At 42.3% G+C, this 144,179-nt stretch overlaps 1 protein-coding gene across 2 annotated transcripts; it reads left to right on the top strand.

Moving 5' to 3' along the window:
* Positions 1–36,149: 36,149 nt before the first annotated feature.
* WLS (Wnt ligand secretion mediator) lies at positions 36,150–137,347 on the top strand. Of its 2 annotated transcripts, none has more exons than XM_054720944.1 (12): positions 36,150–36,530; positions 77,527–77,799; positions 103,208–103,332; positions 108,668–108,829; positions 110,083–110,219; positions 113,071–113,239; positions 114,552–114,649; positions 115,448–115,511; positions 118,196–118,339; positions 119,594–119,677; positions 126,785–126,938; positions 136,470–137,347. In XM_054720944.1, the coding sequence occupies exons 1-12, from the start codon at positions 36,425–36,427 to the stop codon at positions 136,577–136,579; spliced, it is 1,626 nt and encodes a 541-aa protein (XP_054576919.1). In that variant the 5' UTR covers positions 36,150–36,424; the 3' UTR covers positions 136,580–137,347. The 2 variants fall into 2 exon arrangements, with proteins under 2 accessions (XP_054576919.1, XP_054576920.1); XM_054720945.1 differs by lacking the exon at positions 136,470–137,347 and adding an exon at positions 132,190–132,495.
* The last annotated feature ends 6,832 nt before the right edge of the window (positions 137,348–144,179 follow it).

Below are 144,179 nucleotides of genomic sequence, written 5' to 3'. Positions count from 1 at the left end.
ATACCAAAACATTTAAAATATTTTTTTTTCTTTAAAGTAAAGAGAGAGAGAGAGAAGGAAAAAAATGTTCCAGCCATAATTAAAACCGCGTGGGCCTCTCCACAGTTCTGTTTGCCAGACCTCCAGGAGAACACCACATATTGTTTCCTCTCTCAGCCACATTCCAAGATCTGAGAGTTACCCTCAGGAGAGAACGTGCCATTCCCAGGGCTGTGGCCATTAGGGCTGTGGCCATTATATCTAAACAAACTGTCTCCTTGGCTCCACTGGATGAGTAGCTAAGCACACCTGAGGGCAGCCTGCCATCTACATAAGATTGCAGTGCCTGAGGCCACAGCCTCGTGCCTGAGAACCCAAGGCCTGCCTTACTCCGGACTCACGACTTTCATTCCTTTGCCTCCTAGGCATTTGTCAACCACAGGTTTCTCCACTGCTAGGGTGCCTGGCCAGTGTGCAAGCCGGTGTGGTTCCCAGATCTGATCACAACTTTCTCTGCTGAGATCTACATTCGAAAGGCAGAAAGACTGAGTCATCTACAAATGCCACCTTTGGAGTTGTTATGGATAGGAGAAGTGGGTTATTCATTAGCCTTTGTGAGAAATGTCTGCAAAGATGGCAACAGATAACTTACTCTAGCTACCTGGATTTTCATTTTGAAGGGCTGACTTCTGCATCTGGTGCTACAATTCTGCTCTCAATACAAAGATATAAAGTGCACAAGAAATATTGTTTCAATTAATAGAGAAAATGCCATTTGGCTCTTAACCTGAATGAGGACATTTACCTTGCCTAGATGGAGAATTTTGCTTTGCAGGATGGTTAATCTCTCAGGCTCCTTTCAGAGAGAATACCTCTAAGGAAATTCCACCTGGCATTAGGCACTTTTTAAATGTTTGCTTCATAATGGTTGGGCTGGAGGTACAAAACAGGTTATGTGTATCTATCTATCTATCTATCTATCTATCTATCTATCTATCTATCTATCTGGGTCTGTGTGTATTACTGTATAATTAAAAATTTAATGTAGATCTGGGAGGAGGGGGGATTGGGGAAGAAAATGGAAGATATCTGTAATACTATCAACAATAAAAAATATATTTTAAAAATTTAATGCATGAAAAAAAGACTAAAGCAAATATGACAAAATGCTAACATAAATTAATGTTACCTGTTGTGGGAATATATATTATCTCTATTCTTTGCTCTATTCTATTTCTATATAATTGTGGATGAAAAGGGGGCCACATACTAAACCTGACAAGCTTGGAGAAGCCTTTATGGTGGCCTTACGAACTCAGAGACCAAAAGTAAGCACATACGATGGTCTGAAATTAAAAAACTTCCTAACTGAAAGCTAGTCATGGCAGGTAGTCATGTCCTAGGCTGGTATCTTCCTCGGCAAAGGTCAGTCTTTACCTTAATGCCTGTCTATTGTGTTGCTGGTTTGTTTGTTTTGTTTTGTGGGTTTTTTGTGTTTTTTTTCATCTAAGATAGCATACCTTTGGAATGTCTGAATAATCCCTTTTCCAGACACCTCAGGTCACAATCTCCCACCAGAGCCCAAGACACGGAAACCATCATTGTTATCTTGTTCCTCATACCATCTCTATGTGCTATAAATGTTAATTTTTAACTGTCCTATACCCACTAATGTAAAAGAAGTATTTGTCTCTTCACTTTACTCTTTATCCAATCCTGGAGATTTCTCCTTTTTGCTTTCTCCCACCTCCCTAAACTATCATCAATGGAGTTCATGCAATCCCTCCCCGTATGCCTCCTCCTTCCTTTGATGGTAATGCAAAAAATAAGGTGCAAAACTGCCATTGTCTGGAGCATTTTCTCAATCCATTGAGATTTTGCTTCCTGGAAACTGTCTCAAATAAACTCTTATCATTTGTTACAGGCTTGGACATTTCTTACATTGACATAATCTATATTTTTCAAATTTTTTTAAAATTTAAAAGAAAAGTATGTTTACCTGGATTTGGACACCTATAGGGTGTGAATTAAAGGGCATTAGACCTTTCACAAAGGTGCAAGATGCTCGTGCTGACTCTTCTTTTTTTTTTTTTAATGTAGGCCAGGCCCTCATCCCTCACAATAACCCTAAGTGTCAGGTATTACAATATTCATTTTATAAATGAAAAAAAAAAAATAGGCACAGAGAGGTTAGTTAACTAACTCAAGATCACGCCGCTGTATATGATTGAATTGGGCTTCAAACCAAGCAACCTGTATCAGAGCTCTTCTCTTTAACTACTACTATGATGAACTGGACCCTCCGAAATTGCCAGCACAGCATGGGGCACCAGGAATAGTCCTGCCTTCTGTCACCTGTCATCTTCCTGGAGTCAAAAACTGAGCTGGAGAACTTCATGCTTTCCAAGACATTATTTTTTTTCATCACTCCCTTAAGAAACTTTTTTAAGACTTCTTTTTCCTAATTGCTCTCTCTTCATGAACTTAGAATATCACAGATATACTGTATATCTAGTTATGTCATGTGAAGGATCATAAACTAGTGTGGTACCTGGTTTTTCTCACCCTCTGAGAACCAACTTTTATCTCCTTGGAAATATTGTCCTCCATTAAGAATGCATGTTCTAAGCCAATGCCAAGGATTTCTGTAAGACCTTTCGATACTGCCATTGTTTATGCACATGTTGTAAAGAAACACGTATGGCCTGAAACAAAAGCTCCCATGTAGGCTGAGGCCACAGGGAACACAGTCATGGAAGAATTCAGTTCTTACCCCCCGGTTTCTGAGATGGTGTGTTTGAGAGGTGGCTGTTGGTGGTTGTTTTCTTTTTTTCCTTTAAAATCATTTTTATTTGGATGGGTGAGGGTGAGTGGGCTTGAAGTTATGGGAATAGAGTTAGGAGGCACCACCACTGCTTACTCTCTATCTGAATGTGCACATTGGAGAGAAAGAAAAAGGGTGTTTTACCTGGTGAAGGAGGTCGGAAGGGGGAGGCTAGAAAGAAGAGGATTTAAGTCTGCTTCCCACCAGAGCCTTCATTTCTTCCGTTATCAGAAATGATGCTATTAAGCAATTCTGTCATGAAATCATTGCGTGTCAGGTCTGATGTGGCACAACCATGTCTAAGAAGTCTGGCTTTATGACCTTGGCAACTCTTAAATTCTTGACAATGACACAGCTTTATGTGAAAGATGCTTGGATCAATAGGATCCTTTTCAGACCATTTTAATGTTGGCTGGAGCTGAAACAAAGCACGGAGGCTGACATTTTATCTGTTCTTCACCCTGGTTTAGAAGTTTGGAAGACTTCCCCATGCCCCCAGCAGACATTAAAACACGGCAATGGATTTCTTAACAGGGATGATGACATCATAGGCCAGGCAACAAGGTTTTTTGAAATCGTCACATTTGGCAGAAATATTTGGAATAGAGTGTTTCTCTGGCTCAGGAACTGTTTTCATCAGCTTTAAGTAACTATTTTGCCCACAATTGTTGTGGGATAATAGAGCACTCAGTTAAACTTATTTCACTAACTTTTCATTGTTAAGCATTGGAAAAAGAAATACCTTTGTAAATTCTCCTAAAATACATAAAGAAAAGTTAAAATAAAAAATCTGAAATTATGAAAAGCACAACATTAGTGGTGACTTGGACGATAGTGCATATTCAAGTATGCAAGTAAATTCAGAATTTCCACATAAAAAGTGAATTAATCAAAGTTTTCTTTTCCAATTATGCTTTTTTGAACCTTGGAATCTTCACTTACTATAGAAAATGTGTGACTCTACTAATATGTGGAAGAAGTAACTACTTAGTAAAATGATGATTTAATGATGATTTTAGTACTCTATCAGTCTGACCCAATCAGAAAGAGAAATCACATTGTAATTGGAACAGGAAAAGTCTTAATACAGTCAATTCTTATTACTGTAATTAGTGATGTTCTATAGAGTCACTATGAACCCTGAGTTAGCAAATATTGAACCATTACTCTAGGGGAAATTCAGGGTTAGGTTCCTATGAGCCTTCGGTCGCACTATTTTCATCAACTGATCAATATATAAGTGTGCTTTGTGTTTCTGTTGAAGGGTAACTGTTGATTCATTAACTTTGCACTCTCAGCCAACATTATAACTCATGCCTGAGCCAAGCTTATCCAACACAAATATTTTCTCCATAAGGCACCCCACAACCTTCTTGCACTAGGAACACTAGACAGGACTTCAGAATGATGCGTGGGCGCCATTTTAAACAGGGAAATTATTAATAAAAAGCACAAAAATGTGGGAAATGGGGCACTAAATAGACTATGAAAAGAACACTTGTTTACAAGATGAGAGCTGCAACAAGAAGGCAGAGTGTTGCCTTGTTCAACTGCAGTCGGGAACATGCAAGTTCAGTGTGTTAAAAAAAAAAAAAAAAAAAAAGACATAATTCTGCCCGGCCTGTGTGGCTCAGCAGTTAAGGGTCGACCCAGGAACCAAGAGGTCACCAGTTCAATTCCTGGTCAGGGCACATACTGTTCCTCTCTCATCGATGTTTCTATCTCTCTATCCCTCTCCATTTCTCTCTCTCTAAAAATCAATTTTAAAAATATTTTTTACAAAGGGATAAAATAAATAAATAAATAAATAAATAAATAAATAAAAATAGTTTAAAACAAATAAACACAATCCAGACAAGTAAATTTGAAGAGGTAATTGGCTTTATTAAGTGATTCTTGAATCAGTCAGCATCCCGTCTCTAAGAGATTGTACCACATAAAAGGTTTTTGCCATGGCCCGCATGGCTCAGTGGTAAGAGCATCGGCCCCCCAGACCTAAACAGTTGTGAGTTCAATTCCCCACATGTACCTGGGCTGTGAGTTTGCTCCTGGCTCTGGTTCAAGGTGCATGCCGGATCTCTCTCTCTCTCTCTCTCTCTCTCTCTCTCTATCTCTTTCTTTCTCTCCCAACTCTCTCCCCCGCCCCCAACACACACACTCCTGCTAGTGGGTTTGGGGAGAATGGGGAATGAGTAACACCAAAGTAACTGCCTCCCAGCTGGAGGTTCCAGTTGTCCTTATTATACAGAGTCGGTTTTCAATTACTTGGGCTAATGAGGTCCAGCAATGGGATGGGTAACTGAAATCCACAAAGAATTCCCAAACCTCATTTAGAAAACTATTTCTAGCTCCTTCTGTGAGCCTGTGAACATGGAAGAACCAGGCTGGGATAACTGTTCATTTTCCTCTATTGTTCCAGCCTCAGATGGAGTGAGAATAACAACCATGCCATGTTCCATTTGTATTCACTTACTCAGGCCCTTCTCCCTGCTGGGTGCTTTGTGAGTCCCCTGCACTGAGGGGTCCAGTTTAAGCCCAGAGGCTCTGTATGGGGTAGGTATCATCCTTTCTATTTTAAAGATGTGAAAAAGGACTTGCTCCAAGTGCTGCCAGTAGGAAAGGGCAGAGTCAGGGTTCAAACTCAGGTATTTCTAATTCCAAGTACGTTCCTTTGTGGTATCTTCAAAGCCTTATGAAAAAGCTAGGAAGACCAGGAAAATGTTCAATTCAATTGAATTCAGTGTACTTTGAATTGGTAATCAGTTCAAATGTTAATTATTTGGATTTTAAAGTTAGACAAACTGGATTTATTTCTCTCTAATCATATGTCCATAAGCAAGTTTCTTTCCTTTTGTTTTAAAATGTATTTTTATTGATTTCAGAGAGGAAGGGAGAGGGAGAGAGAGAGACATCAATGATGAGAGAGAACCATTGATTGGTTGCCTCCTGCAGGCCCCCTACTGGGGATCGAGCCCACAACCCAGGCATGTGCCATGACCTGGAATTGAACTGTGACCTCCTGGTTCATAGGTGGATGCTCAATCACTGAGCCATGCTGGCCGGCCCATAAGCAAGTTTCTTAATGGTTCTTGTGTTTCACTCATATTCATCCCAATCAGTAAAACTGTTTTGTAGGTTGGATTAAATGAAACAATATTTTCAAGTACCTAGTACAGCATCTGCATCACAATATCCTGTTTCTTTCCTCATCCATCAACTTAGTCTTCAAATCACTTATTTGGCTCTTGTCCTATGGTGCCTGGCATGTTACCTGTCATTTTACAGTATCCTCGGGCCTTCTTAGCTGAATTATAAGAACTTTGGGATCATGAGCTGTTCTCATAAAGGTGGTTCTTAAATTTTCATATCTGTATCTTTTCAAGATATGAAATTGTATACATTGCAATTTTAGACTTTTTTAGACTTCTATACTAGTATATCACCCAGTGAGCAAGAATTTGAATTCTCAAATGGTGATGCCTCTTGCCAGAATGGCAGCAATTTTTATTTGCTCTATTATATAAATAGTTTATTGCATTTGCCCTTCTAATGTTCTGAGTAAAAAATATTAACAAAAAAGTGCTAAATAAAATTGTGCAATGATAGAAGATATCCTTTAAATGGCTGATCGATAGCCTCAAATGGACGTTTAATGGGCTTTATTTAGTCTATATCCGTGTTCAACTTTGAAGGGTAAGAATAAAGTGAAAAGTCATCCATGAAACACTGGGAGTCTATTTTATGAATCTGCCTCTTAGGAGAGGACTGGCTGTGGGAGACATGAGAAATCTCTAGATTATGACTTGTGAATCTGTATAAAAATTATTACTATGATTCAAATGCCAAGAGGAGTTCAAGGCTGAGAGAGAGATAGTGCCAGCGATAAAGCTCAGATTCTTCTCTCAAGGAGACAATGCCAGAGTTCAATTCCCTTTGACAAAAAAAATGTAAAGGATGATTATAAAAATTATCATTATAAACTCCTGCTCAATCTCCTCCACAACTGCACTTGCAAATCCTTTCTCCCCACAATGTAATAATTTGTATGTTTTTTTTTTCTCTGTACAAGATACCATTTTTAGAAAGTTAAGTTCCTCATGAGTAGGAATACCTGTTTTGTTCACTTAGGTGCTCCAAGCACACACATCAGTACCTGGTACAGAGTAAACACTTAGTAAATACTGACTGAATTTAATTCAAGTAAACTAGTTGACATACTAGTAAGATAGTACTTTAGAAAATTATTTACTATATTCAATTTTCTCTGTGTTTACTAGTAATAATCATGTGAGCTGGTATAGCCTAAATGTTTTTTAAAAAAACCTAAAATGGAGCATACAATTAGTATTTCATTACTTTAGCTATCCTGAGTCCAAAAAAAGTGAAGTACCAGGTCAGTTTCTGACTTGCATTAAGCATGTAATATTGATCAAGTTACTAAACCTCCCTGTACCTGATTTATGATAAATAAAATACATTTCCACATCGCAGCATTAGGAAAACTTATAAGAATACATACAACAAACCAAAACGAGTTAAATAAACCAATTAAAGAAATACATAAATACATGTACGTTCCAAAGAAAAAAGTTCAAATGCGAAGATATGATCAAGAAAAAAAGCCGCAGTTTTTTCAGTTGTACGTTAACAATGGCACTACTTCATGGGTTTCTGTATCAAATAATTTAATGTGCTATTAACTTGTTAAAGTTAACACATTCTAGACCTTTTAGTTTTAGCAGCTGTAATCACAATCTTAAAGGTGAGTAGGGCCACTTCATGTTTTCTGCCTACACAGCGTGTGTGGCATCACCCACCCCTCGCCACTGCGATCTTCATGGTGGTGTGGATACTCAGTGGGCTTCCAGTGAGTATTGCTGAGGGTGACACACAGCGTGTGGTAGGCTATATGCAACGATGCCACCAATAACCCCTCTGCTTCCTACATGTCTGCTGGGCCTCTCATCTAGAAGTGGAGTCTATTTTCTTTTCCCCTAAATCTGGGATGGCTTCGTGACTTGCTTTGACCAAGAGAATGGAACAGAAGTAGCACTGCACCAAGCTTTGAAAAGCTCTGAAACTTGTACTTTTACTCTCTTGGGAGCCTTGGGACACCATGAAAAGGAGTCCATCTATTCTGTTGGACAGAGGCCATATGGAGAGAAACAAGCCTGGCATTGCCTGGCCGTTCCAGCCACCCCGGCTGGAGCTGCCGACAGGTGACTGAAGCCCTCTGAGATCCCCCAGCCCCGGTGAGCTGGCCCAGCCACTACCATCTGGAGCAGAGATGAGCTGACCCACTGAGCCTCACCCAAACTGGAGAATTGTGGGCAAAAATATGGCTGTTGTTTTTTTTAAGTGACTAATTTGGGAATGGTTCCTTATGCAGATCAACAGTGTGGTTTTCTCTGGGCTTCGGAAGTGCCCTATCCAATAGTAGTTTGTTTTGTTTGTCTCATCTTTTATCTCCTGTCTTGAGCAACTTCTTTATTTCATTAATTACAGCTCCACGGCCTGACCTATTCACTATCCCTGGATTTTCAAGTAAGATCAGTGATGTTGTGAAAAAGGCCTTGGCCTTTGATTGATGCCTCAGAGAAGACTACCAGGTGTGAGCACCAGGTGAAAATAATATTTAAAACTCAGAATTGTTTGGTAATACAGAAATGGAATCAGGGCTTTCTATAGACCAAATACCAGAAATTAGATGTTGCAGTGGCAAATCTGCATTAGGCAAGAAGGAAGAAAATGACACTGGTCAGTCCTGGTGGAGCCCAGTGTGATGTTGGTATTACACAGGAAATGCAACCTCTCACTTCCTTTCTATGGTGATAAAGAAGATCAACACACAAACATGCTCTCTTAATGCCCATTTTTAATGTATCGTACAATCAATGTTTTAATGGCAAGGAAAAGAACAAAATAAGCCATAATCTTAGCACGGAATGCAACTGTTTTTATTTTACTAAGTTCCTTTCCAGCCATTTTCCATGTGCATTCACTGTAAACCCTTATTCTTCACTGGGTAATTATCCAACTTCTCTTGCATAGGAACAAAGACCAGTGTAAACACAAAGCAATAAGGGAGGCAGGAAAGGCAAAATAAGGTAATGGTGCTCCTTATCTCCTTGGAGGCTTGGAGAGAAGGTATTAATGGTTAATTTATTTCTTCATTTATTCAGGCAATGAGCACTCTTGAAAGTATCTAAGTTCTTTCCATTCCTTAGCATTATTCAGCTTTATAATTACTTGTTATTTGTGTTCTGCCTAATTAGACTGTAAGCTATGTATATGGTCAGATCTGCTTTATCTTATTCACTATTATTTTCCCAGCATATAATATAATGCCTAGTTATCTGGAAGCACTAAGTAAATACGTGTTGGACTGAAGCAGGGGAATTGCAAATCTAGAGAACGCATTTACCAAACTAGAGATAGAAAGGAAGGAGAAATTATTGTTGTTAAATTAAATAATAGGTGAATCTATACATTAAAAACAGAGCATGCATGCCCTAATGTATTTTTTAAAATTTATCTTTATTGTTGGAAGTATTACAGATGTTCACCTTTTTCCCTCCATTATCCCCTACCTCACCCCAGCTATCACCCCTCCCCTCCAGGCCTTCACCACATTATTATCTGTGTCCATGGGTTATGCATATAAATTCTTTGGCTAATCTCTTCCCACCCCTTTGTCCCCCCTAATGTATCTTAAATAAATGTGGTCTATTTGATTAATGCTGATAGTTAGGATTTGGGTCTTCTGGAAAGAATAATGATGAAACCATCTCCGGAGACATTGTGTATTCATTTCATTTAATATTTATACCAAGTTTCTTAACTCAGCATCCTCAAGGAAACCAAAATGATCATTGGAATGTACAGCACAATACCCAGGAGGATGAGGTAAGAGCACTCCCCACTGTCCCAGTCCCAGGTAAATCAACATAGGTTGAATTAAATTTAGGTCCTCTCCTGAAGTGTGGAGGAAGCACTCTTGAATATTTGGAGAGGTAACATCCTTTCTCATCTATTCCTTCACAAGACTCTGGCAGAGATTTAAAAAGTAGGTTTGCTATTACAAAGACTAAAGGTCATATAGGTTAGGGTAGAAATAAAAAAGTGACCCCAAAATTCAATGGCTTAAATGAGATAAAAATTGTTACTGTGCTCTCTCATAACACCCCACAGTGGCCAGATGAGGCTGGCAGACAGCTCTGCTCAACAAAATAATTGAGACCTAGATTCCTTCCATCCTGTTGATTCATCGTCCTCTCCTAAGGCAGTACTTCTCAGATGTTAATGTGCATTCATTCGAATCATCTGTGGATCATGCTAAAATGCAGGTTCAGGCTCAGTTGGCCTGGGATGAGGCCCAAGATGCTGCATTTCTAAAATGCATCGAGGTGATACAGATGCTGCTAGTCCAGGTCTACACTTTGTTAACAGGGTCCTAGAGCACTGTCGTTATCTGCATGGTCAAAGCTGGGTGGTGACACATCTTGAGTCTAGTTCCCAGGAAGGGGAAGGACAACAGTCAAAAGCAGGAAGTTTCCTTTAAGCAAACAGAGTAGAAATAATATACACCTTCTGGTCACATTCAAAAGTCAAAGACTTAGTTGGATGGCCATGCCTGGCTACCCTGGGCTGTCAAATATGCTTACTCTCTAGTTTGCAGCATGTTACCCGGAAAAGAATGGAATGGAGGGAAAAAGCACTATTACCATAGAAAAAGAGAGAATGGATATTGGGGAACAGTTAGCCATCTGCACCACAAAAACAAATGAGGCAAGAGCTTATTATAATTAAGCCATAGAGATTAAACGGAATGTGAAGAAGTAGGATGTGTGAGCTAGACATTACTCTGAAACCTATGAAACGGGCTTTAGCGAATAGCTATTGGATCACAAGGGCATTGATAGCATTTCATTTTCAGTTTTTAGCTCTTGGCATGCCTGTCCTCTGTGACTTGTTCTTGGGGGGTGCTGACAATATGACAAATAATGGGATGACTCACACTATTTTAGAGACATTGACTGGACTCTGACATCTGCCTATGGTTTGAGAAAATAAATATAAGCAAAAATCACAAATGTAGCTTAGATTCATTAAAGACATTAGGTCAAGTATTAAGGTAATCCAAGCATAAATTAGGAACTTCTAGAGCTGATATCCACATTTCATTTCAGCATTTAATTTTCCTCTGTCTCACAATTAATATCCCTTTTGCATCTAATCACTTCTGAGATTAAAAGGGGTCTTGTTAATTATGCCTGGACAACAGGTGTAAACCAGGACTGCCTGGGTAGCTTAAAGGATATATAACTAATCTAGATAATACCTATCATATATTCTTATATATATGTATGTATATATGTATATATATAATTACTTTATATTACATGTTTTATATATATTGATTAAGTAGAAGTGGGAAACATTAATTGCATTTCGAAGGCTGTTTAATATTGCAATAAATAGTTGCAGGGTAATGAGAATTTGTTCCAAGTATTTTAGATAATAAAAGTAACCTGGAGGTGTGACTGGAGAACATGGAAGATATAAGTGTCTAACATCAAGACATGCACTTATTCACTGTGCATTTGCAATATGCCAGGCTCTATGAAGGATGCTGTAGTGTATTTAAAAATGAATAAGAGGCAGGTCCTTCACTCAAAGAACTTCCAGTCCTGTGTGTTTAATAAAACATGTGCACAAATTAATACCTGGCCGCCAAGCAACCATAGGAGCAAGCTATCAGTCATAACTAAGATGTGCTCAGAGTTTATAATTGTGATTTCCTACGGGACCATATGTTTGTTTAAATCCACAGAGAGTTTGTGCCAAGAGCAGAGTTGAACTAGGGAATTAAAGAAAGGTCAAATAAAACATAGTTGGGAAGTAGAATAAACCTGGTTTTCTCTTGCAATTCCAAATTTCAACTTTGCTAAAACAAAAACCCAATTTATCAAAAGTAGCTTAAACAAGAAAAAAGGTGTATTTCTCTCTCTTAGAACAGTCTAACAATTAGGGAAAAGATAGCTTTATGGTGTTAAAGGCCCAAGTTCCTTCTATGTCTGCCATTCCTGATGGTGTTGCCCTTTCCTTGTGGTTGACGGTGGATGGCCAATACATCTCCTCCATCAGCATCTCAGCAGCAGAAATAGAGAAAGATTCAAGGGAAAGATATGCTTTTTTCTTTTGTCTTTTTAATTAAAAGAGCTGACAATTTTATTTTCACATTTCACAATACAAATTAAAATTACTTTTTTTATTTTTATTTTTGGTCTCACTCTTGCCCTCCAAAACTATTTCTCTTAGATAGGAAGAGGGAGTGAGTCTTCCTGGTCATGCTGTTAGAAAACACCCAGAGTCACAGCACCATGATCTCCTGGTGAAGTAGAAAAAGTAATAGCAACCGACAGAAAGAGGCTCCGTCGCTCCTTATCTGTCTGGTCAAGTCATTCCAGGCCCAGTGGACTAGCAGCATAGGATGGGCAGGAGGTCTCATCACTGGGGCCCCATGCAGCATTGGCATGTGCCCTTTCACAGGCAGCCTCATTCCAGGAGCAGGTCCCACTGGCACCATCCCAGGAAGAGGACCCATCATTGGCATCATGGGAGGTCCCCCATATAGGGTGCTGGCATCAAACCAGGGTGAGGAGGACCTGGAAGACTGGGGGGAGATGGGATCATTGCCGCTGCATGAGGAGGAGCCGAGAATGAAGTGGGAGGCATCTCTCCTTGCTGAAATGCTGCGGTTGTTTTGTTAGTGAGGCTCTGAGCCTGCTCTTCCACCCATTTGTGACAGTAGTCTTTCACATTCTCCTTATATCCTATCACTGCAGTGTGTCTTTCCTACAGGTCTGTAGGTCTGGGAGCCTGCTTCTGGCTTCAGGCCATTGTGGGCTCATCTGGGTTTGTCTGGGTTTGCTCCAGACTGTAGTTTGGGGAGGCTATTCTATAGTTCTCATTTTTTTAGGATCATGGTTCCCTGGGAACACTCCCCCATGGTGAATTATGGGAAGCTCTGAGGCAAGCCCAACCCAACCCCCACAAGCACATTTAAAGCCCCTGCTCTTAACAGCTCCACTCATATTCCATCAGCGAAAGAAAGTCATATGACCAAGTCCAAAATCAGGGAAATATATTTCAGGAGAAAGTAAGTTAATTATTTCTGTAAGATATTCAATTTTATTATACGAATGGACGATTTCTTCAGTAAAACATACGGATATATTCACATTAAGGGGAATAAATACAAATTATGAATTATAGTAATTTGGTTTTTAGAACTTATTGGATTTAATATTTATAGGCAAGACATTGTGGATCAGTAATGTAAGCATTTATTAGCAGTTAAACGTAGAGCAAGGACGATGGGCCAGGTACAAAAACTCTCCGGGGCAGAAAGCCCCAGATGTCTAGCAAGGGGCAAACTGGGAGAACAAGAACCTCGCCCTCAGGGTAACCCTTCATCCCATAGGATATGTCTGGTCATGCACTTTGGACCCTCTGACTTTTCCTCCCTAAAGATAACATCTAGGCCTCAGTTGTACTTCAGCTCCAGGCTCAGAAAAGTAGCAAAACCAGACAAAGTGACACGTGGCTGCCTCAGGACCAGCTGCATTGATTGATGACCCCCTGCTCTGATGATGACCAATCTATGGAGACCACAACCCTGAAAGAGCACTCCTAGAAAGCTGATGAATATTCCATTGAGACCCTCCCCTGAGACCTTCCTAAGATTTCCACCTGCAAGAGAGAAATAAGTACACTCAGGATGAAGGACGCAGTGCATACTCTCCCTCAGGGGAGAACGCCCTTGCCATTCCCTTCTCCCTTTCTTTCCTCTAAGGTTCCCGAGGAGACTTGCAACCAGGGAGCAATGGGCAGTGGCAACCTGTCCCAGGCTAACCCCCTGAACCTGTCTCCAAGGCCCCCTTTTCCTTAACTTCCCAGTGAGCCAAAGCAGCACAGCCTAGGCTCTCCTGTTGCTTCTTTTATGCTTTTCCTTGTTTCTCTGTCCTAAGTATATTTTTTTGCTGTGGCCAATAAATTCTTTGCTACACGTTGTCTCTTGATTGAAATCTTTCCTTCAAGGAGACAAGAACCAAGACCTCATCTTCCCACCAGTAAAATACTCAAAGCACTTAACCCAATGCTGATAATAGCCTTTTTCTGTGCTCAGGGATGTTTTATAATCTTAAGGTTACCTAGAGACTCTTAACTATTAAAAGCTTTCCCCCATGTTGTGGCAAGCCTATTAAAATGTGTCTCTAACCCTAGTAGGTTTTGTTCAGTGGTTAAAGCATCAGCCTGCAGACAGAAGAGTCTCAGGTTCGATTCCTGGTCTGGGTATGTGTGGGAGGCAACCAATCAATGTGTCTCTCTCACATCAATGTTTCTCTCTCTCCCCCTCCCTTCCACTCTCTCTAAAAATCAATGGAAAAATATCCTCAGGTGAGGATTTAAATAAATTAATTAATTAATCAATTTAAAAATGTGTCTCTATCCCCTCTTGAGTAGATGAATAAAATTAAAACTAAATTGATTATATGACACAATTCTAGATTGTAATGACTCAAACATTAATTTTAGTTCATTTATTTTAAATTTTCTTTTTGAATGTTGAAACCAGTATGTTTCTTTAAATCTGAAATACATACATGTAAATAAAACATAGTGCTAACTATGAGTCAGGCACTATTAAACTTCACGTGTCAAGCTAATTTAATCTTCATAACCACTCTGTGAGTTACACACTGTTGTTATCCTTAGTTTAATATCCTCTGATAAAGAAACTTGGAGCAAAGACATTCTAAAACTTTAACCAACTTCACATACCTAGAAAGTTGCAAAATTGGGATTCAAATTCAGGAGACCCCCCCCCCCCCCGCGCAGCCCCCATTCTCTTCTCCTTTCTCTTAACCTTGTGCTAAGCATTTTTATAAACACAAAGAGGCTTAGAGTTCCTCAACATTGAACCAGGAACCCACTGTGGGAAAGAGAAAAGTCACTGTTTGTGCATGAATCTAGGACTTCTCCTAGATTTGAAGATTTGGAAAACCTAGTCACTAGCTTACTTTCTGTCAAAGCCATTAATCTGCAGGCTCCTGGAAGTCAGAAAGGTCATGTGAGATATTATTATATTCCAAGGGTCTGGCATAAGGCCTGACATATAAACAGGCACCAAATATTTGTTGAACAAAGTGAATGATGAAATGATTAAGCTACATATAACCAATGCATCCTAAACATGGGCCTTTAAGGTAATAGTTTATAAAATCTCCATCAAATTATGTGGCATTTCTTCTCTTGTCCTGTTAATTTGCAATTTTTAGTGCCTCGTCTAAGTGTTGCAGTAAGACTCAGCTCAAGGCAGGCAAAGGCTATCATTCGTGCCTGTTTCCTCAAGTTCTCTCTCCACTGGGCCTTGGCTGTTTCAAATTTCACCTACTTCCTTTGTTGCCCTCACAGGACCTTAACAGAAGGCTCAGGCCCATAGGAGGCCTAGAAGAGAAATGCTTATTCAATTGGATTATAATGTCAGTGAAGTGTAGACCCCATGCAAGCCAATTGTGAGAAGGCTTGAGGAGTTAAGCCCCGGGGACATTCCAGTCTTTCAGTTAGTGCATCTCATCCACTCCTACTCTGTAATCTCTGCTTGAAGGACATCTGAGCAATTTGCAGGTGTGTTAATTAAACTTCGCATTCTCCATTTATTAACTATTTCATGCTGACATGTTTTTAACCAGAGTTACTTAGATTCTACTTAAAAAAAAAAAAGGTTGGCATTAGAGTTATACTAACATCTAAGGCTGACTAATAATTAATGACTGTACCATTTTCCTAGTCCTCTAGTTATCTGAGAATCACGTTTCTCAGGAGATTTGAAGTGAGGCCATTGACTTGTGTTTAAAGTGGAGTATTTCCCAATAACATTGCTGTCTACTATATATTTATCACTAGCCCTTCTAGCCTAGCTTATAATTAAAAGAGAGGGTTATTACACTGCACGGTTATTACTTATTTCATGTTACATTAGGTTGCTTGATTTCTTCTTGAAAATAACGAACTTTAAATTGAGGGATTTTTTTTTTTCTAAATACCCCAGTGTAATCCTTGAGTATACAAAATTATGATTTCTCAAGTTTTGGAAGCAGATGAAATAAATCCAAATATTTATGAAAGAAAAAACCATTATAAAACAATACTGCTGAATTTCTAGCAATTGAACCAAACAAAAAAATACCAATGAATTGCATTTATTTTTTGAAGCTAGATCATGAAGAAATGGCAAATTAAAGATAAATAAAACAAGAGAAACATTTCATGGTCTCAGTGAAGGTTTCTGGACATTTTTCTGGGGCTTGAAAAATTGATACACACAAACACACACAAATTAATACAAATTCTTCATCATTTAAAAAATTAACTAGTTTATTTTATCATAGCAGTAATATAGGTTCAATATTTAAAAATTAACAGAAAAGAAAGGTATGAGGTAAAACAGAAAATTTCCTGTCTTCTGTCCTCCCTATTTTGTAATTCAACTTTCTGGAGGTAACCACTGGTAACATTTGCTTCTTTTTAAGCCATTGAAAAGATTCCACTTTCACTATTCATCTTAGTTTGCTAGTATTGCTATAACAAAATAACAGAGACTGGGTGGCTAAACAACAGAAATTCATTTTCAAACAGTTGTGGAAGCTGTAAGTTTGAGCTCAATGTATCAGCAGGGTTGATTTCTTTTGAGGCCTCCCTCCTTGCCTTGTAAAGGGCTGTATCTTCCCAGTCTTCACATGGTCTTCCTTGGGAATCCCTTTGTGTCCTAATCTCTTCTGATTGGGACACCAGGCAAATTGGATTAGCACTCAAACCAACAGCCTCATCTAAATTTAGTCACCTCTTTAAAAACCCCATCTACAAATACAGTCACATTCTGGGTTCCTGGGGGTTATGAATTTGGGGGAGACACAATTCAGCCCCTAACTAAGTTGAAAGTTATGCCACAACAAAACTGTGGAATTCCTCTACATACATCTCTGAAAACTTTTGCAGGTATCTGAGTAGGATAAACTTTAAAACGGAAGTCAAAGGATATGCCCATTAGCAATTTAGAAAGGTCCTGATAAATTTCCTATAAAAGGTTTATAATAATTTATACTATCAACAATACATATAAATATTTATTACCTTTCAGCCTTGGGCTTAACTAACCTTTTAATTTTTTAATTGGATAGAAAAAAAAGTCCACTTATTTTTGTTTTAATTTGTATACTTTAAATTATGAATGAGGATGAGCATCTTTTATACTATTTATTGTCCATTAATATTTTTTCCATGAATTACCTTACCCATTTTCTCTATTGGGTTATTTATTTTTTATTTACCTATTTATGAAAATTTTTCTGTATTAAGGATGCTATGTCATATGTATTACAAATATTTTTCCCAATCTGTTGTCTTTTTTGCCCTTTTTTTTTTTACCGCATAAAGCTTTAAAATTGATAAAAATTTAAACTATTATGATATAAATTTGAATATTAACTTTTCCTATATAGCTCTTGAGGGTTTTGAAAATTATTAGAATGGCTTTTCCCAGGCGAAAAATATTTTTAATTAATATTCTCATGTCCTCTTCTAGGTATTTTATGATTTATTTTTTTAATTAACTTTATTGGGGTAACTGGTTAATAACATACACATTTCAGATGTACAACTATATAATACAGTAGCTGTATGCTCCACTGTATACTTACCATCCAAAGTATAGTCTCCTTCCATCACCATATATTTAATACCCTTTACCCTCTTCATCCACCCTCAATTCTCCTTCCCCCTTTGATAACTACCATTCTGTCAACTGTGTCTATGAGTTTGTTTGTTGGTTTGTTGCTTTTTGTTTCATGAGTGAAATCATACAAGTCTTTTCCATATGACTTTGCACATTTTTCAGTGTGTTCAAAATTTTCAAATAGATGTTCATAGGAAGGACTACTGGCTCATATGGTAGCTCTATTCTTAATTTTTTGAGGAACCTCCATAGTATTTTCTATAGTGGCCATGCCAGTTTACTTTCCTATCAGCAGTGTGTGAGGGTTCCCTTTTCTCACATCCTCTCCAACACTTGTTATTATCTTATTGATAATAACCATTCTCACAGGAGTTAAATGGTATCTCATTGTGGTTTTGATTTTCATTATGACTAGTGATGTTAAACATCTTTCCAGCCCTAACCGGTTTGGCTCAGTGGATAGAGCGTCGGCCTGAGGACTGAAAGGTCCCAGGTTTGATCCGGTCAAGGGCATGTACCTTGATTGCGGGCACATCCCCAGTAGGAGGTGTGCAGGAGGCAGCTGATCGATGTTTCTAACTCTCTATCCCTCTCCCTTCCTCTCTGTAAAAAATCAATAAAATATATTTAAAAAACAAACAAAAACATCTTTCCATATATATCTGTTGACCATCTGTATGTCTTCCTTGGATAAGTGTCTATTTGGGTCCTTTGCCCATTTTAAAATCAGATTGCTTTTATGTTGTTGAGTTCTTTATATAATTTGGATATTAGCCCCTATGGGTTTTATTTTCACATTTACATTCTCCCCACCTCCACATTTTAGTGAAAGAAAGAATAGAGGAAAGTTCAACTTTATGTTTTTAAAAATGTTTGACCATTCTTACCAACATCATTTATTCAAAAATTCATATTTTTCTCATTTTTTGAAGTGACTTTTATTATTTTTTAAATTCATCTGTTTCATTGAACTGTCTGTCTAATCTGAGATCAGGGAAACACAGTTTTAAAGACTCCATTTGTTACTCCCTCATGATTCTTTTAGAATTTTTTTCTTACATGAACATTTTTTTCATATTAATTTTAGCATCATCTAATTCAAGTTTCAAAAAAACCCTAAAAGCCTGGTTCATATTTTTAAAATATATTTTTATTTATTTCAGAGAGAAAGGGAGAGGGAGAGAGATAAAAACATCAATGGTAAGAGAGAATCATTGATCGGCTGCCTCCTGGGTGCCCCACACTGGTTATCAAGTCCATAACCTGGGCATGTGCCCTGACTGGGAATCGAACTGTTACCTCCTGGTTCATAGGTTGACATTCAACCAATGAGCTCACTGGCAAGCATCTTGTTCATATTTTTGATTGATTCAAATATAACTGAGGTCTTTTTAAATATAGACTCCTCTATCCAAATTGAATGAGACATTTCCTTCCATTCTACTTTCTGACATATAATCATTATTTTAAAATAAAGTAATTGGCTTTTATGTTAAATTTGTGATTAGCCATATTAATAAATCCTTTTATTGATTAAAATAATTTTTCTTTTTTTGTCTAAGTTTTACAATTATATCTATACAAATAATTATGTTTGTTTCCTTTTTGCTTTTCTTTTTATTCTTTTGTCCAATTGCACCGATTAGCATTCCAAAACAAATATATCTATATATATAAAAGCCTAAATGACTGGACAAGCAGCAGGTAGCTCTGATGTACACTGACCACCAGGGGGCAAACGCTCAGTGCAGGAGCTGCCCCCTGGTGGTCAGTGTGGTCCCACAGCCAACCTTCCATGGACAGCCAACCTCCTGTGGTCCCTCCCCCTGGCCAGCTGGCCCCAATTGGCCCCTATCAGGACTGGGCAAGACATCCCCAATGACCCTGATCACTGGCCAGGCCAAGGGACCACACCTATGCATGAATTTGTACACCGGGCCTCTAGTCTACACTAATAAAAGAGAAACATGCAAATTGACCATACCTCCCCTACACCCACCAGCCACGCCCACCAGCCAATCAGGAGTGAGTATACAAATTAACCCAACAAAGATGGCGGCAGCCATGGAGCTGGAGTGAGCAGGAGGCTTGGGTTGCCCCCAGTGATGGAGGAAGCCAAGCTTCCCACCCACGCTGGCCGGCTCTGGCCTCTGCTCAAGGCTACAAAGTTTCAATTATAGAAGATAAATAAATCCCAGATACCTGCTTCCAGCTGGCCCTGGCTTCCACTCAAGGAGGTACTGAAAGAAAAAAAGAAAAAAGAAAAAAAGGAAGGGCTGGGAGCCTGGATCACCAGGGGGTGTGGCTAGCCTGAAAACAGCCCTCAGCTCCTCACCCAGGCTGGCCCCAGTCCCATGGGGTGAGGGTCCCCACTGGGGGCTTGGCCAGCCTGCAAATGGCCATCAGCCCCTCACCCAGGCTGGCCAGGCACCCCAGTGGGGACCCCCCAGCCTGAAGGGGGTGTGGCCAGCTTGAAAACAGCCCTCAGCCCCTCACCCAGGCTGGCCACACCCCCTGGAGTGAGGGTCCCCACTGGGGGGCTTGGCCAGCCTAAAAATGGCCCTCAGCCCCTCACCCAGGTGCCCCACGCCCCAAGGGAACCCCCACCCTGATCTGGGACACCCTTCAGGGCAAACCAGCCAGCCCCCACCCATGCACCAGGCCTCTATCTATACTAATAAAAGAGGAATATGCTAATTAGACTGGGAGACCTTCCAGGAGACCTTCCGGACATTCTTCTGGGCAAAGCCATGGTGGCAGGGCCTAGGTAGAGGCGGTTAGAGGCCAAGAGGGGAGGGCAGTTGTGGGTGATCAGGCCAGGATGGGACGGCAGTTGTGAGTGATCAGGCTGGTGGGGGGCAGGGCCATTGGGGTTAAGCAGACCAGCAGGGGGGCCAGTTGGGGGCAAGCAGGATGTCAGTGGGGGTCAGTTGGAGGTGATCAGGATAGTGGGCAGGGCAGTTTGGAGTGAGCAGGCCAGCAGGGGGGCAGTTGGAGGTGAGCAGACCAGTGGGGAGGGAAGGTAGGGGCAAGCAGGCCAGCAGGGGGGCAGTTGGGGGCAAGCACACTGGCACGGGGGGAAGTTGGGGGTGATCAGGTTGGCGGGGGGCGGGCATTTGGGGGCAAGCAGGCCAGCAGACAGAGTGGTTAGGGGCAATCAGGCAGGCAGGCAGGCAGGCAGGCAGGTGAGCGGTTAGGAGCCAGCAGTCCCTGATTGCGAGAGGGATGTCCAACTGCCGTTTGAGGCCCGATCCCTGTAAACTGGCAGTAGGACATCCTTTGAGGGGTCCCAGATTGGAGAGCGTGCAGGCCAGGCTGAGGGACACCCGTCCTCCCCCCGCCCCGTGCACGAATTTCATGCACTGGGCCACTAGTATCAAATAATAGTGGTGCGTTTTTAATTCTCCATTGTATTAGAAGAATTAGCCATTACAATAAGGCAAGAAAACAAATAAAAGCTATAAAGTTTGGAAAGGAAAAAGTGAAATTACCATTATTCACATCCGACATGATTGTGCATGTAAAAGAATCTATAAATATATTATAATAATAAATTAAATTTGCAAGGTCACCTGATAGAAGGTCACTATAGCAAATTCATTGTGTTTACAAGTATCAGTACCAAACTAGAAAATAAAAATGTTTAAATTACCACTTATAATTACAGCCAAAATCCAAATATTTAGAAATAAATCTAACAACAACAAAAAAAAATAAGTTCAAAAACAGGAAAAAACATAAATTGTGGTACAAGTGAAATAGGGTTATCACTGGAGGATTACGTGACTAGAAGAGAACACAGAGGAGCCTTTTGGGATGATGGAAATATCTTAATCTGGGGGGTTTTATATCTTATATATACACATTTGTTATGGCTGAATTGTGAATCCCCCCTACAAATTGATACGTTGAAGTCTAAACCCTCAGTACCTCAAAATGTAACAGTATTTGGAGATAAGGTCCCTAAAGAGGTGATTCAGTTAAAACAGGCCATTAGGGATAGACCCTAATCCAATAAGACTGACATATAAGAAGAGGATAAAGACACTGAGGGTGCAAGCACACACAGGAAAGACCAAATAAAGAGGAAGTAAGAGAGTGGCCATCTGCAAGCCATGAGAGAGACCTCAGAAGAGTCCAACACTTCCAGCACCTTGAGGTTGTACATCCAGCCACCAGAACTGTGAGACAGTAAATTTCTGTTGCTTAAGCTACCCAGTGTGTGGTATTTTGTTATGGCATCTCTAGCAAACAAAGATAGTATTACTTTTTGGAAATTCCTGAACATGTACATCTATGATTTATGTAGTTTACTGTATATAAACTATATATGTAAATAAGTAAGTAAAGTTTTCTTTTGGCCAACAGTCCAACTTATTCCCAGCATGTCTATTCTATTCCTCATCACAAACCTGTTTCATTCAACATTTTCTGCATGGCCCATCACTTATTCTGATTACTTTTTAACTCCACCCTTTTCAAGTACAGCATTTTAATCTATTTTTCCAAGACAAAGACAGAAAGGGGGTGTATGGAATTAGTAGGATCTTAGATCCACTAATAACATTTTGAGGAACCCTGGATTTATGCCTTCCCCTCCTTGTGCTTCTGCTTTCCCATATGAAAAATGGTGATGCTATAATTGGCCAGACCTCCAAGGTTGTGAAGATTACTAAGATATTATCTTAAAATTGTACAGAATTGCTGCTATCCAAACACATGGAAAGGTATTATTATTCCCAGTCCAATAATAAACATGCTTTCAAATAATAGCTTTTAAAGATCTATGATCATGATGAGAACTTCTCCACCCTTGTTGTGTTCCTATCTCCCATGGCTAGAGTTCTCTAATGGAATATGCTGGAGACACAAATACATGTTACACCCACTCTCAGCCAGATATATGAGCTTTAGGAATTAAACTTTGCCCATCTATAGTTTTCCTTTTTGTCTACCAGGAAAAGACTACTCCTCTTTTAAAACTCATCTAGAATTATCTTTTGCTCTAAAGACTTATCTGAACTCCTACCTCTAATATAAAATACACACTCTCTTCATCCCTGCTTTCCTTTTTTAAAAAATATATTTTTATTGATTTCAGAGAGGAAGGGAGAGGGGGGTGAGAGATAGAAACATCAACGATGAGAGAGAATCACTGATTGGCTGCCTCCTGCACATCCCACACTGTGGATTGAGCTTGTAACCCAGGCATGTGCCCTGACCAGGAATTGAACCATGACCTCCTGGTTCATAGGTCGATGTTCAACCACTGAGCAACACTGGCCATGCCATCCCTGATTTCCAATGCCCATGTACCTTTATACGGTAATACCATGACCACTACTAACCATAGCTGCCCTTCACTTAGTGTTACCATGTTCTATGCACTGATCAAAGTCTTTTATATATGTTAAAACTTAAAATCTTGGCAGGAATCATGTGATGTATGTTCTAAGAAAAAAAAGAGAGATAAATAGTTTAACTGAATTTTCTAAGGTCACATTGGAGGTAAGTGGCAAAGCCAAGCTTTGAACAAAGTCTGTCTGGCTCTAAAGTCTGTTCTCTTAACCTCTGTGCAATTCCAGCTGTCATACTTCATTGAACTAGCTGTTTTTAATATTCTTTTTAATATTCTTTTAAAACACATTTATTTATTGATTTAGAGAGAAAGGGGAGGGGGGAGGGGAGAGAGAGAGAGAGAATTGTTATTCCACTTATTTATGCATTCATTGGTTGATTCTTGTATATGCCCTGGCTGGGGATTGAACTGGATGTCGAGTGTGACTCGACATGGTTAGCATCGGTAGCAGCTCTTTTTATACTCTTTGAATGTATCAATAATTTGAAATATAAAAATATCCAAATAAATAAGTTTGTATGAAAAGAAACTCCAGTTTTTTATTCTACTGCCGCGCTTTGTAAAATCTGGGGTATTTAAAAAATTAAATCCCGAGTAGAATAAAGGAATCGAGAAAAAAGCAAGCGAGTGCAAAGGGTTAACCAACTGAGCTACCCAGCCAGGGTCTGTTTTTAATGTTCTTTTCAATTTCTAGATATATTTTTTTGAGACAATAAATGTTCTCTGAAGTATTTAGTGTCTTGTGTATAGTAGATGCTGAATAAATGTTTGCTGAATGGATGGATAGTTGAATGAATAACACTCCTACCCCCATACTGGAAAGTACTTGAAAGCCTGTGATAAATAATGTGAGAAATCTAAAATTCCAAAGAATTCTGAAATAAGACTTTTAGAAGACTAAATGCATAATCTTTTGAAGTGAGTATTCACTTCCAGATTTTTCTGTGTTTTCAGTTTGAATTTTTATTTGGCAGTCTTTAAGTAAAGTTTATTTTCATAGGTAATCAAAGACAAAAGTAGCATCTAACTCATAAAAGGTGTTGTGAGGATTGAGTAAAACAACACATGTAATATATTCAGAACAGAGCCTGAGACAGGAATCCTTAAGGGATGTTACTATTACTGCTATTTGAATCAAAGGCAGAAGAGTGTAACTGTTAAGTGCATGGACTTTGGTGCTACACTGATTGGGTTCAAAGCCCACCTCTAGTGTTTATTAGCTGCGTGATCTTGGGTAAATTACTAAAATAGAATAATAGTATGTGTCTCAAATGGTTGCGATGAGGATTAAACATTCTTAGTCCTATACACAAGAGTACACTTTGAGCATTTAACCCTCACCACAACCATTTGAGGTACATATATTTATTATAGTACTTTAATTCTAAGTGTTATATTTTTCTACTATCTATCTCACTTCAAATAGTGTTTTTCACACAGTAAGTATGATATAAGTGTTTGCTGTTATGATGATGATGTATTATTTATGATGCCTGGCAGATAATATTATCAGCATCTGTTGACTACATTTATAAAGGAGACATCTAGGATGATTTCTAGGTCTTTATTTGGGCCTCTGGCTAGCAAGCACTTTAATATAGGTAATACAAGAGGAGGAATACCATGGATTCACACTTGCTGACACTACTTTAGGGATCAACTGGACTATCCCAATGGTCATGTTACAAGGAGAAAGACATGAGGTAGACCGGATCATATGCAATCAGGTACAAACAAGTACCTTGGTGAATCTGGGGACAAAAGACAGTCCCAGCATCTTGATCTTGGAGAAGCCAGTAAGCTTTTGCTAGATATGGGGTTTAAAAGGTAGGCTTTATTTGTAGGCAGCGGGAAGGTATTGCGGAGTTATATTCAGCAAGTGAAGGAGACAGATCTGTGTTTTGTAAGGATCACACTTTGTCAACTGTGTACAGACTGTATTATTTATAGTTATAACCAGAGATTAGAGATCTAATACAAAAGGTCTTCAACAGTCTTAAGCTGGAGAGATGATGATGGTCTGGACTTGCAAACAGGTGGGGGAGGATGGAGAGGAGAGGCCAATTCATTATGAATAAGGGAGGTAGAATGTGGTCTGGATAATGGATTAGATGTGTGAGTAATGAATCAAGGATGGCCTTGAGATATGTAACTTGGGTAAATGGTTGGAATGTTAGGCCACTAAATGGGAGAGGGAAGACATCTGGTTGATTTGGAGGTGCACGTGGTTTGTCTAAGCAGCGATGTCTAGGAAGAGACTGACTCTAGGAGTCTAAAGTTCAGTCAAGAGATCAGGTCTTGCCCTGGCCAGTTTGGCTTAGTGGATAGAGCATCAGACTGAGGACTAAGGCGTCTCGGGGTCACTTCTGGTCAGGGGCACAGGCAAAGGTTGCGGGCTCCATCCCCAGTAGGGGGCGTGCTGGCGGCAGCCAATCAGTGATTCCCTCTCATCATTGATGTTTTTCTCTCTCTCTTTCCCTTCCTCTCTGAAATCAACAGAGAGAGGGAGAGAGAGAGAGGGAGAGAGAGAGAGAGAGAGAGAGAGACCGAGAGAGAGAGACAGAGATCAGGTCTGAAGATATAGATTTTTCCCACCAAGTCTATAAGAAGAGATGGGCAGAGGAAATGGGGCCAATGAAAGAGAGAGAAGGGGATGTCAGAGAAATAGGAAGAGAGCGGAGAATAAAGTGGGGAGAGGTTTTTCTAAGAGGAGAAGTGTTAAATTTCAGAGACATCAAGTAGGAGGAACACCAAAGAGGTTGCTGGTGACTGCAGAGCAGTCAGTTGACTTTTGGGTCTGGAATCTAAATTGTCTGCTGGGGGTCAGGGAGGGGATGGGAAGAGAGGTTATAAAACCAGCAAATGTGAACTGTTTGTTCCAGAAGTTTGATTTACAACCAAAGGAAAGAATCCAGTGAGTGATGAATTATGTAGAACACAGGGTTCAGAAAGATACATTTTATATGGGGAAGATTTGAAAGTAAGATTGAGGAAAGGTATGAAAGAAGATCATTGAAGGAGCAAGTCATAGAAGATGATAGAAGGTAATTAATAATAGCTCACATTTACTGAGTGTATACCATGTGCTAAGTCCTCTATCTAGTAAGTACCCTTCACATGCTAACTCATTTAATCCTTACTCTCACCCTGGAGGCAAGGGCTAAACAGAGCACATGCTATTAACCTGAGGCTATGCTGGCCAGCTGCCCCAAATAGGTCTAAGAGCACAAGGAAAGGTATATGTGCATAAGTAAAGAGGTATGCTTTGCCCAAAAGGTAGACATTGCTTCCTTGGAGATCAGGCATAGGAAAACGATCAGCTTGGAAGCTGAAAGTGTTTCTACGTGATGGCTCCTTCCCTCAACTTCCTGAAGTAAAATAGAACATCTGTTTTGAGAAGGAGATGAAGAGGCCATGATCTGGAAGGATCACCACAGAGCCTGGGATTCTACTAGAATTAAATAAAAAGACTTCCAAGCAAAACACAGCCCTATTATCTTAAAAAACAAAACAAAATATAACTGTGATCTAACTGGAATAGATATGACAAGTGCCCAGATAACGGCAATGTCAGGTAGCCATAATCGATACAGCTGTATGAGTATACCCAGGGAGATACTGTATCTGCTTAAAAGGGAGGAGGATCAAAACGTATTTCAAAGAATGTGTTACATTTAAAAGATAGTTTCAATAAGTTGTCCTGGAGGCTTAGTATCCCATTCTTTCCAAACCACAGCTGGATAGCTTGCTAAGACGTAGTTGGTTGTTCAATAAAAGAGTTGTCAACAAGGATTTCAGGAAACTGGAGTTGAGGAGAACCAGTGCAGAGTGGGAGGGCAGGGGATGAGGGCATTGAACCTCAGTTTTCTAACCAAATATTGGGTGTTGCCTCTGCAAGAATCCTACTCTTCTTCCTCCCTTTTCTCCTCTAGCTCCTCCCTATTAAGTGCTTATCAAATACCTGGCACTTTGCTAAGCTCTTTATACTGTACACTGAATGAATTCAATACCCCCCACAGCTTTTTAAAAATACATTTTTATTGATTTCAGAGAGTAAGGGAGAGGGAGAGAGAAACACCAATGATGAGAGAGAATCATTGATCAGCTGCCTCCTGCATGCCCTTCTGGGGATCAAGCCTGCAGCCCTGGAAGGCATGTGCCCTGACTGGGAATCGAATCCCGACCCTGCAGTCCTCAGACTGAGGCTCTATCCCCACAGCTTTTGTGAAGACACTCTCATCTTCATTTTATAGGTGACTTTGCTGAAGCTCTGAGAGCTCAAGTTACTTGCCCAAGGTCCCAGAATTTTACCAAGATCTGTTTAATGCTAAATCCTTGCTTCTTATACTGCCTCCCATAATTATTCAAACACACTTGGCATATAGGAGATGCCTAATAAATTAATAATGGATAATAATAATTACTAATGAATATATGTTAACAACATGTGATGCTTAGGGAATTTAGCAAGATTTAAAGTGAATAGAACCCACCCGGCCAGTGTGCTCAGTGGTTGAGTTCAAATCCCAGTCAGGCCACATGCCCGGGATGTTGGCTCGAATTGCAGTAGAGGGCATGTAGGAGGCAGCTGATCAATTATTTTCTCTCATCATTGATGTTTCTCTCTCTCCCTCTCCCTTCCTCTGTCTGAAATCAATAAAAACGTACTTTAAAAAAATAAAGTGAATAGAACCCAAGCTTTCCTTGGTGCAAGAGGAAGCACTATATATATATATTTTTTTGAGCAAACAAATTGAACTTACTATTTCAGGCACTATTTTAAGTACTTGACACAAATGATTCCATTTAATCTTCATGACAATCATATTTGGGGAGGGTATTATTATTCCCATTTTATAGCTGAGGCATTGAGTGACAACATGATTACCCCTATCTAGCCTGTGCACACAGATAATAAGTAGCAAAGCCAGATTCAGACCCCAGTTAGTCTGGGTCCAGAGTCCATGTCCTTCATCGCTCCACAATGCTGACCCTGTGAAGATCCAATGGAGCCAGAGCATGGCGTCCCTGTGCACCCAGCCAAGGAGAGCACCCATGTTCTGTCCCTTTCTCAGAGCTGAGGTCTCTTCCATGCCTCTTACACTAGTGATTCTTTAGGACTTACCATTTTGGTAACAGCCATGGCATCACCCAGACCCTTTTACATACCTGCAATTATAAGCTTTCTGAGAGTAAGAGCGGATTCATCCTTTTTGTATCTGCAGCCCAGCAATTGCCAAATACTTGGCATATGGCATACACATGATAAATATTTATGAAATAAATGGAAGAAAGTACCATAAAATCAGTCAGGCTTCCTTGTCTCAGATTTCTTAAAAAGGTAAGACATATGTCAGAAGCTGGGTAGATACCCAGAATTTGAAAACAGTTATTCACAAAGATGTATGCACTCCTATGTTCATTGCAGCATTATCCACGGTGGCCAAGACATGGAGACAACCAAAGTGTCCTTTGATAGATGATTGAATAAAGAAAATGTGGTGCATGTATACAATGGAATACTACTCACCACAGAAAAGATGAAGTCCTGCCATTTACGACAACACGGATGGACCTTGGGAATATCATGCTAAATGAAATAAATCAGTCAGAAAGCTAAGAACCATACGATTTTATTCAAATGTGGGATATAAAACTGAAACTCATAGATAACAGTAGACAATCAGATACTAGATGGAAGGGGTTGGGAGAGTAGTGAATTATAAAGAGGGCCAAATATATGGTGGCAGAATATGATTTTACATTGGGTGGTGGGCACACACTGCGGATCATGTATCATAGAAATGTACACTTGAAAACTATATAATCTTTTTAAACACTATCACCCCATTTAAAATTTAATTTAAAAAATTATTACTGTGGAAAAAAGAAATTGGGAAACTTTACCCTCATAAATTGTTACATTAAGATGAATAATATTGATAAAGCAACTTGAAATCTTTGGTAAATAGGGTCTTTATTAGGGTTTCACATCATGTCAACAGAACAAAAATATTTTAGAAATCAATTACAGGTTAGCCATGCCAAAATTAATTTTGTGCACTGGATGTCTTTTGTTAACATGTATTCTTCAGGAATGTCCTCAAAACACTTTGAAATTGTGCTTAACAATTGCTTTCATGAGTCATTTGTCTTGAAAATTGATCTTCAACTTGGATCAAGCCTTAATGACAAAAACCTGCAAAGAAAGATTTGCACAGATTTAAGGCCTAATTGGCGGGAGTTTGATCTGAGTGGGAGTAAGGTGGTGAGGAAGAAAACAGAGTTGAATGTATGAACAAAGGAGCAGCCGAGGAACACTAAAACGGTGTCCGTCTCAGAATTGGCCGGAAAAGGAGTTTCTGTGTGAATGTCTCCTGAGAACCCCTGGGGAAAGCAGGAGGGAGGCCCCTGGGCACGCAGAGGAGGCGATTTCTACTCATTTCCACAGCCCTGCAGGTTTCTTTCTTTGTTGAGTTTGAAGGGCACAGCTCACATAAAGGAGATAAGAACCGAGGCTCTGTAGTAGGCCTTCTAGGGTAGGCTCCATGAGGCAAGGCCTTTGTTGGGCCCACTGCTCTTCCCCAGCATCTAGATCAGTTCCTGGCACTCACACACATTCAATTAGTATTTGGTAATTGAATGAATGATGTGTAGCATCTACCACAGAATCTGAACTCCCCAGTCTTCTAGCAGTGTGATCAAAGGAACGTTCCTTAATTTCTCTGAACTGGCTTTTTTTTTTTTTTCTTTTAATGATAAAATTAGTATTTACTTCATAGGACTGTTGTGAGTATTAATGACGATAACATACTTTGTAAAGCATTTCATGCTTGGTACATAGGAAGCAATCAGTGTAAGTTGTTATTGTTATAATTATTGACATTAGTATCAGGCTGCTGTTAGATCTGACATTTGGGGAATGACCTGCTCTCTGCACTCCCCGCCATCCCAGTCTCCTTTATCTAATGCAAAGGGGAAATATTAAAGGTCCTTGACTTTCATGTATTTTACCCTCACACAACCTTTACTTTCCCACATTACATATGACACCTGAAGCTGTTTTTATTGGAGACTAGAGGCCCGGTGCACGAAATTCGTGCGGGGGGGGGGGTGGTGTCCTCAGCCCAGCCTGCACCTTCTCCAATCTGGGAACCCTCAAGGGATGTCCGACTGCCTGTTTAGGGATCGGGCCTAAATGGGCAGTCGGACATCCCTCTCACAATCCAGGACTGCTGGCTCCCAACCGCTTGCCTGCCTGCCTGCCTGATTGCCCCTAACCACTTCTGCGTGCCAGCCTGATCATCCCCTAACCACTCTCCTGCCAGCCTGATCGACGCCTAACTGCTCCCCTGCTGGCCCGATTGCCCCTAACTGTCCTCCCCTGCAGGCCTGGTCACCCCTAACTGTCCTCCCCTGCAGGCCCGGTCACCCCTAACTGCCCTCCTTTGCCAGCCTGGTCACCCCTAACTGCCCTCCCCTGCTGGCCATCTTGTGGTGGCCATCTTGTGTGTTGGAGTGATGGTCAATTTGCATATTACCTCTTTATTATATAGGATTACCCTTCATGGTGAGCTACTTAGTGATGATTCTGAGCTACTTTACAATTAGCATGGGGTAAGGATTGGGCTTTGGCCCAAGTCAAGGCCTATTCTCACCCCAGATGGTCTAGGGCTGAGTTAAGCCTTCTTTCTGACATTGGCCATTTGTGGGGGGCCTTCCTGAACCCCTGGATAGCCAGAGACTGGAATGTGTTTGTTTGTTCGTTCATTCATTCATTCATTCAACACAATTTCTATGTTGACTCTGTGCCTCAGTGTTGGTTGCTCTCTATATATCACAGGATCGCTATCCAGGGCAGGTGTTTCTTGGCCTGTTCAGGCTTTCCTCCCACTGCCATTCTCCATGGGGAGGAGCAGATGGAGAGGAGCTTATGAGCATGTCAAAGTACAAGGTGAGATGGGGAGGGAGAGCAGTCAAGAGGTCATGGGGAGGGGGTTCAGTCAGCTCAGACCCCATTAGGTTTATGTTAGGGAAACTGGCAGATCAAGGACCCTGTCTCCTACCCCTGCTCCAGAAACTGAGCACGTGCCATCTCAGAGGTTCAGACACTGGAGGCATCCCAGCTCTCTGCTGCAGCCTCTTTCAAGTCTGGAAAACAGCAGGAGGCGGGCTGGCTACTTCAAGTTGTCAGCTGCCTCCCACAAGAGGCCCCTGGAAACCCATCAAGATTTTTACCTTCCCCTTCCAAGTTGCCTGGGTTCAAAGAGGCAACTTCTTAAGAAACAATGATTATGGGGTTATAGTTCTTTGCTTTGTTATGTTGTTTTGCTATTTGAGAACAGAGCCCCTCCCCACCCCCCTTATAACACAGAAACATTTGCTGAGAGCCCACTTGTCAGGCTCTATGCTAGGCACTTTGTAGCATTTTTTAAAAATGCTCACCACAATTTAAGGGGTTGGTATTAGCATCCTTAAAAAAAAAAAAAAAAGAAAGAAGAAAGGCAAGTCTCAAAAAGGTAAGTCATATTCTCAGATTTATATATACAACTAATAAGACTTAAAGCAGTGACTGAATAAGCCTAATGTGTGAAATATACGTGGAATGTAAAAGAAAAGGTGAAATGGAGTTTATTCAGGATGGGTGCCGATATGTAAAATGGGAGAAGGTGGTGGGGTATTTATGAAACAGTTTCATCTAAAGATCAGGTTGAAAGTAACAGTCTTCCCAGCTCTGGGTTCTGAATAGTTACTACTCAGGTTAGTATGCAAAGGGAGGTACTAGAAAAGGTACATATAAAACAAGACAAAGGAGCTCATAGAGAGAAAAGGGAAGGGTGGTTCCTTTAAAACACACACACACACACACACACACACACACACACACACACACACACACACACACATTTAGCCCTGGCTGGTTTGGCTCAATGAATAGAGCATCAGCCTTTGGACTGAAGGCCTCAGGTTCCATCCCAGTCAAGGGCACATGCCTGGGTGGTGGGCTTGATCTCCAGTAGGGGGCGTGCAGGAGGCAGCCAATCAGTGATTCTCTATCATAATTGATGGTTCTTTCTCTCCCTCTCCCTTCCTCTCTGAAATAAAAAAAAAATGTATATTAAAAAAAAACAACATTTAAAAAAGTTGTGTGTGTGTGAGAGAGAGAGAGAGAGAGAGAGAAGAGGGAAAAGTGACGCTGAATAATAGATTGTGAACCCAAAGTGCCTGCTCACATTCACAGACACTAACTACGAGAAAATACCAACACTGAAGGACACACAGGGATGCCATTTATGGATAAAAGCTATTTATGAGAATGAGAAGCCTCACAGTGAGATTATTACTCTCGTTAGGTCCCTCTGGGAAGTAAATTAGGTGTTTGAGGAGGTATATGCAATTCTCTTAGATCTCTACATTACATTTACAGCGGTGATGATAATGATATGCTGCCTTTGGCTTCCAACGGGGGCTTTCTCAACTCCAGGAAATGAGCCCTCTCTGTGCAAGGTGCTGTGCTGGGGCCGTGAGAGAGACAAAGGCTCAGGTCATATTCTCCTTGCTCTTAAGGAGTTTGCAAGCCAGGGGTGACACAGGGCACATATGCAGATGTAGGTGCAAACTGCAGCCCAGGATAGACGTGCCAGTAAATGCTATACAGGAATGGGGAGCGGAAGTGGGGGACAGGAGATGCAGTTACTGGTTTGGGAGCAGGTTTTAGAATGTTTCTATGTTTAAAGTTCACTGAGTGCCTTGTCAGAGTCCTTGTCAGTTAATCACTTAGGCTGCTCCTGAAATAAGTTTCAAAAAATAATTATAGCATGATAAAATTTTAGAGCTGAGAAAGAACCAATTAATGATCATTTTTACTAGTTTTTTACACATGATTATTGATTTCCCTTAAGGGTTCCTAATTATAATAATTAATAATATCGTGCAAGAACACCATGAGTTAGGTACTATTATTATCTCCACTTTACAGATCAGAAAACTGAGCCTTGGAGAAAGTAGGTGCCCCGGATCACATATAGCAAAGGTCAGAGCTGGGAGCTAGGCTCCACCCCAGATGCAGCCAACTCAAACACTCATGCTCTTTTCTACTTGGAAATTAAGAATCCAACAGTCAGTTTTAATTTTTAAAAAGACATAATGGAAATTGTAATTTTTAAAAAAAGCTGTTTTTGGTGATAAATGCTATGTGTGTCTGCCCTCATTCAGTTAGCAATATAGGTAATCTCCTACAAGTTAGAAGCACTGGTTAGCAATGAGAAATGTCTCTTTTTAAAATTAAACTGCTAAATAATAAGTGCCCTTTCAAAATAGAGTAGCACCTTGGTGGGGAACCAGTATTTTATTCCAAGCCTTTCATTTCCAGACCTTGGAGAGTTAGGTCAGTTACTGTGAAGACCTACATTCGGGAGCCAAGGGGATGGAGGGGTGTTGTAGCCGTTCATAGAAAAGTGAGTTGAGGAACTCACTAATCTTAAACAAACCAATTCAGCTAGCCAAGAATTTCTTATAGTTCCAATTCATAGTTGAGGTGCATGGGACACCATTTCTTTCTTCCTTAATAGTGAAAAGTAGAATCAAATGAAGAGTAAATCTTAATATTGAATCCTATCAACTTTACTAAAAAATATCCCCTTGTATTAAAAAAAAGGCATCATTATTATTTAACTACTAGAGGCCCAGTGCACAAAATTCATGCATGGGAGGGGTCCCCTCAGCCCAGCCTGTACCCTCTCCAATCTGGGACATCCCTCTCACAATCTGGGACCGCTGGCTCCTAACTGCTCACCTGCCTGCCTGCCTGATTGCCCCTAACCCCCCCCCCCCACTGCCAGCCTGGTTGCCCCCAACTGCCCCCCCTGCTGGCCTGGTCGCCCCCAACTGCCCTCCTCTGCTGCCCTGGTTGCCCCTAACTGTCCCCCCTGCCAGCCTGGTCGCCCCTTGCTGTCCCCCTGCTGGCCTGGTCACCCCCAACTGCCCCCCTACCAGCCTGCTTGCCCCCAACTGCCTCCCTGCTGCCTGGTCACCCCCAACTACCCCCACCCCCTGCCAGCCTAGTCGCTCCCAACTTTTCCCCCTGCCAGCCTGGTTGCCCCATGCAGCCTGATGTTCAGTTGTTTGGTCGTCCCTCACTAACTCCCCTGTGGGCCTTGTTGCCCCACACAGTCTGTGTTCAGTTGTCTGTCCAGTTGTTTCGGTCATGACGGCCCCCGGATTTTTATATATTAGGATGTGGAAGTTGGCAGCTTGCTGAGATGAGAACACATAATGTAGAGTATACTAGCAAGAGGAGGACATTCTTTCTATTTATGATGCTCTGGTATCTACTCTTGTCAGGAAAAAAAAAAAAAAAGATGTACGTGTCTAAAAAGGCAAAGAAGGAAGGCAAATAAGCCGCACTGGTCAATCTATGTTTGGGCATCAGTCACACACTTCTGACCATGACTGTTGACAAGAATTCCTTCTGCTTCTGCCTGTCTGATCTGATGTCCTCCACAGTTAAGGTTGTTAATCACTACTCAGTGAATACCAGCTAGACTGAGGAGTCTAGGCGCCAAGACAAGGACAAGTGTCTTCACATCTTGGTATCTAGCCCCCAGTGCTTAGAAAAGAGAGCATGGAAGGGGTTAAGGGCTCAGTGAGTGACTGCTGGTTAGGGGAAGAAGGAATAAAGAGCAAACATATCCCAGAACTGTTCAGACTGTGAGTGTAGTTTTATATACATAAAGTTTGATACCAGTTCAACAAGAAGTATCTAGTTGAACTTTAGAAATGAGCACCTCTATGATGTGTAAGTTTGATGGCATCTTCTGGAAGGGCAATACAAGTTCAGGAGCAGAGTAGAGGAGGAGACAGGACTTTCCATGTTCCCTTGGCATAAAGAGGGTGTCGATGGAGTGGAGGGGCAAGAAATCAGGTGTGTAAGGGGTGGTGGGTGGTGGAAACCCTGCATGTGTGAGAGTGGAGAGGAGAGGTTACCAGATCCAGGGTCTATTGGGAAATGTGTGTTGTGCTGGCCAAGTGACCAGTTTATGAAACACAGAAAAACCAAGCCCAGGAATTTATTTTCCATAGAGCAGGAAATCTCTCGTGTCTCCCCGCCTCCCGCGCCCCCCCCCCTTCAAAGTTAAGTATAAGCATAAATATATCCTCACGAAGAGAGAACAAACATTGCAATTTAATATGTGTACCATCTAACTCAAATGTCTCTTTTAGGCTTTTGAAATGCAAACGGTGGGCTTGTTTTTCACATTCACTGATTTATTCAGTCCACAAAAGTTTATGGAGGACCTACTAGAGCTAGAATTTTGTTAGGCACCACGGGGGGGTGCAGAGATGAATAAAACTCGGTCCCTATCCCCCAGGAGTCTAGGCTCCGTGGGGGAGACAAACGTCCTTACAAGTCCTTTACAAGAGGAGCTAAGAATGTAAACAGGAACCGTAGGGGCTCAGTTCCCGGGGATGTTACCAAGATGGTTTGGAAAATTAGCAAGGTTCCTCAGGCGAGTTGATTTTTAAAGGATTAAAACTCTGATGGAATTTAAAAAAAAAAAATTTTTTTTTTTTAAACGCAAGAACGAGGGTCAAGGCTCTGGAAACACATGGAGTGGGGTATCCTGGAAGGAACAGAGGTGCAATTTGGCTGGAGCACAGGGTTCCTCAAGGGGAGCCGCGGGGGAATTGAGCTGGGTGTCTGCCTAACAACCGAGGCTGGGCTCAGGCTTTAGGAAGCCGAGCTGAGACATTGTTCCACATCTCTGTTCTTTGGTTTAAACATTTTTGGGGGGCCCCTTTAAAAAAAAAATTCTCCTCCTCTTTCCTAAAGAGAGTTCTAGCAGTTAGGGGGGTGGGGACCATTTCCTCAAGTCAACGCCTTAGCTAAAGGTCTGCAAAGCTCTCCACGAGTGATTTAAATCTCGCACCAGAAGAGAAAACGTGTAAGAGGCGGGGTAGGGGGAACCCACTTAACAGCAACCTCCACCCCCAAACGACACCAGCCCCAGGCGGGACAAGCTGCCGGCCTGACTCGGGAGTCGGGGACGCCGGCTCCCGCCGGAGCTCGGAGCCCCGCACAGGCGGGCAAGGGGGTGAGGAAGAGAGGGAGGGAGGGAGGGAGGGAGGAAGCGCGAGAGGGAGGGAGGAAGAAAGGGAGGGAGGCGGTGTCATGTGATCCGCTTCCCTGCTCCTTTAAGCGTCCACAGGCGGCGGAGCGGCCACAATCACAGCTCCGGGCACTGGGGGAGCCCGAACGGCTGCGCCGGGGGGATCCGTGCGGGGCGCCTACCGCCCAGGTCCCATCCTCGCCGCGATCCCGCACCCCTGAAGTTTTGCAGCGCCCAGAAAGGAGGCGAGGGAGGAGGGGGGAGCGTGAGAGGAGAACGAGCAGAAGCACACCCTAAAACATTTTATTTCCAAAAGAAAAGAAAAAGGGGGGAGGCGCGCAAAAAAAAAAAAAATGGCTGGGGCAATTATAGAAAACATGAGCACCAAGAAGCTCTGCATTGTTGGTGGGATTCTGCTCGTGTTCCAAATCATCGCCTTTCTGGTGGGAGGCTTGATTGGTAAGTGCCAGAGCTGCAAACTTTCCCCCCTTTCTCCCGTTTCGGGCCCCTTCCTTTGCCTCTCGGGCTACTTGTTACAGTATCACTGTCTTGCTTCTATGATCTAATTAGTCCGGCTATTGTGCTTAAGAAAGCAGAGCTCCACGGGGCTCCGTGGGGCACCATCCAGTCTAGTGGCTAAGAGAAAAGGAGGGGAAAAAGTTTTGGCCTAGTTTCAGTATCCACTTGAAAGGAAGGAGGGGGGTGGCGGGGGTGGGAATCTTTAAGCATGGCGACGGATCGCGGGAGGAAGCGCTGGGTTACAAAGTTGATTGCTGCTCCCCCCCCCCCACATCCCCCACCCCCCGCTTTTTCCCGCGCTCCCCCCCCCCCCTTTCCTCTCCTTTCCCTCCCATTCAGCTCCGGAGGGCCGCGGAATGGACTTTATGGGGAACAACAGAGGAGTCGGGGAACTGCGCCCGGCGCACACCCGGAGCCCAGTTACAGGGCTGTGCTGTGTGAATGCATCTGGTCTTCTCGGCCAGGGGGTGAGAGTTTGTATTTTGGGTCCCCACCTCCGCTCCGTCTGCTCCCTCGCCGCCGCACCCTATCGCACCCTCCGCCCGCTGCCGTCGGAAGGTCCGAGCGGTGGGCCGGGAGGCGGGATGGGGTGGGGTGCGGTGGGGTGGGAGAAAGTCCTCGGCTGGCGCCGCGGGAAGTTGGAGAGGTCGGAGGGGAACGGCGTATCCGAAAGGTGTTGCTTTGGGCCCGGTGCCCTCTTTCGAATCTGCCCTCCCCCCACTTCTCAGAGCCCCGAGAGCGGGTGAATCTGGAGCCCGTGGTCCTGCCTCGGCGCGTTGGAAAGCTCCCCGCCGCCGCCACCGCCGCGGCCCCGCGCAGGTGACAGCTCCCCGGGCCGCGGCGACGAAGGCGCCCGCCCTGGGAGACCTGTCCTGGTGCGCACAGCCCGGACCTCTCGGAGCCAAAGAGGCTTCCGGGTGAAGAAGAAGGTCTCAAGGACCTTCCACTCGAAAAACTACCCCCCTCCCCCTTTATTTATTTATTTATTTATTTATTTATTTATTTATTTATTTATTTTTGCTGTCTCTTCATCTCCACCCATCTTCCCGCCTCCCCACCCTCTCGTGTCCCCCTGCCCCACGAGATTTAGGACATCCCGGCACAAACTTCAGCGCCAACTTTGCAGCCTGCGCGGATGGGGGGTTTTGCCCCCCTTCCCGGGTTTGTAAAACTTTGCGGAGTGGCAAGTCCACGGAGGGGCTTTCTCCACGCTTCCCTTTGCCAAGAGTCTGCACAGAACAGAACGGGCGGCGTCGTGGTCTTGGGGATGGGAGCTTGGGCACCTCGAGTCGTACGCGCGTGGCGTTTCGTCTCCGTACCTGGGCTTGATGGGAACAAATCAAAGGGAGTCTGGTTCTGTAAATCACTGTAACATCCCAGGTAATTGTTTAAACAAAGGAGAGCGGGCAGAGCTTCCCTGAGGAGACACATTGCTGGAGGAGCTCATAACGTTTCTTTCTCGCTGTGTGTGAGCAGAAAGGGGTTCAGAGTTTTCCAAGCTCATATTTTCAATTTGGGTCAAACAGCTTAATCTTGGAACACCCCCTCCCCCAAAGACACACACACACACACACACTCACACACACACACACACACACTCACACACTCAGGTTGAGCTTTCCTGTTATGAGCTCCTGTTTACTAGCTATGGGCAATCTCTGTGTTTCCTTGTATTGGATTTTTCGAGGCTCTTCATACATTCTCTGCTGGGAGCTGAAGGCAGCCTTTCCCTGTGCGCTCACAGTGATTATGCAGCGGTTACAATTACACCTCTTGTCTCCCTTGATGAGCAGTTGCAGTTAGATGCCATTGGATCTTGTGTGATTTCAGTGGCAGACCATAATTAAAATTTCTTGCACCTTGTGCTTTCAGAATTAAATTGGCCTATTATCCCTGTCTGACCTTCATCCTCTTTGAGGTTTTTGTTCGGGCAGTGAACCATTACACACAGTTCCCTGGTGTTTGTTGGTGCACGTTGCGTTTTCTAAAGCTGATGCTAACCTTGAAGAGCCCATCACCCACCGTTTTTAGGTTTCCGAGGGCACTGCTGGAATTAGTATAATTTCTGGAGCCTTAGGACCAGGGAGATGGTTCAACGACACTGGGGCGTGACTGCTGGACATGGAAGTTGCAGTAGGATTGGAACAGTTGCACGTTCAGAGAGGGGTTTGTCTGGAGTAAGTGGTGCCCAGGGTTGTTTTCCCCAGAGAACTTGGTTAGTGACCACACTTGGTAACAGTCTCCAAAAGTTAGTGATGGGTTCTAAACTGTCATTAGATTCTCTTCAACAAATAAATGGCTTTATTTCCAACTTTCCTTGAAAAAGAAAATAATTATGTCTAACACTTCGTGGGGGGAAATGGTTGTAAGTTTACTGTTTAGCTTCCTTTCTTCCTCAGTTGTCACAGCTCTGTCCCCAGTTCAGGCTGGAACACTGAAAAGATCAGATCCAGCCCATGTTAAATACTTGGAACAGCTCCTTAGCCTTTATCTCATCCATTTGGAGATTTTATTCATTTAGTTAGTTAGTTACTTATTTATTACTGTTAAAGAAATCTAGGAACTTGGGTATACTACAAGACCCAAACATGGGAAATATCAACAAATGGTAAATATGTTTTTCCACCAAACTTCCCTAAATCGGGAAGCAGAGGAAACCAGTCAAAGAATAGAACTTCAACAAAGTGGGCCAGTGGGATCAATAGATGAAGGAGCAGTTTGTAGGCTGGAAAGCAAAGTTCACAAACTTCCTTCTCCACTCTCCCCACTGAGCCAGGAACTTCACTTCCACTGATATGTTAGAAGTCAGGTGTCCTGGGTGGGATGTGTCTTTCTAATCTGCAGAGGCCAAGGGAAAACGTGAAATTTTAGCGGTGAATTGACCATAATATATGTTCCTTTTTGATCACTGTTGTCCCAGATGAAAGGAAACATGGCGACCTAGAAAGAGGAGGATCTGAATGGCAAAGCTCCTGGTTAGAAGGATATAAGTACTACACACACATATACACAAAACAAAAAACAAACACCCCAAACAATGGTAAACCACACATCCCAAAGCGACCAGGCAAACCAATCAACCAACAGGCTTCAGTCTCCTCGTTGTTAGGTTAATGAGTTTAAAGATTCTTTCAGTTATAAAATTATATTAATTGTTCAGGACTTTGAGAGTTTTAGATGGCATTTAGACTGGTGTCTGATTGCAGCCTTCTAAAATTGATGGGGAAACTTTAAACATTAAATAAAAAAGCAAATAATAGAGATTGGGTTTTGGTTAGCCAGCTTAAACAACCCCCTGCCCCATGTTTGTATATGTGTTTGGGTGTGTGCACTTATTTATTTATTTCTTCTTGTGCCAGTGTCTGGGTACTGCTAAATCTTTAATGGGGTTTTGCAAAAAGGCTCTGGAAAGCAATAGGTATATGACAGAATTTGGGGTATTTAAAAATTCACTGAATTATGCGGTGCTTTTGTAAAAACTGAGCCATTATAAAAAATCTTTCATCTGATTGTCTTCGTATGTATTGAAAAGGTTTCTTAAGTGGCTAGCTTCTTTGGTATTTAGAACTCACTTAAAAATTTAAGAACCCCCTGAAGTAAAATAAAACATTTTAAAGACATAGCTTAATCTTTATCCTCCTTAAAATAAGCCTGCAGAAAAATTTTTTTAAAATAAATTTCCTTTGATTTCATGGAGAGACAGGCAGCTGCAGGGGTGAAGAGGGCGGGGAGGAAACCATGTGCCCTGAAACACGAGTGCAGCCACTAAAAATCATGAACTTGAATCCCTGGCCCATTATGTGCAATTTGCTCAGCTTCTAATTAGTCATGTCTGGGGGATATAATGGTTGAAAAAGCAGGTCACTGTTCCCACCTGTTCTAAAAGTGTTAAGAGTATGAAGATCAGGACTGGATGAATAGAAAATTATTTCATTGCTTTAAGCATACACAGAAATGAGAATATTTCAGACTTAAACTGCAAATAAGTATCAACAAATTACCAAAAATTGTTTCTTTAGGAAGGATTGCTCTTTCAAAAGCTCATTATGTGAGCATATTAATGCTGAGACTATTATGTGTGTGTGTGTGTTTATGTGTATGTGTATATGTATATATATATATGTGTGTATATATGTGTGTGCATATATTTATGTGTGTATATGCATATACTTAATCAGTTTTATTAATTTTTACATGGACTTATGTACTACCTTTCAATGATATAGCCAATACTATTGTGCTATTACTGTTTAAGAGGGAACTATTGGTGGTCTTGATTATGGTTTATTCTTGTGAGTTTTTGTTTTTGTGACTCATTTATTTAGAAGTTACCAGATTTTAAGAAATTAAATACAATTACAGTTATGCAGAGTACATAAAGTTTGTTTCCCAATACATTAGGTTTTAAGCTTGTTGTGGTATTTATTTTATTTTAGCATATGTTAATAATGCACCACTTTTAATCCTACAGTGTTTCTCTATCTGGTGAGAATCTTGAAAAGAACTAGTTATTTGGCCTTTGGTAAATGTTAGCCCACATTTTTCTGTATTTGATTCTCCCTTTTAGTTTATAAAATTTTGTATTTGATTAAGTCATGTCCTTTTTTTCCTCTTTGTTAACTACTAGAGTATCTACTATGGTTTCTAGGAGCACTATGCAACTTCAAAATTTTTTGTAAAAATCTTTATAATTGAAATTACATTATTGACTTAAGAAAGCTAAACTACTTACTTGGTTATTGCAACAAAATCATGCTCGTGCTAACAATCTCTAATCATGCTGTCATCTGACTGTTCAGACGACTGTCTCGCTTTCTATTGGAACTTTCCCATTTTCCTATTAAAGGTGAGAAATATTTCCTTGAGATAATAGTGCAATGTGTGGCTTTGTAAGGTGTTCAAGTCCGCTGCCTGGAACCCATATCTAGACTCAAAGCCTTTCCTACCTATTTGACATTTTGCAATAACTTGACCTTTAATTTTTTTAAAAATCCATATATATTGAGAAAATATTCTTACCTTATCTTCCTCATAAAAGTGTTTCTAATGAGATCTAGAATTTGAGATTTTATGAAGGTCCTTAGCTTAGTTCTCATGTGTGTCACCTGCCTAATGTGCAAAATATTCCTTAGAGCCTACTGTGTGCCCAAAATAGGGCTGCAATGCTGACTGGGGCTTAGGAAAGTGGGGACTTGAAACCCGAGGAACCTAGGGAGCCATAGGTAGAAAAGAGCCCCTCTAAATACAAGTTCACAGCGAAAGATTTCCTATGATAAGGTCTCTAGCATCAAAATAATTCTCACTCATTACTGGGAATTTGAGAACACCTGAAATTAGAAGCCCTATTAATTATACCATCAAATAATTATATTAATATTTCATCTTAAAATTAATGTATTAATAAAATACTATAAGTAATGTTTAATATATGTTAAATGTGTACGATGTGTCAGACATTATCTAATTTAACCCATGCAAAGCCTTGCCAAATTGGTACTGTTGTACCCAGTTAGTGTATAAACTGAGATGTAGAAAGGTCTAGTAAAAGTGCTTAAGATAGCCTAACTAGTCAGGGTCAAAGCTGCAGCTCCAGTCAATCTGACAAGAGAGCCAGAATTCTCAACTATTAGGTAATCCTGCCTCCACTTCCCAAAGTCTTGACTTCAGGGACTGAATACAAACGGTTTGAATATAGAAAGACATATGATGAGTTATCTATTATAGTATCTAATGTGGTTTGTAGGAGCACTATGCAACTTCAAAATTTTTTGTAAAATAGGAAAACAACTAATTTCTCATTTTTAATCATTGGGTAACATATAAAAAGGAAAATATTTCAAAAACTATGATAAATGAAATGGAGTCCAGCTGTGCTGCATAGCAGAACAGTGTCTTTGCCAAGGCTAAGGGAGGACACCTTTTGATATGCCAGTCCAACCCATTTCTTTCAAGTTCTAACCAGTCTCCATAATTGTATGAATCATCCACTGCCTGAGCAGCCAAGTTCATTAACCATAATGTGCTTGAGCTCTGCTACTTTAAGGTAGATTACTCGATTTGGTTTTCTCTAGTTAGTGGTTTTAACATATTAATATAGTTATGTACATCTGGACTTCAAAGGAAGAGGAGAGAAGGAGTCAACTGAGGTTGGAGAGGATTTTAGAAGGTGTGACTTGGCAGTGCTGGTAGAGCAATTGAAAGAAGAGCCTCCTACTGAAAACTGAAAATTCTGTTCCCCAAAGTGTATTTTTTGTTTATATTTACACCCATACATAATAATGAGGGCATTTCAAACCAGACACTTCCATGCTGACACCTTGAATAGATAGGTACATTTTGTTCTTTGGAAAAAATGCTGATAGACTCAATTTTGACACACTTTTGAGAGATGATGGTAGATGGGGAGCATCAAGACATGAAATGATCATGTCTATTGCATTTAGGTTTTGTGTCTCCTCTGGGCTGTTGTAGTGGTGGTCTAATAGACAAATGAGCCAGGTACGGATAGTTCTCAGAGAAAGTGCTTGGATGGGGATGGAGATCAGAATGGAGAAGAGGAGCTTGAGGTATGTAAGTTCTCAAACTTGATGAAATGTTTCGCAGTTTCCCTTTTCATCCTAGGGCTAATCTACAAGGATTGCTAAACAACAGAAAAGAGCAACTCATATGTTTTAAAATACAGAAATATTAAGGTTTTTTTTTTTTAGCTTTTTACTACTCTCTCTTCCACTCCCCACACCTCTAAATCTCATAGAGGAGTAAACACAATAAATAATCAGATTGTCATCCAACCAATAGTGGAAGATATGGCTTATTATGATTTGTTGCTGTGTGAGGATTTACTCACTGACTATGGAAAGCACTTTATGTGTATAGATTTATTTGATGATCATAACATCCTAGAGAAGCAGGTACATTCTCCAGTTTTCAGATGAGTCTGAGGCACATTTAAGGAACTTTTCAGAGGTTACAGAGATCGTAAATACGAGGGCTGGAGCTCAAGCCCACGTTCCTTGACTGAATCCTAAGCCATGGTCTTAAGTCTAATGCTACTTTCCTCCTACTGGCCCTTCAATTTCCATGGGAAACAAAGGGTGGAGTGTGATGATACTGGTTCTACACAGAATTAGTAGAAGATGAAAGCTGTCTCCCCTTTTCCTGCTTCAACCCTTTTCCCAGACCACATACCCTCATCACTGCATGGGTACTAAGCATGGACCTAGTTAATTCCTAAACAAATGATCCCAATTCAAATACATGTGAACCTATTACACTAGCCATTGTAAATGTTGACCAGTGCTTGCAGATCATACTGGGGGTGGGGAGCTGAACCTGAGAAAACTGCACCCCAGCTACCCCTAAAGAGAGATCATGACACACAGCAAAGAGTGACTGAGAGTTGCACTTGAAAACGTGTCAGAATTATTGACTTCCTGAATGCTGCCTGGACTTGGCATACACAGTCAATCCTGAATATAGTTGTTGCATATAAGAAAAATGTGGGTGTGGAGAAGGGAGATAGGAGTAGAATATGGACTCAAGGAAGAAAAACCAAGGCCTTTGTAAACATATGAGACCAAATCACTGGGACACAGCTTGTAACTGGATTTCCAAAACCTACTTCTGATGTCACCCACTTCCCACCCCCAAAAGGAACTAGTGTTTCTATCTGCTATGCCTGTGTAAATCCTGGGCCTTCAAGGACAATGTTCTCCTTTCTTTTAATATTCCCTGGTGAAGGGGTGTTCTTTCTTCACTGGAATTATAGGGCATTCTTAAACGTCTGGTTAATTCCCTGGGTTAACTCAGAGGCTTTATCCACAAAACACATTTCCAAGAAAGCAGAGGTAATTGAAAGAAGAGGCCAAATTATTACATTTGTTTTGGCAAGGCATTTTGATTTTTCTTTAGAGAGAAGGTAACAGGTTTGTAAATGGTTGGCTCAGTTTTTATTCAAGCCACAGATTAATAAGGCTTAGCTCACGAGAGCTGGTTGAGGGCCAGTTAACTGACCTTAACCCTGGCTGAGCCCCTCCCAAAGAGAGAGTCCTGGTCTCAAGGCAGCATCATGTAGTGGGCAGACACTTGGCTCGAACTCTGCAGATGACGTGCCTCGGTGACCTCAAATAAGTCACAAAAGCTCCCACCCCCAAGTATGATGTGGGGGACAGTGCCCTCCTGTGTCATGGATGATTGTTGTGAGGATCTTGAGGACATGCACCCATTGGGGTATCTCACTGAACCAGGCCCACCAGAGATGTGATTCCCAGAGGACTATTGTCTGAAACTATTTGATTAATTCCATATCTACCTCTCCTACTCTTTTCTTTCTCTGTTTTTGTCTGTTCTTAGATATGGAGGAAACATAATCACGATGGTTTTTATTTTCTACTAGTAGCCCTGTGCACGAATCCATGCATCAGTAGCTCTCTGAGGGGCCTGGCTGCTCCGCGCCCGCTGCCCAGAGGCTCTCCATGGCCCAGAGGCCCATCTGCGGCCAGTCGCGGAACACTTGCCTCGTCACTGGGGCAACGAAGCAAGCATTCCACCAGGCTGATCATGCTGCCCGCTCTCAGCGGCCGCCCCCCTCCCCCCCACCCGGGACTGGGGGACTCCGGTGGGGCTGAGAGGACTGGGCGCTGCCATCTTGTGGCTATGGGTGCCGCCATCTTTGTGACGGAGTGATGGTTAATTTCCATATTACCCTGTTATTAGATAGGATTCTTTTTCTTCCTTGAGTCCCCACCACTTTGTCAAACACCTCCAGGTTCATGGATCTATCGAGATTGAAGAAATGGGAATGACCCAACGCTTTACTCAGTTTGGGTTTGAAAGCACAAAACGGGTCATTCCATCCTGCTCCCTATCATTGATTACCATGCTATAACTGAATGTCTCATAAGCCTTCTCTACATAGTAGCTATTATTGCAGAAAACTAGTAAATAAGAACAAAAGTCTAAATCATTCTCCTAAAGCATGCATATTTTGTGCTTAAGAGAAATCCCTCATGCTTTTACTCAAGGTCTATCTGTTATTTTTGCTTTACACACAATTTTAATTAAGCTTGGTTATGCCATTTCTAAGTCTACAACAGTTGACAATTTCCCCAGAAACTCTCTGGCAGCAGAGAGATGTAGGAGTGTGGTAGGTAACATGAGGACAGAGGAAGAGAAGGGGAAGGAAGAATGCCCAGGAATCTGGGGTCTCTGTGATATGAGCCAGTCATTTCACTCCTCAGTAGCCCCATTCACAGCATCATTACATTATTGGCTGGTATGCTAGTTGATTCTATCTAAAGTGACCTTATTGCCATGAGTGTAAGCTTTTATGTGACTGTATCCACACACTTTGGTGTAGTTTGGTCTGAAAGGAAGCCCTAGAGCTTGTGGCTATTAAAGTGTCAAGATTAAAGGGCCTTGAAGACCATCTTGTCCTACCTCCTTTTGGAAGAATCAGTCCCAGGAAAAGGAAGGGACTCAGTGTACAGAATTATAGCTAGAGCCATGGCTTGGACTCAGGTTCTAATGCCAGTCAGTACTGCAAACATATATCACCTTCTGAGTTTCAGCATGAAGATTATTTGATTTCTGTCCTAACTCAAGAAAACTACCCACTTGTAGTTCTTATAGCTCTATTAATTTTTCTGCTGTTTGAAAATAAAATAGCAATAACTTGAATGTCTTCTCCTTCTTGCTTTTGTATACTTAATATTATATTCTTAGCTAATCTCTTATGGAGCAATATAATTATATACTGTTATAAGCTGTTCTATGTGGATTTTAAAGGGTACTACAGAATTAAAAAACAAAACTAAATTCCTGCCTTGCTTGCTGAGGGTGTGGTACATTCCTTTCCTCTTGCTTGAGAAAATGTTGTAAATTTAAAACTTAAAGAAAAAAAAAAATCCCACGACGGTGGTCCTTGCTAATCCAAGGACCCATCCTGATGTTTTGTTTTAAGACTTCAATCTGTGGCTTCTTTGACTAAAATTCTGTGACTAACTTTTGTGCTTTTGGAGGATGTTTGTGGCAAGCATAATTCTGAAGTCATAATGAGTTTAAGGGAAGTGACATGCCCTATATTTTTTGGTCTGATTTACATACAAAAGAAACAACAAAATCCCTCATCCTTCCTCTCTACCATTTCTTCAACTCTGAGGATAATTGCAAACAGAAATTTCAAATTGCCAAAATAGGACTGGATGTTGAGGGCTCCATGCCACTGTGACTGACAAGCATATTTTTGTGATTCCAGAGGTGCAAGCATTATACTGTAAATACTTCCTCCTCCACCTTTGTTTTTGTTGAAATTAAGCAGAGTCTCAAAGCACTGTGCTTCTCTGCATCTTCTGATTGAATCCTAATAAATTTTGAATTTTAACTCTGTTTAACATGCTTGCCTTCTGGCGATCACACCAAAAGTTTGGGCTCCATATACACATGAAACCCAGCCTTCTCTAAAGGCAGAGGAGGTCTTTTGGAGGCCCTCTTCCTTCGACTCTGGGTTCTTATATATTCCATCTGCTCCCAGTTGGGTTGTAACTTGCCTGAGAGCAGAATGCCTCAAATGTAGAAAGAACATGTTCCCACATTCCTTTCTTTTCTCTCTTCTGTTGAGCTAGTTCTGTCTTGTGTGAAACGGGCTCCAACGTTAGCCCCTGCCTGCTGTCACTTAGCGAACACACCTCCTCTTAGATATGATCAGCTTGTTCAGAATTGTGAGGTGGGGTTATGGGCTTGGCTGTGACAGGTGACACAGGCATCCTTTTAGTCACCTTTCCTCCCGATTTTCCAGAATGTGCAGGTCCATGAGAGAGCAGTCGTTAAATCCCCAGCACCATTCTTTGAACATGTCTAAGCAGAACAGAGTTTTGCTTCAAGAGAACATGGTATTTATGGATAATAGTTGATGAAAGAGAAAGAAACAGGATAATTTGTAGATACCCAAGATTTTTAAGCTAAAAGGATACTAAGGTTACCTTTCAATTAACATTTGTTTCCTTTTTAGAATAAACATCAGAAGAATTCCTCCATTCCCCTGCTTCCCTACACCATCCACCTGTGTTTAAAAAAAAAAGAGAGAGAAAGAGAGAAAATATACTTTGGGAGAAGGATGAGCAGTATATTTTGGATTTAAACGAAAGTGACATTAATGTAAATTTGAGGCCATAATATTTTTAGGTCAGGACTTGGGTTAGGTACTGATTTCCATTCACTCTCTGGGAATCTTACTTTAGAATAACTCTTCTGGCAAGCGGAGCTGCTGCAGTAGTTTTGAAAGTTGCCTTTGAGGACTTGTTCTTCTCATAGGATTCCTAGGAAGTAGTCATTCTAGGTGCTGGCTGAAGATTTTCCATCTGTTATTTCTGTTCAATGGTAAACCTACTGACCCTTCCTTCCAAAGCAGACAGATTTCTAACTGATGGTTTTCTAACATGCGGTGACTGGTGGGTGGGATCTGGTTTGTTATCAAGTTTGCTTTGTAAACTGGATCACCACTTACATATTTTGGACCTCAGTTTCCTCAGCAAAAGATTTCTCCCTCACAGGGAAGTTGTTGGGTTAAATGAGAGAACATAAGTTACCTGAGCATATGTGTTAGACCAATCAATATATATTGGCCATTTCCCTGAATTAGAAGTTATCACTAATTAACTTTGTAAAGTTTTGTGTGTTTTCTTAGTCATTCTATACCTGGTTAGGCCTGTGGCAGATTGTTTCTTCCTCTTAGCGGATTACATAAAATTAGAAACGCAGCAACCCTGCTTGATAGCCTTCTACTAGGCGTAATCCATGCTAACCAGCAGTTCAAGAAGCATGTCATTTACACATTTCATTTACACATTTGGTGAACTAGAGTGACTAACTTACTTTTTGATCCAATTAGCAATTGTTTTCACCAGGGTTTACTTTGAATCTTAAATTTTGCCTTTTAAATTGCCAGGCCAGTATTCATGGCTCTTTATAGCATGGATAAACCCAGGTAGCAAAACTTTTCAATGGATATCACTCAATTGGTGGAAGAGCTATATTCCATCCACACAAGCTGCCGAGCGAATCTGTTTTACATTAGAAAATTGAAGTCATCATCCATGGGGAATTTTTTTTTTTTTTTTTTTGCTTCTAGATAATAATTTAAATGACAAAGACCTTTGAAAGATCAGCTTCAAGGGGAAAAACTGATGATCTTTTTTTTCTCATGAAATATTATCCACTTCTGAAATATTAACTAAAATTGTAGTGCTCTAATGGAAGAAATTATAAACAACAATAAAGATGAAAATATAACCCCTCTAAAACTGTAAGCTACTTAAGAGCAAGGATGGTCTAATTTGCTCACCTTTATCTCCAGTGGTTGTGTGGTTACCATAGGGGAGTGCAGGGTAGGTGCCTAGTAACACTGGTTGAAGAATTACCAGGCACTTGCCTTTTGGACCTATTGCAGAGGTTAGAGGTAGCTAAAATGCCTCAACTTTAAGGTCTGACCTAAGATTTGTAATATTATATTTCTGGCTATTCTTTAATAATTTAAATGAGAGGAGGTTTCTTATTATTTTCTTGAATTTAAAAAGATTGTGTCACCTTCATGGTTTGCATGCTTAGATTTATAAAAACATATAATTTTTGGAGTTTTAGAAAGGGACCTTCTCCTATTATATCGTGGAAACTAAGACCCAGAGAAAGAACAGTGAGAGAATAAGATTAGAACCAAGACAACTAATGAAGTGTTTCCTTGCCTATGCCGACTGTTATGCAGATTACTATTATGTCTGATCTCCATCTTTGGTCTTTACTTAGCCATAAAGGCCAAGTGTTGACTGTGACTGGTTGTACATAATGGCTGGGAAGAAGGGAACATAGATTAGTATATGTATGTCCAAATTTGGATATTCAAATGAGAATGTTGACAGATGATGGAAATTTTGTGATTTATTGTCTTTAAGAAATAAATGTGTTTTTTCTCCCTCGTGTATTTTTTAGGGGCTCCTTAAAGACCACATAGTTTGCTTAATTTTCTGTAAACTTTTGAAGATGAAAAATTCACCTTTGAAAGTTTCTCTTGGAAGAATGTTGTAGATGTATTTACAGTTCTTGGAGATCAGTAATGTGTTTATGATGCCAGCTTTTCTAACTGCCCTTGACCAGAAAGCATAATGCGTTCAAATAACCACCCACCTCTGCATTCCATTGTGTTCAGTTTGTGCATCTGGACGGTGGGAATGAACATATCTACATATTTCTCCAGGTTCCTGAGCAGTGCTGAAACATGCTGTGCTGAGGGTGTATCTGGATGTGTACCTGGGCCTGTTGACTTTCTAGTGGAGCCCGGTGGAGATGCAGGACAGAGATTTAAGAAGCAGATGTAAGCTGGAAGGGACAGAAGCAAAAGCCAAGGAGACAGTCACACAAAAGCTGGTCTTGGACTTCTTTTAGTCAGACCTTCCAGCTAGAGGTGGGAATGTTTGGGCCAGGGGAGGAGGGGCAGACTCAGAGATGGCATAGAGTAAGGGGAGGGGGAGGTGGTGGTATTGGAGAGAAAATAGGGGCTTAAAAGAAAGGTGACAGGAGTTCTTCCTCAGCTGGGACAACACTCCCTCCCTCTAAAATCATGACTTTTTTCCTGTATGGATCCATCCACTGCTCCAAAGCCTAGGTAATACTCCACTGAAGCCCTAGCCGGTTTTTCTCAGTGGTTAGAGCGTCAGATTGAAGAGTTGCAGGTTCAATTCCCAGTCAAAGGCATGTACCTTGGTTGCAGACTCCATCCCAGGCCCCATGGGACACATGTGGGAGGAAACCAATAGATGTATCTCTCTCACATCGATGTTTCTCTCTCTCTGTCTCTCCCCCTCTCTTCCACTCTCTCTAAAAATCAGTGGGAAAAAATATCCTCTAGTGAGAATTAACAACAATATAAAAAACTCCCCCTGAAAATGGGAGTTTGCTGTTCTAAATGAAAGGAAGAGCTTGCCTGGATATAAATTAAATCTTGGCACCATTACTTGCTGGCTATGTGGCCTTGAACAAATTACTTAATCTCAGAGCCCCAGTTTCCACAACTCTCAAATGAGTAAAATGATAGTAGTGTTGCTCGTGACATGATATGTGAAAATATTAGATGAGGTAATAAGAATACAGTGCCTGGCAAATATTAAACACCTAAGATAGGCGAGGTACTATTTTATTCTTTGAACCCTGGAATGAGTTCCTGGAGTTAAATTACCTGGAGTCCTTTGGGAGGCTAGCATAAAAGTTTGTGTGCCTGCTCTGAATCTGGCTATACTGGTTCAGAGAGCTGTAGATGGCTCTAGACTCAGGTTTAGATTGCTTGTGTGAATTTAAAATCTAGCAACTAGAAACGTGCATTGTTCTGACCCCTCCTAATTTTTATTTATGTTTTTGAACAAAAATAAAATGATGTTAAAGAATTAAAAACAGAAAACAATTTTTCTGAAATCTATCATTTTAATACAATTCTGTTAGTTTTTTATTCTTCTACTTTCTGCGATTGAATAGTTCCAACTTTATATAAAAGAAATAGGAAAGACTAGTTAGCAGAGGCTCAGAATTTTATTGTTTATACCTCTACCATTGTGTATTTATTTTGGAAATTCAACTGTCAGTTCCTCCTCTCCTCCTTCTAAACTCCTCTCTAATACTTAAATCAAGTTGCTTGTTGAACCATTGAACCATGGGAAATTCATTTTTTAAATCTGCTTAATTGCTGTGAGACTTTTAATTTGTTCTGGATGATGGTGCTAATGTCTGGGAACTGGGACTAAAGCCCTCCAAAGTTGTTAATTCAATCAGCCGCTGTGCCCTAGCCATGCCTAATGAAGTGGGGGGTGGGGGGTGAGGCGGGGGAGACAATCCAAATTCTTCTCACAACGCGGCTGGGGCTCTCCTGAACACCTTGTCAAAGATGAATAAGAGGGGCCCCACAGTTAGGTCAAACACTTGGGGCAAATTACCAGGGTGTCAGTCCATATTATCCAAAGCCCTGGGTTGTGCTTCCCAAAATAATTATTCAGTGGGTTTTATGTAGGACCCCAGAGTTTTAAGGCATGGGTTTTGTGTGCATGTTGTTCACACCTGCTAATCTGCAAAATTCTTTAATTACTGAGGTCCTGTTGTGGCTCTGCCTGTGATATGTAAGATCATAAACATTACCCCCCGACTATTGATATTCCCGTTAACCACTGAAGTTTTCCATGGCGAGACTGGTGAAAGCTTGCTCTGTCCTCATGATAAATTAGCTTGTTTATTCCTCTTCTGCTTATTTCTATCCTGCTGTTGGTTAGTGTAATGAAGCAGAAATCCATTGTGTATGTTCATTGGGTAGCGATCCTCTGGCACCAAAGGGGGTAATTGAGTAGAAAGGCAGAATGCTGTTGGTGCATGGGAGAAGTTAACACCACATGAGGTCACCAGGCTTCAAGCTTTAATCAATGTGGACACAATGCAATTGAGATTTTGAAAAGGGTTTGTTTATAGTGTGAGAATAAGGGTCAGTAGTTAATTTGAAATGCTGTAGGTGTGTTTTCCTTGAACCAAGAGGAATAGAGCATGTGTCATAGAGGATTGTAAATATCCTCAAGGGAAGGATGTAATTGGGATGGGGGTTTACAAAGAAGGGCATTTAGGAATTTAAATGTACTTATTATTGACCCATCATGTTTTATTTAAACTTTACCAGTCTTCAAAATGAGAACGAGACTATAGGAGAAACATTATAGAGAATGTAAATCCATAATATAGAGGCACAACCCTACCAAGAAACAACTTTTTTTTTTAAAGCAGTGATTTCCTTTCAGAAGATAATTGAAGTACTATAAAATATTGCTAATAGCCATACTGTGTGCTACTTCCAAAAGAAACCTCACCCTCAGAAGTTCACATCTCCTAGGATTTTTAATTGCTGTGGCTTGAATGAGATAATATGAAGACCATGAACTCCTCTGGTTGTTCATGCTACTGCCCTTTCCCATTCCAGGCTCCAGTCTATGCCAGGCATGTGTGTCTGCTCTTTGGAATATTTTTGCCGCCCACCTCCAATTATTTAATTACCTATGTTTCAATACCTGGAAACACCATAAGCATTCTTCGGCCAATTTGAAAGTAGAGAGGGCTTTTCTTTTTGTTGCAGGGAAACTACAGAACAACATCCGGTTTTCAGAAATGACTATAGGGAAAGAACGTGAAGGTTATGGTGCCAAAGGCTTGATGTGAGCTCTCAGATGCTTTGTTGAGTGTATGTTGAACCTAGGTGATGAATTTATACTCTGAATCCTTACACTTGTATGGTGCTTTTCTCCTCCAAAGCACTTCCACAGAAATCATCTTATTTGATGTTACCAACAGCTCTCAAAGATAGGCCAGCCCACTAGGGATATTCACATTTTAAAGTTATGGAAACTCAGATGGAGAATAGGTATGTTGTGGTTAGTGGTGTTTTTTTGTTTTGTTTGTTTGTCTGTGTGTGTTTTTTTTTATTGTGTGTGTGTGTGTGTGTGTGTGTTTAAGAAGGTAATTGATTTGTTCGTGGTGGAAATTATTCTGGGGATTTGAAGATTGATTGCTATAGGATGACAGGGTGACGAACAGGAAAAGAAGCTTAGGTGTTTGTTTGTTTTTTGAGAGAGAGAGAGAATTGTTTACTATGGAAGTTATGTATGTTAACCAAACATTACTTTTTGAGCTATCTTCCATGCCATTTATGGTCCATTTTCTTCACATTCCCCATGTAGCACTCAGCAGCTCCCATAAATAGTTGTTAACGATGTAAAGAATATCTCTGGCCAAAACCGGTTTGGCTCAGTGGATAGAGCGTCGGTCTGTGGACTGAAAGGTCCAGGTTCGATTCCGGTCAAGGGCATGTACCTTGGTTGCGGGCACAGCCCCAGTAGGGGGTGTGCAGGAGGCAGCTGGTCGATGTTTCTCTCTCATCAATGTTTCTAGCTCTCTATCCCTCTTCCTTCCTCTCTGTAAAAAAGTCAATAAAATATATTTTTAAAAAAAAGAATATCTCTGGTCCAACCAGTGTAGCTCAGTGGTTGAGTGCCGACCTATGAACCAGGAGGTCAGGATTTGATTCCCGGTCAGGGCACATGCCCAGGTTGCAGGCTCTATCCTCAGTAGGGGGCGTGTAGGAGGCAGCTGATCAATAATTCTCTCTCATTGTTGATGTTTCTATCTCTCCCTCTCCCTTTCTCTCTGAAATCAATAAAAAAAAATATATTTTTAAAAAGACTATCTCTGAAGGAACAACAAATTTTAGCCTGCTGAAGGTGGCCAGATGTTTTGATCTTTCCCTGGGCAGAATCTGGGTCTTTAGAACCCTATGTAAATCTAAAAGAGGGAGCCAGTGAGGGCTTAGAGGATCAGAGTGAAACTAATTTACTAGTGTGTTATGATGCTGTGGTATGATCACCCACAATATTAACTCCTCTGTGGTGTGCCTTTCTCCCTTATCTAAGTCATGTCAGGAAATAGGCATTGGAAGGTCATTCTTGGTGTGGGTATGATAGCACATAGAACGTATGTACCACAATTAAATTACCCAATCACCTATTGTTGGACATTGATGATATTTCTAGTTTAGGGGCTATATAATAGTCATGCTGGGAAAACCTCCTGTTTTTAATATATCTTTATTGATTTCAGAGAGGAAGGGAGAGGGAGAGAGAGAGAGAAACATCAATGATGAGAGAGAATCATTGATCAGCTGCCTCCTGCACACCCCCCATGAGGGATCGAGCCCGTAATCCAGGCATGTGCCCTTGACCAGAATAGAACCCGTGACTCTTCAGTCCGCAGGCTGATACTCTATCCACAGAGCCAAACCGGCTAGGGCTAAAGTTAAATTCTTATTCATGCTTTAGCAATTTCACTTCTGTGAACTTATCTTAGGTCAAAAGGCATGCCCATGTTTAAAGATTTTGATAATAATTGCCAACCCTCCCTTCAGATCAGTGATAACCACCACATACCCTATTAGGCAAGTCTGGAAGACTTATTGGGGAGAATGGTTCAGCCAGATTCTCACTGCATCGTGGCCAGTACCAGGCATTATGTTTAATTTTATTATTTTTGCCAATATACCAAAGTATTTTTTTCCTTTAATTTACATTTCTTTACTAGTGAGGGTGAACCTTTTTCATATGATTACTGGCTATTTATATTCTTTTGTGACTTGCCTGGCTGTTTCCTTCCTTTAGTATACTACTTTCAAAGTTGATCATCCCTATGATACACTCCTTGGAGATCAGGAAAGAGGGAAAAGTTATCGGGGAGGATGGTTCAGCCCAATTCTATTGATAGAAGGATCCTGAGTTTTCTTTGTAGCACTTCTCTTTCCCCACTCTCAGTTCATGTGGTTTGAGAGAATCCTAACCTCTGACCCCAGTGATGGGCATGTGACCAAGCCACAGTGGATATGGATAGTCTAATAAGTAAATCCTGAGGCTTGTGTGGAGGTTGCCAGGAGGAGATGATCTCTCTTTTTTTATTGAACTTGAATCTTGATAATGTGAGCCTGGAACTGCTGGAAGCTTTCCAATGAACCCTGATAATGAAGCTAAGTGATTGTAGATAAGTGAGATCTATTGACATAATTTGATTTCTCAAAATAACTCCTACCTAAAGACTGCTCTGTCTCTGGATATTTTTCAGCTTCCCCTTACAAAATGATTGATTTGTTTCACTCAAGCAACGTTTAGCATGGTTTCCTTTCTCTTGCAGCCCAAAGATCCCTGACTGATGTACTTATTACTATGTCTTTGGTTTAAAGTTAGGTTGATGGAGACCACTAATATATTGCAGGAGGTGTTTTTGGAGAGTTTGCTCATGTTTGATGGAATAGGTCTTCTGTAACAATTAAAATATAAAATCAGCTGTGGAACCAACCTCTGTTAGACATAGTTCTTCCAACTAGTGCAGTGGTTGGAATGGGGGGTGTGTGTGTGTGTGTGTGTGTGTGTGTCACTGTTGGGGTATTGAGTGGCTAGTGAAGATCATTAGTGACAATTCGTGGAGCTAGGCCAGGCTTATTGCCACATGTACTCCTGCTGAGCTAGATCTCTATGTGAAATGGATGGCAACAGGATGTCCCATCATCTAAAGTGAAGTTCTTGAAGGCACAGGAGAAGCTTTAGTGACTGCCTAAGGCTTAGGCCCTAAGCAGAGCAGTATTTCTGGGGATGGCTGGAAAACTTGAGTAAATGTTGTGATGACTTGAGGTTTCTTTAGGACATCAGGGAGTCTGTGAGGCAGAATGAGAATGAGCCAGGACACATTACTACCATTCTTGAACTGGATTAGTCATGGGTCTCAGAAGGAGTGCAACCATGGGTCTTGCCTTTAAACAATTTAAATTTGATTGGAGAGATAAGGTCATTAAAGTAAGATAATTTGTTGTTAAAGTCAAAGTTGGGTGATGTATATTAAGTGTTCTAAGCATTTTTTAGATCATATAAAAAGATTTGTTTTTGAAGAATTAGTGAGTTTGGCCTGGGCCTTTGAAGATTGCTGTAATTATTTGAAGCACTGTTTGATGTGCATAACCCAAGAGAAGATTCACCACATTCAAGACACTGAATTAAAAAATGAACTTAATAGAAAAAACCATGAGTGGAGTAACAGGACATCTGGCTCTAGCCCATTCTGCCTTCTTAGACATACCATTCAATCCCTCTTGCCTCTTCTTATCTTTATTATTTGCTAAGTAGAGATGGCAATGCTTTCCGCTTAGCAAATGAAAATGGAGGCATGTCTTTCTCAAAGCCAAATATGTTGGCATTTTGCACCCAATTTCTTTTCTTTTTGTTACTAAGGTAAACCCTTAGAGTCTTTAGGTTACTTACAGCTTAAAAATTTGTTTAGATGGTGATGAAGATATGTCTTAGCACTTTGCTAAATTCTGGGGAATATAAAGAGACACAACACATAATAATCTACTCAGCTGTGATGTTATCGAAAGAAGGCCCTGGATCTGAAATTAGTGAGTTGAGATCTTAGGGCATCTACCATGTGACAGCTATGAGACTGGATTTGCTATTAGTATCTCTTCAATAACCAACCTTAGATCTGTAGACTTAAATAAGATGTTATACGAAGGCACTTAACTTTTGTAATGCACCAAAGACAAATAAGGTGGCACTATTTTAGCTGAGTAGATAGGCAGGACATATATAAGAATATCTTTAAGTCCTCGCTCAGTTGATTGAGCATCTTCTGGTGCACCTAAAGGTCATAGGTCTGATTCCTGGTCAGAGCACATGTCCAGGTTGCAGGTTTGGTCCCCTATTGATGTTTCTTTCTCACATTGATGTTTCTGTTTCTCTCCCTCTCCTTTCCTCTCTCTCTCTAAAATCAACAACATGGTGTTTTTCTTTTTGTTTTTTTTTTTTTTTAAAGAACATCTTTAATAAAACAGAGCAGCATATGATAAAATATTAGGTAATATTAATTGAGACTTTAATGTGCCAAGCAATGTGCTAAGTGTTTTATATGCCTTATCTTAACCTACATGGAAGTTGGAACTCAAATCTTTATCTCACTTGCTCTTTTCAGATTCAAAGGTCTTTAGAGACTGAAGGTAACTTAAAGCAGTGATTTGGACTTCTTTAACTTGTTAATTGTATTTTCTTTAAAAACCCTCTGTTCTAGCCCTGGCTGGTTTTGCTCAGTGGATAGAGTGTCGGCCTGCAGACTGAAGGGTCCCGGGTTGGATTCCAGTCAAGGGCACATGCCCACATTTCGAGCTTGATCCCCAGTCATGGGTGTGTAGGAGGCAGCCGATCAATTATTCTCTCTCATCATTGATGTTTCTATCTCTCTTCCTCTCCCTTCCTCTCTGAAATGAATAAAAAATATATTTTAAAAACCCTCTGTTCTAGCCCTGGCTAGGGTGGCTCAGTTGGTTGAGCATGGTCCCATGCATCAAAAGGTCTCCAGTTCAATTCTGGTCAGGGCACATGCCCTGGTTTCTGGCTCAATCTCCAGGAGAGAGCATGCAAAAGGCAGCTGATCAATGTTTCTCTCTTTAATCAATGTTTCTCTCTCCCTCTTTATTCCTCCCTCTCTAAAATCAATAATAATGAAAAAACATTTTTAAAAACCCTCTGTTCTAAAAGCAATGGATTTGGGGGGACAAAACCTGGAGGTGCTGTAAATTGACCAGAAGGCTTACAAATAACCCATAAAGACAAGCACTATGGTAGATACTGTGGGCAATCTCCATTCAGGGCCTTCCGTCTGTATTTCCCTTTGTGAATTCTTTTGCTGAATGTCTCATCATCCTTTGTCAAGATGAGGTCCTGTTCATCCTGTCTGCTTTCACGACATAAATGTTTTAGGAACTCTCCACAGACTGGCTGGATTGTCTCTCTGGGCTGTGAACAGATTGTGTGGGTGATGAGACAAGTAGGAAAAGACTCAGCAATAAAAAAAAGAGGGGTGGAAAGCTCTTTCTTTGGCTTTCAGAATGGAGCTTGGACACAAAGGGAACTTCGTTAATCATGCCTCCTTTTGTAATCAGAATGGTGGAGGCATTTTTTTCCAACCACTATTATTTTGTCCTCTGTCTCGTCTGAGTTAAACCAATTGTTAATAGCTAATCAAGGGGTTAAAAATTTCCCAGACATAGCCAGGCGGAATCAACTTCACTTGATACAGAAGTGGGTTGAGAACCAAGTTGGGTGAGGTACCACGCTTCCCGCAGACATGGCACTAGTCTGATGGGATACCCTTGTGCAAGATCTACAAGGTGGTAGATCAGTGCTTAGATGATGAAAATTTCATGTGTGTGAGAAATGGAGATGAGATAAAAACAAACAAGCAAACAAACAAAAAATGGCTTAGGTGTTTACAGAATTCAATCACTTTGTAGTACCAAGTCCCTAAAATAAGCACTGAATGGAAAACTTCAAACATCTCAATTTACTGAACAATCTTGGACAACTTATTGTTTAGTCTTTCTATAGTTGTCTTTATGGAAATCAAAGGAGGATAATAATCTTTGGTATCCACTTAACGGGTGTCCTGTAAAGTAATGAGACTGTAAATGTTTTGAGTGCCCTGGAGATGAAGAGATAGGGAAATTTTCTCTTAAGTATTATTCATATTAATGTGGAAAGATGAATCAGTATAAGTTGTTTTTTTTTTTCTTAAAGAAACCTATTATGCTTTTAGCACCTCCCTTTTACAAGGGAGGTTCTGTGCCTTAGCAGAGGTTGACTTTGTAACCATTTTGTTTTCCAAGGCAGGTCCTGCAAGTTTACCATGTGGTTGATTTTCTAAGAGGAAAGTTTGAGGATAGCCTTGTCCTGTTTCCATTCTGTGAATCTAGTAGTGAGATGATTTATAATGAATTGTTGGTTAAGGGTAAATCAAAGGTAGTGAAACCAAAGGTAATATTAGTGTTTAGGAGATAGCCAATCAACTATTATTCTAGCTATTTTCTACCTGCATGTTTGTGTATTTTCTTTTCTTTTGTTGTTAGTTCTCATTGGAGGATATTTTTTCAATAATTTTTTTTAGAGAAAGTGGAAGGGAGGGAGTTGGGGAGAGAGAAACATCGATGTGAGAGAGACACATCGATTGGTTGCTTCCTACACATGCCCCAACCAGGGCTGGAGATTCAAGCTGCAACTCAAGTATGTATCCTTGACTGGGAATCGAACCAGAGGCCCTTTGATGGGAGGGCTGGCACTCTAACCACTGAGTAACACAGTCCAGGGCTATGTAGTTTCTTTTAAGAATTAAATGGAATTTGGAAGTCAAAATAGTGAGAGCTATAAAGTCCAAGGAAGAGGCAGTACAGTATCCTTAGGGTTGAAAGACAGAAGAAAGAGCTGCTTGATTCTTGAAATTTTTTAACCTCTATTGCCCTATCCCTTGGTCATCAGTACAGAAGGAAAAAATTCTCCACAAGGTTTTTCTCTCTGATGTTTGGTATTACCTATGTGATATTTTCTTCCTATGCAAGATTGGAATTTCCCACTCCTATTATGGTGCTGAGCTCCTACTGGTATTCTCTCTCTGCCCAGTGGAGACCCCTACTTCCCTCACCCTCCATTGTCTGTTTTCAGCAGGAATTCACAGTTTTCTAGTTCTTTAGAGAAATAGATCTTTCTTTATAAGAGGCCTGTGCATTTATCTAGTCCAGTCTCACCCACACTGGGATCTCCCAGCAGAGACACCACTCTTGCCATCCCCTTTCTGTCCTAGTGATGAGTTGCTGTCTAGACAATCCAATTGAAACATTATGGTGGTTAAATGTTCTTTCTTATCATTCAGTGGAAAACTGGCTTCCATTACCACATTGTAATTTCCACTCACGAATTTTCCTTTTGGAATAATTTAGATCATATGCTTCCCTTCTGTTAGAGATGGTGACCTTTCAAATAATTAAAGATGACTATCATTTCTCTCTTTCAACTTTCTCTTTTCCAGTTGAAAAACACCCCTTATCTGGTTTAGACTCCTGACCATACTTGCTGTCCCTATCTAGTTATTGTATTCCCCATCAAGATTAAGTTTACCTCTGCAACCATGGCAACCAGCTACTGATTATTGTTTTTAGTTCGAGGAAAACACCATTTTCCTGTGTTTAGTAGATTGTCCATAATTCAAAAATCAACTTGTTAGCATCCTTAGAACAAAAACATCTATATTTTTGGTGGTCAGCTTATTCAGAGAACACTGAGTTCTAGAACAGTCCATGTACCACCTCACCATTTTAAGTCAGATAATTTATGCTAAATGTATTTCCCATATATCTCTGCATTGATTTTTCTCAGTAGGAGAAATAGGATGGCCCAAGGCAAACAGAGCTTCTGAGCTCAGATAGAGTTAGGGTTCAAACCCCAGTTCAACCACTTGTTGACCTTGAATGAGTTATTTACCTTTTCATCCCAACATAACAAATATCCAAGAAATGGTACCTGTTATGATCATTTATAATTTGTAGATGACAACCTGATGCAGCCAGTCCAGTAGGTAAATAACTGTAATGGTAATGGATTGTTGAGAACTCAACTACCCCTATAGTTGCAAACTCTGAAAAGGCAGTGTCACAGACTGGCTTACAGGGGTATGAATTTTTCTTCTAAGCCTGGGTTGTTAGGAAAAAGTAGGGATTCTCAACTAGGAAGAGTCTTGCCCCCTGAGGGGATATTTAGCAATGTCTGGAGACATTTTTTATTTTCATGTCTTGCTGGGCGAGGAGGGAAGATGATCTGTAGGGAGCAGGGGAAGGAGTATGGAAGACAAATGCTAATTTTTTTGGCCATAATTATTTTACAATAATTTGTAAAAATAATTGTGAAAAAATGTTATAATCCCATTTCACTGAGGAGAAAACAAGGGCTAATTCTATGTTCCCTCAAGCAACAGGCTGACTAGGATATCCCTGGGTTATTTCTCAAGGAAATACATCTTAGACATTCAAGTTAAAATTTTTATAGCATCATTTCTGATTATTGGGACTGTTCACTGAGAGACAAGGAGAATCCTGTTTTTAATAACTTAAGATCTAGACTCTCTAGTACCTTAGGATTAACACATCCTAAGGGGGAAGAAGATAGGATAGAGAGCAGGGATAATGTCTCCACCTCCCACCAGGTTATTCTTCTTCTCCATTTGCTGGCAGCATCTTTGTTATCAATACTTAACATTGATTGAGGCTCACTATGTGCAAGGTGATGTAGTAGGCTCTTTCTAGTAATTATTTTCTCTTCACAACCAACCTGTGAGATGGGTACTCTTTTTAACCCTTTGCATCGCTTGCTTTTTTCTCAATTCCTGCTACCGATGCTAACCGTGTCGAGTCACACTCGACATCTGAGTGCATAAGGTTAATATATATATTTATTTATGTGTGTGTGTGTGTGTGTGTGTGTGTGTGTGTGTGTGTGTGTGTGTATTTTAGAGAGGATGGGAGAGGGAGAGAGAGATAGAAACATAAATGATGAGGAGAATCATTGATCTGCTGCCTCTTGCAAGCCTTACACTGGAGATGGAGCCAGCAACCTGGGCATATGCCCTAACCGGAATCAAACCAGGACCTCCTGGTTCATACATAGGTCGATGCTCAACCACTGAGCCAAGCTGTCTGGGCGAGATGGGTTCTCTTAGTAAAATTTTATAAAGAGGAAACTGACATTTCATAAAGCTATGTATATTGCCCAACTAACCTATTAGTAAGTAATAGAGCTGGGACTTGAACCCAAGTATTTCTGAGTCTATAGCCCTAGCTTTAAATTTTTCTTACTCTGTTTTTATAGATGTCTACAGCCACATAAAGAGCCCTTCCTTATGAAAGCTGCACTGTAATTATTGTTTTCTCTTACGGAATATTTTTTGTAGAAGGTGATCTATGTAAAATTTGGAATATATGAAGAACCTAGCAGTTTAAATGAAAATCTGAGTGAATGTTATGAATTGATGAATATTATGAATTGATTAGCAAATTTTGTCAATGATCTTTTAGGTCAGTGTATGCTGTGACTTTCATTTCTTCTGAATAGTAATAGACAGCTTTGTAGAGCCTATTTCTATCATTCTGAAAAACAGAGGTTGGACATGCTCCACATTATTTCATTGTATTGGAATGTCTTTGTGTTGTGTTATACTGTGAATGCATGGGCCATCCGCTGGAAGTTGGAATGGATTTTTTTTAAAATCCCTAAACATTTTCTTTGTGATTGGATTAGAGTCACTTCCCATAGTGCATATTATGGAGGTATATTTCATCATGCTGAATACATCAGTAAGAAATTTTACGGTTGGCTGGGGTTTGCCCTTGCTTTTTGGAACAGTTCAGTAATCTCACCAGCTAGTGGAAGATAGAAAACACCCGAAGCCTATTCTGACCCCTAACAGTAACACGGTAGAGTAGGATGATTAAAGTCTTTTCCTCTAATAGATACGAAAATACAAGGAAAATGAGAGGAGAAGGAGCCTAGATAGATGAACAAGGCTTGGCAGCCTCTATTCTTGGCATACAAATTGACCCTGATATGAACACATATTTTTGAATCATAAAAGAATGATTTTTACCATAACATAGAGTATATTACTTCCCTCTATAGTCATACAATTTCTAAGTTAGATGTAACAGTTATTGCCTTTACATTTGAAAGCACTGGTCTCCAAGTTTGGTGGGATAATTTGCCTGGTTGATGGCATGTCCTGCAGGCCTGATTCCTGGGATAATTCCACCAAGATTCTTCTCCTCAAGTTCGCAGTAGCTCAGGAACAGCAGACTGATTTGTGGCCCAGAGTGAAGCTCTAACGGTGTGAAGAGGGCTCATAGAATGTTGATGATGAAGAAGGCACTAACGGCTGTTCTTACACTCCATCCAGTACTCAGGTGTCCTCTGTACTTTTTTTTTTCATTAATTTTTATTGTTGAAAGTATTACATATGTCCTCCTTTCCCCCATTAATCCCTTTTAGCCCACCCCCACCCGCTGCCCCAGGCCTTCACCACCCTATTGTCTGTGTCCATAGGTTATGCATACTAGTATACCATACAAGTTCTTAGGTAATCTCTTCCCACCTACCCACCCACCCACCTCCACCTTCCCTCCAAGAGTCCATCCCCTGCACTTTTTGCACCACCCAGTGTTACCAGCAGGAGCACCTTTATTCACACAGGTGTGGGCAGCTCATGGTCTTCAACTGGTCTGGTTAACTCTGGACCATCAGATTGTATCGATCTCAGAATTCCTTCCTTAGAACTTGCAACATTGGGACAACCTAGAATAAATCTAATTTCTCTTTCGATTCTTAGCCACTCACCTATGTGACCTTTTATCTGTAGCCTACTCCCCTCAATGCAAGCCCAGCTCTTTTCTTTAACAAGCCACATACCTCCAGCTACTACGTATTCTACCTGTGACATGTCCTATCACTCATTTTTCTTTAATTCCTCTTCTAGGAAAATGACATTACTATCCATCTGCTGCTGGTACAGGAAACTTGGCGATCTTGATTTTTCACTCACATCCCACATGAATCAACAGGGCCTGCAAATTCTTCTTCCTAAATAAGAAGCTCCCTGTATTGAGACTTTTGATCCCCAGGCTATGCCCCACAGATCCTTTAACACCAGAAGCCTTCCATTGCTTTTCTCTACTAGTTCTTTCAGAACTTTTGTATGTAATTCATTGGGCCAGAGAGAAAAACTTATTTAGAGCTGCTGGGTAAATAGAATATACATGCAACAGAAGGTTCCTCTGCCCAGGTTTCTGTCTGAGCCTGTTTTGTAGATTTGATCTCAAAGGTAGGTTTGATGCCTTTAGAAAGGGTGTTTGCTTTTCTCTCTACTAGGAATTGGTTTAAGATATTAATGAAATTGCCAGTTTTCCCCTCTGGGTGTTCTTAAGAATAAAGGTTTCATCATAAAGTCTTCATTTATGCAGCCACTCACTCACTATATACATTGAAGGCTAAGAAATAAACATTTTTTTTCTTATTTTATTTCTGTCATGCAGGCCTTGATTCCCTCAGGGCAGTGCTGGAATAGGATAAATAATTGTTAAATTCTACCTTTGAGAACCTCAATTTCCAGGAAGTAGGCTAAAGAGTAGTTATCTAAACATGCTCCCACATTTTAATATTAGCTATAAACGCTTTTGGCAAAATTTAAAAAATATTACCATGTTTTTGCCTGCCTGTTGTCTGTCTCCTACACATTCTTTTGATGTGTAAATGTACTTTTTTTTTTAACTGTGGATTGAGATGGTAGTGTTCCAGTTTAGAAGATGTCATTTTGATCCTCAAAACTCAGTATTCATTGTATATATAGGTGGACACAGTTCTGCAAGAACCATCATAAATGGAAATGAGCCTCAACTGGGGCACATGTGTAACATTGAGGGGTTGGTATCAAGAAGGGGCATGGCTTTGTCCCACACTGAATGCCAGTCTTAACTGTACTTTGATGTAGGCAGGCCATGGGTCAAATTCACTATGGCATTTTTTTGTAGTACCTAATATGTTTGATAAAAGTCAGTAAGTATTTGATAAGTAAACAAAAAGTGAATAAGTGTTTGATATAAGTTAATTTCCTAACAAATAATTTAATGTGCTTATTATGACATAATATAAGTAATTCAATTCAGGTTTGGAAGATCTGCATGTTCAAATCTCTATGTTTGGTGCCATAAGGAGGAAGAAGAACTGGCCTTTCAGGAGCTTATAATTTTGTATGCTTCAGAAGCTGTGTTTGTAAATAAAGTAGCATTCTATATAATAAAAGGCTAATATGCAAATCGACTGAACGGCAGAACGACCAGTTGCTATGATGCGCACTGACCACCAGGGGGCAGACGCTCAATGCAGGAGCTGCCCCCTGGTGGTCAGTGTGCTCCCACAGGGGGAGTGCCGCTCAGCCAGAAGCTGGGCTCACGGCTGGCTAGCACAGTGGCAGTGGCGGGAGCTTCTCCCACCTCTGCCGGCAGTGCTAAAGACCCCTCGGGGGATGTCCACCTGCTGGCTTAGACCCACTCCCCTGGGGCCTAAGCCAGCAGGTGGACATCCCCTGAGGGGTCCTGGACTGCGAGAGGGTGCAGGCTGGGCTGAGGACACCCCCCCACCCCACACCCAGTGCACGAATATCGTGCACCAGAACTCTAGTGCTATAATAAAAGCCTAGACTAGGGAATATTGGCATTAGAGGAAATAAGGATAATTTGTTACTGAAGGGAAACTGGTGAAGGCTTGAGATGCTGGCACATTATAGGCATTTAACAAATTGAATGAATGAAGGAAGTGGGACCTAAACTAGAACCCAGAGCTGATTAAAATATTTAACAATTACATAGCGGTCTTAATTTTATTTCAGTGATTTTTAAAAACCTAATGCATTCTAAGAATGTAACCATTGAAACTATAGTTTACCCTCTACCTCCAATTGACCTCTACCTCCAATTCTAGAGAATTTGAAATTATAAGGTCCTACCTTTTCTTTGAAAAATCAAGAAAGGGGATATGATTATCCCTGGCATTTGTGAAATTCCAGGTAAAATCATTAACGAGCCTTGCTTGACCTTAGCTTCAGCTTGCACTTTCTGACACTAAATTGTTGGCCCTTCAGAGTGCCCTGTGCTTTTGTCTGAAATGGGTCAGATATGGAGAAATATTAATCAATATTAATCAATTTGCATGAAGCTCTTTCTTTGGGCCTTACGATCTCCATACCTTAGTATCCTACATGTATGAGTAGGAGACTCTATCATTTTGGTGGCACTGAGGAAATCTGACTTAGTTCAGGCTCTTATCTATTCAGTTACTTCCCGAATGTTTCCATGAATGGAGACCTCGCCCTTTCCTTAGTCTAATTGTGCCATTGTTTGCCTATGCAGTTTATCAGTGAATTCTTTCCTTAGGTTGCTCTGACGTTACTTTACCTCCAACTTGGAATCTTGGCACTTATTCTGCCCACAGATCTGCCATAGACTCTTCCTTGGCAGGTCTGTCATGTGTTCCTGGGTCAGGTATTCTCGTCTAAGTTAACTTCCCAGACTGCCAGCCCAGAATGTGAAGTCATAACCCGAAACCCAATCAATGATGGGAGAGTAGCCATTAGTTTCAAGTGAGTTCAGTGCATTTTGGGGAGCCTGTGTTATTCCACCATCTCTTTCTGGAACTCTGGGAGGAACCCTGGCGCTGACTGAGTCTGGAGAGAAGCTCTCCTGCCGGGGCCCTTTGTGTGGAGCCCAGCCCAGAGCTGGGTAGTGCCCTGTCTGTGGAGGTTCAGTAAGTTCCCCATGGCACCCTGTCTTCCTCATCCATCCTCTGCTCTGTTCATTACCTCTCAGGTAATTGGAGAGAGCTAATAAAGAAACGAGCGATTGAGAGGCAGTGCGGTGTGGTGGAAGGAGCACTGGATAGCCAGTCCGACTGGGGTGCTAGTTCTCGCTCTGCCACTTGCTGGTGGGACAAAAACCACCCATCTTCAGTATGTGCCTTGGAGGGGCGTCCTAATGACTACCTGTTTACTGAGGATTAGATGATGCAAGTGAGTGAGATGCTTTGTAAACTGTAATGTGCAATCGGCATAGTTAAGATCTGTGTTTGTTATTAACATTGGTTATATTGATAAAGGTAGAGGTCTGTAACTTATAAATAATAAATGCCTGATAAGCATAAATTATAAATAATGAACACGTGAAATTTATAGAGTGGAACGAGTACTTCAGAACAAAGCCGCTGTTGCTTCCACAAAGTGTGGGGATTTCTTAAACCTAAAATGTGAAGACAAAAGTGTGCCAAGCTTGCTCACAAAATAAGAGCCAGTTGTCCACCTCTCTGCCACCCCTCTCCCCACAGCTCTGCCAGGGCAGCTTTGGGGCCTCTCCGAGGGCTCAGAGATTTCCCACAGAAGAGCTGGTCTGCCCTCCGTGCTGGCTTTATGAAAGATCATAGCCAAGGCAGTAAATTATAAGGTGCTGTAATTCACTTTCCATAGGTGGTCTTGGCCGCGTTCCACCGCCTTTTGGCTGAAAGGTGGCTGATTTTGAAGCCCTGGCAGAGAGTCAAAAATTCAGCCCAGACGACTGGTTTGCCAAGCAATGAGCAAGAGCATCAACAGATGAGCCATTTGGTTTTTCTAGGGAAGTCTTTTGTGTTCACTTCACGTGTATTTCACATTTGCTGTTTTGGGTATTTCGGGAGTGATGGGGAAACAGTAATCGTAGGTATTTTTTCAGGGATAGCGGTTAGAATTAGTGATTTGATGTGACGCACTTTCCTCAGATCTCTTTCTTAATTTAGTCTCTCTTTGCAGCTGCATACCAAAGGTGAGGGTCCGTTTTGTAATCCGAATTCAGAATTCAGAGTTGCTCCCCCAATTAGCACGTCTGATGGTTGGCAGATTCGATGTGTTATGTCCCTGGCAGGACCCTTTCTGTGCGTTTTATTATTTTTTCCTAAAGAGGAAAAAACTGGCACCAATCTTTTGAGCCTAAAGTAATGCCATGTTTACCACAGCCTTTCAAATACTATGTAAGAGTTTGGCTCAGTGTCCCAAAGCACTCTCATTTTTTTCCCCTCTTGGTTCCAACCCTCCTCAGTTCCACGGGATCTAAGCCAGGCAAGGAATGGAAGCCAAGCGGCGCTGCCTGTCTGCCGTGTCGATTCTGACAAATATAGAGTCATTCTTCTATTCTCCAAAGCTGTTACATCTCTGGCTCCAACACAATTGAGGTTGCAGGCCAAGCAGCTTAAAATCCTCATCAGCCTTCGATGTAAACACATAACCTTTTTTCAATATTTTTAAAGTCAGAATGCATTATACAGAGTGTTTGCTACAATTTCTGAGACTTTGCCGTCGAAAAGTCTATGTCGTTTTTTTTCACAAGTTTATGCTGTAGGGAACTATTTTTAAATGAGTGCTTGACATTTGTATGTATGGCATAAATTATTTTGCATTCAACTCGGCTACGTGGTATGTGTGTGTTTGTGTGTTTTCGTGGTCGTAGTTTAGTGAAGAGGAATGTTCTGCCGTGTTAAAAAATTTAGCTTTCCTAGAACAGATGTTAGCATAATTAACTACTTACCGAAAATTGCTGGCAGGAATGGATTACATTAGACTTAGCGCACCCCATTACACACACTAGGGCACGGCTGGGATCATTCCGAAAACCACTTCTCCAGGTCTTGGCCCTGCAGACCCACTTTCAGTTCTCCAGTAATTGAGATTGAATTGTGAAATAATATTTCACTTAGTAATCTAGTAAGATTTAATTGGTATGGTTGAAATATAAGAGAATTTTATCTTCAGAGTCGGTGGCAGTGCGAGTGTGAGCGTCTGACCATTATATCTTCAGAGCAATTTCAGTAAAGGAATTAACAGACTGAGTCAGTTAATTCCGAAGCACTAAGTCAGTTTAACACAAGTGTTACACTTTCTAGCTGAAAATTTTGAAGCAGTCATTATAGTGAGACATCCTAAAACTTAGTAGACACATGCTGTGGCAGCTACTAAGGAATCATTTTGGGAACTGACCTGGAGGGAATGGCAAACCGAATTGGCTGAAGGGATGCCTAGTTGTCTAAAACCTCACAAGTCAAGGAAATAATATGATCTGGCTACATCAGTTGTACAGTATAGCCCACGTGTTTCCTTTGAACTAGAATTAGAGTAGGAGGTTTTTTGAGCTTGAGAAATACAGGCAGAATCTCTGTGGGAACTCACATTAACACATTCAAAAACTAATTTCTAAATTTAGTTGGAGATTCTTTTATGTTAAATGAGTGCTTTGGGAGGACTTTGAATAAAAATTGTAGTTGTATAAATAACAGGAATCCATCTGGTCTCATCAGTTTCTGCCACCCATGTTCCTCTTTCCTTCTCCTCCTTCCCCTCCTTGAGGCACATCAAAAAGCCTTAGCAAACCCTGGAATTCTCCAAGAGCTTAATGCCCAATACATTTCATATACACTGAGTAGCCAGATTATTATGGTCTCTGAACACATAATAATCTGGCCACTCAGTGTATATCCTATATAATAAAAGGCGAATATGCAAATTGTCCCCTCGACCAGGAATTCAACCAGCAGGCAGGCCGGCCAACCACCCATGTCCCTTCCCCCTGGCCAGGCTGGCCGGACCCCACCCATGCACGAATTCATGCACCGGGCCTCTAATATATATATATATGTATATATATTTATATGTATATATGTATATATACACTGAGTGGCCAGATTATTATGCGTTCAGAGTTCATAATAATCTGGCCACTCAGTGTAAATTCTTATTGAGGCAAGCATAGATGTGCAGGTAGGCAAAGATTAGAAACAAGTTGAGTACAGGAGTCCCCCTTTACCCATGGTTTTAGCTACCCACAGTCAACCATGGTCCAAAAATATTACATGGAAAATTCCAGAAATAAACAATTCATAAGTTTTAAATTGTCCACTGTTCTGAATAGCTTGATGAAATCTTGCATGGTCCTGCTCCATCCTACCTGGGACATGAATCATCTCTTTATTCAGCCTATCCACACTGTACATGCCACCCACTCAGTTGTCAGTAGCCAGGCTCAGTGGTCAGATGGACTGTCTCAGTATCACAGGGCTTGTGTTCACGTAACCTTTATTTTACTTAATAATGGCCCCAAAGAACAAGAGTAGTGCTGCTAGCAATTCAGGTATGCCAAATAGGATGGTTTTGGGCATCCACCACCAGGGGTCTTGTACCGTATCCCCTGTGGATAAGAGAGAATAACTGTATACAATCTTATAAATACCATTCATAGCCAGGCAGTAGAAGTTTTCTCTACGTTACAAAGTGAAATGAATATTGAGTCACTTAGCTTTATAGTTCAGGTGAAAGTTGTGGGGGCTTACATTGTCCAACTATTGCTTTTGTTCTCTAATTTTGTAGATATATACATAGGCCATGTAAGTCTTAAGCCCCAAACATTAATTCTTTCTTTTAAAATTAGCCTCAATTCTTTTAAAAAATAAAGTCTAATAGTCACTTTCTAGTAACCCAAGACCTTTAGGGAACGGAGTAGAGGAAATTATTTTATTTTTTATTTATTTATTTTTTTTTATTTTTTTTTTTCTTCTTTTTTTTTTTTAATTTCTTTATTGATTAAGGTGTCACATATTTGTCCTCATCCCCCCATTCCCATCCCACACCCCTCCCCACGGATGCCCCAACCCCCTGTTGAACTTAACCGTTGGATAGGCTCATATGCATGCACACAAGTCCTTTGGTTGATCTCTCCCCCCTCCTCCCAACTTCCCCTATCCTCCCTCTGAGGCCCGATAGTCCGATCGATGCCTCCTTGTTTCTGGTTCTGTTCTTGTTCCTCAGTCTATGTTGTTCATCATTTCCCCTAGATGAGTGAGATCATATGTCACTAGATATATACTTATAAGAACTGAATGTGAGACGAGCAATAATAGTTATGCTGACAGGCAAATGAATCAATCTGTAGTGAGTTTCTTTCTGGACCAACAGTTCCTTTGAGACCCAATTTCAATGTCCACCAGTTCCTTATGTGTACATGTCAGCACTGACCCCTCAGCTCTGGATGGTGGACAAATGGTGGTAACGGAGATCCGACTCCCTCTGGTTTGGTCTTGGCCGGACCCAGGGGCAAGGCTTCACCCGGACTAAGGGGAACGTGGCCTCACCCAGACCCAAGGGGCGCGTGGCCTCACCCGGGCCCGGGACCCAGCCTCACCCGGATGGATCCAGGGGCACACGGCCTCACCTGGACCCAGGATCCGGCTTCACCCGTACCCAGGGGCGCAAGGCCTCACCCGGACCCAGGGGCATGTGGCCTCACCCGAGCCCAGGGACCCAGCCTCACCCGGGACCAGGGGCGCAAGGCCTCACCTGGACCCAGGGGCGCGTGGCCTCACCTGGGCCCAGGGACCCAGCCACACCCAGGTCCAGGGGCGCGTGGCCTCACCCGGACCCAGGGGCGCGTGGCCTCTCCCAGACCCAGGGGCGCGTGGCCTCACCAGGACCTAGGTGCGCGAGGCCTCACCCGGATCCAGGGACACATGGCCTCACCCGGACCCAGGGGCGCGTGGCCTCTCCCAGACCCAGGGGCGCGTGGCCTCACCCGGACCTGGGACCCAGCCTCACTCGGATCCAGGGACACATGGCCTCACCCGGACCCGGGGGCGCGTGGCCTCTCCCAGACCCAGGGAGGAAATTATTTTAAATATAGATTAATAAATTAGGCATTCATGCTTTTTCAGATCCAGAGATCATGATAGAAGTTTTTAAACTGAGACTAGGGTTTAAGAGTTAAATCAACCTCCCTCTTGAGTCAGTAGCAAAATGAATCTGCTAGCCATTGCAGGATGATTATTAATGCTCATAAACATGCATTATCCTTTTAACTGGTCTGGTCTCTACATTCCTTCCCCTTGTAGTCCAAAGCAGATTAGTCTTTATCATTTTTTGTTGCAAGGCAGACATTCTTTTTGTTATTTAGGTGAAGGATGTTTTCTGACGATCTAGATTTCAAAGGCTCTTTGGAGGCCCAGTTGCTGGAGCCTCTCCATTCCCTCCCCACCACCCGCTCTTGCTTCTCCACTTTCCAGTAGAGCTCACGTCTAGCCTGGTGAAAACTTTCCTCCAGGACAGAGAGATAGGTGTCTTAAAAGGAAAGACCCCACATCTAAAAATTCTTTGCAGGTCTGTTTGTTATTTCTTCTTCATGTTGCTCTACAGACTGTAGTAGAGACTGCTGGGAGCAGAACCCAAGCTCCCTAGGAGAACTATGCCCCTGGTTAGAGAAAGCAAAGAGCTGAAACAAAGTGAGGGGTGGTGCTGCATCTTCACCTGTTAGGTGATCTTTTTAAAACATTCTAATGCTCAGACACAGACATCTGCAGAACCTACTGTGATTTCCTAGGTATCCTATGATGGAGTACATGGTCTCCTTCAGAACCTTCCCCATTTGGCGGTCGTCCTTTCCCCCCTGGCTAACAAACACCTGCTCTCTTTCAAGGATAAGTACAAACCTTAAGTCCCAAGCCTTCTGCAAGCAGCTTCCCCCACCCCCACCCCCTTTCCCACTGATGCATCCTGTACAAACCTCTATCAGAGCAAGTTTCAATCAGGATGTACTTCTCTGCCAACTTCTCAGCCTCCCACACCAGATCGTGAGCAACTCGGGGTCTGGGACTCTCATTGTCTCTATCTTTACTTAGCACAGTGCTCACATAATAATAATGCTCCTAGATAATTGCTAAAGGAGTCTTTTTCACTTGAATAAAGCAAAGAAATAAGTAGTCTGTGTTGGCCTAAATGTAGACCATGTGTCATGTCAACATACTGTTTTAATTTTAACTTTTCTAGGAGGCAACCAAGTCTTGCATCTCTGTCCAACTCTTTAATTACAGGTTCTGGAAGGAGTAGGGGCTAATGATTTGATGTTGACTCAACTTTGAGCATGATAGTGGTAGTGGTTGGCTAGATAGTAATTTGTAAACTGGACTGCCATTTGAGATGCCATAACAGGAAGCTGACTGGAGTCAATGAATATTCTTCCAAAAGAAGTATGAGTTTAGTCATTGTTCACTTACATTTTTACTCAAGGTCACATTGTGATGAGGAATGGAATTTTTGCCTCATTTTCAAGAATTCAATTTCCCTACCTCCCAAATATCTGACTGTTGTCCTTTTTCATGTAATGTCAGGATAAATGTAGTATTCATTACAATTATAATTACTTTTTCCTGTAATTATTTGTTTTTCCGTCTGTTTTCCCCATTATTTGTACATTCGACATGGCTGGTGTCTATTAGGTTCACTTCACCCCCTAACAGTGCCTAGTGCATAGTAGGTACTCAAGACATATTTGGTAAATGTAGTATGAGTCTTAGTAATGTGCAGAGGCCACTGAATTTTCAAAGGCTTCAAATTGTATTTGTGCAGCTTTTCACAACCTTGCATTAGAAGTCTAATTGATTTCATATCATTTTAAAATTAAATGTCATGTAGTATCACATTTCACAGTTTTTGTGCTATAGTAGAGAGGTGGAGGCCAAAAATTCTGTGTACCAATACAGATAAGGAAAGAAAAAAAAAAAAAAAGCCCTATGTTTGACATAGTAAAGAGACCTGAACTCAAATGGGCCAGAGTTTTCAATGAAGTAGCTGGTGGTTTTATGACTTCTGGGCACACGCTAAATGCTGTCTTAACCTACCAGAAGTTAATCCATCCACAGTGCCTGGGCATATTCATTTTTGGCTAGATTGCTCTGTCTATTAAATTGTACTGATGTAGAGGTAAGTTTTGGCCCAATTTTTTCAAGTAAATGCTACGGGTGGATAGAGGGGACATTTATAAAGTATGCTGAGGCAGCTGGGTGGTATTGCATTACTATCCTAGGACTACTGAGGAGTGGTTATTTTTAGCTTTCACCCGAGTAAACATGACTCAGTTTGTTGACCTGAATCCATCCAGCCCCTTCTTAAATCAACACAGTCTATTAATCCCTAGAACCACACTGTTTCTAAGTAAGGCCTTCATTGCATATTACCTGTTAGTTGACTGTAGCTTCTTCAGAGGCTGCAGGTAATTTCAACTTCTTCATTTCACTCTGTTCTCTTACAATAAAATCCATCACACTTAAAAAAAAAATTAATGACAAATCAAACTTCTTTTAATTTTAGACACTGTTTTGTAATCCATGTAGTCACAATTTTGGCTACAATTTAATGAAACTACTGTAGGCAACCAGCCTTTAGGTATAAGCTTTATTTTTTAATTTACTTTGATAGGCTTTCTACATAAAGAAACATCTGGGAGTAGGAAGTTGTCCTGAGGTATAAATACATTACTGGGGAAACATTTATTGTCCACTTATGGGTATCAGAATTTCTATTTACTTTCTCCAACAATACAAGTATTTTGCCTTTTGAACACTACTAGAAACATTGAAAATATTAAATTGTCTTCAGGTTTTAAGTTAGACAAAGGTTTTTGAGTCCAGAGGACTAATTTATTCAAGTAAAGGAAAATGTTTGTGATTCTCATAGTGTAGCTGATGCATTTGAGATTCTCCCAAGTTCATTGTCATGACCTTTATGAAAATATTAGTATTCCTGGGATTTTTTCTCTTTATGCAAGAAACACTAGACTAATGAAAGCATGAAAATGATTCAGGCCGCTATAAAGGCAGGCGTTCACTGTGTCCATTAAAAATGCAGCCTTTGTGCCCGTAAAGTGCTCAGCTTCTCTGTTATTAAGTTTGGAATGTGGTTTTGGAGCTTAGCTGAGGAACTCAGCTAGTTATTTTTCATTTTGGTCCAAGGAGGGAAAGGCTTGTTTTTCAAAAGGAAAAAAAAAAAATGAAAAAAGGTTAGGTTCATTTTGGAAGAATAGAAGTTTTAAAATGTAGTCACTATTTTTTGCCGCAAATAGTCAGTTTGAGCATGTTAGCTAAAAATAGAATTCGTGACTTTTGTCTCCCTGTTTATTTCTCCAACCACATTAAAAAGGGTTCAGTTAAATGTTCCATTTGGTCTTTTTAATGTCAGTGGGCTATTTAGCTGAGTCAGGATAACCAAAATTTGATTGATTCATATTTCTAATAATAAGCCAGATGTCTGATTGAAGATGAATTAGGTGTAAAATGTCTTTGTGATACAGTTTTGAGTTTTAAAGAAAAACTGCCCTGGCATGGATTAGTGGTGACTCCAGGCTGCAGTGTTCAGGATTCTACATTGAAGGACTTTTAGCTAGAGTTTAGCAGTGCTGGGTTTCTGGGTACCTTTCATTAGGCATTGTCACACTTTCTGCAAACAACATGTTACCACTCAAAATTTAGGATAGATATTTAGGTATAGAATAATGCGTATCTGAGCATTAGAGGTAGAGAACATATTAATAACACAAACTTTGCTTCCTCTGTAACTTTCCTCTTGCTTTACATATTTCTCCGTTAAATAAGAGACGATTTCTGCTGGTAACAGGTCTGAAAGAACAGTATACTGAATATATTTACAGAATTAAACATATGTAAACCATGCACGTAAAACATAATTTACATAATGTTTTTCATTCACTACTAACTTTAGGAGAACATTTTTATAAATTGATTTTTAAAAAGATAGTATACTGGCAAAATCCACATGAAGAAAGCTATGAAAGAAATGTCAAAATGAACTCCAGTTAATGGAGAAACAATCATTGTTCTTGCATGGGAACACTAAATGTTGGGAAAGGATGCTTATTCTGTCCACTTTCATTTATAGACTTAAGGTAATTTCAATGAAAATCCCAGTAATAGGACATACATTTGAAATGGACTGGAAAGAGGGGATTTACTCTGTCAGATATTTATACATACCGTAAACATACAGAATTCAAAACAGTGCTGTGTTGGGCTATGACTTGACCATCCAATACAAGAAACAGAGCAGATTGTCCAGAAACATCTATTGTTATACATAAGATAAAGTTATGTCATAAGTCAATGAAAGTCTATTCAGTAAAGAATAATGTCAATATTAAAAATAATAAAAAATCTAGAACCTCACCTCATCTCATATCAAAACAAATTTCAGAAGGATCAACTATTTAAATATTTTAAAAAATAAAATTGTTAAAAATAACTAGAAGTTAATAAAGGAGATTGTTTTTTAGAATTTGGAGGTAAAGTAGTTTCTCTAAGGAAAAAAGCATAGAAAAAAAACAAATGAAAAGAGATTCTATATAAAATTTGGATCGTCTCTATATTAAAATATAGACAGCAGATGCAAATGTTAAGATAAATTAGAAACAAAAACTATCAGGCAAAGAATTATTCTTATTTATAGACAACCTTTACAAACTAAGGGGTGTGTAGGTAAGTTAAATTTGGCATATCATGTGATTATTTTGTAACTGCTAGTTGAAAATGTTTAATTATGGAGAAATTATTTATAATATAATAAGTAATGTTAGTTTCATACTTTTTATATACTCAAACACTGTTCTTAGTACTTTTCATGCTAATTTGTTTCATGTACACAATGACTCAGAGAGATAGGTACTATTATTATTGCCATTGAAGAGATGATAAAACTAATAATACACAAACCTATTTAGTAATATCACCCAAAACTTCCCTAGTGTGGCTTAGGGGTGACGCGATGAGAATGAGAGAGCCAGGATTTCACATCAGGCAAGTTGGCTCCAGAGCTGGTATTATTTACCACTGTGCTGCTCTGCTTCTCGAAGTGAGTGAGAAGGAAAAGCTACAAAACTATGTATGGCATGATCCCAGTTTGTAAAATTTTTGTTGTTAATATTAGTATGTATTTAAAGGGCATACAATTTAATTCATGTATAAATTTTTTATAATTATACACTCATAGAAAAGAAAGATAGTATTTTGATATTTTCTAATAATGGTTACATCCCAGGAGGATTTTGGGTAAATGTTGTTTCAAATTTGAAAACGTCTATATTTTGAAAATCTCTATTGTAATCATTTTATAATAACAAAATAGTGTTTTTTCAATGTTACATTGTTCAAATGTAATGTTCTCTCTTAAAATGCGTGGATTATATTTTGTACACTTTTGAAGTATCGATGTTTGAGTTCTCATCCTTTGAAAGGTACCACTCTAAGTGGGGACCTGAGGTTAACATAGTTCTTTCTCTCAATCAAAAACAGTTTTGGTCCTAGCTGGTTTGGCTCAGTGGATAGAGCCTTGGCCTCCGGACTAAAGGGTCTTGGGTTCGATTCCTGTCAAGGGCACATGCCCAGGTTGTGGGCTCAATCCCCAGTAGGGGACATGCAGGAGGCAGCAGATCAATGATTCTTTCTCATCATTGATGTTTCTGTATCTCTCTCCCTTTCCCTTTCTCTCTGAAATCAATAAAAATATATACATTTTAAAAAGCAGTTTTGTAAAATTTTAGAGTTAAGAATCTTAGAAACCAGCTATCTTGGTTGAATCTTAGAAACCAACCATCTTGTTTCTCAGATGAGGGTCCTGAAGCCACTATAGATTTAACCAGCTTACCCAAGATGAACTGAGAGGAAGTTGTTTAAGCAGGTTTCAGACCCCGGTCTTCTGACTTGAGACACTGGTCTATGAAGCCCCAGAGCTCTGAAGTTCACAGGCAGGTGGGAACTGAAGCACTGGGCATTTTTGTGACATTCATTTTGGAATGAGGAGGTAACTGAACCAAAAAGATTACAAATATATTCTTTCAATAAATACCAGTGATGGAAAACACACTGGGTAGGCCCTTGGGGATACATTAAGACACCTACAGAGGTCAGTGAAGGATTCTCACCAAGATTTGGGAGATCCATATGTATTACTGATCCCAAATTATAGAAGGCAGTACAAAAACAATGGAGGGAAGACGGTAGTGAAAAGAATGTTAGTCAGAAATGAGCACCTCAGTGGATGATTTCTCTAAAATAGTAAAACATTTTCTTTTCAGCTCCAGGACCCACCACGGCTGTGTCCTACTTGTCAGTGAAATGTGTGGATGTTCGTAAAAACCATCACAAGACAAAATGGTTCGTGCCTTGGGGACCCAACCACTGCCACAAAATCCGAGACATCGATGAAGCGATTCCAAAGGAAATAGGAGCCAATGACATTGTGTTTTCTGTCCACATTCCTCTCCCCTTCATGGAGATGAGTCCTTGGTTCCAATTCATGCTGTTTATCCTGCAGCTGGACATTGCATTCAAGCTGAACAACCAAATCAGTAAGTGCACTCTCCTTTTTCCTCTCTGAACTTGGAGAATTTCTCTCTTCAGGTTCTTTCAGAGCTACTCCTAATAACAGTAAAATGATAATATTAATAGCAGCCAATTATCAATCCACCAGTTCCTAGAGGTAGGTCTTTTATTTCACCTTACAGTTAAAAAAACGTGGGCACCAGTGAGGTTGCCTAAGGTTTCAGAAGGCTGGAGAGTGGATTCAAATTCAGGCAGCCTGGCTTCACAGCCCTGCCCTACCCACCAAGCTTCGATAACTCTCCAGGCGGTGGGAAGCGTTCCCTCTTCCCTTGGCTGATCTAATGATTAAATTGACATAAGACATATTAACAGGAGAAAATAATTAATTTCATATGTATGGGAGCCCTAAAGATATGAGGCGCAAGGGCAAGTTGGAAAATCAAAGCTTAACATGCCATCCTGAGCTGAGGAATGAGAGGCATAGAGCTGCAAAGGGCAGGAAGATAGGGTAATTCGCAGGATGATGAGAAAGCAGATGTTTGGTAATTAGAAGTTTGCCCTGCCATGCAGGTAAGTCTTTCAGAGAAAAAGTTATCTCTGATTAAGCTCTCTTTCTGTGCTAGACCCACTCATTATCTGAATTATTTTAGGCAGTTAAGAGAGTGGTAAAATTTTTTCTTGAATCTGCTAGGTCTCGATGGCCTTCAGCTCAAAATAATCCACATGCCAAATGGCCCATTCACACCTTCACCTCTGTGGTGCCACGAGGGAGCTCACCCCACTGCAGTGACTAGAGGATTTCTGAAAGGTCCCATGTTTCAAATGTTTTTTCCCCTCCCACTGGGCTTTGAGTGAAGCCATTGCCTTACAAAAAAATATCTGTCAAAATGAGAACATCAATTCTTGAGCACCCATTTTCCCACAAAACTGGGTTATATTTTTGAGCTTACTCAGTTGTGATTCAAGACTCTGAGGACATGGGGCATATACACATTTTGGGAGGAAAAGATCATTGGGTGATTTCTGGGAAGGAGATGCACGTGTGGCATCTGGGGATAGCATAGGGAATCCTAAGTTGAGAAGGGAAAAAGCATTTTTTACTGACACGGGATCAGGGGTGAGAGGGAGAAAGAATGCTGAAGATAGTTCTGCCTGGGTCCTTCCAATGAATTAAAACACTTTTTCTAATTGTAATTTTCCTGTATAAGCAATAATCTTAATATGCAGTCATATTAATTTTCTCTGTTTAGAAGTTGAAATAATGTATGTATCTGATTGACACCTTATCAAAGGAGTTATGCTGAGATACTTTTCCATAATGTAGACTTTCCCCTTCCCATTCATTTACTCTTTTACCCATTACTTCTAAATGTTTTTGAGTGCTCACTACCGCAAGGCAGTGTACTGATGGCTGGACATGCAGATACAGATGAAGACTATCCTTAAAGTGTAAATGACTAGGAAATAACCAATCATTACAGTATGGTATGATAGATACTCTGGTATCTCTTTAGATTGCATAAATCTTTCACCTTTTACAGTATGGTGTGATAGGTGCTGTGACTAAGTTATGCCCAGGAGGCTGAGGAGCATAAAGAAAAGGTTTTAGAGCAAGGAAAGGAAAGGCTGCCTTGGGGGGGGGGGGGGGGGATGTGCGCTTGCGCACACACACACGCACTTATTTGAGGTGACTATTAAAGAGTGAAAACCCTGACAAGGAGTTGGGGGTGAGGATGGGGACAAATAGGAGAGCATTATAATTAGAAGGAAGAAGGAACAGTTGATATGAAGGTCTAGATTTGAACAACAGCTGGAAGCATTCAAGTGGTATTTCCCTTGTCCCATTCTCTTGTATATAGACTTATTGAATGGTTTTATACCACATTTATTTGTTCACTCATTCAAACTTTAAGTCCCATGCCTGTGTTAAGCAATTGGTACTGAGGATACAAGACTGAACAAAAAAATGTTCTTGTAAGGGATTAGGGAAGATGGTGGTTGGGAAACAGACACTTAAACCTACCAAGAGAAACATATATGCTATAATGAGAGGAATAGGCAATATTGTGATATATAAGGAATAGATATTTGGTCATTCAGATGACCCAAAAATACTTCTCATATACATTTAGTCTTTGTCCACAGTTCCTGGCTCACGGCCCCGTCCCCCAACCCTTGGAATTTTGAGTAATAAAGGCATTGGGAGCATCTATTGTTGTATTTGGGCTCTTGTTCTTGGATTTTAAAAATGCTTCAGAGTCATTAAGGTGAAATGTGTGTCTTGTGATTCATAACAAGCCTCTTTCCACCACCACTACCGGGCTTATGTTAAAGAGGTGACTTTTAGAAAACACCTAAGTACAGGGGCAGGTTGCCAAGGAAACCATCCATAAATAGAGGAGTGAAACTTTCACTCACACACAAACACACACACCATTTCTGGGGAGGAAAGAGAGGTTGAAGGTAGAATCAATCTCCAATGGCCAGTGATTTCATCAGCTGTGGCTATGTAATGGAGCCTCTACAAAAATCCAAAAGGAGGAGCTTTGGAGAGCTTCCAGGTTGGGGAACCAGAATACTTCCACGTGCAGAACCCCAAGTTCCACAAGGATAGAAGCTCCTTTGTTTGGGAACTTGCCCATTGTTTCTCTTAATCGGGCTATTGAGTCATGTCGTTTGAAATAAATCTGTAATCTAATGAGCTCTGTGAGCTGTTCTAGCAAATTAATTGAACACAATGAGGTGGTCGTGGGAACCTCTGATTCACAGCCAGTCCATCAGAAGCCACAGGCGACAATCTGGGCTTATGATTGGCATCTGTAGTGGAGGGTTGTTCTTGTGGGACTAAGCCCTTAATCTGTGGAATCTGATGCTATCTCCAGGTAGTGTCAGAATTGAGTTGAGTGGTAGGATACCTTGCTGGTATTCAAGAATTATTGGAGTGTGGAGAACCCCCCCCACACACACACACACACACTCCACATACCCTCTCCACTCACACACCCTGCATACCCTCTCTACACACATCCTAATTGGTGGTAAGAACCTATTACTTATATGCCTTAATAACTTTACAGATAAATTACTTCCCAGCAAATATTAATCCTAAACATAAAAAATGCTTATGTTGGTGATGCTTTGATAAAATATTTCTATATATAAACGAAGTATGAATGTATGTATTCAGGTTCCAAGATATATTTTATCCTCATGTAGAAAAAGATCTTACTAAAGATTCTTATCTTTAAAAAATCCTTAAATTTCTTGTAATATGAGGTCCTGCACTTAATAAAGGCACACTGAAAAGTTGACAAGATAGATAACTAAAAGTTCTGTCAGTAGATGTATAAAATAGCTGAAATCATAGAACCTCAAGAAAACCAGATTTAAAGAAATACTTTTTTTTTTAGCAGGAGCAGTGAGTAGAGGCTATTAACTTTAATATGAGAGGGTTACATGTTGGGTTTGTGGGAATATTTTTCCCTTAAATTTATTCTCTATATTTTTGTTTATGGACAATGAAGACCCAGATTTAAGAGTGATGGTAAGTCTTTGCTCACTGATATAGATGTATACATACATGTATTTTAATTATAATAATATTTGTAAGACATGATCTATTTTGCTCTGACTCATATTAGGAATGCATGAGATTGCATGTCCACTTTTTATATTTTATCATTGTTTGGATGATGTCTTTCTGACAGCAATAAATGGGGCAGGAGAAAAGAGACTGGGAGCATGGTGAACAAGATCCTATTATATATGGATGACTTGCTATTTATCAAAGATTCAGCTGTAACAATATTATCTCCAATGTAAGGAAAAGTCAGGACCAATCCTATTTTTTCTTTAAGTTTTCCTAGGCAGTCTATGAAATGAATTTCAAATTCCAAATATAAAAGAGATTTCTCATTTGGATTGTGAAATTAAAGCTGGGACTTCATATATATATATATATATATATATATAGTCAGAGTGTTTACCTATATTTAAAGGGTCTTTGAATAGATACAATAATCTGAGGGCTCTATATTTTAAATAACTTTTAGTTATTTGGGTTAAATGTTTATTTCCTTTAAGCTTTTTAATTTAAGGATTTTGGCTACGATTTGAGATCTTGATAAACCCTTAGAAACTAGAAAAGTATTTAATAGACTTACTATTTAAAAGCTAGTTATTGTTTAATCAATTTTAAGATATTATCAGGCTGATCCTTTGGAGGGAAAATGGTGACATTAAAGGGTAATTCATAGTGATAAAAGTGGTAAGAGACTGTGTATATTATATTTAGTAATTGGGAAAGAAGACATCCCACATATATTATGCAAAAAAAGTAACCCACATTTGAAAAAGTAATTTTAAACAGAACCTCTACTTTTCACCTTTTAAGTATAAACATTTTTAACACCTACAATTGTCATTTGATGATAAGTATGAAAAGTATTAGCCAGTTCAACTTTTAAGTGGTGATAATTTTAAAATAATAGTCTACAAGATCCAGGGAAGAAAGGTCAATTGAAGAAAATCCAGACTTAGATACCTAGAAATGGGAGTAATTGACCTTTCAGCAAATACCAGTTACAAATTCTGAGCAGACCTATTTGTGGAAATCTATGATTGGGTCAGTGATGACTTTTTCTGAACATTTTAGAGGCATGGGATTAACCAGTTTGTGGTGTTTCTGTAGAATTGCAAGGGACATAGATTTCAGTTTTACTCCAAAGAGTTAGGACACGGAGGGAGAGTGAGTAGACTGTAAAGGGTGCCAGAAAAATGTCAGCCTAAACATCTGGCATCTGGATGTAGGTTAATCACTGGGAAAAAATATATGCTTATCTATGTGATGGGCTTAGATTTTTCTGTAACATCAAATTCTGTACTTGAAAATAAATATCCTCTAGAGTGGGTGTATCTCATTCATTTTAAAGTGTATTATCAGTCACTCACTCAATTTATGTGTGTGTTCGTGAAATGTAGGCTTAGGTTTGCTAACATGGTGCCCACTTGTAATGGAATGTTGCTTTACTGATTATCACTGCAAGTCACATACTTAGCATAACTTCAGACTCTCCATGGGGCTCCTTTTGAGGAACTTGGGTGCAGAGATCAAAGACGTTTGTGGGGTGTTTTTTTTTTTGACATGTCTTAACACAGCTTTCAAATCTACAGACTGTTGAAATAGAAATACTGAGATTCATTGGCAGAAAGCCTCAAGATGGATTGCTGTGTTGAGTAGTAAATCTCGGATTTTCAGAGGTCTAAAAATCCCTGAGGCTGGAGAAATGCTATAAATGGTATGCAGTAGGGAGAGCCAGGGTGTCTATTCTCTTCTTAGGTAATGAAGTTGTTTTGCCTTGAGCCCTGCGCTAAAACTCTACAGTTGAATATTAAGTCTAACTGGCTCGTTTCATTATTGCAAATGACTACATAAAATGATGGAATTACATATTTCTATAAATGATGAGTGATTTTTCTTTGCTCAATTTGCTGAAAAATTGCTGTAAAAGTTATTTCTAAAAAAAAAAATAATTAGGATGATATCATTCAAGTTAGATGGCTGAGTGTCCTGGGAGGAAACTGCCGAACTTTCTATGAAGGGGTTGTGCTCTTCCATCTGTGTCCCTCTGATGGGATTAAGTAGACACTTCATGAAAACAAGGAAAATAAAGGAACAATCTGTTAACTGAAAAAATAAACTGTCAGATTATCCAAAATTATCAGGGGTGAAATACAGAAGGAAGAAACTCAGGGAATCCTTTTGCGAACTAATGGTTGGCCATCAGCAAGAGTTATGGTTCTCAATCCATTTTCACATCTTTCTTGGGAAGCATCCACAAAGAGAGCTGAATGGGGCAGAGGATTCCATACATCACCAGACTACAATTGCTGTGATGGAACAGACCACTGGTAATATGGTATTCACATGACTGGAATGTCATGCTTCGTCAGATAATCCTCTTTAACAAAATATGTTGAAGCAACTACTGAGAAAAAGACTTCTACCATCCTACTCCCCCCAAGCAGAGAGACCTTCTTTGATTCATGACCATGTTATTATCTCTCTTTATAAGAAGGACATTTCTGATTAAATATTTTTCCTCGCAGGCTAGAGTCACCAAGATTTTCAAAGGTACCTTTTAAGTGTCTTTACCTACCTCAGTCAGAGTTAATGTGAACAGAAATAAAAACTTCACATTTTTCTCTCTACCCTCATACTTCTCCCCCTCAAAAAAAAAAAAAAAAAAAAAAAAGATAAGCCCCCAAACCTCAAAATATACCAGAATGACCAAGGAGACTTAAAAAGAGTGGGGTTTGTGGTTGTGGATAAAGGGAGGTTGTCAGTATTCAGGATGGATTTAAGTGACTAGGCCTCTTTCTTTGGGAGTCATGTGTCCCCTTCAAATGAAGGCTAGAACTTAGAATTGACTAGTATGAATTAGTCTAACCTACTGACTTGGAATAGAAAGAAACCAAAATCATGGGAGAACACTATATTTTCATGATTAACCCAGAGTAGTGAAGATTAGGGACATTGTGTTTGTTCACGCTCATTTATGAATATCTTTCCCTTTAAGTGAATCTTCAGGTATAACTTTGGAACTAATCATTATGAGCATGTTTATATTGGCAGAAATGTGGGAATCTTTGGCTTTGTTTTATTTTGGTGTGATGATTTGTAAGCCCTTCACTTGGACAATATCACTATAAAGCTGTCTGGATCTCTCTATCTAGTTTGATGGTGTTGCATTGTATTTCCAAATTTAAAAATCCAATTGAGGAACAGAGTTGGGCTCCTCCAGAACTTTCCCAAGATTTTATATTATTATTAATGTTTTTAATATCCAGCCCCTCCTACCTCCTTCCAGTTGTCCATTGGCTTACTGGTCAATTTAACATTGGAAAGTAGATCATATTGGCTTGGTCTCTAGTCTTAACAAAACACTCATCTATGGTGCTGAATAATTTGCAGTAATTGTTACTAAGCATTGGCTGTGTAATTGCAGACTCTGAGCACTGGAGGCAACGGTAGAGTACTGCTGGTCTAATAATCTTCAAACAGGAGTCTATTGGTAGATTCCAAGGACCAAGTGAGCCCCCCTGATAACACTATGTAAAATGTTAGTTGTATAAACTTATATGACTTTTGGGAGTTAGAAGGTTTGTGGCTTTTGTCAGGTATCCAAATAGGTGCTTGACCTCCAAATGTTAAAGACTGGTCCTTTAATTTACCAGACGAAGAAACCTTACAACCAGCGATACTTGCCCACTGTAGCACAGCTGGCTGGAGACATAGCAGAATCTTCCTGTTGTATATCAACCATTTAGGTAGGCGGATGGTACATAGCAACAAGTATACTACACTGTACAGGTCAGTGAGCCTTCTATCAAATAGAGGCCTCTAATTTTTTAATAGAAGTTGCTCTGGTCTTTCTAAAATGGTGTATTTTTCTTTTTTTCTTTCTTTTTTTTTTTTTTAAATCTGCCAAACTGTAGTTAGTTCAGGGATTGCAGTGTAATCTCAAACCTAGACTAGGAGGTAGGCAGGTCCTGTTTATAGTACCACAGCTGCAGATCACCCACATGTCTCATTTCCTGCTTTGAGTTTAGAATATAAATGGGGAGATTCTCTTTGCATCCATAATAAGTATATTCTGGTTACTAAAATAAAAGCCTGGTGACATCAATGAGAAATGTGAACAGCAAAACAGCCAGCAGCAGAAGATTCCTAGATGGGGCCTCCAGTATATATAAGGTGTTTTTGTGTTTTTACCTCCTTTTCTAACTTTGTGTTTTCTTTTTACTATTTAAATGCAGCTAGCCATCACATAGCTAATGTGAGGTTATTTTATGAGGAATTATACTTTTATTGTGAGTAACCTTAGGAATATGAAGTAAAATTATTTTCTGGATTATGTTTTCCAAAGCAAAAGAAAGTTAGATGGGGAAGAAAAATCCTTTATTAAACAAAGCAGAATTCTACCCTCAAAAGTGCCAGGGACTCTACGTTGAAAAAACAACAGCCCATTTCTTTCATCATCTACTTACTGTCTACACACTGATGCCAGAAATGGTTCCAGTTCCTCTTTGGCCTTAGTAAGCCGATGTTAATAGTAGAGGGAGTAGAAATTCTTTAAAGGAAGAAGAGGTTCTGGTTTTTTAATTACTCTTGTCTAGATTGTTTCCTAAAATAATTGTCCAATGAGTATATCTTTTCTTCCTTACTGGTTATTCATATTATTACCACAAAGGAAAGCTCAGGCCTAACCTGATGAGCAAAATTATGTTTTCTTTAAAAGTAAGGTTTGAGGAAAATTGAAAATATTTAAATTTAGTATCTTTGAAAAAGTTGCTGTCACATAGAAACGAGTTCTAATAATTGGAGTTGTTCAGCAATGAAAAGTCTCAGTCTTCAAGTAGTGAGCACCTTGTTACTGGTAGTAATCAAGCAGAAGCTGTTTGTGGGGGGTGGTCATGATGATGATGACCACAGTGATAGCTTGCCTGGATGGAGAGAGAGAAGGGTGGGTGGAGAGAGAGAGACAGAGAGAAAGAGACGGACAAATAGAGAGAGAGAGAAACATCAATTGGTCACCTCCCATACACACCTCAACCAGGGATCAAACCCACAATCTGGGTATGTGCCCTGACTGGGAATTGAACCCATGACATTTGGGTGTACGGGACAACACCCCAACCTACTGAGCCACACTAGCCAGGGCTACCAAGTACTTTTGTACAAGAGATGTTGGTGGTTGTCTTTGCTTCCAGCCATTTGCTTTGGCCTCACACCATTTTCTTACAGAACTTGCCTATCTCCCCTCCCTCAAAAGTGGGCTTCTACCACTCCTACCGAATGAGCAGCTGGCCACTGGACCAGCCCTCTAACCTCAGATGATTGGATTAGGATGGGCCCTTGACCCAAGGGGGAATAATCAGATTCCTCTCTCTCTTTTTCTCAGAAATTGGGGTTCACTGTTTCTAGGCCCACCTTCATTAGCACTTGAACTGAGAAGTCTTGAAGGCTCTCTGGGCAGCCATCACTCACCACATACGTGGAGAAGCAGAAGAAGTTGGTTGAAACCAGATGCAAAAAGAAAGTGGAGATGAAGGAAATGGGGTGTAATTATGATCGACTACAAGTGATGACTTTCTTCTTGGCAGATTTATCTTCCTGGTTCTGTTCCCTCAAGCTTGTCAGAACTTTCTGTCCTTGAGTTCCTTGAGATACCTTTATATCCCTCCAGCTAATTTCTGCTTAAGCTTGTGTGGGTAAAGTCCTGTTACTTGCAACCAAATCATCTATGTTTAAGACAACTTTACCTGTACTTCATCTGATCATCTCAACAATTCTTCCTGGCAGAATGAGGAAACTGAGGATGAGAGCAGTTAATTGATTTGTCCCAAGTCTCCAAGCTGGGAAATAGAAGGTTGCAAGTGAAGGGGATCTTGTGGCTCCAGGCATATCAATAGTGCTGTGAAGTGGTTTCCTGTTCTGAGTGGGAAATTATCCTAGATGACCCCCAAAGTCCCAGCTACTCTCTCTTTTGCAGAGAGTCCATGACTCACTGAAAATCCTTTGGCTCTATAAAAATCTCATTCCTTCAGCTTTGTAAATAGGTGAGTTTGGGGACCTCACGTGTGAACCATTTTAGAAGACACCCCTTTGTTATTGGGTGAGCTTAGTGTTGAAATGAGTGAGTTTTCTTGTGTTTTATTTTGTTATGTGCTACCCTGTATTCATTTCTAGTCCTTGGGTTGGCAGACAGGGTTGCTGTACTGGAAGTGTATTTTTAGTCTGACATTAAAAAATGTATCATAGACACCAACACAGGAAGCAGTTTTTAGGTGAGTCAGTGTATAAATAACCAAAGAGTTTTCATAAAGGGACGGTAGATCTTTTAATTTTACAGTCTAACTTCTGAGCCTTTCTTCCCAACTTCATTTATTGGGCTTCTACTATGTGCTGACGTGTTCTTTACTTAGGATTTAAGATACAAAGATAAGTCCTTCATAATACAGTTTCAAAAAACATCATGACCCTTCTATTTTACCTTTCTTTATTCTGCAAGACTAGATTTTGAGAGCAGGGACTGTACTTGTTCATTTTTGTGACTTCATACTTAGCACAGCTCCAGGCACAGTAAATATACTCAAGATGCACTCAAAATAATTAGTAGGTTAAGAGTTCACAGTCTACGTCAGAGATACAGAAACAAAAACTACACCAATTTGTTCAGTGCTAAGTGTCCAAAGTATCCAATGAACACAGACAGGGAAATTATTAACTCACTTCTGAGAAAGTAATTTTTTTAAAGAGTCTTTATGGGAGGAGTCTTAAAAAGTGGAATTTGTGACAATCTACTATCTGATGGCAAAGAAATAATTCAAAGGCAGCCTCATTTTATTATGTGAAGCCAAAATGTTTGGGCTGCATCCCCAACCTGGCACTTACAAATTATGTGACCTCTGGTAAGTTTCTGAACTTCCTTATACTTTATTATCTTCATCTAGGAAATAGAGGTAATAGTAGTCCACCCTTACAGGATTGTTTTAAGGATTAAACTAGAAGAATACATGAGCCTTTTACATAGTAAGTGCTTGGTACATAATAAATGCTCAATAAAGGTGAGTTATTATTATTCTTGGTCTTGAGTAGAGAAGAGGAATGTGAGTTCTGGAGAGAACATAGAAGCCCAGAAAGGTGGGCAGCAGGGCCGAGTGTATAAAACAAGGAGCCAGGTGGATGCTGCCACAGGCCTTTCATTACTTCAGGACAGTAGTTCTTAACTTTGGGTCAAGGATCGCAACCTCGGGAGAAAAATGTACACACGCCCCATTCACACATATTGTATTCACATGTCACCCATGGAATTCATAGGTTTGTGAATCTCAAAGTAAGAGCTCCAACTTCATGGTATAGATCCGTGGTCGGCAAACTGCGGCTCGCGAGCCACATGCGGCTCTTTGGCCCCTTGAGTGTGGCTCTTCCGCAAAATACCACGGCCTGGGCGAGTCTATTTTGAAGAAGTGGCGTTAGAAGAAGTTTAAGTTTAAAAAATGTGGCTCTCAAAAGAAATTTCCATCGTACTGTTGATATTTGGCTCTGTTGACTAATGAGTTTGCCGACCACTGGTATAGGTAGATCCCAAGAGTGCCAAATATCATTAAAAACATGGAGAATACCCTTATAAGATGGAAGATGTTATTAACATGTAAATTAAAATGTTTTGGAATAGAATAATAATCCAGGTTGGGACCAGAAGTATGTGGGAGACAACCTCAGAAGTTAAGTGACTTCTCCAAGGTCACCTGGTTTTCAGGTAAGAAAGTCAGGACTAACACCCATATTTTTCTACTGTGAAAAGCTGTGAAATAACATGTTATATGCAAAGGGCGGTAAGCCCATTTGTTAGGCTGTAGAAGAATTGCATATTGGAGAGAAAAGATAAGCTCCTGAAAGACAGAGGGGTCAGTTGGTGAGTTGCCTTGCTGACCGGGCGAAGACATCCAGAGTTTGATCCGTCAGGAGAGAATCGAAGATCACGTGTCTAGTGCTGAAAGGAAATGTGGAATTCAGGATTTGAGGCTCCTCGCTTGTCCTTTGAATTATACAGCAGCTGGAAATCGCATTTCTTTTCCTTTCCTTTTTTTTCCATCTGGACTCCTTGCATGGTGGTATTCCCGACAGGAGGGCATCTGTGAACTTTTTAATGGGAGAAGTCATAAAGCTGGGTTAGGGCTGTGTTTGCACAAGGCTGGCTTCGGAGGCAGGTAAAATCTGACTCCCCTTCTGCTTTTCAGCTGCAGACACAGCATCGCTGCCACCACCAGCTGAGTGACTCGGAATCGAGGGGTTGCCAGTAATTGTGGGTTTAAGTCACAGAGGGAAAAGATAAGAGGCCAGCAAGGCTGGTTTTTCCACAATTAAATGTTGCCTCTCAGGCTTCTCTGACGGCAGGAATCCAGGAGGTCAGGAACCACCAGCCATATTATTTTTCTCCCGGCTGCCTGCTCTCATTTGTATCCCCTCCTCATTCATGGGAACTAAGAAAAGATGGGTTGGAAATAAAAAGCTTGTTCTAGCCTACTTTTTCCTTTATGAAACTTGTCAGAAACAAAGCTTTCCCACGAAACAGATGTGATCCCTTCTGGTGGCTGGCTCTTTCTGCCGGCAGCACAAAGATATTTGGGAGGGAGGGGGGAAACCCATTGTTGCAATGCACGAATGTCCTTTTATAATAATGACTGTGCTTTCTCTCCCCAGTGCCATGCACTCTGGTATTTTTGTGTTTTTCACTGTTTAACTCTTACATGAGTCAAAGTCAAGTTTTCATCCCTCACCGCTCCAACTCTATTGTAAGTGCCCTGAGGGTAGGAATGGCCTTGCAGTTTTTTGTTTTTGCCACGGTGCCTCAAGTGTAGAAGGAAGTTAAATAGGGGGTGGCAGTTTGGATGTTTACCTACATGAATTGTTAGAACTAGAAGGACCTTAGCCATCTTAGGATTCAACTTCAGTATTTAAAAAAGGAATGCCATGGGTAAAGCAACTTACTCGAACTGTACAGCTAATTAGTGGCTTTCCTAGAGCAAGAAACAGGTCTCCTAACTCGTGACTTAATGGGAAAGAACTTGAGCTGTGGAGTCAGACAAACCTGAGTTCATATTTCACCTCCCTCCCACACGAGCGGTGTGATTGTGGGCCTCACTTTTTTCATTTTGTGCTTGTAGGTGATCGTTTATAGCCATCTGGCATCTCTGTGTGGCTGAAAACGTCTGCACATATTAGGCGCTCAAAAATGTGATGTCTTAAGGATCATTGTTTTATTTATTTTTAAAATACAAGACCCTCTATAAGAAACTCACTTTTCTACCATCTCTTCAATAGTAGAACATGTAGTCCTGTTGCTTTTGGTGAGAACTTAGGAGAGAGAGCAGACTAATAGGGCTCTAAGGTGGATGCAGCTTATAATGAACTAGAAATAGAAATGGATCCTGCCGACAGGTGCAATGCCTTCTCCCTTCTCCTGGCACCCCTCAATGGAAGGGAGTTGGGCTGGTTTGTTCAGCAGTTCGTAATGGAGTACCTACTATGCTGAGAAAGAGACTAGTGATGTGGGGATGTGGGGTGGCGGGGGAGATGAACAAGCCAACAGGCCCAACTGGCTTCAGAAGTGATAGGAACATAAATGATCACAAGTGATGTGATGACAGAGGGGAAGGCCATTGGCTAAGGGAGGAGTAACCGGGAGGACGCTGCCCAGACTCAGTAATCAGGGGCAAGTTTGTGGAGGTTCATGGAGAGACGGAGGCAGAGGGGGTGCCAATATTACCAAAAGGGAAAGAGAAGCTATTCCTCTGGCTCTCAGACACACGTGCCTTCTGCATCTTCTCTGTGTTATTACGAATCTATCCATACTTTGGAAGCCTGGGAGGGAACCCAATATTGTCTCATTGCTCCCCAGAGCTCGGGTCCAGGGAATGCCCTGGCTGATGGATCAAGGGAAGGACCTGACCTGCAAATAGAACCCCCAAAGCTGAGTGCAGTCATTCCCCCCCGTAAGCCTACGAAACAAATACTCTGTGTGAGTAACACTGGCCTGACTCCAGCAATAACACAGCTGTTGAAACAGCTTAGTCACCAGGGCGATGGAGGGGGTGTGCGCGGGAATGCTGGGGGGCAGTGATCTGACATTTAGCGGGCTGGCAGCAGCCCGGAGAGCCTCCACAGGTCTGTGGGAGAGTTTGGAGAGGATCTGCTTCCTGTCCACAAGCATCCCCTTGTTTCTTTTGAAGCCCAACCATAATCCTGGGCAGAGCAGACTGAGGAGAGGAAGAAATGGGTCACTCCTTCTAGACACCTGGTCTCTCTCCCTTCACGATCCATGTTTATTTCCTGAATAACTTTTGTTTTCTGCCCCAGGCTAAGCTGGGTGTAATTTAGATATGGTGAAAAGGGAAAAGGTGCTCATTTATCTTATCTAGAAATCTCAACTTCTGGATATCCAGGTGGTGTCTGAAGAAGTTACAAGGGCAAGTCCTGGCATTTCTGCCTGACCTTGCTTGGATTCCTTTAGCAGCTGCAGCTGCCAAAACTCTTGCCTAAAGGACTTTGGGCAGATCTGGGCAAAATACTGAGCCAGTTTCACCAGGATTTGGGAGGACTGATAAACTGCCACAGAATGACCCTGTTCCTTGTCCAGCCCTTTGAAGAAGTGACCTTTGCATTTTCTCCTCATCCTCGGCTTCTTCTGCACTGTTTGTTTTGGAAGCTGTTAAGTTAAATTAGCCATCCCCCTCCCTTCCTGGTGACTGTCTGAGAATACAGCTATCAGTCTGTGAACTCTGCCATCATCAATTCTATTTTTAGCTTCAGTGTGAATGAAGCTCTCTTCTCTAATTGCATTCAGAGAGAGAGAGAGGGAGGGAGGGATGTAGGGTGGGAGAGGAAGAGAGAGGGGGAGAGAGGGAGAGAGGGAGAGAGGGGAGAGAGAGAGAGAGAGAGAGAGAGAGAGAGAGAGAGAGAGAGAGAGAGAGAGAGAGAGAGAGAGAGAGAGAGAGAGAGGATTTTCATAACCATCAAGTCAGCCATTCTCAATGCGCTGGGCACTGACAGTGTCCTGGGAGAAAGCACAGGAGCCGCTGTGTGTTTTCCTCCCTGGGCTGTCAGAATTGTTTTCTCTCCCATTTATGTTGATTACGGCCTTATAGGAAAGAGCTGTTGCCACACCGGTTTCCCAGTGTGTTAACACTGGCCGCTTGGATGATTCTGATTTCTCTAGCTTTGTCAGGAAAAGACCGGTTCATTGTGGAGTTCACATTCCATGGAAAGCAGGCAAGGTGATATTTTCTATGAAATTAAATCATCTTAAACATGCTGAGAACTGAAAGGACAATGGGCTCAGTTCCATCTAGATCTCTCTACCCCACACCAAGTCCCAGTCTGCCTTTCACACAGCTTCCAGATCTCCTTGCTTACACATCCTCCTAATAAAATGCTGCAACTCCGAGCAAACTCCTTCCCTTTGTCATCAGGTTCTTCCTGCTCTCCAGCCTTGCCTAGTCTCGCCGCTCCTCCCTGAGGACACCAGGCCACTTTGAGCTTCCATGACTTTTTATCCATGCGGCTTCCCCTGCCTATAATCCCTTCTCCTACTTTGTTACCTAGTGAACTCTTACTCTTACTCAAGATGATTCACAGTGGACCATCATCTTGTCCAGATGAGGTGATGTGGAAGATCTGTATTCCATGCTACGATCCTTGTCCCCCTACCAAGCACTGTGGGCACCTTTGTGCTGACAATGTACTTTACATGTACTTGTGATGTAGTACTGCCCACAGGGAATTATACTTATTTATGTATATACCTGCCTTCCCCACTTTACTGTGAAAAATTGATGGTGATGACTTTGCCATATATGCCTTTTCATCCCCACTATTGTGCATGGAGGGGGGAAAAATGAACTGGATTGGATGGTCCGTCTAGAGTTAGGGTTTTCAGAGGTAGATTGATTCCATCTTGGTGGCAGCACCAGCTGTTGGGGCTTCTGAGGTCCTGATGGGTTTCTTTCTAGTCCTGGAAACGTAGGCCTGAGTAGATTATCAGAGACGTGGCCTGTTATACCCAGATGAATGCTGCACAATTTTCCTTCTCTGGAATCTCTTGCCTGTAGTTCCACTTATTCTCTTATTCCCATAGCCTTAGACAGACATGATACACACTTCAAAGTCTCGCCCTTTTATTGCTTTACTTCACCCTTTCACTCCAGACCAGGTCGGAGAACTCTGGTTTCTAGTGTCTGCAGTTACAGCCCGTCTCCTCCTTTACACCCAGTAGCCCTCTTAAGTAGAACACTAGTGCAGCCCCGTATTATTATTCAGATGTGAGGGATACAGGAGACAGTGCTCCCTCAGGACCATGTCCCTTAAAAGCTCCCTTCCCACCCCGTCCTGGGGAACAGGCACGTTGTTTCTTGATGGGACCTTGGGCCAAATTTGAGGAACATCCTTTTTTCCTGAAGGACATGGGGGTGGGTAGGGAAAGGGAAGCAGGGAGTGGGCAAAGAAAGTGAATGCCACCGAAATACAGCAAACCACTGACCACACGTGTGAGGTGTAGAGGTGATGAAGTGACGGAGGAGATCTGGGGTTGTAGGAGTATTTGGAGAAAGAAGGATGATATTTGTTAATTTGGCAAGTGTTTGATGGGTAGCTGTTGTATAAAGGCATGGGTGATGGAGCTGTGAACAAGACTGAGGCAGTTCCTGGCTTTCAGCAACGTCTCCACCCAAGTGGGAAGAGGGTAGGGAGAGAGAGACAGGTGAGTAGCAGGTGGTTGCCCTGCAGTCGGAAACATGTTACAGAGCTGGGCGCACAGGTGCTGTGGGAGCAATAGCAGGGGCACTTCATCGAGTTTTGGGGGGTGAGGGAAAGTGGGAGTGAATCAGCAGGCGTCTTGAGGATGAGAGGATGAGGAGTTAGTTTGGTACAGGTGGGCATGCCAAGCACCGCATGCAGAGGACTGTCTGCACCCCAGAAGAAAAGAAGCCCTTTTGTAAGTCACCCTCACAACATGAGCACTGCTAGTAGAGACTCTGAGTGCACCAAGAGTAGGTAACCCTTGAGCAGCAGCCCTAGACTAGCAGTCAGCATTTGCCGAGCGCTTACTGCAGGCCAGGGCTGTGCTGAGTGACCCCACGTGTTATTTCATTTAATGCTCTCAGCCAGAGGAGACGGGCATTGCTGTTACCCCCAGTCTATGGGCGGAGAAGTTCAGTGCCTTGCCCACCGTTGCGCAAGCACCACTGCCAAGGTGGGCCACCATCCCAGGCTGTCTCTCTCCAGAGCCTGAACTCTTCTCCATTTTCCACGGCAGGAGGCGGTGGCGGGCTGTGTTCAAGGTGACCAGCCTTAGTGGTGGCAGGAGCTGGGAAGGGATCGTGAGATATGAACCTGGGAGCCAGGTCAGCACCAGGAGCCAGGTCTGAGTCTTTTAATGTCATTGAAAGAGTTTCAGCATTAGACTGAGGACAATACAAAGGCATTCAGAGTATTTTGGACATTGTCTCTCTGGCTACAGAGTGAAAAACAGAGAGGAATGGGGCATGGGTTTGAGTCGTCTAGGTCTGAGGCGATGGTGGCCTTGAACAAGGGGAGAGGCAGTGAGGGATGAGGGAAGTATAGTAGAGACACACACAGTGGGAAGTGAGCGTGCAGATTTGAAACTCAGGAGGGAAATTTGAACTTGAGAAGGTGACTGGCATCCCAGGAGCAGACAAGACACCCTCAAAGCAAGTGTGCTGAGTTAGAAGGGGAGAGAGCTCTTCTCCAACCTGGTGAACACCACCGATGTCATTTTTCTGTGTTCTGTGGTGCTTCGGATGCATTTGCTTCTGAAACAATTGATGTCCCAGCTCCTTGTCCAAATGAATGTACCAGTGCAGTAGGGTGCAATAGGGATACATGGATGTTTTCTAACTGAGATGTCACTTTGCAAAGGGCCGGATGTGAGCAGTGCTCCCCCTGTCCTAATCATGTTTCATAGATTGGCGTTTTATTACACCCAAAGGACTTTGCCTAGGAGGTATTGCTTCAGAGCTTAGCAAGGGACCATTTTGATGATGCTTAGAAAAATGTCTTCTTACCTGTGGAAAATATTTCCCCACAAGGCAAATGCTTGACGTGATGGGGACAAACGAGAGAGGTAATGTGAACTAAACTGTTAGGCTGCTTTGCGAAATCATTGTACTCATTCATTTTCATAACTGCTCACACCCAGGCCTGTAGGTCATCTTAAGAAAACAGCCAGGGCCAAATTTATAATTAGCCGAGTCCATTTTTGCCAGACCTAACCATGGGTAGAGGACAGGGTTTGTTTTGTTATTTCCTTAATTAAAAGCGTCAAGAAAATACAAGCCAGGTCAGAGAGCTTTTGATTGGGGAAGGAACGCTGGCATAAATAACCCCAGATTATATGTCTGCTGGAGGCTGTGAGGAGGCTGGTCCGGGCGTCCTCCTTCAGAGGTTACCCAAACAAACCCTGCTGACGGACAGGCTCCCCTATGGAATGTAGGAATGCATATGAGGGTTTCGAAACCTCTTTAATTTTTTTTTCCCCCAGGGCAAGGGCCCAGGATAATCAAGGTTTCTCAGGGAACCTCTGACAACCATAAAATAATTCTTTATTTCCTCTAACCCTTTCCCCTTTATTTCCAGTTAATTGGTCGACGATGTAATCTAACCATCCGGGGACTGGAAGGAAAGGGAACTTTTCAAGTGTCTGTGTGCCCTGTAGTCCTGTCAGCAGCCTTGGGAAGTAGGTCCCACTATTTCTATCTTGCAGAGGTGGAAACTGAGACTTGTTCAAGGTGTCTCAGCTAGAAAGACATACAGATAGGATTCAAAAGCAGATCTCTTTGGCCCCAAACTCTTTGTACTATGCTAGCTGGCAAATGCCCATTTCAAAAATGTAATGCCTTCTAGGTCCACCCATGCTATTGCAAAGGGTAAGATTTCATTCTTTCTTTTTAAAAATATATACTTTTTTATATAGTACAGAAAGGGAGAGGGGGAGAGATAGAAACATCGATGAGAGAGAGACATCAATCAGCTGCCTTCTGCTCGCCCCTTACTGGGGATCGAGCCTGCAACCTGGGCATGTGCTCTGACGGGGAATCGAACCCGGGACCTCTGGATCCATGGGATGACGCTCAATCCACTGATTTCATTCTTTTTTATGGCTGAGTAACACCTGAAACTAATTCAAAATAATACTGAATACAAACTGCAATTGAAAAATATTTTTTTAAAAGTGTAAGTGAAAAGCATTTTGATTACTTCCTCATTAGCCTCAACTTTCATCACTTCATTCTCCCTCTCCCCGCCCCCAAGGGTTGTTCTTACATTAAACAGCTGCCCTGACTTCTTTCCCAGCTCTTTGTCCCCCTAGCATCTTTGGCTCATTCCAAAGGACTTGCTCTCCTCTCTGACTTTGCACGTGTCTTCAGAAAACGGGTGCACAAATGCTTTTCTCCTGTGGATAGGATTGATTGATGCTTCCTAATCCGGAAAGGCACAGGTCTTTCCACCTGGAATGGTCCTCTGCCATCTGGGTCTGTTTCCCCAGAACTCTGGAGCGCAGGTTTCCTCATGTTGGAGCACCGCCCCATAACAGGCTGGAAATAGTAAGTGTGAAGAGCCACAGTGCCTTTCCACTCCTCCCTTCCCATTCGGGATGAATTTTCCACCCGACAGAAATGTGTCTCCAAAGCCATTTGAGAAAAGGGAAGCTTGGACAGCCCACAATATAGCAAGGCCACTGCTCTGGGATATTGTGGAAAAACCATGCGTTTCCAATCTATAAATGCCCTATGCTGACACCTTACCGCTTTCCCCACCATGGAACTGGAATAACCAGCGCTCTTGTTTTATAGGGAAGGTTCTCCGGGTGCCAGAGGTAGCCTTGGCCTTCCTGCCATTCTCCCAGGGAGTGCAAATTGGATCCTTCACTTTCATTATCTCCGGGCGTGGGGATGGGGGAGAGGGGAGGATTGCCCACGCAGTATCCCAGGAGTCATGAAACTGGTGTTTTATTACATGCAACGTAGTCATTAAAGCTGAACTTTATTTCCGAGTCCATTGGAGGCAGGAGGGAAAATGGTTCAGGTGGCTGACATCACAGGTTTGCTGAGCTCCTTAGTCCAGAGCTTTCCTGTTTCTAAGTTTTGTGTCCCAGGTTTGGATAGGAGTTCATAGTGGACATTTCCATGTTCCTGAAACCTGGTGATTATTTTGAATCAAAGGTAGGTATGAGAGTTTCACATCCCTAAAAAAAGGATAACAACAATAGCGAATCCTTTCTGCTTTTGGCACTGCACTAAGCATTTTTTTTTCTTTTTCAAAAAATATGTTTTTATTGATTTTAGTGAGAGAAGAAGGGAGAGGGAGAGAGAGAGATAGCAACATCAATGATTAGAGAGAAGCATTGATCAGTCGGCTGCCTCCTACACGCCCTCTACTGGGGATTGAGCCCTCAACTCAGGCATGTGCCCTGACTAGGAATCGAACTGGGGACCTGTTGGTTTATAGGTCGATGCTCAACCACTGAGCAACACTGGCCGGGCTATATGTATTTTGATGCATAACAAATTTAGTGATCACAGACTCCTAGGACAGTGGTCGGCAAACTCATTAGTCAACAGCCAAATATCAACAGTACAACGATTGAAATTTCTTTTGAGAGCCAAATTTTTTAAACTTAAACTTCTAACGCCACTTCTTCAAAATAGACTCGCCCAGGCCGTGGTATTTTGTGGAAGAGCCACACTCAAGGGACCAAAGAGCCGCATGTGGCTCACGAGCCGCAGTTTGCCGACCACGGGCCTAGGAGACAAGTCTTATTCCAACAGAAAAGGAGCCTGAGCATTTGTCCCGGAGTGATATCACAAATTCCACAGAAGAAGAGCTGAAGGGTCGCTCGAACTGGCTATTCTCCCTGTGGTTTCTATTTATAAGTGCCTCACAAGAGACAGTAAAGGCTGTAAGACTGTAGGCCATGAAGCTCTAGAAGCTTGAGGCCATTGTTTCTAAGGGTGTGACTTTTGAGTCTTGTCTTCTCCGTCTCACAAACAGGAATGATGACACTTGCTGCCAACTGCCTAGGAAGTAAGCAGGTGATGTGTAAGGATTAGGCAGAGCATGGGGTCAAGTGCATGAACAATCACAGAAAGCTTTAGAAAGATCTTGCCTCGATGGTGGAATGGAGAGAGGGGAATGGTGATGTGGGAGAAATGTCCCCTCCACAGAGTGACTCAGGCCGCCTCCCGTTCTGTGAGCTGACCTGCGCAGAGGTTGTCTTTCATTTTGTTTCGGTTTAGTTTCCGTTGTTAGTGAATTAGAGTTGTTAGGAAGCTTCTCTCAATTAGTCTGGTAAGAACAACCTTATACCGCTTCATGATGTCTACGGACCGGAGCGCAAAGCAGCTGTCACCAGCCGACGGGGCTTAGTCCCCTATCTAAGCCCAACCTGCCCCTGGTCACACATGTGGTTAGGGGCAGAACCACGACCTGAACCCAGGTGTCCCCAGGCTCCCAGCTCCGTGCGGTTGGGATCACATCATGCTTCCCTAGTCAGTTTTCTGAAATGACTGGAGTTCCAGCAGTTCTCCACTGGGTTTCAGCAGTTCTTCCCATCAAAGCTCAGATTAGGGAATTCCAGATATATTACACGCCATGCTGGCAGCTTCCCAGGAACACTGGGTATTTCTCTCTTATAGAAATCTGCGAAGGGTGCTTGGTCAGTGTTGAGTGGCCCCTTGCACACAGTGTGATTGATTCACTGTTAAGTTTCTTTTGAAGTTTACTGGTTTCTACCAACAAAGGTAGTGGAGGGTAGGGGGACTTCGGGCTGATCCAGACCAAGGCTTATGTCCCACCTCTGCCATGGTATTGCTATTACTGCAATGTATTACTATGTATTCTTGGGCAATTTATATAACTTCTTCTTCAGAGGATGACTGTGAGGACTAAGTTTTTATTAAAGACTTACATATTTGTATTTTGTGACTAGTTTGAGGGGCTTCTTTCATCAGTTAGACAGTTTTCTTTAAGGGATACAAAAAAGATGATTGTTGCCCAGCTGGCCTGGCTCAATGGTTGAGCGTCGACCTATGAACCAGGAGGCCATGGTTCGATTCCGGTCAGGGCACGTGCCTGGGTTGCAGGCTCAATCCCCAGTGTGGGGCATGCAGGAGGCAGTCGATCAATGATTCTCTCCCATCATTGGTGTTTATATCTCTCTCTCTCTCCTCTCTGAAATTAATAAAAATCTATTTAAAAACCACACAGAATGATGATTGTCTTTTAAGACAATTTCAAAAGAATTGTCACTCTCCTGTTACCAACAACAATATGACTTTAAATTACTTAATATCTGAGGACCTTAGTTTATTTCCTAATCAAAGGAAATATCCATGCTCATTTGGTAGAGTTGTTGGGAAAATTAAATGAAAGCAGGGGAAGTCACAGGGCTTCATACAGAGAAGTTGTACATGAAAACAGTTTTTTAAACTTTTGTTTTTAACAGCGTATGTTAAAACAGTTTGGGGATTCCCAGCAGATGGGATGAACTCAAAGCTGGGAGCAGGCCAGGAGGCAAACCTGTCTGGCTTCTTTCTGTCTCTGAGGCCCCTGTTCTGAACCAGGCCCATCCCTAATGTTTGTGGAGCCCAGGGCAAGAGTACCTATGAAGGTATGGCTGCCATATGTCTAAATATTTAAAAGTGATAAGTAAGGCCAACAAATTGTTAAGATAAATAAGGTCTATCATCTAATTGAAACAAATTTGCCTTCATAATGTACCAGAAGGCCAGGATTCTTGGACTCCTTAGAATTCTGTGCCAAAACGTGACTGCCCAGGGAGTGTGGGCCCCTGGACGCCTTTTGTTCCCACCCCTGGATCCATCCTGTGCAGAAAGGGGCCTTGTGTGCTTGCGTGTGGATACCCCAACCTCCAAGCCCAATCTCTGTTCATAGCCTCTTACAGACAGCGGCCTTTGACCACTCCTGAGTCCAGAGGTGCACGTATGTTTGTGTAATTCCCCTTGGGAGGCCAGATCTGAGGAAGAGCCCCCCTCCCCCACCCCCCGGGCTGTGGAAGTAGCTCAGAGAGGTCTGGGTAGGATATTCTGGGGTCCCAGGCTCCTGAAGTATGGTCTAGAAGTTGGGGGAGGAGTTGGGCTCTGGGTGGGCATGTACCCTTCTCTGAGGTTTTTTCATCCTCTGAGAAAGGGAACAGCTGGAAAAGGGCCCCTCCTACCTGTGGCTAAGGCCAGTGCTGCGCTGAACCCTAGTGCTCCAAGGAGCCCAAATCGTGAATTGACAGCTTCTCTTACAGCTTTTCAGATTTGTCTTCTTGATCGATATGGTTCTAGAAGTGCCCTTTCAGCAGATTGAAAGCCCCAATTTCTAATCCCACTTAGAAATAAAAAAGATATCCCTTGGTGCCTAGTACTAAAGCTCTGGCCAGTTGTTTCTATTGACCACTAAGGCTGCCCAGTAGGGAGCAGTTGCAGCCAGCCTTGCCCCTAACCTAGAGGAAAAACAATGGTCAAGCATTGCTTCTGCCCAGCTGGGCACCCCACAGTTCCTCCTACAGACTCTTCCCCATTTTCAGCCCTGGGTCTTTGTATTGCCTGGTGTCCTCAAGGCCAGAGTCTCCCCTCAGACTGTGTGGTGATGGGAACTGGGGGGTCCAATGATTCTATGTACAGACTTTGACCCAGTCACCCTGTTGTTGGCACCAGGTCTCACCTCTGCCTTCTGCAACATCTGATGCTTTCAAGTTCAGAGTGCCCTGGGGGGTCTATTGGGCATGTTGGTTCACTTTGCCAATATGCCTTCTGTGGGAGTTTAGGCTGTGCCTGTCTCTATGGCTGTCAGGAAATCCTACTTTATCTATTTTTCATCTGTAAGAAATTAGTTGAAACCTCTGGCCCACTCATTTATCTACAGTTTCCCCTTGTGATTCAGTAGTCTTTGGTTTCCTTTTCTGCCCTGTGTGAGTGTGTGTGTGTGTGTGTGTGTGTGTGTGTGTGTGTGTGTGTGTAATTTCAGGAGAAAGAGGAAGAAGACAAGTAGCCAATTCACCATGTTTGACTAGATTTAAATACTAATACAGTCGCAGATCCGATGTTCATGGAGGATTTCATCTACATTAGAATGGCCTCAGATCCCTTCTTTTGTGCATCATTTCTTTCCCTTTCTGGATATTTTCAGAGAAGTGAGGATTTATGGCACTATCATATCGACTTCAAGGCACATGGGGCCAGTGGTAGGAAAGCCCTAAGTTTCCAGACAGCAGTTATTCTTATCGGTTCCCCTGTGTGTGTTCAGGTTCCAGAGCCTAGAATTGAATGCAGTCTCATAACCCCAGTGGGAGCCAACTCTCCAATCACTTAGGAAATGTGGTCTGTCCTATTTTTATTCCCCATTACAGACCCTTTGTTCTTGAACTTGCTTAACATAGCATAAAACAGACAAATGAATAGATGCAATCTTTATGAATCTAAACTCCTTAATGAGTTCTTAGGTGAGTTAAACCTATTCATGGTCCTTACTGATATGGAGTAATATGTGAACATTCCTGTGTATAATTGTGTATCACTAATGTATTCCTACCTATGTATAAGTCATTAATTTTGGGGAAAAACCCTTCATCTTCTGGATTAACCCTTTGCACTCGCTTGCTTTTTTTTTCGATTCCTTTATTCTAATGCTAACCGTGTCGAGTCACACTCGACATCCGAGTGCAAAAGGTTAACATTGTCCACAATATGAAGAAGGGGTTTTACCTTTTAGAGAAGTAGCAGGTAATATATATCCTATATAATAAAAGGCTAACATGCAATCGACCGAACGGCGGAATGACTGGTCGCTATGATGCACACTGACCACCAGGGGGCAGACACTCAACATAGGAGCTGCCCCCTGGTAGTCAGCCAGAAGCCGGGCTCATGACTGGCGAGCACAGTGGCAGTGGCAGGAGCCTCTCCTGCCTCTGTGTCAGCGCTAAGGACCCCTCAGGGGACATCACCCAAGGGTCCCGGACTGCAAAAGGGCATAGACTGGGCTGAGGTGATCCCCCCCTCCCCAGTGCATGATTGTTGTGCACCAGGCCATATATATATGTTTCAGAGAGGAAAGGAGAAGGATAGAAATATCAATGATGAGAATCACTGATTGGCTGCCTCCTGCACACCCCCTATTGGGGACCAAGCCTGTAACCCAGGATGTGCCCTGACTAGGAATTCACGTTCATAGGTTGAATTCTGGTTCAACCACTGAGCCACATAAGCCAGGCCAGATCTTATATTTAAGAGCTTATTGCAAGTAATGTTAACAAGGGTGCTGTTAGACTAGAGTATGCCCAGAAGAAAGCACCAAAGGTACTTAAATCATGTCTCTGAGGGGAGTTGAAAAGCTTGGTCACGTTTCTCTCAGGGAGGAGAGAAAACACAGACAGATATGAGGTATGGCTTTCAGGGCCTAACAAACTTCTGCAGAAGAAGTACCTTACCTTCCATGTGACTCCTATGGGCAGTAGGAGCCCGTAGGGCAAGTTATAGGAGGATAAGTGGTGAATGAGTCAGAATAAGACCATCTGAGCTGCCTCAGAGAGAGTGAGGCCCCCATTTCTGCACAGCGGCTATAGAAGGGGACACAGCATCCAGCTAGACATTCATCTGATGACTTTTAAGTCTTTAGATTTAGAATTTCAGATTTGGAGTTTGATAGGCACTAATTATCTATCTATCTATCTATCTATCTATCTATCTATCTATCTATCTGTCTTATTGGTTTCCATGGCAGAGCCTATAAGAATTTTTTAGCTGTGTCCAAAGCCATTTTGGAATTGTGAGTTCTTTCTCTTGCAGGAGAAAATGCAGAAGTTTCCATGGACGTTTCCCTGGCTTACCGTGATGATATGTTTGCTGAATGGACTGAAATGGCCCATGAGAGAGTGCCTCGGAAACTCAAGTGTATCTTCACATCCCCCAAGGTAGGATTCCTTGACGTCTAATTTGTTGGAGTTTTTATTTGATTTCCAGGTATGTGGGAAGATTTGCTTTACAATTAACAGACATGTTCCTTATTTCCTAGCATGCATAACCCACATTATCTCTCGTCTTTGTAGAGAAAAGGGCTGTGTAGATATTTCCTGTCCTGGCAAAGGAGGAAAGAATAGAAGGAATGTCTGTCTGAAGTGATTTAGTTGTTTCTCTGAAATACTTCTATAAAAATAAATTCCTCATTCTTTGGTTAATAGCTGAATGTGTCTGAAGAAAATTGCTGAATTACTTTGATATATAAGAATCTTGATATTGGATTAGTGCTGAGTCTACTTTCCTTTTTCTTAGGCTTCTCTTTGCTGCCAAAGTTCATGTGTAGGTATGAAGACTAAAAATTCCACTGACCACAGACAGAAAGATGTCCTCAGTCTTCTAATCCATCTTTAAGACTCTCCCTTCTCTGGTTCTTCTAGGAGGACTCAGTCAACCACCCATGGGAGGGAGATTACTATCCTGTATTGAAAATATGGAAACATTTTCTTTGGGGCAAAAGCCCAAAGATTGATTCAATGACCTCCAGGGATAGTGGGATTTGATGATTAAAGGACCAAATCAAAATTAGCTGGAGGCCCTTTATAAAAGTCAAGTGCTGCCCTTACACATGCCTCCCTGACATTCTGACCCCTCACCCTTACTTACCCCTCTGCTCTTAAAAGTCTCTGTGCAGGTGAAATGGAGCCATAGTTATTGTTACTCATGGTTACCCACTATTCCCCAAGGGTGCTAATGTGGTGCACCATCAATGCTAGGTGATCTCTGATGGTGCTTCAGGTACAGAAATGGTCTCGTTTTCTTTGTGTGAAGTGTATGAGAGGCCAAACTTTATGAGAGCACATTCTTGAGTATGTCATTTGTCACACGGCATCTCCAGATCAATTGCTCCTGAAGGATTTGGGTAGCTTTGTAATACCCACTCCATTGTTTGGTTTAGTTCCTTTCCTCTCCTAGCATTGGCCTTTTGCTTTTGCCGGTAACTGTAACGTTGGGATTCCCTGTGGAATGGTGAGAATGGCAGGTTGAAGCCTCTCAGTACCATGCCCCTGCCCAGTACCTTGAGGAGGAGTAAGATGGGGCAGGCTCACAGAATTAACATTAGTTAAAAGCATGGATTTGGAGCAAAACGTGTGTCTTCAGTTCCAGGCTGTATCACTTACTGTCTGCGTGACCTTAGGCAAATTTACTTACTCTGCCTGAGCTTCAGTTTCCCTTCTGCAAAATGGAATAATAATGCCTGCTATGGGAATCTTTGTAAGGACTAGATGGGATAGTGAACATAAGCAGAAAGACCTTATCATGTAACATGTAGTCTGGGACACATTTGAGAATGAAAGAGGATGTTAATCAGATGGGCCACTAGGACTCTCATGGGCATAAGCACCTATTGGGGCACCTGACATTTATTAACCTTTTGCACTCGGATGTCGAGTGTGACTCGACACGGTTACATTAGAATAAAGGAATCGAGAAAAAAAGCAAGCGAGTGCAAAGGGTTAAGTCTCTCTTCCCGGGTTCCATAGACTAGAACTACAGCAAGCATGATCTGAGGACTGACAGCTTCAACATCCTTTGAGAGCTTGTAGGAAATGCAGATTCCCAGGTTGTACACAAAACCTAAAGGGTCAAAATCTTAGCGGGCAAGAGCAAGAAATCTGTGTTTCAAGAGGATTTCAATTTCTTCTCCTAAGCTTGACAAAATTTGGGAGCCACTGCCCTAGACCCTTTGCTGAGTGCCAAATATAGTTCCACTTGCAACAAAAATAAAGCCATCTGGAATTGTTTGGGGAGGCCCTCAGGGGACAACCGGTGGGTAAAAATGAATGGTAGAGGGAAACTGGAGGTAGCAGGAGAGGGGACTATCTAATATGTTCAGAGCTTTGTGTGCAACAGAGAAAATTAATTAAAACCTTTCTAGCTGTTGCTGCAAGTTGCCTGCGTCTTTCAGAGGTGAGATATCTAATCTAAAGGATATAAAGCTTCGGGATATGGAATTTCATCCTCAGAAAAGGGAAAAGTAATTTCTCACCTCACTTGCACACTTGGAGGGCACTGAGAAGCAGAGTGAGGGGGAGTCATTACGAAGCCTGCAACTGTTCCTCGGTGTTGGCTGCTTAATTATCTTTAGGGTGTGTTGATTCCTTTCAAGAAAGATATTAAACCTTGAAAAGTGTGAAGGAAAATGAATCATCAAATCTGTGCTTTCTGATTGCAGTTAAATTTAGTTTTGAGTCTGAAGATTAAATGAGAAATTGCTGTAAAGGGTTTTAGTCCCTGGTGGCTTGTGAAGTTAAAAAAAAAGAAGTCAAGTTGCCACCTGCTGTAATTTGTCCTAATTAGTCAGTCTCATGCTGGAGTTGGCTGGAGCTGGGGAAGGCCTAAGGGGGATGAGAGAAAGTAAAGAGAGAGGGGGGATTGTCTGTCTTTCTAAATGTCCTGAATACTGGCAGAGGCAGAACTTCAGTGTGTATGGAAAAATCCCCAACAGGATGCAGTGTTTATCTTTGAGACAGGTAGGCTAGGCCAGGATCCTGGAATCCAGTGTATCCAGTTTCTTTAACTTAGATTTTTAAAAAGTTATTTTTTATTGGTTTTTAGAGAGAGAGAAAGGGAGAGGTATATAGAGAGATAGAAACATCAATGAGAGAGGAACATCATTGATCAGCTGCCTCCTGCACACCCCCTCCTGGGAATTGAGCCCGCAACCCAGGCATGTGTCCTTGACTGGGAATTGAACCGTGACCTCCTGGTTCATAGGTTGACACTCAGCCACTGAGTCCCAACACCAGGGAAACTTAGATAAATTTGTCTCATGGGTTGGTAGCATTAGCCTCTCTGTACGGACAGGGAAGTGGAAGACACCTAGAGAACAATGAAAGGGGACTAGAACCCTGTAGATTATCTTATTTTACCTTCTTGTTTTACTTATGAGGAAAGTGAGGCCAAATGAGGTGGATGACCTTCACAAGGTACCCAACAAGGAGCAAGGTCAGGTCGTTGCCATCCTTATCACAGCACAATGCCTGTAATCAGGCATGTCTGATGCAATGTCATTCATTTCTTCCTGCTGTACTCAAGTAACTTCTTCCCCATCAGAGTTGAGGGCTGGACTTGGAAGGCCCATGCCCTCAACCCAATACTATTACTTTTGGGACCATGGCATTAGACTAAATAAAACTCTCTTCCCCCTCAAACTCTCAATAAAACAAGACTCTGATTGGAAACATATCAGAAAACCCTCCTTGATGCTACCACAGGGGGTCATCAACCTCCTCAATGCAGCTTAATCCAAGGTTGAATCAGAGCCTATAGTGTGTTTTCAGTTGTTCCTGCAGAGGCCTACTACTAGCCCTGATTTGTAAGTATATGAGAGAGAAAGGAAGAGGAAGGAGAGAAAGACATCCTATACAGGAAGAATCATCCAGCCTGCAGATGAAGTGTGGGTAAAAAGCAGGATTCTTTCTGTAGAAGAATTTTTTAAATTCCGTAAGCCAAGTCTAATCAACGGACAGTTCTGATAAGAGCCCCTCAAACCTTAAAGGATAAAAAACGATCATGATTGATTAGTGATGTCCGCTCTGAGTAGGGAGTGGAAGCAAATAAGCCAGATATTTGCATGCTATACCTCTACTTTGTCATGTGTGTCTTTGGTCTCTATACAGAGGTCTCTGTTTATTCCACTTTAAGTTCTGACTCTCCAATAAAGGACTCCACAAGACCACAGAATGGGCAGAAGACTCTATATTAGTTAGTCTATAGACTTCTTATTATCTTCCTTCTGATTTTTCCACTGACTTTTTACTCTTATGATTCACAAAAAAAATATAGAAATTCTGAGAATTTAGGCTTGGGAACAACAAATTAGGTCTTCCCTATCATTTGATCAGCAAACATTGAAGCTGGCATATAAACCCAACATTGATGGCAGACATTCACCTCTTTTATCAGGAAAAAGTCCCTGGCTGCTAAAGCTTATGCCTCTACATGGCCATATTTACCCCAAGCCTCTACCCCTTGGTAGGAACATAAAACCAGGAGGCCTGGTGCGGGAGAGCAGAATTTAGCTTTCCAAACAACCTGTGCCCCTACTCTCCAACCTCCCACTGCCTTGCTCTGGGCAGTAACTCTTCAATTGCTTGGCAGGAAGGGTGGAAGGCTTCTTTTAAAAGCTGGGATTAATTTTTGCTTAATTAAAATGTCTGCTCCTTCTGCCATCTTGCCTCTTGGGCAGTTTAGAAGCTTTGGAGATAGAAAATTCCAAGTGGACATCTCAAACTAATCCCATTATTGCCTTTCATCCCTTTCTGTCTTCCCCAAGTCTCAAGGGTTCCTGGAGTTGCTTCTTTTTCTGTCAGATCAATAAAACATAGATGTTCTCAGCTTCTTGCAGCTTCTCCTGCTGGCCAAAACCATGTAAGTAATTAGCCATTACCTAAGACTGTGCGGAATGTCAGCAAGAGCTTCCTCCTGAACATTAGGAAGTTGACTGTTCCACAGAGCCTTACAGGTCTCCAGTGACAGGCTGCAAATAAAAAGCATGCAGCCCTGGTAGGCCAGATGAGTCTGATAGGAGGCTCAAATGAGGGTTAAAACACTGAGAAACACGCAAGGAGATAGAAGAGGTTTTTGCTTTTTACCTAACATTTTAGGTTCTACCTCTAATGTGGCTAATGGGTGTTTGTTTTTTGAAGGGAGGAAGGGCAGCCGGTGGATACCATGCCTCCAGTGTGCCCTGTTATCTGTACCTCTAAGGCCGTGGTTCTCAACCTTCCTAATGCCGCGATCCTTTAATACACTTCCTCATGTTGTGGTGACCCACAACCATAAAATTATTTTCGTTGCTACTTCATAACTGTAATTTTGCTACTGTTAATGAATCATAATGTAAATATCTGTGTTTTCCGATGGTCTTAGGCTCTACAGCAGCAGTTCTCAACCTGTGGGTCGCGACCCACAGATTGAGAACCGCTAGCAGGGTCACCTAAGACCATCGGAAAACACAGATATTTACATTACTAGTCATAACAGTAGCAAAATTACAGTTATGAAGTAGCAACGAAAATAATTTTATGGTTGGGGGTCACCACAACATGAGGAAGTGTATTAAAGGGTCGCGGCATTAGGAAGGTTGAGAACCACTGGTCTAAGGAATACCTTTAAGCGTTAGCTAGGAATACCTTTAAGAATTCATGCTAGGAGGCACAGGTAAGACAGTTCAGACAGTCTATTGAAAATAGTGACCCTGCCTCAAAACCTCTGTTCTTCTTTCAGACCCCAGAGCACGAGGGCCGTTACTATGAATGTGATGTCCTTCCTTTCATGGAAATCGGGTCTGTGGCTCATAAGTACTACCTTTTGAACATCCGGCTGCCTGTGAATGAAAAGAAGAAAATCAACGTTGGCATAGGGGAGATAAAAGATATTCGGTTGGTGGTAAGTGTATCTAATTGACCCAGGCAGTCTGCAGCACTAAAACACAGGCTAAGAACACTGGTCATGGAGCAAGTGCATTGAAAGGGAACTCGCATCTCACTCTTGGTATCTCCAAGCCTCTATTGTCTCATCTGAGAAATAAGAATAGTAACACATACCCATGATGGCTGAGATCAGAAATTTGTGTGAAAGATTACAGAAATGGAAAATAAAGCGATTATTGCACCCATTGAAGATGTTAGGATGATCACGATTGCATAATGAATAACATCAAGATAAAAGCAATTATTTTTTACATGTTTCACCTTGCAAGCCTAAATGTTAACAGGAGCAGTGGTGTTTTAGTTTCTTTCCATTTATTTGTTTAATGGGAAAAATTAGAACATGGGGTGAGGGGACCATTTTTTAATCTAAAACATAGTTACACAAGAAATATATATAAGACTAAGACTGTGCGGAATATATATAGTAGAGAATTAGAAAGCACAAGTAAACACATAGAACATAAAAATTACCTATAATATCCTAGCATATAGAAATAACCACTATTGAGGTTTTAATTTCAGATTTCTTCTGTACATATATTCATATATAATCCTTCATATACAAAAAAATAGGATCATACTCAATTGACACTTGTTCCTTGCTCTCTTTTTTAAAAATATATATTTATTGATTTCAGAGAGGAAGGACGAGAGAGATAGAAACATCAATGATGAGAAAGAATCGTGGACCAGAGCCCACAACCCGGGCATGTGCCCTGACCTGGAATCGAACCATGACCTCCCGGTTCATAGGTCAATACTCAACCACTGAGTCACACTGGCCACACCTTGCTCTTTTAATTTAATGGTATTTTGTGAATATGTTAATGGTATATTGTGAATATTTTATATATACAGTGAATGAATATTAAATACACACACACACGTAGATTTACTTTAACACATTTTACCAATCTTAACTTTGGGCATCTATGATATCTCCAATTTTTCAATGAAGGTCATACAGAAAAATCTTTGATCATATTCTTAATCATCCCCTTCGTATAGAGTGGGTTCATTTTTATGCCTTCGGATTTATATTTTTACAATGCCTGAGAAGGAGTCAGGGAGCGTAGGCAACAGTATATGCTCTGAATGTGAAAGCTTTTGATATGAACAGTTCAGCAGACAAGGTCCTCCCTTACCTCTCTCTACTGGTAGAAAGTAATGCTAAGATATATTCACCTTCATAATTTGGCCTCTCTCTAGGGAATCCACCAAAATGGAGGCTTCACCAAGGTGTGGTTTGCCATGAAGACCTTCCTTACACCCAGCATCTTCATCATTATGGTGTGGTACTGGAGGAGGATCACCATGATGTCCCGACCCCCAGTGCTTCTAGAAAAGTAAGGGCTGGTTTGGGAGCACCCTGACGAGCACAGCACCGCATGATCTAACTGTCTGCTCCTGTTTAGCGGGATCTAGTTCAAGTGGTCAGTGTAGTGCTTGGGCTAGTGATTTGACCAGGAATCATTTTGGACTTTTTTCTCCTCCAGCTTTCACATACAAATTATTATTAAATGCTGCAGGTTCTCTCTCTTTCTGCTCTTTGTTCTGTCCTTGCTCCTCATTCCCATGGTCTGAATCAGATACTTCTGTTACAGGGGATGAGCTGCCTTTCTCCTAACTAAGCCCAATCCAGGACAATATTCCTGTAGACGTATCCCTTTCTCTCCCATATTATTGACTTTTTCCTTTTTGCTAAACCATTCCCACTAATGTACAAATACTCTCTGCTATCTCTCATTCTTGAACAAGACTTTTCCTTTTCCCATTTCTCCCTGAAGCCACCACACCATTTTTCTTTTTTTACAACAAAACTCCTCAAAAAAATTTGTCTGTATATCTTCTCCTATTTTTTCTTAAGCCCATTTCACACACCACTCCCTCCCCCTACTCCATGAAACTGGTCTTGACAGGATCACCAGCATTCCAAACCCAATGGTCATGTCTCAGTCCTCACTTTTCTTGACCCATTATCAGCGTTTGACACGATTGAACACTGCCCCCCTTTTTTTGAGCCTTTTTTACCCTTTTTGTGGTCATTCTCCTCCTTTGCTGACCATCACTCAGTCTCCATTGCTGTTTCCAACCAACTTTCCAACCTCTTAAACTTTGGAGCCAGGGCTCAGTCTTTGGAACTTTTCTCTTTACTACCTGTGCTTAGTCCTTGGAGGACCTCATCTAATCTCATGGTTTTAAAAATCACCTAAATGATGACTCTTAATTTATAATCATCAATCTCAGCCTCTCCCAACTCTCGATTCAAATATTCCAGCTGTTTATTCAACATCTTCACTTACACAGAAATGTAACCCGTGCAAAAAACAATGGATATCCTCCCATTTCAAACCTGCTCCTCTCCCAGGAGTTCCCATCATGGGAAATGGCATCTCCACCCTGTCCCCTTTACTTCTGGTTTCTCACGCTCCTCATCTAATCCACCAAGAAATCTCACCATTTTCATTGCTACTACCCTAATCTAACCCACCATCATTACTCACCTGGTTTATTTGAAATAGCCTCTCAACTGTTCTTGTTTCTACCATTTTCCTCCCTATAATCTATTCACACTGCAGCCAGATTCCCTTTCAAGTGTAAATCAGATCATGTCACTTCTCTGCTCAAAGCTCTCTATTGGCTTTGCACCTCCTTTGCCCTAGCCTATAAAGCCCTGGATGCTCTGGACTCTTACTACCTCTGATTTTATCTCTTATCCTCTTCACCACCTGCCATCCCCTTGATGGTGCTCAAACATACCTAACCCCAGGAACTTTGCACTTGCTGTTCTCGTGATCTGAAAAGCTCTTATCCAGATTTATCTGTGGCTCAATTCCTCATTTCCTTCAGGCCCTGTTCTTATGTATCTTATCTTAAAGGCTTTTCCTGCCTCCCATATATAAAATAGCACCACTCTCCATTCTCCCACCTTGCTTTATTTTTCTTTATAACAATCATTCTCTAATTATTATCTTTCCTCTTATACCCCTCCTCTATCCCCATCTGAATGCAGGTATCACAAGAGTGGGATCTTTGTTTTGCTATCTATTACATTCCTAGTGTCTAGAATAGTGACTGGTACATAGCAGGAACTCAATAAATATGAATTTGTTGAATGAATGAAAGAATCATGTCACTCCATTGTTGAGCCTTTTTTATTGGATCTTCAGTTCTTTCAGGGTAAATTGCAAATTCTCTAATGAGGTATTCAAGTTTCCTCATGAGCTCACCCCTTTTCACTTCTCTGTTATCATGTCCTGACATTTCCTGATAAGTGCCTCATGCAGATCCCCAGATGCTTCTGTGCCTCCATCCAGGCTTCTGTGCCTCCATCTAGGCACTTCCCTCTGCTTGGGATGCCCTTCTACCCCCCTATCCTTGACTTACAACTCACCTCAATTTCTGTCAAAGTTAGAGCTCCCAATGGCAGCCTGTGCACACACTTCTATCATACCGCTTATCACACTTTGTCTCTTTATCTGGCTGAGGCACTAAACATATTTCTAGGAGTGGAAGAACTGGTCATATTTATTTAGGTATTTATAGCCCTAACAAAATGCCCAGCATATAATCTTTGCTTAATAAACATATATATTACATTAATAATGAATGAAAATAGGAATAAATCACTGACTCAATGAATAATTTGATAGAGAAATGGCAATTAATAGTGTGATGGGGGGAAGCAAAATAAACACTAAATAAGCCATTAAAAGAATGTGCATTTCATATTGTTTGGGTCACTTATTATTGAAATGAATATGCTTATATAACTCACAGTTGCTGAGGAAAGCATTATAACAATGAATATTCTTAGTGATCAAGTTAGTGATAACCTGAATAGATAAGAGAGGATAATTATATTCAGTGAGGTCTGATTAAGAAGGCAAGGGAGGGTAAAAACATTGTAGGAAGCTTTTAATCTGAGCTAGTACCAAAATAAAGTTCCAGGGATTAAGGAGGTTAAATTCAGTAATCTAGAAAGGTTAAAGTAACACTCCTCGATCCTGCAATGGTACCACAAAAAGAAGACATTTTGTATCTCTATGTAGAAACTCATTATGAAAGTTAAGAAAATTGGTGCTATGGCTTCATTCCCAATAAGTAACATCTCATTCCCCAAAACTGGCTTCTGATGTTTGAAGATCTGCTTCCCAAATGAATCAAATCATTTTCCTGATATGTTCTTGCCATTAGAGTCATCTTTGCCCTTGGGATTTCCATGACTTTTATCAATATCCCAGTGGAATGGTTTTCCATTGGGTTTGACTGGACCTGGATGCTATTGTTTGGTGATATTCGGCAGGGCATCTTCTATGCAATGCTTCTCTCCTTCTGGATCATCTTCTGTGGCGAGCACATGATGGTAAGAGTAAGATCTTCTCAGGGAAGGGACAGTGGATATGGCAGAATAAATTAGTGGTTACAGGAGTGAGTTCTGGGATCAGGCTCTCGGTTCCAATTTCTGCTTCACTACTGGTTAGCTGAGTGGCCTTAGGCAAGTGACTTAATCACTCTGAATCTCAAGTTCCTATCTATAAAATGGGATTTATGTATAGGGTTTTTGTGAGACATAAATATAACATACTTGTCAGGGAGTAAACACACAAAGATTAGTGATTATTATTATTTCTTGTCCTTTGGCTTCTGCTCTGCTTATCCCCAGGACCAAAGTAACCACCAGAGAATGTAGTGTAGGCCCAGTTCTTTCCAGCTGGCAATTTGTCCAGGTGGCCTAGTAACCCCTCTTACCCTGAAATACTGACCTCCCTGGTCAGTTTGCACAGACACCAAATTGTATTTCAAGAGGAATTGACGGTACCGTGGATAAAAATAAGAATGGTGCCGTCAGCACGTTGTGGCTAAAATGACACACCAGCTGGAGCTTGGGCCCCAGATCAAGCACATGGGCTTCGTGGTTGGGTGGGCTGTTTGTAAATTCCATGATGGTTTGATCATTGCTTCCGAAGCCATGCAGCCCTTCTAGGAGAACAGTGAGAGGAGAGAAAGGCTTTGCCTACTGCCAGGGGAGGCATGAGGGTGCGCCAGCAGTGACACATTGAGAACGAGCCCTCAGCAGCAGGGACAGCGAGTGGAGTAGGCTCAGGGGCAGCAGCCGGACAGTCTGCCGGGGTGCACTGCCCAGAGTGAATTGGTGTGGACTGTCCCACCTGGGTCCCAGCCTGGATGCTAAACTATGTCTTTTGCCTTTCTCGATTTTCTCACTTTGCACCCCTTTATTTCCTGTCTTTTAGTATCTTTGTACATGTATCAAGAGGAACCATTCTTGTTTTGAATAAAGACAGGGAAAACATGGATTTATTTTCCTAACCATGACACCTCTTACATTTGACATAGTTTAATATCTTAGAGTCTTTATTCAGTCCTCTGGGGACCACCCCACCTTATCAAACACAAAGAATAAGTCACATAGGAATTTAATTCTAAATGATTTAATGTATAAGGCCTTTCTTTGTGTTCCTGTAGCACCCTGTTGTTATTACTCTGAGAGTTTTAGGAACAGATTTTGGTCTCACCCATTCTCGAATGCCTAGAGTCTGGCACGATGTCTGATACACAGCAGGTTGTCATCAAGGATTGTTCGAATGACTGACTCACCTATAGAATTGTTTTGCTCTCCCCATCTTTATCTCATTTCTCAACTTGGCTTTCATCAGGATCAGCATGAGCGGAATCACATAGCAGGGTATTGGAAGCAAGTCGGACCAATCGCTGTTGGCTCTTTCTGCCTCTTCATATTTGACATGTGTGAGAGGTGAGCAGATGCCTGTGGGACTCTGGGCTGAAATGCGCACCAGCATGTCCGCTGCCCACGCTTCAGGAGGAGTTTTCCAAAGGGAGAAGGGTGGTTGGGAGCCTGTGGACATGGTCATATCCTCAGATAGGGATTGGGATTAAGTCAAAGGTAAAGCTCTTTAAAGATGCAAACTATTTGGGCTGATTATTTCTTTTTATTTATTGTATTTTATTGATTTCAGAGAGGGAAAGAGATAGAAATATCAATAATGAGAGAGAATCATTGATCAAATGCCTCCTGCATGCTCCCTACTGGGGATCGAGCCCACAACCAGGGCACATGCCCTGATCATGAAATCAAACCGTGACCTCCTGGTTCCTACATTGAGGCTCAACCACTGGGCAACACTGGCCGGATTGGGCTAATTATTCTTCAAACTCTTTTTCTATTTAAGTCCTCTATGACTTTTTAAAAAAATATATTTTATTGATTTTTACAGAGAGGAAGGGAGAGGGATAGAGAGTTAGAAACATCGATGAGAGAGAAACATCGATCAGCTGCCTCCTGCACAACCCCTACTGGGGATGTGCCCGCAACCAAGGTACGTGCCCTTGACCGGAATCGAACCTGGGAACCTTCAGTCTGAAGGCCGATGCTCTATCCACTGAGCCAAACCAGTTAGGGCCTCTGTGACTTTTCTAAATATACCCTTCACCCCCTCCTCCAGCTGAAAAGCTAAGAATATATAGAAAGGAAAGTGCCCCTTTGCCTCTGTATTAATTGTTTCTTTCTTTTCCATCTCGTTTCTCTTTGTAGAGGGGTACAACTCACGAATCCCTTCTACAGTATCTGGACTACAGATGTTGGAACAGAGCTGGCTGTATCCTTCCTGGATGGTCTCAGGGTTTTATTTCTTCCCATAGCCGTCCGATCCCCAAGATCATTTTCTAATGATGTTCTCCATATGTGCTCAGCCAGAGCTTTGATCCTTAGACCGAAGATAACGGCACAATTAAAGCAAATAATGAGAGGAATTAATGCTTGCTTTCAAGCCTGGGTGAGAGCAGGCAAAATAAGGAGATTGCAGCACGTCCGTACGGCGGAAGCATCAGAATTGCTGGTCTTATTGCACCCTGTCTAAATTATCTATTCCACCCTTGTTTACTGCAGACCGAAGCATGACTAGCTTTTCCCTGGAGCCATGGAGGTTCATTTCGGGGCTCCTTGTGGGAGAGCTAGTTTTTTAATTCCTCTGTGTGAGAGACTTCTTACAGTGACCTTGGTGTGCTGACATACCATGCGGCTGCTATTCATTTCCGAGACCAAGAGGAGATAAGGCTAAGGTGATTAGTTCCAGAGGCGTTGCCCAAGGCCTCTGGTTGGTTGCATAAACTCTGTTGGAGTCATCTTCATGAAGCAGAAGTGACAGTGTTAGCTTATCCCTTTTAGGATGCAGGATTTAAATATTTTATCTTCCTGAATAATGCGTTAAATCCTTGGGGAGAAAAAGACTCTTCTCTGGAGAGGGGAGAAAGCCTTGAGTTGTATTCTTTCCTGATGGATAATATTTTGTCATGTGCTGGCCAGTATGCTTTGCCTGGCCATGATGTTTATATTGGCTTCGTGTTATCACAAGAAGTTTATGAGCACACTAAATCAGTAGTATTATTATCTGAAAGATGAGAGAGTTAAGCTTCCCCGTCCCTCCATCATTCCAAAAATGTGAACTGCACCAAACAGAGCAATTGGGGCCGGTGCCAGCAACAGGTATGAGTGGCAGCTGCTGCCCTGATCGCCCCTCAGGAGAAGGGGGAGGTGGAGAAGCCCTCAGGAGCGATCAGGGCCAGCAGCCGCCACTCGAACCTGCTAATGGCACCAAGTGATTGGGACCAGCGCTGGCCACCGGCAGCGGGTGCTGGCAGTGGGTACAAGCGGTGGCCCTGGTGCCAGCAGCAGGTGCAAGCACTGGGCGGGACTGCGGCTCCAGGAAGCAAAGAATTTTCAGTAACCACTAGAGGTTCGCCCCAATGATAGCGACCGGTGCCCCACCTTGGTCTGGCACCCCCGCTCACCTGCTCCACCATCCTGCTACAGCCAATGCCTGCCATGTTCTGCACACACACCCTGGTGGTCAGTGCGCATCATTGCGACCAGTTGTTTGGTTGTTTCGGTTGTTCCGCCGTTCAGTCTATTTGCATATTAGCTTTTTATTATATATGAGATATATATATATATATATATATATATATATATATATATATATATAATGTCAAGTATACTCCAGCCCCTTTGTTCTATGATATGATGGCGATTTAAGAAGGCAAATAACATTTCGAGTCCTGAAGCAAATAATTATGTTCTTTTCATTCCAGGGTACTATTGATTTTAGGAAAGAAGGAAAAGCTTCATTAAATATATTATTTAATGAAATATACATGCTGAGTGCACACTTGTTAAACAGTTGTTAAATATGCAACTTGGGGTAGAGTTGTAGCAGAAAAGAGTTAGGGGTACGGCACCTGTCTCCTGAGCCAGCTCACTCTACTTCGAGCCTCAATGGTTCTCAGACTGAACTTTAAAGATAGGTCTTAAAGTCACCCTGCTTGGTCTGAAAGTATATTGCCACCCTCTCAACTCCCACCTTGGCCATGTGTCCTCCTGCTCCCTGTTCCATTTGACATGATAGTTTCTGTGGTGGACAGGAGATTGCAAACAGAGCTTCACTCCTGGTTTTACTCTAAGACCTTCATTCTCATGGCCAGCCTCCCTTAGCAGCTGCTGCACCCATCCCCATTTCAATCTCCTTCCAAAAATCCAGAGTCTAGCCCAATGGTTCCCAAACATGGTTATACTTGGTGTCCTATACCTTGGAAAATCTGATTCCATATACCTGCAGTGAGAGACCTGGGCCATCTGTATTTTAATTCCTCTGGTGATTTTAATGCAGCTCTCCATTTGATCAGTATTATGCAATCAACATCTAATATTTCAGTGCTTTTTAAATTTATTATGTATATGAATATCCCTAGGACCTTGTTGTGTTGTTTTTTTTAAAATATATTTTATTGATTTTTTTACAGAGAGGAAGGGAGAGGGAGAGAGAGTTAGAAAAAAAGAGAGAGAAACATCAATCAGCTGCCTCCTGCACACCCCCTACTGGGGATGTGCCTACAACCAAGGTACATTCCCTTGACCAGAATAGAACCTGGGACCCTTGAGTCCGCAGGCCAATGCTCTATCCACTGAGCCAAACCGGTTAGAGCCCTAGGACCTTGTTAAAAGGCAGATTCTGATTCAGAAGGTCTAGGGTGGGCCCTAAAGTCTGCATTTTTAACAAGCGAAGTTTCGTTTCTCTTATTTGGCTTGGAAAACAATTTGGAACGTTTCTCTCTGTGCCAGAATTGTGGCATAAAACCTGTCTCACTGACATTAAAACCAGGTTTTAATGTTTTATACCCCTGAAAACTACCTACATATTTGGAGAGAAAAGGTATTACCAATGGAGCTGGGAGAAGTGCTTGTGTGCTTGCCTACCCTGCTGTTTCCTTCACCGAACACCATCAGATGGCCTTCATCATCGTGGCTGGGATCTGCCTCTGCCTGTACTTCCTGTTTCTGTGCTTCATGGTATTTCAGGTGTTTCGGAACATCAATGGGAAGCAGTCCAGCCTGCCAGCCATGAGCAAAGTCCGGCGGCTGCACTATGAGGTAAGCAGGTCTCTTGCCTCATTCAGGAAATGGTACTCAGTATCTCCTGCTTGCTGTATAAACACACACACACACACACACACACACACACACACACACACACACACACCACCCTACACCTGGAGATTGGAAGCCTTTATTTCAAATACACATACACATTGAGAGACTTATGTGTACTCTAGGATCTCTGGGGAAAATAAGAGGCTACATCCTACTCTGAGAGGCATGTGGCTGGACTATCTAAATTTTGGAGTTTTCTGGGGTATAAATGTATTTCTTTCCCCAGTGAGGAGTAAACTTGTCCCGCAGGTTCTTCGGCTTTGGGGTGGAATGTAGGTGCATGCTAGGTGGGAGATCTGAGTTTGATAGACTTGGGATTTGGCTTGGGGTGAGGCATTAGTTAAGGTTCCCTTGCTGAGAATCAGCCTTAAGACTGGGTGGAGTTCAGCCCAGGTGATCTGATTTGCAGACTCAAGGAAGCCACAGTTCCCCTGAAATATCCAGCAGGTGCTCAGATAGGGTTCAGTAATCTCTGTTTATAGATTGTGTGGCTCATTCAAGAGGAACATTCAAATCTCTAATGCGGGTAACACATTCTTGATTTCTCAAGGACCCCTTTGGGCTCACGCCTAAGTGGCTGTCCTTAGAGACATGGCCCTAATTCCTCTCTGAAGAGAGAAACAGGAACGGCAGAACCGCAGGGCTCCCATATGCAGTGGGTCTGCAGAGGCGTCCCTTCCCAAAGCACAGGTTCCCTTCACCCCTTCTCTCAGAAACCAGGGGCCCCTTTCTAAAGCTTTGCCTGTCTCTAGAGCTAGAGTGACACATGAAAAAACTCAACCGAGTCCACTTCATGTTGATTAATATGTACGTTTCTTCTTGTTCACTGGAGCAGAATTTTATTTCCACTGCAAAAAAAACAAAAAACTTGGATTTGGTAACTTTGAACCCTTGCAGAGAAGCATAACCAGCTTAGCAGGGAAATTAGCAGCCTCATGATGTGCTGTGAATATAATTTCCCAGGCTCTGGTGTTACTGTTTTATGCGAGATAAGAACATAGGACATATTTGGTCCAAGACATTTTTTTTCCCCTCTGCAGGAGAAAGGTTACTATGTGAAATTATTTCACTATCGCTCTTAGGGATTTGGTTTTATAGATTTCTTTAAAATTCGCTTTTTAGAGATGTATATATTGAGATAAGGATTGATGGTAGCTGGTGGAATATTAAACTACTCTTTCTCTCTCCTAATAGGGCCTGATTTTCAGGTTCAAGTTCCTCATGCTTATCACCTTGGCCTGTGCTGCCATGACCATCATCTTCTTCATTGTTAGTCAGGTAAGTGGACCCTGAGAGGTCAGGGTGTGAATGTCCCTGGAGAGACGCTTCTACTCTGCACAGAAAATCCTGCAGAGCTACTGAGAAAGGAGCAGGGAACCTCTCATGCTGGCAGCTGAGCAAGCCATGTTTTCTAGGCTTCATTCTGGGTCTTGTCATTATCTGGCCAGAAGTGGACTGAATTTCCCCTTTCAGTACAGGGGGAGGAACAGTTGCTAAGTAAATTAACAACCTGCAGCCATATTGAAGAGCACTTGTTTCATTTACTTCAGAGAATAAACTTTTCAAGCCCCGTAGCAGAATACCAGCAAGCAAGTATTAATTTTAGTTGATCCTTATCTAGCATTAGCATAGATCTTTTTATAGGCCATCAGCCATTCTTTTTAATAATTCTATTGCCACTTAAACATCAAATGAAATTCAAAAGTCCCCTTATCTCTACTGGTTATTTCCAAAACTCAACATTTTGCTCTGCTTCAAAATCTTAATGCTAATGATTTTTAAATATTGGTAACTTGTTTTTGGAAGTTACTATTTACATCTAATGTATTATGTATCTACTAGAGGCCCAGTGCATGAAATTCGTGCACAAGGTGGGGGGTCCCCTCAGCCCAGCTTGCACCCTCTCCAATCTGGGACCCCTCGGGGGATGTCCCAAGGATCGGGCCTAAACCGGCAGTCGAACATCCCTCTCACAATCTGGGACCACTGGCTCCTAACTGCTCACCTGCCTGCCTGCCTGATCACCCCTAACTGCCCCCCCACCCCCGCCGGCCTGGTCGCCCCACGCAGCCTGCTGCTCGGTTATTTGGTCACCCCTCACTAACCCCCCTGCCAGCCTAGTCGCCCCATGCAGCCTGTTCGGTCACTTAGGCTTTTATATATATAGATTATTCATCTGAACTTCACAGAAATCCTATGGGTAGGAATTGTTATCCCAGTTTGCTAGAATATGAAATCTAGTGGCTGTAGAGACATATCCTATTTATAATGTTTTCCACTTGGGTGTGACTATGGATGGATAACTTAAAAGTTCTAGGTTCAATTTTCTTATCTGTTAAATGGATATAATAATAGTACATTATAGAAGGTGGCTATAAGGATCCCATGAACTAATGCTTGCAAAGTGCAGGCGTTGTGAGTGTGAATGTTATGCTAAAGGACCTAGACTAAGTTAAGGACCAGAACCCAGACCTTTTGAGTTTTTTGTTTTGTTTTGGTTTGGTTTGGTTTTTGGGTGTTTTTTTTTTTTTTTTTTTACCAGCTGCTCTGCCATCCCTGTATTTGGCCAAAATTGAAGATGTTAGGCATGCTCACAGAGCCTTAGGGCAAGACTTGCCCCGTTCTGCTAGCAAGTCTCCTTCCAGTACAGGGGCTCCTCACTTTTTGTGCCATGAACCCCTTCTAGCTGGTGAAGGCTATGGACCTCTTCTTTGAATGTTTTTAAATGAGTAAAATAAAAAGCTTTGATTTTCAAAGGAAATCAGATAGATAGATGATATATATGTGCAACTATACATATCTATAAGTATAATTGATATGAAAATATGGCTTCTGTTGGCAACAAAATTATAGTTAGTGCTTCTATTATGGAAGTTTGTTTCCTATAATTATAATTGAAAGAAACAGTAACTTTCAATTAGAGACTGGTGAAAACAAAAATAGCATATTTTTCTCATTTCAGTTCACATACCCTTTGAATTCCATTAAGGACACCAAGTTAGGAGTCCCTAGAGTTCTGTTGGCTATGCCCACTGGGAAGTGTTCGAGTTGCTCCTGAAGGCTGAAGTGAATGTGGGGGAAAATAACAAATATATACATATATATCTTCTTAAGGTCTGCTCACCACATCTGCTGTGACCTACAACAGTGCTGTGTTTGTATCAGACTGTTTGTTTATAAAACCTTGGAAACTTCATTCTCCACTCCTGATGCAGTAAAAATATTTCAAATTCTGAATGAGTTTTTTATTCACCTAACCGAGGCTCAAACAAGTTGTGCGGGAGGCCCAACTTATCCCTTGGCTGAGTCCCTCGTGTGACCAAAATGCTTTGCAGCCCTGCCGTGCCTTGGTCATGTGCTTGTTCATACAGCCAGTTCTGCCAGGCTGAGCAAGCAGCAGGCCCCGCTTGGAGACCCGGAACCTCACGTAAGATGAGCTGAGAAATAAAAGGCAGTACCAAGATATGCTCCCAGGAAGGACACGTTTGGTTCTAACACGTGCTCCTGCCACTTTAGAAAGCGGCGGTCTGTCTCCCACAGCCCCACCCCACTTCCTCTCTTGTCTCTGCAGAGTCCCTGCTCCCTGAAGGCAGGAAGGGACATTGGGCTGATGTTTAAGGCGGTTATATGTTGTCCGAATTTAACCTTGTACATGTTTAATGACTGCACCTTTTTAGAGCAAAGGAGGTCAGTCTTCCAAGGAGCAGAGTCTGTGGCTTTTCTCTTAAGAAAAAGATTAATATTCCATCGCCCCAGTATTTTCTAACACAGCCTCAGCCTGTGGCTGGCTTTTTATATCTGCTGTGACAGTCAGTCCAGAGTGGATTTGAACTCTAAGGGGGTAGCAATGAGGTCTTTTGGATTCCATTAGCTGCTCACATTCCTCCTGCTGGGTGGCTTTTTTATAAAGGTTTATTTATAGATTTAAGACGTTTTCAGGCATAACTCTCAGTGTCCCAAGCACTGTATTAATATAGTGATCAGAGGATTTATTTTTTAATGTCCTGTTGGAATGTTTCAGCAATGAGCTCACCTGAAAGAAAATCTACTGGGTAACTTTTTGAAATAGATCCCAGCCTTAGGTAAAAGGAATGTATTAAAACTTCCATTATACACTCGGGCTTGCTGGGAGAGCTTGCATTTAAGCCCCTGAAATATAATGCGAGGGGATCTCGCCAGGACATTGAAGCTGGAGGCCAGGAATGAAAGGCCGCCGGAAGCTGTGGAATGCAGTGACCTTGAGGCTTTGTAGCTGGGCACTGAGGTGCAGTCGTTGAACGCCTGCCATTTTAATGGCCTCAGTCCTAGCAACCGAGAGATGGCACATCACAGTGTGGTATTTTAGCCCCTTCCCTCTGGAAAAGAAAGAGGCGTTCCATTTAGGGGTGACGAGCAGGAGGGAACAGAAGTGCAATGCAGGGGAGAAGGTCACCAACCTTCACGAAGGGAACCCCCAGGTGCCTGACATGCAGGTCAAGCCATAAGCAGCAAACTCCCAGAGAGCCTGTCCCCAGCTCTTCTTTTCTTGTTTGTGTGATCACTTCTTTCTGTTACTTGCAGAGGAAATGTTTCCAGTAAGAGAGCCTGTGTCTGGGATTTGGAAATCTTGTTGTTAAGTGGAATGCTGGTTGTCAAGACTACTGGGTGTAAAAGGATTTGACCTTCACTTGGCTCCAGGAGTATAATTGGGTGGTTTCACACAAAAGTAAATTGTTCAAATGTTAAATCAGGAAAAGCAGGAACCTTTAGAAATAGGATGTATACAGAGGGGAGATGATTTTCTTTTTTTGTTGTTTTTTTTTGTTTTTGTTGGGGCTACCTGATTTTTCTCTCTGAAAGCCAAAGCAGGGTGACTGCCACCTCTCTGCTTTGGCATTAATGAGATTTTTGGATTTACAAGGCTGCTCTGTTGAGGCTGCTGATTGTGGTGCATGGTGGTGGGAATGTGCTCAGAGCCCAGGATGGCTCAGGCATGAATAATTGAGGGAGGAGAGGGGAAAACACAATCGAGTCCCCAACAGCAGAGCGACACTGTATACAGTTTATTTATGCAAATTCAATTCTTTGCCCTCAGCAGGAAATAACACATTTAGAGATTACACATTAAGTAGTATGGGTAATTCTGCAACTCTATCTAGACGCGCATGTGTCTCGAAGCAAACATGAGAGTTGGGCATGAAAATGCTATTTCCTCAGCCTCAGCTCCTGTGGGCCCCTCTGAGTATGAGCATGTCATTTGAGTGGTTCTGCTATAAAATTGTATTTTGCATATATATACATACATCCAATTTATTATATGCCATGCATTATATCTAGGATATATGGTGCGTATGTATTACTGTACAGATTTGAATAAACACACCTGCGTGTACATATACTAATTAACCAATGTGCATCATGGCCAATTCAGTGAATATTCAAAAGAAATTTGACCTTACACAATAGTTGCCTCATAATTTAGCTTAAGAGACCCACCCCGGCCGAAACCGGTTTGGCTCAGTGGATAGAGCGACGGCCTGCGGACTAAAAGGTCCCAGGTTCGATTCTGGTCAAGGGCATGTACCTTGGTTGCGGGCACATCCCCAGTGGGGGGCGTGCAGGAGGCAGCTGATCGATGTTTCTCTCTCATCGATGTTTCTAACTCTCAATCTCTCTCCCTTCCTCTCTGTAAAAAAATCAATAAAATACATTTTTTTTTAAAAAAAAAGAGAGAGACCCACCCTGGTTTAAGATAATATTCCTACTCTTGTGTCGTATAACGGCTAAGTAGATCTTCTTTTGGAGTCAGAGCCATGACTTTCTGGCTGAGCAGTCTTAGGCATGACATTCTGTGTCACAGTTTATGCACATGTTGAATGGAAATTTTAACTACCTACTTCGTAGATTTGTTATTGAAACTAATACCTTCCATGTAAAATTCTTAGCGTACTTCCTAACAAACCACTAGCATTAAATAAATGTTAACTATTATTATCCTTGCTATTACTTTTTTTAAATCTTAGCTTTGCTAATACCTATTAACTATTTTTTAAAATTGACATAAAAGAATGCAATAGGCATAAATAGTTCAATGAAATAACCTCTTACTTTTAAGTGCAATTATTGGGATTTGCAAAGGACTGTGGTATTTTCTTCTGACTCTTCAGTCAGATATTTCCTAAGTGTGACTGTTTCTATCCCCCCTTTCCATGTATCTATCTGCACTGGCCTTCTGCACATCCCTATGCTTTTGCCCATATTCATTCAACAAACATCTGTCTGTTGAGCACCATTGTGTACCAGGCACACAAGTGGGTGTTTCCTTAAATCCATCATGCCACCCCCAGCAAGAATCAACTTCAGCAAAATTGTCAGTCCTATTTCTAGCTTATGTCACAGGAAGTAGGGTCTCTTACAGGTCCCCTATCTTAATAGAGTAGAAGAAGATAAGAAGTGTTTGACCCCATTTTACCTGTACTTCTCCCAGCCTAGCCGCCCCTCCTTAATTGTGTAGAGAGGAGCTCCCTTTGCAAGGACAGCAGGTACTAGTACATGTGGTATCTGCTACATGGTTCCAGAAACCATCTTAAGGCTTTCTCTCCCCTTCCATTAAAAAATTATCTTAAGTATGCTCTAAGTACTGTGATTCTTATAACGTTAGTCTATTCTGTACTTAAAAATAAGAAAAAGTGACATTTGGAGACTTTTCTACAAAGTAAGCCCTAAATAGCTTGAATGTTGGTGCATTGCTCGAAAATCAGTAATGGGTAAGAAATCCTTCTTTGGCCAAAACCTTCCTGAGCATGTCATATAAAGTGAATTATTTCCCCCAAATAAATAAGAGTTCATGGTGGTGGTTTGTTTCTGAGTCATAGAAATGAAAAAAAAAAAATTATGTATCACCAGTGTCAAATTAAAACTGGTAAAGTCGCCCTAACCGGTTTGGCTCAGTGGATAGAGCATCAGCCTGCAGACTGAATGGTCCCAGGTTCGATTCTGGTCAAGGGCATGTACCTTGGTTGCAGGCATATCCCGGGTAGGGGGTGTGCAGGAAGCAGCTGATCGATGTTTCTAACTCTCTATCCCTCTCCCTTCCTCTCTGTAAAAAAAAAATCAATAAAACATATGAAAAAAATAAAAATGAAAAAAATAAAACTGGTAAAGTCTGTAATCACTTAATCTGGTTAGCTGACACTCCAGGTCTTTCAGGAAGAAATACCTGTCATTACAGCTGTACTATGCTTGAGGTCCTAGTGGATTATGGGTTATAAAGAGGGTACCAAATGAATATAGACCCACTGCTTCAAAAACAGGAGGTGAAATCAACCTGTTGGTTAGTCATTAATATTTAGATATGGCTTTCCCTCTTGCACTTTAGCTCTTAGAAGAAGCGGTTCCTAGGGATAGCTTATATAACCTCGCCTCATTAAACTATCACAGGAATATATGTCCAATACTTTCTTTTATTCCCATGTAAGATTTCCTGTGGCAGGCAGAAGTGGTCAAAATCATTTCATTGATCTCACAAATCACCAGTCATTCACCTCAACAGTTCTGTTGACAATTCTTAGTATAACCCGTATGTCATCAGACAGCTCTTAAAATAATTACCAAGTCATTAACATAGACAAAAGCAGCCTCAAAACATTCTTGCAGGATTGTAAAGCACATGAAAGCTCATAATTACTTTTGTGAGTGACCTACAAAGAGAGACACGATATAAAAAAAGATTTATTGAGTGTTTACTGCATGCCAGAAAATTTCTAGAAATATTTTTACTTAATTCTCCTCAATAACCCTGCAAGTTCTTCTTTTGCACTGATGGAAACTAAAGTCCAGAGTCTTAGTCTTTACTTCTCTCACATTAAACAGAGTACGAGGTAGAGGCTGGATTTGGATCCAGATCTCTGACTGTGTCTTTGTGCTTCCCCTCACCACCCCTCTAGGGAAAACTCTTCCCTCTGAGGACTCACTTGCCTTCTCTGAGTCCCAAGGCACATCAGGGACTGAAGATATGGCAGTGAACGAACCAGAGCTGGCCTCTGTCTGCGGGCAGTTTACAGGGAGCTGGGAAGACATACCAGAGGAGGAGTTGTGGATAAGGGTTAGGCTCAATCATAGTTTCTTTAAATTAGGGATAATGGTGTGCTGCTGTTTTTAGGAAGAGACACTTCCCAGGTGGTTCTGGTGTGCAGCCAAATGACAAGCAGACTTTGTGCCTGACACATATAGTAAGCCCTTAATTAATCTGTTCAGAGTATGATTCAGATTAAAAACTGGAGTCCTACATCACCCTACACTTTTCCCACATGTAGAAGAGACTTGGTGTTTGTGTTGGTTGGTTCCTGTGTTGGTGTTGTGTTTCTTCTCAGCTCTTAATTCCATATCACTGTCTTCTCTCCACAGGTGACTGAAGGCCATTGGAAGTGGGGTGGTGTCACAGTCCAGGTGAACAGTGCCTTTTTCACAGGCATCTATGGGATGTGGAATCTGTACGTCTTTGCTTTGATGTTCCTGTACGCACCATCCCATAAGAACTATGGGGATGACCAGTCTAATGGTGAGTGCTAGGCTCTCTAGTATAATTTTATTTAGGATAAGTAGGCTTCTGTTTCTACATGACTTAAGGCTAGCAAAGCCTCTGGGTTTCCCAAACTTTCCCATCCTCCGAGTGTGATTGCAGAACCACAAGACAAAGAGCCAGCATAGGGCAAATACTTCTTTAAGTTCTCATTTTCAGAAAATACATTGGGAATATTGCATTCTAGTCTAAAAAATGCCCCAGTGTTAGTACAAAAATTAAATTTGCTTTCCTCAATTTTTTATTTTTATTTATTTTTTTTGCCAAATGGACTGTTGAAAAGTATACCACATTCATTCTTCTAGTATAAGAAGTGTGATCCTAAGATATCTGGTGGAGTGGGACTGGGCCCTGGGAGTTGAAGAGGGAGCTGGCTTCATTTTTCTCCTGCTCACTTTTTCTGCAAGGCTGTTGACATGTGTCCAAACTAATAGCTATTCACCAGTCCCCACAGCCTGTCTCTCCTTAAGTGCTGGTGTTGCTGTCTCAGATGTTGATGCTGCAAGAGCCTTAGAGAACTTAGCCAGTCTGGTCATTTTATAGATGAGGAAACTGAGGCCCATAGAAGGGAAGGGCTTGCCTTTCATTCTTTACCAGCCACGGCAGAAAGAAATGAATATTACTATCTATGGCAGAGCTGTTAACTTGGAATTGGTGGCCTGGTACATGTCTGTTCTGATAGCTCATTTTTCTTTGGATGCTTGATTCTATACTGTTTCGGTCCACCCTTATTCTTTCATCTCTTTTTCACACTTGCTTTACCCAAGCCACATACTTGCTATTCCCCAAATATAAGGTGCTCTTCCTCAAATCAGAGCCAGTGCCCTTCACTCTGCCCCAGAGCAGAGACCAGGGTTCAAGGTCTGCCTGTCCACCATGGCACCAGGGGTTGCCCTTGCTCATAGGAAATGCTCAGTGAGTGTGTGGTAAATGAATAGATTTATATCCTGTCTTCATCTGGGCGTAATAAAACCCTTCCTGTCTCTTGGGCTCATTCAAAATGCTTCTTCCTTCTTGAAACCTTTTCCTGATCACACCAGTTGGAGTTCAGCAAATTAGATTCAGTAGAATATTATCGCTGTGGGATGTTAATAGTCAAATATGTTCCATAATCATTGGGTTTTTAATCAGCATCAATGGGGTTTTTGCTAAAAGACATCTTAATGCCTTTAGCACATTAATATGTACTGTAAGTCTTTTAAAATGGGCAGGGGGTAACAGCATTTCCCCAAGTGATTACATCATTTGGTCCTGTAACCCTTATTCTAGGCAGTGTATCTTCTGGAACTGGCGTCCCAGGGAAGAGGCCTAGGGGAACAAGGTTACGCTTCTCACACAACGCTCACTGTGCAGCTGTGCATGAGCTCACCTGTCCCTTCTCACTCCTGTTGAAACACTTAACTCCTTAAACCTTTTGCACTCGGATGTCGAGTGTGACTCGACACGGTTAGCATTAGAATAAAGCAATCGAGAAAAAGGCAAGCGAGTGCAAAGGGTTAAGGGCGAAGACTGGTTAAGGGTGCTTTGAAAATGTTGAGTGAATTAATGCTTTAGAAATAAGAGTTCTAGATTAGCTTTCATATTTCACAGATGAGCGATCTTGAAAGTGGGGTTAAAGGAGGTGGATGGTGACATGAGAAATGGGGCGAGGAGGGGAGGCCTTTGTGCTGAGGGTCAGCGGTAGAGGAATGGTCTCCGCCAGCATCTGTCTCCGGCACTATACCTGCCACTCTGTGCCAGAGCGTCCTAGACCTCAGGCCTGCCTTCCTTCCTGGTCCTCAACTTTATGTCACACTCAGTATCGGGTTTACCTTTGGCCATGGGTCCTGGGCAAGAATAAAGACTTTTAAAAAGATTATTGTTGTCACTATTACAGATGTCCCCCATTTTCCTCCTCTTTGCCCACCTCCACCCAGCTCCTGCCCACCCCCCTCTCCTAGTCTTCACCGCACTGTTGTCTGTGTCCATGGGATATGCATATATGTTCTTTGGCTAATCTCTTCACCTTCTTTAACCCAGACCCTTCCACTCCCCTCCCCTTTGACATTCGTCAAGTCTGTGCCATGAATCCATGCCTCTGGTTCTATTTGGTTCATCAGTACCTTTTGACTTACCTGCCCAGCTGCCCAACTTTGGGTTTGATTGTGAGCTAGGCAGCCTTCACTTCCCACAGCTTCCTTTCCGCTGCGAGCAACTCTGTTTGACTCTATGGCCTGTGGAAGCATGCAGCCTCTCCAACGGGGCCTCCACAGCGCCCGCAGGAAGGCATTCTGGGCTTGTGAACAAGAATCTTGATTTCACTTCATGGACATCCTGTTGGACTTTGGCACAAACCACATGGGCCTGTTCTTGACTTGAGAATATTAAGCAGGAACCCAAAAGATGGAGCTCCTGCCTTCCCGGGGAATTCCACAGAAAAGCAATGGCTGGACTTCCCAGGATGTTGGAACGATCATTCGAATGGGTAGGAATTATTGAGTGCTGACCTGTGCTTCAGGTACACACACTATTCTGGTTGTTTTTGCTCCATGGCTGTTGGCAACCTGCTTCACTCCCCTGTGCATCACTTCTCCCGATTGTAAGTGATCTCCCAGAGTCTTATGGAACCGTGAAATTCTGTGGTTTTCTTTCTTCCTGGTAGCAAGGAAGGGGCAGAAGAGCACCTCCTGCCATAAAGTCGCAGCCCAGGGCGTGATTCTGTCACAGGTAAGGGGTCTCCAAACACTGGTGAGACTTTGCCCAGCTCCGGCACTCTCAGGCACGTGGGAGGCCAGAGCTGGAGCCACCCCTGCAGAGACAGCATGACTGCCTGCCACCTGCACGGCCAGATGGCTGAATTGCAGCCAGGTGTTAGGCAGCTCCCAGGAGGACTTCTTTCCCTGCACGACTGCTGCCCTCCTGGGCTTGCCACCTTGCAGTTGAGAATAGCACTTGATCTTTTTCTCATCAGATGTTTGTTGTTGTTGAAGACAGCTTGAACTGCAATTTCACAGAAAGCTCAAAAGCTAGGTCTTGGCCCTGGCCGAGTAGCTCAGTTGGTTAGTGTGTCATCCTGACACGCCAAGGTTGTGGGTTCGATCTCTGCTCAGGGCACATACAAGAATCAACCAATGAATGCATAGATAAGTGGAACAACAAGTCGATATTTCTCTCTCTTTCTCTCCCCAACTCTCTCTAAAATCAATTAAAAAAAAAAAAAAAAAAAGCTAGCTCTCAAGAGGAGGGCACCTCCCCTGAATCTTTTCCCAAGTGGTGTTTGGAAATGCTCATGGTTGTTTTAGATTGTCTCTATGACTGGGACATACATGCCACTGGCATTTAGTGACCGGATTCTAGGTACGTTCAATGTCCTGCATTGAGCGAAGCAGTTCGTTGAGTAAAGAGCTGTCTTGCCTCTAATGTAATAGGGCCCCTATTGAAAAACATCCTCCAAACGGTTTGGTGGGCAGACCCTTTTGGGACCCCCGTCTGATCATAAACACAAAAGAGATACCATTTAGCAGGTCTGTGGTGGTGACGTGATCAACTGTGACTTCAGAGCAGCCCATGAGGCCCTGGCAGCTGGTGGCACCCTGTCCCGCATGGTGCTGTGAGCTGAGCCTTTGGAAGGGGCTCTCCATGTTGGGTTCTCTGATCATTTTTCTTCTCTGCTCCTTTCACTTTTCATCTCTTCATCTGCTGCCAAATCACACACTGTAGCCTAGGAATTATGGTGTCTTTGCCAAGATCTTGGAGCTCCTTTGAAAGAGCTAGTTTGGAATATTACATGGAAACCTAGAAAATGAACTCTTAGGGTGATATACTGTAGTTTTAAATTCTCTGGATGGCATTTCTTCTCCCCCTCACCCCAGCTTATTCATGCTCCTTTTCCTTTCTCTTGGGAAGTTTTTATTTTTAAATTGGCTTGGACTGCTCTCCCTACCCCTTGCTTTTATGGTCCAGAGCCAAAACTTCAGATCTCTCTTGCTGTGGAGAATGAGTCACAGGTGTGCCATGCTTCTTGCCTTCATGAGATGGATCCTGGATAGACCTCTGGAAAAAGATAGACCTCTGCAAAAGAAAGAACCGTTGAGAAGTGCTGTTTTGTTGGGAGATGGAGAAAGATGCCAAGAAGTGTCAGGAGGAAGTGGGAGCAGAGAGCATAGACGTTTGCTTCTCCCTTTTGGTCAAGGAATGGACAGAGGAACAATGGACAGAGGAACAAGGAATGGACAGCAGGTGCAAGCGAGGGTCGGTTTCCAAAGAGCATTTTCTCTAATATACTTGTTTGCCTTTTTAAAAAAATATATTTTATTGATTTTTTACAGAGAGGAAGGGAGAGGGAAAGAGAGTCAGAAACATCAGTCAGCTGCCTCTTGCACACCTCCCACTGGGGACATGCCTGCAGCCAAGGTACATGCCCCTGACCGGAATCAAACCCGGGACCCTACAGTCTGCAGGCCAACGCTCTATCCACTGAGCCAAACTGGTCAGGGCTATTTGTCTGCCTTCTTTTGCGTAGGTCCAGTGGCCCTTAGAAATGAACCACTGGGCACCTCAGTACTCAGCACTGTGCTAGGTGGGATCAGGTGGAGTGATGTCAAGCCCACAGACAGTCCTTGTTCCCCGAGAGCTAGACGTTTGGGATGGGAGACAAGACTTCCACGGCTGCCTCCTGAAACACGGGCTGCGGCAGGACAGCTCCCAGCCAGCACGTTCGCATGTCTTCCGTGGCTGGTGGGTGCTGCAGGCATGTGGAGCTCTGACTTCCTTCTTGTTGGTTCACTTAACTCAGTGCAGTGGTAAGTCATGCATGATTTTACATATGTGTGTGTGCCTGTGTGCAGGGATATGTTTATATCATCATTCTATGTGTGTATATGTATATATAAATATGCTTTTTTTTTTTTACTCTAACAAAGGTTAGACCTCTTTCTTGCCACTCATGTTTTCTGCTCTGCTTTTGCTGCCTTTTCATTAAAATTGTTCTCCTTACCTGTTCCCATACCAATCTGTGAATCACTATGGATATCTTCCTAGGCAGAAACAAATTTCAGCTGATGTTAGTCAGCCCTTAGCTTGGAGGGAGGGCACAGTCTCCAAGGGTGGGGGGGGGGGGACCTGGAGGCCCTATACTCACAGCCAACCGACCCAACTCCCTGCCACCAGTTCATGTGGGGAAAAGCTGGTGCTGCTTATGAAGTCCAATAATTCTTAATAATCACTTTCGTTTTTGTATTCTTTCATCTAGAGAATTCTTGTCAGAAGGCTTAAAAAAAAAAAAAAAAAAGGAAAATGGGATTCCTGACTGGATGATGATGAAGGGGCCAGGAGACACTCTCGTTGCCCACTGGTTTCTTTCGATTTCTCCTCACACTGAATGTTTTCTGTCTGACACACTCAGGCTGCCGGAACCACGGCAGCGACCGGGTCCCAGGTCCTGGTGGCTGGCTACCCCGCTGTGGCCGTTTTACTTCCAGAAGCCTCTAAGGTCTCATGCTGCTGGGTTCACAGGGAAGGTGGCTTTGGCTTTCATTGCCTCAATAAATGTTTGGTTTGAGTCATGAGGCTTCGACAGTGGCTGCCTTTTATTGAGGTCTTTCCTCTGGTTGCCTGTTAGATGACTCACCCTGGCCAGCCCGCCTTCCTCTTGATGTCTAGATGGAATTGGTCTTCCCACCAGGGCAGGACTCAGACTCTGACATGGGCCTCAACAGCCTTTTCCCACTCCCTAGTGATGATGGGAAAGAGGTGACAGACAGGCCATCGCCAGCCTCTTCAGCTTCGCCAGCCTCACTCCTCCTGCTCTGCTCTTTGTAGTTGGGCACTTTCTGCTCCTGCCTCTCCTGCCTACCAGTGGCCTGATCTTTCCTTACCCAGGCACCTAAAATCACATTTTCTGAGTCTTATAATTACTATCACCCCACGGTGATAGAAGGTACCTCAGTCACCTGCTTGAGAGGACCTTTCTGCTTCCTAAAGGTATCAGTTGGGTAGGGCTGGTATAACAAATGTGGCAGTCTAGGTGGCTTAAATAACGTAAATCTATTTATTTTCTCATGATCCTAGAGGCTAGAAGTTCAAGATCAAGTTATCGGCAGGGTTGTTTCTCCCAGGGCTTCTCTTGGCTTATAGGTCTTCTCCCTGTGTTTTCACATGGTCTTCCCTGTGTGTGTGTCTCTATCCTAATCTCCTTTTCTTATAAAGACACTGGTCATATTGGATTAGTGCCCGTCCCAATGCCTCACATTAACGTAATTACCTCCTTAAAGAACCTATCTCCGAATACAATCACATCTGTGGTATTGGAGTATTAGGGCTTCAACAAATGATTATGGGGTGTGGAATACAAGTCAGCCCACAACACTAGGATTTCACTCAAAACTTCTAGACTTTATTGTGTCCCCTCCTTGCAGTTGCCTGGTGTTGAGTGTCCGGAGGTGGGTAGGAAATATAGGCTATGTTTTATGATTGAAAGGGATTGAGAGATGGCTGGACCCAGGATTCTGAACTCTGTCCCACCAAGACTACTACACCTCATCCCCCCAGAGGGATCATAAAAGCAGAGTCATCCCAAGGCATACCTGTTTACTATGGACCTAGCCATTCAGAGTAGAGCAGGGAGGAGCTAGACTGGACTGTACCAGACAAATCTTGGTGGTGGTTTTAATGAGCACTTACTATACCAGATGTGCTGCATGGTCACATTCTTTGGAAAAGAAAAGAGAATTTTAAGACCTACCATCCACTCTTTTATTAACAGGCAACATATAGGAAAGGACATAATCTGAGAGTAAACAACAGTCATGTGCATGGAAATAATTTTGCTTTACAAATACTATACTCCCCTTGATTTTCTCATCCTGCTGTGAACCAGGGACTTCTAGAGAGTTATTATTTGATAGCTTAGCTTTGAAGGTGAATAGAAGGAAGTCAGTGAGGGACTAGGAAAAAATCCCACAGAAAAGAATGAAGTCAGTTAATGTTACAGAAACAACAAAAGCTTTGGACATGGACACAGATGAAGTGGAATCCTGGCCCTCAAGAACTAAACAGGAGGTCATGGTGTGTGACCTCCCTGGCCCTCCATGTTTGGGTAACGGGGTGTTAGTTTGTCTTAGTGGTTATGAGGAAAGAATTAGGTAGCCCTTATTAGTATTAGAAGACCACTGATCTCTTCCAGATTCTGTGAAACAATCTTAGAATTATTCTTTTTACTGAAGTAGTCACAGATACACAAATAATTGTCATTTTAAAAAAGCTGCCTGTCTTTAAAAGCTGTGCTTATCATCATGTCATTATAGATCCATTTATGTAGGTTTCTGGGTCCATAGTACGTATTTCAGGCAGTTAGAATCCAGCAGCAGCTACCTCTGGCCATGATACCAAAAATGTGGGCCCATCGGTAGTCCTTTGAGATTAAATCCTGTGCCAGAGATCAGTCTCATTTCACAGTGGTTAGAAAGAAACAAGCCTTTGTCTTATTAATTAGCTGAGATGAATTGACATTATAACCAGAGAAAGAGACTTACTGCAAACCGAAGAATTCTTTTCCTTCCATCATTTATTCTTTTCCTTCCATCATCTATTCTTTATCCTCTCCCCCCTCAGTAAGAAACACATCACGTTTTTTGAAGGTTTTTTTTTTTTTTTTTTTTGGTCTTGAAAGGGAAGAATCTTCAAGTGTGTTTGTGCATGGTGCGGCAGAAGCCAAGAGGGAGAAGAACAGATGGAGTGAGACCTTGGCAGGAGTGGGGGTCCCTGGAATTTGGAGACAAATGGAGGATCCCCACTCCTGCCATGTTACTGCCACCTTCCCACATCCATTTCCTGCAGGGAAAGAGTTGGCCTTCAAGGTACAATACAGCCACAGGTGAATCGGAGTTCCACTAGCCAGAGATGCATAGATCTGGGTCCTCATCCTAGCTCTGCAGGGAGCAGGCTGCAACCCATAGAGAAATTAATTGCCTACCTGAGCCCCAGTGTCTTCACATCTTATAAGGAAACACCGGGTGCATATGGTAAATGCTCATATGTAACAGTTCTCCTTACTGTCAGTGCACTGATATTCTGTGCTATAAATTCTCTTTCATCAGACACAAAAGAGCAAAATTAACATCCTGAACAATTTATCCAAATTACCGTGTATATGTATTTATGACTGTAACACATTGCATGTGAAGTTATGCTTTGCTGGCAGTCTCACTGGCTGTTGGGAACTTGAATATTGACAGTGTCAGCATAGCCTAAAGGTTGAGAACTTGGATGCTGGAGTCTCATAGCTCCCCTTTGAATCTCTGTGTATCAGCTTGGGCCTTGGGCAAGGTGGGTAGCCTGCCTGCGCCTTCAGTTTCTTCATCATCAGAATGGGAATGATGACAACGGCACCTCTGTCAAAGGACTGGTACAAAGATTAAATGTATTAATATTTGTAAAGTGTTTAGGACAGGGTCAGGCACAACCTGTAGTATAGGTACCTGTGAAATAAAGAAGCCCAAGTAATTTTGGCTGTTTCTTCAAATGATCTGTAGGATCAGATACATTTTCTAGGGCCTGCTAATTGGAATCACATTTTAAGCCTAAAGAATTCCCATCTTTGATTCAAAATCTGAAGAACATTACATCCTGGCATCTATTTCTAAGAAGTCTTCAATGAAAGGGATTCCTTAGGTAAACACTTGGAGGTGCTAAGCGGTTTACTGGGGTGGTCAGGACTCTTTGAAATGCTGAGGACTCTCAGACATGCAGATCCTGAAACTGGCTTTGAACTTTGGATGGCTCTCCCAGATATGCAAATTAAGAACTAGCTTTGACCAAGCACCCTGCAGGGCCACTGTGTGGGGTGACCAAAACACTGGTGTTGTGTACAGAATCCTGGGGATAGCAGAAAATTCAGTGTATTTCTGGTCATTTTTTCCTTGAGAAGAAAACTCCTAATTGTTCTTAAAAGTTTTATACGTAGTACCCTGCCCAATCGGTTGGTAACAGGCGGGTCTTGTTTGCCTGTACCTGGCGTAGCCACTTTGTGAATTATTCACAACAAGGGTCCTTGTGCCTGCCTGCCCATCACAGGAGGCTTAGCCCACAGCACAGCCTTCCTCAGCCCAGCTCCCAGCTCTGCTGTGTGTCTGTTTGTCACCTTGGGGGCAGTCACCTTCCTTCCACCCCAGTTTCCTCATCTGTAACGCTGGCATGATCAGCTTGGAGGGCTCTTGTGAGGATAAATACGATCAAGGATAAAGCATTGAGAATAGCGTCAGGCACCAAGTAAGCTCTCATTAAATGTTAGTAATGATTACAAATTACATAAGCAGTAAGCTGACTCATCTCTCATTAATCTCTCTTCTCTGGGAGACAAAAGTGGATGAAATTACTGCCAAGTTTGAGTGAAAAGGTTGGGCGTGAGCCCTGGTGTTTGTGCCCAGGTTTTCTCTGTCAGCTCAGAATGTGAAAGGGCGGTGGTTACGGAGATGAACCAGCTTTCTTCTCCTTCCTCCTCCAACACGTCTCACCCCAAAACCCCTGTTTCAGGTGATCTGAGGGTCCACAATGGGGAAGAACTCCAGCTCACCACCACTATCACCCACGTGGACGGACCCACCGAGATCTACAAGTTGACCCGCAAGGAGGCCCAGGAATAGATGGCGGCAGCACTGGCTGGGACTGTTCCCACATCCCAGTCCTTCTGACTGGAGTGTGGAGCATGCCAGCGAGAGCTCACTGTGCGAACCAACCCTCCACTGCTCCGTGTCTCAGCTGTGGTTTCTTGGACCAGTGGCGTGGACCAGTTTGCCTTCTGACCAGAGCTCTTGGGGGAAGATTCCACAGCCGCTAAGGCGTTGTGTATGATAACAAAACCTCTGGTATGACACATTTTCTGTGATCATTGTTAATTAGTGATGTAGTAACATCTGTAGCAGGTGGTTAGTAAACCTCATGTGTTGGGGGTATACTCCTTGGGGGGATGATGTGGGCCAGATGGGGTCTATATGGAGTGGAATATTTGACTTGTTTTCCTGTTTTAGATTCTAGGATAGGTTTTTTAACATCCTTTGCAGTCCAAGAGAGGCTGGTGTCATAGTCTCACACTCCTAGTTCATGACCACTTTTTTTCCTATTTATATCACCAGGTAGCCTGTTGAGTTAATATTTAAATTGTCAATAGACATGTGTTCCTCTTTTTTTTTTTATGGCATACTATAAAATAACTGAATTTCGTGAGATGGTCTATTTCAGCTTTGGAACCAAATCTGTGTATCCGATATTGACCGATCTGTTGGATGTGGGTTGGGTCTGAAAGCTTTTTTAACCTCCTGCTTACAATGTGTTTCCTTTCGATAAGATGCTTCAAACAGCCTCCAGAAGTGTAGATCGGATCCATTAAATAAACCTGTACGTATATGCATATATGTACATGCACACGTCATCCTCCTGCTCAGCCAGGACACACGCATGCAGATTCTTTTCCATGTCAAGTCATGGGGTAGGGGAAATGGCTTTATGAGAAATTAAAGTATTTTGCCATCAAATCAAAGTGTTTGGGGGCGGTATCTATTTTTGGAAATAGGATAACCTTTAGTACTTGGGGTTAACCTGCCTAGCTGTCGTGTCTGGCAACAAGGGTGGGGAAAATGTGACGTGATTTAGAAGCAGATTACCCCGACACACCTATTCCCACTTCCACAAATAGCCTGTTTGTTGGTGTTTTAACTCTGCCACTGGAGAGGCAGGCAATGGTATAGCAGAGAGAAAGAGCCTGGATCTGAGGTGAGAAGGCAGCTTCCCGTGGAAAGCCTGTCCTTTATGAGTGTGACCTTGTTGATGCTTCCTGACCTGGATGTTCCCTCACCTACAAACTGGCATCCATAAACTTTGACTGCTTCGCCGGGTTGCAGCACCTAGTAAGTCAGGTAATGTATATGGAAATGAATTTTAAACACAAAAGCCATATGAATGTGTTCTTCCTGGAATAAAAAACAACTTCAGGAGCGTCCTGCCGTGCAGACACTGATGCCTGGAAGTCTGGGTCACATTCTAATTCATCCACTCAACACCCACCACCCGTCCCCGCCACCCCATCCCTTGATTTTGGCTAAAAGCACAGGAAGCAAGGGCATCCTTTGGTCTTCTTGGCTGGCTCTACTTTGGCTTTGGCTGTTCTCTCGGGCCTTTTCCTATCCTGGTGAACATCTGATGGTGTGTGAACGAATTCACTCGACATCCACTTCCGATCACCCACGGTGGTGCCAGGAATTAAAGGTAGCCCATGCCTCCCCATCTGGAAGGGGAGATGAACATGAACTTAAAACATGGCCAGGGATCTCCAGTCCCAGAGGGAGCAGGGAGAGGTTCTCCCAAAGAAACGGGGAAAGGGCCTGAGGTAGACCTTAAAAAAAAAAAAAAAAAAGATTTTACCAGGGCCCAAGGGCAAAGGGACCAGAAGTAGGGGAGTCATGGAGGAAGTGAAGATGGAGGCTGTTTAATTAGTCTGCTCATCAGGCCTGACTGGCACCAGGAGTGGAAACAGCAGGAGGTAAGCCTGTGCCCCTGGGAGGTGGGAGGAGATGGGTCTTCTGCTATGGTGAGAGCCATCAGACAGCCTTGGGGTTTTAGAGAAGCCGAGTGCTCTCAATCACCTTCCACTGGAGCATATGGAGGCTGGACACGCCCAGCAAACAGACCACAGGCCTGGACCTAGGGCAATACTCCAGGACATGGAGAGGAGGGGACTTGTTTAGGAGATAAAGCTAGCAGGGCTTGATCAGTCTGAACGTGGGCCTCAGGAAAAGCCAGGGTAGAGTCAAGTTTCATGCCTGGCTGGGAAGGGAGTGGCAGGGCCCTGGCAGAATTAGAGATTCCTGGAGAAGTGTAGGTGGTTCTGTTACTTAAAGGTCTATAAGTAGCAAAAGCCAACTCAAGCAAGCTTTGCCAAAAGAGGGGCCTCACTAGACGTTTTCTAGAATATCTCACAAACCCATGGAACAGTTGAATGACCAGAGAGCTTGGGAACTGGGACAGTTCTAAGGGACCCCTGCACCTTAGGGATCCGTGGGCCTTTCCCGGCACAGTGCCACTTACAATGATCCCAGGTCTTTGTCTCTCTCACTTCCAGACTAGGAGAGGCTGAGTGGCTCAGCCTCAGGCAGGTGCCTGTGCCTGTGGCAATCAACTGTGATCAAGAAGTCAAGTGGCTTTCAGCAGCGTACCCTGCGGATTGGGGTCGGTTTCCAAAGGATGGTGGCGAATCCATTTAGCCATGGGCAAACAATCAGAAAAGATCTACCACAAGGAACGGAGATGATAGGTTTGGCTTTGCCTGGGCTGGGTTTTAAAAGCCATCCTCTGGAGGAATTGACAAGCTGACAATTAGAAATGAGAGGTTGAGCGGACCACTCGGGGCAGGAGGTTTGGCAGCCGTTACCCCTGAGAAGAAGTGCAGCTGGGCAGCGCACTAAAGCCTCCGGGGAGATAACCAGGAGCCGGGAACCAGCTGCCCACATTCCATGGGAGAGGAAGAAAAGGAGGTAGGTTACTCAGGAAAATGTGAAGTGTTAAAGAAGCCAAAGAAAGAACCAGATTTATGGGGGGAAAGATGAGATATCCTGAGAGATTCAAAAACTTTTAAGGACTGAATATAAAGCCTGTTGGATTTGGTGGTTTGAACGTGGCCTTCTCAAGTGGCAAGGGCAGAAGTCAGAGGTGGAGCCGTCCATGGTAGTCGTGACAGGAAGGAAGGAGGTAGGGTTGTGGTTGGTTATTGGACGAGCCAAAGGCTTGCATATATTAGTTTGGGGAGAGAACTGGACTGAGTTGGTAAACCTGAGGGGTGAGAGCCAGCCAAGAAGTCCAAAGGATGATGAGATAACATAAGCCCCAAGGAAGATGAGTGATTTGGGATCTAGGACACGAGTTGATGTGTTCATTTTGAAAGAGTGAAAGGACATTTTCATCCTGAGATGAGAGAGCAATAACTGATGGATGTTGGAGAGGAAATTTGAGGTCAAAAGGAGAGAGGTTGTTGCCCAGCCAGTGTGGCTCAGTGGTTGAGCGTCTACCCATGAACCAAGAGGTCACTCACTAGTTTTGATTCCCCATCAAGGCACATGCCTGGGTTTCGGGCTCAATCACCAGTAGGGGGCGTGTAGGAGGCAGCCAGTCGATAATGTTTCTCTCATTGATGTTTCTGTCTATCCTTCTCTCTCTAAAAATCAATTTAAAAAAGAAAGAGAGGGAGGTTGCTGCCTGTTTCTCTGTGTGCTCAGTCATCTCCACAAACATGAAAAGTTCTCAGTTTCAAGAATGCAGGTTGAACACAACCATTTTCAATCAGTGGAAAATCCAAGAAACTCTTCACCAGGTGAGAAAAAAGCCTTTGTTAAGGACCACTAACCTAGACAAAACAAATTATTTGCCATGTACACCAGTGTTATAAATTGTCCTAATATTTCTCATGTAATTTTGAAGAATATTATAGAAAAGATGTATAAAACATCACAATTACATGCTTTTAAAAAATACGAAAATTCAGCAATATAGTCAACAAACAAAACACAATTGCTCTTTGGGGTGGGAGACTCCGCGCTTGCTGACCTCTGAGTCCGTCAAGAATCTCAACGCCCCGGAAGCGGCCAGGTGCGCATGCTCGGCGACCGGCCACTGATGCAGACCCAAGGGCCGACGCAGCGACGCCAGACTGGCCCACCGCCATGCACCGGGTGCACCGGAGCTTCGCCGAGCCGCCGCCCGACGAGTTCTGCAGCAGCCATACTGGAGCTCTGGAAGGATGGCCAGGGGAATTGCTGAGGGGGGATTGACCGGCAGGAATTGGGATCGGGAAGACGGGGCCCCGCTGAGACCCGGGTGCGGGCGGGGTTGCGCGCCTCTGGGCTCGGGTGTGGTCACAAGCCTCTGGGTATAAGTGAGGTCTCAATTCCCTGGGTCTAGGTGAGGCCACATGCCCCTGGGTCCAGGTGAGGCCGGACTCCGGGTCCGGGTGAGGCCAAGTGCCCCTGGACCCGGATGACGCTGGATCCCGTGCCCGGGCGAGGCCAAGCGCCCCTGGGTCTGGGAGAGCCCACACACCCCTGGGTCCAGGCGAGACCATGCGTCCCTGGATACGGATGAGGCCTCGTGCACCTAGGCCCGGGTGAGCCCAAGTGGCCCTGGGTCTGGGAGAGGCCAAGCGTCCCTGGGTCCGGGAGAGACCATGTGTCCCTGGATCCGGGTGAGGCCTCGTGCACCTAGGCCCGGGTGAGCCCAAGTGGCCCTGGGTCTGGGAGAGGCCAAGCGTCCCTGGGTCCGGGTGAGACCATGCGTCCCTGGATCCGGATGAGGCCCCGTGCACCTAGGCCCGGGTGAGCCCAAGTGGCCCTGGGTCTGGGAGAGGCCAAGCGTCCCTGGGTCCGGGTGAGACCATGTGTCCCTGGATCCGGGTGAGGCCTCGTGCACCTAGGCCCGGGTGAGCCCAAGTGGCCCTGGGTCTGGGAGAGGCCAAGCATCCCTGGGTCCGGGTGAGACCATGTGTCCCAGGATCCGGGTGAGGCCTCGTGCACCTAGGCCCGGGTGAGCCCAAGTGGCCCTGGGTCTGGGAGAGGCCAAGCGTCCCTGGGTCCGGGTGAGACCATGTGTCCCTGGATCCGGGTGAGGCCTCGTGCACCTAGGCCCGGGTGAGCCCAAGTGGCCCTGGGTCTGGGAGAGGCCAAGCGTCCCTGGGTCCGGGAGAGACCATGTGTCCCTGGATCCAGGTGAAGCCTTGTGCAACTAAGCCCGGGTGAGGCCATGTGCCCCTGGGTCTGGGAGAGGCCAAGCGTCCCTGGGTACGGGTGAAGCCAGATCCTGGGTCCGGGTGAGGCCGTGCGCCCCTGGATCCATCCGGGTGAGGCTGGGTCCCAGGCCCGGGTGAGACCACGCGCCCCTTGGGTATGGGTGAGGCCACGTGCCCCTTAGTCTAGGTGACGCCGTGCCCCTGGGTTCGGCCGAGACCAAACCAGAGGGAGTCGGACCTCCGTTACCACCATTTGTCCTCCATCCAGAGCTGAGGGGTCAGTGCTGACATGTACACATAAGGAACTACTGGACATCGAAATTGGGTCTCAAAAGAACTGTTGGTCCAGGGGGAAGCTCGCTACAGATTGATTCATTTGCCTGTCAGCATAAATATTATTGCTCGTCTCACATTCAGTTCTTATTAGTATATATCTAGTGACATATGATCTCGTTCATCTAGAGGAAATGATGAACAACATAGACTGAGGAACAAGAACAGAACCAGAAGCAAGGAGGCATCGATCGGACTATCGGGCCTCAGAGGGAGGATAGGGGAGGGTAGGGGAGGGTGGGGGGAGGGGGAGAGTTCAACCAAAGGACCGGTATGCATGCATATAAGCCTATCCAACGGTTAAGTTCAACAGGGGATTGGGGCATGCGTCGGGAGAGGGGTGGGATGGGAATGGGGGGATGAGGACAAATATGTGACACCTTAATCAAAGAAATTAAAAAAAACAAACAAAACACAATTGCTCTTTCAAAGAAAAAAACAAAAATCAGGTTTATGTTGGTCCACCCACTCGGTATTCACTAGGAGTTATTCCTACATTTTCCCTTAGGGAAAGAGAATGTCCATAATAATGAAAAAAGTCTGCTCTCCATGTGACCTCCAGGTAGTCTGAATCATTTCTCAAAACCGAGATAAAACACTAATTCCGATGCCCGAGTCTTTCAGCCCATCTCTCCGAGCTGGTGGATCCCTTGAAAGTCACACCCCTGGGGCCTGGAAGGGACTTCTGAGAAAGTTGAAAGAAATTCAGAGGGGAGATGGGGCTTGGCTGCCATCCTTAGCTTTGTCTATCTAAAAACTGTTTAATCAACTCCGTCAGATTGATCAGGCTCTGAGAGGCTGACTGGTCACATTGGGGCATCGCAATGAACTACAATTCCGATGCTATCTTTTACACAAGGCAGCAGACACATACCTTGTGGCTCCATCCCCCCAGATGAGGTAACATCTCAACCATCACAAAGCCTGAGGCATCATCCCTGTGCTGTCCAAGAAAATACACACAGCTCTGGAGAAAGTGCCTCGCATAGTGTGGGAATTCCACTGGGGAGGGTCGGTGGGTGAGCGAGTGAACACACCTCAACGAATCCCAGTCTGTCTGACTGCTGTGGTCACATTAACTCTTTGGGATCCCCTTCTCTTGTTTGATTCAAGCAGATTTTGCTTCTTTCCCTGCCATTCATCATCGGGATATGTGAGTGCCATTGATGTGGCTCAACCTGTTGGTGCGTCTGACTATACCTTTGCCCCTGTGTTGCAAGGCCCTCCCACCCTGTGGTGCTATAGCAACCTAGAAGCTTGCTCCCTGACACCTGTAAGCTTGCTCTCCCCCATCACGTATTGATACCTGGCTGAGTTCATTGTATAGAGACGACTTGGTTTCTGAGACCACCTACTGCCTTTCCTCCTGACTTCAGAGGGGTCTTCCAGGCACTCCTTGAACCTTCTGAATGTCCGGAGCTTCCTGACTCTGAGGATACGCTTTTCTCTGGTTGCTGAGAAGGCCCTTCAGCAATGAGAACAGACCTGCCTTTGTGAATTTGACCCTCTTGTTCTGATTGAACGTCTCCCTACAGGTCTCGTCCACTTGGGGTCCCTCTCCTCCAGGCTCCTGGCTCAGTTCCTCACCCCCTCCTCCAGACACAGTTCCTTCATGACTGCGACTGCTTGCCTGGCAACAGCACTGTAGTTCCTCATTGTTCCAAAGTATGATACTCACCCTGCACTTTCGCTCCGGCTGCCACAGATGGGTGTGAAAATAATACTTCTACCAGCACTCCACATCCTAAGAAAATGAAACTAGGTTTAAAAAAATATCCACATCTTACACAGTTTTGCTTCTCGTGACCACATATGTATAGCCATTCAAGCACTTCGAGTTTTAAAAATGAGTATCACCAATACCTTCCTTTGTATTCAGGAACATTTTTCAGCTTAATCATAGGAATTTACATGTACCCCTGTGATATTTCACACTCTTCTCACACAGTCAATAGGTAAAGCGCATCTTTAACTTTTAAGATAAGCACCGTTTGTAATGTAAATAAAGGTACTAGTTAACTTTTCACCAAGTGCAAAATGGGTTGGTTTTAATTGTTTGAGAACTGACATATATATTCACCTGAGACCAGAAAAGCCTCCCAGGGCCTGGACCTCTCTCCTGTATCCAGCTCTACACACACACA

The sequence above is a fragment of the Eptesicus fuscus genome, chromosome 9 (genome assembly GCF_027574615.1).
Source record: "Eptesicus fuscus isolate TK198812 chromosome 9, DD_ASM_mEF_20220401, whole genome shotgun sequence".
Lineage (NCBI taxonomy): Eukaryota > Metazoa > Chordata > Mammalia > Chiroptera > Vespertilionidae > Eptesicus > Eptesicus fuscus.
Note: the sequence above shows the minus strand (reverse complement) of the source record. Positions and strands in the feature narration are given on the sequence as shown.

Excerpts from the sequence above, each read along its gene's own strand:
- WLS (XM_054720944.1), top strand. The coding sequence starts at position 36,425 with ATGGCTGGGGCAATTATAGAAAACATGAGCACCAAGAAGCTCTGCATT. Across the intron at positions 110,220-113,070 it reads CCCCCAGTGCTTCTAGAAAA|AGTCATCTTTGCCCTTGGGA; the intron begins GTAAGGGCTGGT and ends TCTTGCCATTAG. Across the intron at positions 113,240-114,551 it reads TCTGTGGCGAGCACATGATG|GATCAGCATGAGCGGAATCA; the intron begins GTAAGAGTAAGA and ends GGCTTTCATCAG.